The 121896-nt window shown below is 40.5% G+C and overlaps 2 protein-coding genes across 4 annotated transcripts in view; one reads left to right on the top strand and one right to left on the bottom strand.

Annotated features, from left to right (window-relative positions):
• Nucleotides 1-1617: 1617 nt before the first annotated feature.
• Nucleotides 1618-78362, bottom strand: CCDC102B (coiled-coil domain containing 102B). 3 transcript variants are annotated; one of them, XM_083518738.1, is made up of 8 exons: nt 78011-78120; nt 65236-65839; nt 64915-65132; nt 62987-63095; nt 54353-54469; nt 46855-47064; nt 17725-17895; nt 1618-3372 (listed from the first exon to the last, which is right to left on the bottom strand). In XM_083518738.1, exons 2-8 carry the CDS (start codon nt 65809-65811, stop codon nt 3316-3318), a joined length of 1458 nt encoding a protein of 485 aa, XP_083374864.1. In that variant the 5' UTR covers nt 65812-65839; nt 78011-78120; the 3' UTR covers nt 1618-3315. The 3 variants fall into 3 exon arrangements, 2 of the variants coding, with proteins under 2 accessions (XP_083374864.1, XP_083374865.1); XM_083518739.1 differs by lacking the exon at nt 46855-47064 and having other exon boundaries at nt 78011-78360; XR_014529480.1 differs by lacking the exons at nt 1618-3372; nt 17725-17895 and adding an exon at nt 44434-44531 and having other exon boundaries at nt 44899-47064; nt 78011-78362.
• A 27259-nt stretch (nt 78363-105621) lies between these two features.
• Nucleotides 105622-121896, top strand: part of TMX3 (thioredoxin related transmembrane protein 3) — a 24743-nt gene continuing 8468 nt past the window's right edge. Inside the window, exons 1-12 of the mRNA XM_083518760.1 lie at nt 105622-105798; nt 106864-106918; nt 110006-110045; nt 110856-110979; nt 111336-111381; nt 111720-111800; nt 113216-113315; nt 114251-114328; nt 116951-117017; nt 118142-118240; nt 118987-119044; nt 120120-120173. Coding sequence (XP_083374886.1) covers nt 105744-105798; nt 106864-106918; nt 110006-110045; nt 110856-110979; nt 111336-111381; nt 111720-111800; nt 113216-113315; nt 114251-114328; nt 116951-117017; nt 118142-118240; nt 118987-119044; nt 120120-120173 — 857 coding nt within the window. The 5' untranslated portion in view covers nt 105622-105743. The remainder of the gene's footprint in view (nt 105799-106863; nt 106919-110005; nt 110046-110855; nt 110980-111335; nt 111382-111719; nt 111801-113215; nt 113316-114250; nt 114329-116950; nt 117018-118141; nt 118241-118986; nt 119045-120119; nt 120174-121896) is intronic.

Genomic DNA, 121896 nt, shown 5'->3' with positions numbered 1-121896 from the left:
TCCTATCCCAGAATTGATCATCTGATCAGCAGGCAGCAGGTAAGCTGACTGAATGGGAAATCACGCAATGCCTGAGCCAAATGTACTTACATCTGTGATCAATAAAGTTGTGGCCTGATTTGATCCAAGAATGTAGCCCTCTGTTTCTTTATCACGTATGCAAGGCACTAGTGGCAGGCTCACTGTGCCTGAGCAAGCAAAGGAAAAGAGATGTTGCTGGAACTTGTTATTGCAAGCAAATTCTTGGAATGTAACTGAAGGAAGAAAACCACAAGGTTAGTTGCAGATGATAAGCTGAGTAACAGCCTGACTAAATTCCTTATCTATAGCTGCTTAAACGGACCAGGCAGCACTATAACTTGCGTGAAACCTGTTTGATCAGGGCAATCAGCCTAGCAGCGAGACACTCTGTTGAATTTTTCTCTCAAGCAATATATTGCTTTTCAATAAAGTGATCTTTGACAGATCTTTGAACCCTAAAATAAGTCTGAAGACTGTTTCTCTTCCCCACCCCCACATTAAGACTCTTGATTAGATAATGCCTATGGCCTCTATAATAGCAAAGGTTCCACGCAACATCCTTTATTCTTCAAACTTTTGTTATTGTGGTTGCTTCTAACAATTTTTAAGAAAATAATCTTCCAACATTGACTGCTTTTCTGTCATTCCAAATAAGAGCTTACAAGGTTTACTTAAACTGGGAAAACAAGAAAGACAATTTCTTCAGTGCTCCATCACCTAGAACAGTTTGTGCTTTAATATTTTCCTTACAGGATGTATATTTTTGAGCACATCAGCCACAACAAGAGGTGAATGGGATTTACCCTTGGAAGATCTATGCCCATTCACAGAATCGTGGAATTGGAAGGACTATGAGCGTGATCTAGCCCCCCCCCCCCGCAATGCAGGGATCTTTTGCCCAACATGAGGCATGAACTCATGACTCTGAGATTAAGAGTCTTATGCTCTATTGACTGAGCAAAGAACACAGACAATTTGAACAGTTGGGACCAGGTCTTGAACTACTGGAATGTTAAAAAGGGGTACTCCCTTTTTGTAGTCCTGCCTAAAGACTACAACTGGAGGTTGGCTTTGACATCTGAGAAATATAGCTTTGGACCCAAGCTACAGGTTTGGATCTGAAGAACATAGACTGGAACAAAAATAACTATTGGTGCCATTCTGCAAACACTTTGGTTGACATAGCACTATGAGGAAGGTTCTAGAGCAGTTCCCAAGAAGTTGCAGAACATCATTCATCGATGGGCAAGCCTACTGTGTGACTGAAGTGGCTGAAAGATGTGGCCGATTCTTCTTTCTATTTTGCTATGCCTGCCACAAGCTGTTGTAGTGGAAGGGTCTGAGGATCAAGTCCATTGAGAGATTGGCAGGGCTTTGGGTCTAAAACCTGACTTTTTGTGAATGGAAGACTCTTTCCAGGAGTGGAAAGGCACCTTTGGAACAAACACTTAGTCAAGAAGGAAAGGGGAAAAAAAAGAAATACAATATCTTGACAGATGTTATAAATTAGTAGATGCACATTTTTCAGCCTAACTGCACAGCAGGTTTACAAGACAGAGTGAACAAAATAACACAAACATATAAAGGAACTACTAATATGGCTACCAAAATATTTATTTTCATGTATTTGCAGCTTCACAAAAGTCTAATATATCCTCAGGAAAACTAACACTTCCTGCCCACTTACAAATCACTTTTGAATATTTTAGGGGCTCCATTCCAGTTACTTTATTATGCCATAGGTGTGGAAGCAAAGAGTACACAATTAGCTCTTTAATATTGATATAAAGTTTTTAAAGCTTTTATACAAAATATGTATTTAAAAGAAAAGTTGCTTCAATCTCATCACAGTCTGGGATTTCACTGACCACAATGGAAATTACTTCTAGGTAGACATGCATAAGATTTCACTGTTAATTTGGCTGATGTATGATAATGGCAAAAATGATTATTCTTACAAAAATGTTACCTCTCAAGATACAGAGAACATCTGTCTATGAAAATACAAAGAAATAATCAAGACGACAAAAGGTGTACATTAACCATGTTGGTAACATTTCGTACATATTCCAATTGCCCCCTTGGGTGAGGTTAAGGTAAGTGATACCTCACTGCAACATTAATTCTGAATTATTTGATTACATTTCAGAAAAAAGTAATTAAAATTTAATATACAATCTCATAGTTCATTCACAAGACTTCATTACATCTAATTTTTATTTTAATTCTTTTTGTTGCATGAAGGACTTGGGCAGCAGGCCACAGAATATTTTCCTACATTTCAGTATGAGACAGCTCAAGCAATAAAAATTGGGGGCATTTTGTCATTAAACGTGTCAATACTTTAGCAATGAGGTGGAATAGTGACCTTTTAATGATGTCCGGTTCTGAGGTTACCCAGAATAATTGTATTCATATTTACTTTTTGAACAAGATTATAAAAAATGGCCACTCTTAAATATAATAAAATAATGAACATATTTGCATTAAAATAATGAACTTTTGTGAATTCTTGAACTTTCCCTTTTTTCTTTCTCTTTTGTATGCTTCTTAAATTTTTGTGATGCAAATGTACATATCAACTGGCAGTGGTGATAAAATGCATGGATGTTTTCATCTATCTGCTGTGGAAGACCATGGGTGCTGATGTTCACACTTTATTTTGCAAACTTGTCGTTAGCTGGTTTATGGAGAAAATACTACATTCTAGGAAAAGACTGATATTCAGCAGTGCCCCCTGTTGCCCTCCACATTAATTTACTATAGGTATGGGGAATCGACGGCTCACCAGATTATTTGGACTCCAACTCCCACCAGCCCCAGCCAGCATGGCGGCCAGCAGTCTGGGATGAGTTGTAGTCCATCAACATCTGGAGGGCCACACATCCCCTGTCACTGACTTACTGCAGAGGAAACAGCAGCCTACTCACTCTAAGGACCAGAATGGGCTGTGTGTGTGTGTGTGTGTGTGTGTGTGTGTGTGAGAGAGAGAGAGAGAGAGAGAGAGAGAGAGAGAGAGAGAGAGAGATGCTCCCATTGCACTACTCCTTCACTTGTCCTTTAAGAAGAGGCCAGAGGTAATGTGTTTGAAGGTATAGCAGTGCTGTGATGCAGTTTCGCTCCTCTGTTGTTCTCCATTCTGTCTCATTTTGGGTTTATTTTTTTGACTGGGCAGTAGAACAGATAATGTCATCACGGCAAGATGAGAAGGTGACGAGGGAGAAGGAGGCCAGGTGGTTTGGGGAAAGTGTCGCGAACCCACCAGCTTTGGTGTTGTAAGGAGGAATTATCAGTTCAATGAGAAGATGGATTGTGGGTAAAACTTCTCTCCTTTCCTGTCTCTGAAGGTTTCTGTTAATGAAAGAGAAGGAACAAAATAATGTCTATGTGATGAAATCATTCTTGGCTCTTTACTTTGAACTAGAACGTGCACACTGGAAAAAATAAAGTATGAAGCAGAGTCTCTGCTTCTGAAGCAAAAACCCACATTACGCTTTGCACTGGAGTGGACAGTTCATTCTGCTGTTAGCTTATTTAGATAACTATAATTTTAGAGTTATGAAAATATATCCTGCAAAAAATAACCACTTGAGCCACAGCGACAACTTAATTGAAGGAGTTTGAGCAGATTCATCTCCTATTGACCTCTCTCTTGGTAGAATATTTATGTCCCCTGCATAACCGTTCACTGTCTGAACCACATCTGCATATGCAAAAATATAAATAAATAAAACGCACTTTCTCTTTCCTTTCCCTTTTTTTTCTGCCATGACCCTGAGTTGAAGGAAGACTAACACTCCAGGGATCACTTCCAAAAAATAAATAAATGCTTGGTTATTATACAAATGTCAGGGCAGTTGGCAGAACAGCACCCTAAAGGGAAAAATGAGAAGGCAAGGTTTTCAGGATGATTTATGGTCTGTGTCCTTTCTGAAGTGAGATAAAATGCCTAGGGAGATATGCAACCCACTTGCTGACCTTGCTGAGATATGTCAGAACAGCAACAGGCTCATGAAGCAAACTCTCAAATGGCAAAAGAGTAACTTATTTATGATTTTTGTCAACCTTCTTTAATACTAAACAATGGATAAGCAATGATATCGTCCTTGCTTACCAGCACAGGCTGGGGAGGTAGCTAAGGCTTCCCCCCCTCTCTCTTTCACACCCACCCACCCACACACCTATAAAGAAAAGTTATCTCCCACTTGAAACTTGGCTTCTCAATGTAACATCTGGTCAGTCTCTCCACAGTCTTGTGCAGGAATTCTGCTAGCAGAGAGTGACCTTTGGATCCCACTCAGGATCTGGAAACTCTATTACAGGATCTAATAAAAGGTAACACAATTGCAATGGTTTGTTTACTTGCATATTTTCTGATATGTTCTTCTGATATGCTTTTCAGCAGTTTATACAAGGCAGACAAAGCAGACAACCTCTGTGCAAATAAGTGAATGGACACAATCTGGACATTAAAAATAGAATCATACAAAAAAATAAAGGGGATTGTTGAATCTTCCAAGACATTACATCTGTGACATTTCTTCCCCCCCCCCCCTTTAAACTGGGAATAAGAGGATAACATGGATACTGATTACTAAACTTTCGAGTGTTTCTTAAGGCTTGAATAAGGATTATAAATGGTTCTCTCACTAACTAAAGTCATTATTTAGCACTGATGCTTTAATGTTTCAGAAACAAAGTACACATATTTTGTGATCTAGCTATTCCTGATATAATTAATTCTTACCTTGTTAACTAAGGTGTTTGCGCACCAGATCTTTCATCTGAAATTCCATCCTTTGTTCATTTTTTGCACACTTGATCTAGTCTAATATATTCATATTTATCATCACTACTTTCCCAGTCCATATGCATAGGATAACATTGTCCATAAGAGCATAATCACAGTTTCATTTCCGTTACTGTTGAATGGCAGGGTCATTATCTCAATATAATGGGTTCACAGTAGGCTCCAAAATCATTGTTTTGATCCTGTACATTACCTTTCTCTTTCAAATAGTACAGTTAGTGATTACCATGCATTGCATTGCAAAAGTACTGTGCGTCATTAGGAAGGCAGCTTGAGTTGATATACTTGGGCCAAATGGAAATTATCTTTTTGAAGGACTCTTTCTAAACTACTTTTCTTTGGATATGGCTCCCCTTCCCAGTAGTAGGGCACACACATGGCATGCAAAACATACCCAGGACTAGATTCAGCATTCTCTGACCACCAGCACTAGCACTGTTGTGTTAGTGTAAGGACAAGAATAATGGTTGCATGATATGAAATCCAGTGCAACAGCTGCACGAGAGGAAGCTTGTTGTGCAACAGGTTGAGCAACAGGAAGCATTAGGGCTATAACAATCTCATATCAAGCAACTGTCCCAGTTTGAGCGGAACATCATGGATTTAAATAAGTCATCCTGCTCTCTGATTGGACTCCGGAATGTCCTGGGATCCATGTGTCCTCCCTTGGGCAGCTGCCGCTGAGGAGTGCAACTTTCTGTTCTTCTTTTTGCAATGAAAGAAGGTGGCCTCAGTGGCTGCTGGGAGAAGCTGGACTCTCCTCCAATCAGAGTGCATGGCGGGGAGCAGAGAAACGTTGATGGGATGGGATGGTGGAGTGAGGAAGCGAGGACAGCCGTCTGCTTCACCTTGCCCAGCCCCAGCACTGCTGGAGTGCACAGAACACAAGGCCCTGGGGAACTGCAAACTCAGCGAAAAAGTGGTGGCAGTGCACAGAAAAGGAGTGGGTCTCATGGACAGCAGGGGCGTGAGTGGCCACCACCACAGAGGGAACAGGAAGCAAAGGGGCTCAGGGTGCTCTCTGCACTCAACTGTTCAACAGCGGCTCCCTACCCACCCCAGGCTGGCACTGAGGAAGTTATGGCCTCCACTGCCCCCTCATGTGCCAGAGCCCAGAGGAGGAGAGGTGCAGAATGGCCGCCATTTTTCCTCTTTGCCACTTCAACCTCTGGCTCGAGCCTGAGCCAGAATTGGAGTTATGACCTGGTAGCACTGGGTCAACACTGCTCCTTCTCTCCACTGCTTCCATCCCCAGCAATTTGACTTGCGCCCATGTCCCGGATCCAAAGCTGAAATGTTGGAAAGCATACGATCGGTTGTGCAACCCGCCACAAAAACTACACTGGCTTCTTGGACCTTTTCTTGCACAACTAATACACTACTAAGGGACTGTAACTTAGCTGAATTCCTTTCTCAGTTTCAATCCCTGGTATCTCCAGATAGGGCTGGGAGAAAATCCTGTCTAAAATCCTGGACAGCTGCTCATGATCAGTATAGACAGTACTCAGAAGGTGGGTCAATACTCTGACTTGCTCCTCAATAAGCCATCATGTTCTTGCAGCTCTTCGTGGTTTTAAATAATAAAGAAGGTGCATGGCATTTTGCTAAAAAACACAATCAATATATTACTTATAAACAAGTGAATTTTTAAAGATGAGAGCCTATATAGTCTAATACTTTTTACTCCATGAAGTACTAAAATGTCTTGCACCACCACTATTGCATATCTTAAATGTACCAAGGTTGCTTTTACTGCTCAGTATACATTTGGTAAAACTGACTACAGCAATGCACACTTTAATACCAGCTTAGACTCCATATGCTTGTTACCAGGGGAAAATGATGCTGAAGTTATTTTGGGCTGCAATATTTTTGGGCCATCTTAATTGCCTACCTTTGCTAAGCAATCGACACTCACTTGTGATTTGTTTGTTGGAAATACTTCTGCTTTCACCATCTGTACATTGCAGCAAATGATGAGGACCATAAGAATGCATTATGAAACCAAACAGTCTAGGGAAAATCTGTCAAAGTTACCTAATCACGTATGTGCAATCATATCAAGCTGCTTTGCAGTGTAAGCTGCGGCATAGCTGGGGGTGGAGGAAAAGTTAATGACTGAACAAGGAACTTTGGCAAACTTGTATATCTGCAACTTTTATTTAGTAAGCAAGTCATGCATTTTCGTGTGTGTATGTATATGTATATATGAAAACATTGAGGATGATTGTTAAAACAGAGAAAATTGAACAAGTTTTGGGGGTTAGCATGTGAGGCTGCAAATATTAGCCACTTCTCACATCTGCCCCATCTCCCTTGCCTTCTGTGACTTTCCATGCACATATAACCCTGTGGCAGATGCCAGACATATATAAGGTTCCCAAGATCTATCTCTGGCATTGTGGGTTACTGAATCTCAGGTAGTAATGCCATTGCCTGAGACTTCAGAGAACCACTGCTACTCAAAGGAGGTGGTACTGGGCTATTTGAATTGGCTTGAATATAAGGCAGTGCTACATGCACATCTATATCCCTTCATTCACACACTTCTTCATCCCTCATCACACACACACACCCTTTATACACCCACCCTTAAAACTCTTGCACCTGACTGCTAGCAGGGTCCCCTGATACCCTCCAACATTTATTTGATGAAAATAGGGACATCCCATTCCATAACGATAATTTTTCTATTTATACTCCACACATCTTACTGGGTTGCCCCAACCACTCTGGGCAGCTTCCAACATATATAAAAACATAATAAAACACTAAACATTTTAAAAACTTCGCTATACAGGATTGCCTTCAGACGGCTTGGGTGTTGGGTAGCTCCATACCCTCCAACATTTCTCCATTGAAAATAGGGGCATCCTAAGGAAAAGTGGGACATTCCAGATCAAATTAGAAACTGGGACGGCTTCTCTAAATCAGCAACATCCCTGGAAAAAAGCGGCACTTAGAGGGTCTGTTCCCCTAGCTGCCTTGTAATGGTAAGTTGTTTAGGAAGCCCAAGCCAAAGATTGCCTGTGGCCTCTACAGTAGCCCTTTGTGCATGAAATCTGATAATAATATTACTGCTGGAAATAATTTGATTGCTAACATGCCTACGTGCTTTCTCCAACTCAAACGAGAAAACTCTGGCAGAGGGAGGAAGCATAATAATGCAGCATTTATTGCACTGATGCTGTAAAATTATTACAGTGTGATGACAGTGGAGACCTCATGGATGTGTAGTTTTTGTAAGTTATTAATGACCAGCTGTGTCTGCTTTAGCTGTGCTGTTTTATGGTCAAGCCAAACAATAGTTATAGAATCCTAAACAGGATTTTGTAAGCACAAGATAGTTCTTTTATAGAACACCTGTTTTATCCTGAAACGAGAGAGAGAGAGAGAGAGAGAGAGAGAGAAATGCAATGGAGGAGACTTAAATCTTCATAAAAACATTTTGGAGGTGGCTTGCTGAATTTTGCTAACTCAAGACACATTGGTTTTGGAAAGGGAAAAGCATCTGTTGGATTTTATTATATAATGAAAATGTTTATATTACCATGACACAGTGAGATTTTTTTCCTGGCCTTTTACAGTCTAGTGTACAGAACATCCATCACTGCCAAGAACATGCCATTAGGTTTATTAGAATAAATTCAGCATTTAAAGGCAAGCACTTGGGTTTTATTGAGATAATCCACCAAAATCTCATCAAATGCGCCTCTGGAGACAAACGTAGTCACAACATCAACTTTCGTTTCAAAGGGCATGGCTAATTACGAGAGGATCATGCAAAGAGAAACTAAATCTTGAGGGATGTTGGATGTGTTATTAAATCCATCTTCATACATTATGAGCCACATGTTCAATCAACACAAATAAGGAGAGTGGTATCGTGGTGAAAAGCTCCGCTCTGCCCCGCCATCTATGACATTCATTGAACTATTAACCAAGTGCTGGCCCCTATTCATATTTACGGTACAGCTGTATAGCTGCATACACAGCTTTGCTGAAGTCTTCAGTGAACAGGCGTAGATTGGGGTGGGGCAGAGTATTCATGGATTGAAAGCCACCCAGGGAACTTTAGTTGTTAGGTGGTATACACATATTTACAGTAAAAAAAATATACATATGGATCATAAGAAGGGCTGGTGCACAGCAGCTTCAACTGATTCTGTTCCTTCAGTCACCTATTGCATCTTTCTGACCCTTGAGAGAAGCAAAGACTGGAGCTTAGGAGCTACCCAACCATTGAAAATCTAGAGTTTAAGTACTATTGGGAGCCAACTATTCCCTGTGGAGCAGGAAGGGGTCTTTCTGGATGAATGGGTTTTATTCCTTTCTACCTTTGTTTATTTCCCACAAGTTTCTCTCTGCTTATAATTCTGTTTATTTCACAGAGTTTGAATTTGAGAAGACATGACCCCAGTGAGAAATGGCTAACTGGTTATCTGAATGTTTCCTGAATCATGAGTTTACTTTCAGAGGAAGATACTATTGTTTATGTGAAACCCAATTCTTTCTTATGTATGATAATTAAACTTTGCTGGTAACACAGAATTCGTGTGTTAGTCTTTACATTAAGTATTAGGAGGTCAGGGTATTTATGCATGCCTTTCAGGTCACATTATTTAAATAAAGACTAGTAGCAGGGTCAAGATAATTCATAATGGAGGTCTCTTCTTCTATCAAGTTATGCCAACCGCTCTGTTGCCATGACCAACAGCAATAAACCATGCCAAAAAATAAATAAATCCAAATTGACACAAACAATTACAACTGAAATACAGTGAAATATAGTAAGATTTTGATGCCTATATCAATGCACTTTTTTGTGTGAAAAAAGTGGAAGACATCCTTTGCAGTATGATTTGCCATATTTAGTTGAAATATATATGAGCCCTAAGAAACAAGGAAATTGTACCACACGCAGCCAGGATAAATATTCTAGATTACTCGATGGAATTTGCATACTGCTTCCAATAAAATGCTAGGCAAATCATTGGAAAAGCAATGAAGTCTCACCATGATTTAAAAGCCCTATTAGGAATTGACAACTGAAAATCTGGAATGAAATCTAATAATGGTAAATCATTTATAACAAGCACTAATATTCTACCATGCACATTTTTTAAGGGGCTGCCACAGCATGTGTCCCCTTATGGCATCTTGCACAGCACAGGACCCATAACTAAACATTTCTGAGCACCCTGCATGTTCAGGGTGCAACTGAGCATGCATGCTAGAGGCGAAGGCACTCCCACAGTATATCAGGATGCTGTTTTCAATGACAACCGATACAGGTCTGACTCTTTAACGAGACGGAAAGTTGAGACCCATCTTTGACATTTAGGCTACAGTCCTAACCCCACTTGAATGCAGCATGCTTAACTTCTGAGAGGAATTGTGCTGTTATTTATCCATTTTCTTTGTGCTCTTATCCTGGGATAGTCTTGAAATTACTAAGGCATGGTTCCTTGCAAAAAAGAAGCTTGCGATTGCCAGCAGATGGAAAGCAGTTTGAGGCTTGAGAGAGAGAGCATAATGGATGACTATAACTAATTCAGGTCTGCATCACTCAGGATGCCCAACCAGCAGATGGTTAGCAATCCCCATGATTTTGCAGTCCCAGGAAGGTGGTATAGTGAAGTATTTGATAAACCACCATACATGGCTAATATGGCATATTGAGCTTAACAGATCACAAGTGCAAGTTGCCATATTTCAAACAGTGAAAATCTAGACAGAAAAGTTGTTGACCCCCCCCCCGCAATATTTAGCCGATTTCCACCCAGACACTGCAGCCGACTGCAGTATTCTGGATATGTCTGGGAAATTCCAGATGTATGGCAACCCTACACAAGTGATGCTGGCCTCACTGTAATGCAATACACTGGAGAAGTAAATTCCATAAATTGCACTCTGTTATGAGTATACCCTATATCTCATTTTTGTGTGTGTGGAATGTGTGTGCCCTGTGCTTCATGTATTTCCTATTGAGGGAAAATTGTTCCAGAAACAAAGGCTCCCTACCTTTTGGATGCTTTGAAGAATTGGAAAACAGAACAAAAGACAATTTCCTCCAGATGAAGGATTTAAAGTGATGAGCAGCACAATAGTTGACTGATTCACATTAACTAGCCCACTAGATTCCATACCATTTAGATTCCATACCATTTAAGACTATGGACACATAATACACCCCCAAACATGACATGATAGTGCCATTATTGCCTGCAGTATAAGCATTATTTCTTACGTTGTGATAAAGTCTGTGCTCAAACAGGTCTTCCTGGTTTTGATAGCATTCAAAAACTGTAGGCCTGTTTGACTACAGATGTTACTGAGAAAGCAAATGCAAGAACAACACAGTGGACCAAAGACTATAACGATTCTATATTGCCAAATCTCTGAAAAACTGCCATCTCTACACAGCTCAAAGAAAATAAACTGCTTCTAGTGACTTTTAAATAACAACAACTACTCTTACATAAGGCCACTCAATAGCACTGTCCTCTGGATGGCTCACAAACACAAAATATTAACACACAATAACATAAAAGAATCATATAATAAAATAGCAACTTGTGACCTAAAGATTTCCAGCAGAGAGCAGAATAAAACCAGATAGCTTAAAAAAAATTAATACACAGCACATAAGCAATGGTTCAAAACAAAAATATCACAGGTTCTGTAAAAGACCTGGGGAGGAGAAAAAAGTCTTTAAAGTGTTTTTAAGAAACTGAAATTGATGTACTTTAATTTAATTTTATGTTTGATTACCCCATGCTGGAATTGTTTGTCTGATGACAGATAAGTAAAGAATAAAAATATACAAGAAATAAAGAATATAAGGAAGGTGTTAGGGGAACCTATCAGGGGAGGGAATTCTACAACCGGGGTACCAACACAAATAAGGCCACTTCCCTGGTGCACAGCTGCCTCACTTCACATGTTGAAGGCTCCTGGATTGGATCTCCTTCAGATGATATCATGGTTTGGATAGGTATATGACAGAGAATGCCCTTACTTTTAAACAGGACTTGTGGGCTATCATGAATAGTAAAACCTTCCTGTGTTTTATTCCATATTATTGGGTTTATTTTTTGGAGGGATATAACAGCAAACCTGCAATGCATCTCATTAGCTGCAATTTTAACAAGTTTACAGTCACAGAAGCTTTTTTAAAAATGGCATTGTTAGTGGAGTCCCTAAGAAATAATAAAACATTTCCCAGCCAGATGGCTCAGTCACACTAAAGGAGTTGAGAGAATAAAGCTCTGCAAAGTGGAGCAATTAAGAGAACTGCCAACCGGCATGCTACCTATCCTGTTTGTGACCTCCCAAATCTCTGAGGTTATTGAGAGAATTTGCAAGAAGCTGTATCTAAATGAGACCGGCTTAAATCCTGCTTTTATTTATTTACTTATGCATTTGTGCATATTATATTTAAATGGACACACACACACACACACACACACTTGCAAATTTTAAACTAAAGCATCCTGGGAAAGATAGCTCAATCACAAATGTATCCTGGCCTCACAACATTTTTAAAGAAGCACAATTAAATATTTGAGCAGAAATAAGGATTCATGTCAAAAGCTGTGAAAGTGATTTCCTAGACGTGCCTGCTGTGCATTCGGGCTTCATAGTTTGTCAAGGAAAAAGGACCATTAGGTGTGATTTATGAATTTAAAAAGAATTGTTCATTTCAGCTGCATCAGGTACAGAAACGTTGTTGTGAGGAATCTGCTAAACTGTCCTCATGTACGCACATAGGAATTTAACAATAAATGAAAGGTTAAAAGTTGGCAGAGTAAGCCCATGAAAGATTACTACGTCTGCCATGCAGTAACCTTGTGGTGATTCATGAGATAGCCTGTACAGTTAAGATTTTGCTGTGAATCTAAGAGATATAAATGGTTAATATCTCTAAAACTTCAGTACTTTAGCATGGCAACACTTCATAGTACGGGGAGAGGAATGCTAATGGATCTGAAAAGGTAAAGATGCTCCATCCAACATGGGATGGAATAGATAACCTGTAGAAGGAAGAGCAGTAGAAGAATAATCTGAAGAGCCTTATCTTGAATGGATGGCACAACAGGGACATAACAAGGGTGCAAGAAGGCCCAGGAGTTTCTGAACAATGTGGGCATATTGCATATGAGTGTGGGCAGTAGGTTCTTAATAACGTTGGAGTGCTCCTGTGGTTCAGGCATATGTTGAATCCAGAAAGGTATCCACACACGAGAGATGTGCTAAGCAGAAATAATTGGTGATGTGCCAGGTTGATTGAAAATCATCAAAAATTCTCTGTTCTATTCCCAGAGATGGGTGATTCTTAGAATTGCATGCTTAATAAAGATCCTTGAGGCTATGAAGAGTCTGATTGAGAGAACTTTGAATCAAAAATGCTTTTCTATGTATATAAATCTGAGAAAGGGGCAGTATTTTATCTGATGCTTATGTGGAAATACATGTCTTGGAGACCCAGATTACACAACAGAGGATCATGGGCCGGAGGGAGAGGGAATTTTCCGCAATATTTCCATCTCACAAGGGAATTTATAGTGGACCCATAAGGAAAGAAGAAAAAGCTCCGGAGAGAGAAGAATAGCTGCAGAAATTAATGGAATATGCAGAAATGGTGAAACTTACCGAAAGAATAAGAAATACTGATAACAAACTTTTTATTAAGAAATGGAAATGGTTTCTTGAATATTTACAAACAAATTGCAAACAGATCAAGAAATTAGCAGGACTACTGGAAAAACCTGCAGTTTCTTTTTTTAAAATTTTTTATTGGGTTTTCACATTTTTATATTGACATCACAAACACACAAAGACAAAGACAAACATGTATAATTTCAAATCCTTGCTTTCTTAACCACATTCTCTGACTTCCCCGCACCACCCCTTCATACATCCTAATTCCAATAGTTGGCTCAGCAAGTTCTTACTCTCATCTTCACAATATTATTGTAATCATTTTTTAACTTATTATGATAGATGATAGATGATAGATGATAGATGATAGATGATAGATGATAGATGATAGATAGATAGATGATAGACAGATAGATACTGAACCCTTATCCACTTGAATGAGTCCCCCACTCTCCTTCATTGAGAAGAAAGTTGCATGAACTGTTTTCATCATTGAATACCTTCTCTTTAATTTCTCATTCCACTTCTGAGGAATGAGACAACAGCAATGAAACCAAAACTATCCAACTATTGTTGGTAGAAAAGTGGTTCCCATGGAATTGTTGACAACTTCTGCTGGAACCTTTCTAATATGGATGTTTGTTCTGCCAGGAGCTAAAGGATGTTTAGCCTTAGATAGAATAATCATGATCACCAGGACCAGGTCTTGCTTCAGGAGTCAATGCTGATGAACAGCCTTCATACCTGCCTTTGTTTTGGCTAGCTTAGAAAGCTTGCTCAGATCCCCACACATTGGGGATTTCTTAGGCACCTCCTTATTGGGCTATATGGAGGTTGGGGGCATCTATCTGAAGGGAAAGATCTATGCACCTTGTGATCTCAAAGCTTCCCAAAATCTAACAAACTGTAATGCCTGCTCATTGTGGGTGGGAGGCAGAGTTGTAGTGCTGCTGAACTGACCCTGGGAAATACCTTCAAATGCAGGAAAGTAGGCCTGGCTGATTTTGACTCAAAGTCAGAATTGAAACAGCAGAGTCTCCCTAAGAGATTGATCCAAGACCTATGGGCCCTGGAATGCCAGCTGTGTAGAGATGGAAGAAGAATGAGAGGTATGTTGTTGGAGAAGCAGAAGAGAAAGCAAAAGAGTGAAGAACATCAGGTTGAGGAGAGAGACAAAAGAGAGCAGCAGAGGGAAGAAGAGTGATTTTGGAGGAAGGCAAGGGGAAGCAGGAGAGTGGAGAAGGCAATCAGGAAGACAAATGAGAAAAGGAAAAAGAAGGGACAAATAGAGCAGCCTCCACCACTGAAAAATAGTGAAACTCACCAGCAGGGAACAGGAGTAGCTGTCCAAGGAACTGTGAAAGTGACTTTATGGTACTGACAGCCCTAAGTGGAAGTTAGGATCAAAACTTATTATATTGCATTTGGTCTATATGGTTATATTTGCTATTTGGTTATTCATTTCTTGCTATCTGGGGAACAATATGAAACACTCCACTTCAGGAGCATATGCTGGCAGTAGATTCCACACAGCTGAGCAGAGCTGGGCAAAGAGTCACCTCCACATCTTATCCAAACTCCCTCCTGCAGATTGCTCTGTCCATTAAATATCTGCCTGTCTATCACTATGTATTTGACCCTCACCTTAGTTACTAAACCTTATGGCTTTACAGCACCTTAGCAGTTTTAGAGAAGGACATAAGAGAAGAACTTTAAAACCTGGATTTTCTCTCCACCCTAGCTTGCTTAGTAAACTTTTGGCAAACTGTATGTGTACCTAAATCTATAGCAAGTTGGGCCGTGGTGGCATCATCAAACTGGGCATCTTCGCCCCACACTCTTCACACTTTCTTAAGATGTCCCACTACTTGAGTCAATCAACAGCTGAATATTGCCTCACGATGAGAAAGAACACAACTGAATTGTGATTTTCACTCTTGCTCAGAAAAGAGAAGACGCAGCTCTTTGTTCCATGATGGGTAAAGATGAAGTACCATAAGTGGAAAATACACCAAGTCCACCCCTTGACTGAGATGCTTCACCTCAAAAGATCCTTGTCAGGTGAATAAGAAAGAGCACTGTGGGCACCAAACGCTCCAGAAGGTTCTGGAAAGTGGGCTGTGCAAGCACCACCTGCACACTGTGAGTCAATACAAAATCCACGATGGATAACTTGACTTGTTTAAGGAGCAGAATAAATCAAATTTTAGTATAAATGGTATAAAATGATACTGACAGTATAAAAGCAGCATAGGAAATTAAGTTAGGCAGAATTAAATTATCCCATCTGAAATTAAGCCAGATTCTGCCCTCAATTAACATAGCACAACCCCCAAAATCGATGGATGGAATTTGGCCAGAATTTGCTTGAACCCCTAATGCCATGGGACTTAATAATTAAGAGTGGTCAGGACCTCAGTTTTGTGCATCATCCAAAGACATATTAATGTACTTTCTACTATAAAAAAACAATCAATATATTATCTTTAAAATGCTGACTGCTGCACAATTGCTTCCAGTTTTCTAAATTCCAAGAAAGTAGCATCTGACTTCTCCCTAAGTCTAGAATAAACACCACTCTTTCACTTTTTGGCCAGTCATTGGATATGCCCACACTATCAGAACTTTAATTCTACAGTACAGTGAACAAATTTAAGTGAGTTGGTAAACTAGTGGCTTAAACTGGCTTAATCCAAGATGTAGGGAACAATCCTGCAGACAGTTCCATGTGCTGCAGTCCTGACTGAGCAGTCCTGAGCATATTATAGCCGGAACAATGGGAAACCTGAGACTTCTCTTAAGAAAAATGTCCCTTCAATCTAAAAAGAAAGTCTTATTACAATTAAATGATGCATTGAAAACACCTAGCCTTCTTTCTCCCCCGACCCACCTATAAGCAAGGGGGAAGTAATTATGCTTTTGACATTTTCATGGAAGTCACTTGTCAGTAGGTGTTTTATTTCATAGTAATAAGAAGCTCATGCAATTTACCAAACATATACATTTTTAATGGATCTAGATATAAAATTGCACTGTAATTTACTGTCATATCTAACCGGATTTTTTTTAAAAAAAAATCAAGTGTTTTCTAATTATTGTCTATATTGCTCTTGGTATTAGTTTTATAGATCTTTAAGGCTTTGGGACCATAAGGCCTAGCTAGCTTGACCATAAATGATTAGCCCTTTTTTTCCTTTTCTTGTGAAAACCAATTTAAGTGAAGATGTGCACCATGCCCACAGGCCAACAGAGCTGAATTAATGAACCTTAAATGAGTTGTTAATTTTTTTTTACAGGCAAGTTCTGAAGCATGCCAAGTTTCAAACTACAGAGAGGCCCTAAAGCAATTTTGTACTTGCAAGTGAGTGAATTACAGAAGCTGGTTCTGGTCGGTCCAGTCATCCCTTTGCAAGGACACCGCAACAAGATTTAGCAGAGAACTCCTCTTCTAAGGGTGGGCACTGAAAACCATTTTCACTTCAGAGTGATTTTTGCTGTCACTTTTTGATGAGCTCCATGGGAATACACTTAATTTTTTATTTTATTTTTTACTAATAGGGGTTTGTGGATGTGTCATCACAAGGGAGGCCCTGTGGAGATTGCCACTTTTCCTAGCATGGCTTCGTGCTTCTATAGCTGCCTCACTGGCAGAAGGTGGTAACGCATAAGCTATTAAAGGCGAAACTAACTAACAACCCCCTGCATGAGGACCCCAGCTCAAAAGTTTCTGAAAACCATCCATAAGACCATTCCTCATAGAAGTCGCACTTTATGAAACTGACATGCCACAGTTCAATAGAATAGAATGAGCATCTTATAGCTGATAATGGTATTTATTCATTAAAAGTAACAGAGATTTTTCAAACTGAAATATTATTTAGCCTGGTTGGGGACAAAAATTCCTTGCGGTCTAAAATTATTTTCTTCTGGGAAGGGGAAAAGTTAACGTGTAAAGAACTTTGCTGTCACATTTTGCAGGGGAGTTCAGATTAATTTTTGGACAACCAGTTTATATGCAAGAAATTAATCTTACAAATCCAGAGCATTTCTGAAGCAGACCTTAGGACGCAAAGCGATGAGAGAAGGTACAGGTGTGGAGAAGGGAAATAAAATTGGTCAAACCATGGCCCATTTCTCTAGTAACCGTGATAACATATAAATGATTTGAAATGCATTGTCATTCAATTGCATACTTAATGTGTATCTGATAACAATTACAATCTACGTACCTTGCTTTCTGCCTCTTTTAATTTTCTTCTTAGATCTTCAATCCGAATGCTCAGCTGCTTTGCTTCTGCCTTATGCTGCTCCGCCTTCTTTCTTGTTTGTGCCAGTTCTGCCAATATGTCTTGGTCCTGCTTGTATAGCTCACCATCACTGCATGGCAGATGCACAAGGTCCTTATAACAAATCCAACATAAACACTGAATCAGTGGGGAAAGTAAACATCTTTTGGTGACTACATGTAGGGTGCTTTAAGAAATTTCATGCATCAGCTCTGATAGTATGGTGAATTGCTCAGGTGCAATGCCTTACAAATCAGGGTAATTACACTTCCATACACATATGCAATGGGAGTTTTTGGAGGCAAGCATATGGTTAAACATAGACACTCACACATCCATCCATTTCTATATGGGTTGCTGCTAAAGTGAATTTTGCATTAGTCTGATAAATTTTGAAGAAAACCCTAAGAGTTTTGATTTAAAAAAATACTGGCAACATGTTTCAGGAGAGTATACAAATGGAATGAATGTGATTCCTATTTAGGGACTGTGTTCCAAAGTATAATGATCGTAAAACACTGTTGTGAAGAAAAATATTGGGGTAGTTTATAATGGTATTCTATTGGCTCTGATGCGGGGAAAGGAAACATCTCCATTGGTGTCTAGCCTCTTCTTCTGCTGTAGCTGCAGGGAAATGTCAGGGTCGTCTATGATAATGTCAGGAGTACAGCTGTGGAAAATTAAATGACATTTTAATCAAGAGACACCAGAGCTGTTACAGTTATTCTGAAGAATCTTTCCATCCATGCATTAGAGACTCTGCAGTTCTCATTTCAACCCAATATTAAAATAAAGTTCTTCTGCCTCTGGAACATTTTAGTAAATGAAAATCTGTGCACACACCTGCTTTCTTCAGCCAACTTCTCATTTAAGTCAAGTATGCACTTTCATGACTCATTGAGCCTTCTCCTCAGTATTAAAGCAATAATAATTTCTTCATAAATTGCAAAGGGGCTCCAACCCAAACAGTGGAACAGCTAGCTCAAGGATAACCAAGCTAAAAAGTTTTGTTCTTGATAGTACTAATGTGCATAGTATCTTCCAATTGTGAGCATATTTAAATGTTTTCCTCTTGTTGCTTTTAAGAATTCCTAGTGAGATTGCTTTGGAAAGGGATAAGTGCATTGCATAGAAGGATAGTAGCCAGAAGGAATTGGGGGTGACGAGTTATCACCAGAGAATCAGCTTACAAACTCAGGACATGGACTCAAGCATTTGTAGTTAAAACATCAGGGGTGTGATGCAAACTGGGCATTAAGGGCATCGCCTAGTGTGTTAGAATGTGCAGTGGCGTAGCGTGGGGGGTGCAGGGGGGCGGGCCGCACCGGGCGCAACATCTGGGGGTTAGGGTTAGGGGGCGCAAATCCATGGGTTAGAGGGCGCAAATCCACAGGTTAGGGGGCGCAAATTACTTGCCTTGCCCCAGGTGCTGACAACCCACGCTACGCCACTGAGAATGTGGCCCCCGTGAAATGCCTGTGTGTGTGTGTGTGTGTGTGTGAGAGAGAGAGAGAGAGTGAGAGAGAGAGAGAGAGAGAGAGTTGTACAGGGGTGAATATTTAAATCTCAGCCTGGATAGGATGGAGAAAAAGTCAAACATAAAGGCAGGTGGGAAATAGCAAGTTAGGAATGGATGGATCAGGCTCAGCTTGGTTTGTGCAGGTTTTGCACATCATCAATAGTATGGTCCAATCCACATTACCACCCAGATATTTCTGCTTCTTGCTTCCTCATGTTTCACATGATACATGTCTAGCAATGCCACCACTTTTGCCCTTAATTCCATGATTTCTCAGACCACTTATAGGAGGACTTAAAAAAAAACACAACTGAGATTATCGCTCATGAGCTATAGATTTCCATGTGAACCACCCAAACACTTTTATTGCTATTTTTAGTGCTTTTGATCGTTCATAACATTTTTAATGCTATTTCTCAATGCACACCTCCATCTGTGCTTCATTGGGAAACCCTTCCCCACAAAACCTCACTTTTCAGAGGGATTGTTGGGAGAAATGAGTATGATTGTGATCTCGTTCTTTTTGGCAGCACAGCTCCTCCACCTCAGCCAATATAGCCCAAAGTGGGTCCTTATTGAGCATGAAATGCTGGGTCCTTGTAAATGGTTGGGGGTGGGGCCAGAAGCCCACCCTTTCCAGGAACTCTTGGTGTAACTGGGCCATGGGGAAGGTAGATTTCCCTTCAGTTATTTAATTCTCTCAGGTTAATGAGATAGGAATCCTGTCATTAACTTGTGTAAGGAAAAATACCTTGGATACCTGAAAGTATCCAAGTCTGTGGAGAGGGGTACCTCCCAACCCCCACCACTAGTGAACTTAGGGTAAAAGGGTTCTTGCTGTGGGGCAGAAATCCCCACAGGCATTTATGTGGGTCTAGCCTCTTCTGTCCCCCTGTGCAAGTTCATGAAAGGCCAGCACAGCTTTCAGTCTCTCTGCAGATGTATTGTTTAAAATGTTGATGAAGTTGTGACCCTCAGTTTACCTGCTTCTTTTTGCCAGACTATGGGTGCCGTCAGGCCCGTGCAGAGTGGTGAGGTGAGGGGCTGATGGGTACACTTGCCCTGGGCCTCAGAGGACTAAGCCAGCTCCCCCCCCCCCCGAATGGGACAGCCATGCAGTTGACACTTTTACCAATCAACATGCCATAAATATTCATACTGATCTGAAGACTTCACTGGGCCATCCAGTACACAAATGCAGCAGGTGAGGCAGCAATAAAACGAGACAGTGAAAGCCACCATTTCTCCAAGACACCATGCAGAGCCATGGAAAACAAGAAACAGGGAAAGGATAAAGCAATGATTTTGTTTTGCACTATGCTCTATAGTCTAGCAAGCCCTCTTCCCCATTAGGAGCAATCCTCTGGTCACAGAAGGGAAGTTGAAAGATGACATGATGGAACTATAGCTTTTTTTGGTAGTAATTTACATGAGTAGATGGAACATTTTTTGCTCATTATTGACAAGATTGACAGCTGTCAGTGGAAAACAGGTAGTCAAGTTAGCACATCAGTACATCTTCTCTATGGCTGCAGCCAGAGCACTGCCGTACATGGTGGGTTAATATGCATGTGAATAAAAGGGCATTCACATTATAGAAGACTATCAAAACTTTGAATATGAAACAAACAAAAAGACAGAGCAAATCAAATGTTCATGTCAAACTTAACAATCAAACAGGGGGGAAAACAGCTGTAGGGGAGGCAATTTAATAATTAGATGGGGAATGTGTTTGTGTTTGGTATCAAAGGTCTTAAAATATTCCTCCTTTTTTTTTTGCTTTCAGAAGGAGGAGGGCAGAAAGCCCCACTACATCCTGAGCCGTACCCACTACAATGCAACAACTGCTGCAGCTCCCTCCATAGTTACAATCAGCGTTAATTGTGCTGTTTTTACAAAGGCAAGACACAGTCGGAAGACAAATAATGCTCCACGGCTCAATAAAGGCGATGGGACGACTCAGCTTCTATAACTGGAAACTGTTTGATTGCTTCACGCTGCTAAGCCTTGTTACACTCCAGCTGTGTTTAATAGGGAGCACTCACAAGAACAGTTATTCTTGCATGGAAACAAGTTGACTTGAGTACTGTATGTATTGACACTATAATCCAATCTATGGCTTTGGAAAGAAAATGAGCTCAAGTCATCAACTTCTGCCCCATTTCCCCCTACCCCAACTCACAAAGAAAATACATAAGCAGGAAGGCTTGGTGCTGCTTCTGAGTTTTCTGCAGCTCTAGTCAAATGGATTAAAGATGCTGTTGCTGCCTGCAGCCAAGAGGTCCAGAAAATATGCAGAGTGGCATTCGACTGACATTTGACATATGTTGCAAAATAGCCCGATACGTATTTTTCAGCAAACGCAAGACAGAACTCACAAGGTACTTCATGGGGGGGGTTAAGATTGCTAAACATCATATAACAGATCTAATTTGGTTCTGAAAAATGAGTCAGATCAGGAGGACACAGAAAGAGATTGGGCTGTTTCTCAAAGCTGTGGCTACAGATGCAAGTCTAATCTTGTGGCTGGTGCGCACTCCTAAAATATAACATTTCACAACTGTTATTTCCCAGAAGTTTTACCTTATTTTATGCACTTTCCTCCTCTCTAATTGAAATGGAGGTCACCATATCTGCAGCCTGGACCAGCCCTACCAACTCTATGCCAGCACCTCAGTTCTTCCCTTTCTTGCATTGCTGTGTGTCTCTTGCTTCCCTCTGGCTCGATGTGCCCCCAGTGAAGCTTGCAGTGAAGAGGCTTCAAATAGACAGCTGCTGGATGTTCCTTCAAACCATAGGTGTAGGCAATTTTAGCTTACTGAACCATCATGTGATTTTATTACTACCCTAATAAATCCATTACCATGTTCTGAAACATATTACACTTGCCATTTCAAATATAAGTGCAAAGGAACTCTTACGCTTTTGACATTGCTCTTTGGAATGGTTTCCTTTCACCTAAGCTGTGGCACTTAGAAGCATAGAATGAGGATCATTCCTGCAATGCAGGGATACGCAGCTGTCCCATACAGGGATCAAGCCTGCAACCTTGGCATTATCAGCAGCACTTAAGGTGTTTAGCGTGAGAACACTTTGTTTTAACTTCTGAATATGGCCACAGGACAATTGCCATTGTTGACATTTCCATTCCACCTTAAGGAATAGACATGGGATTGTTGCGTGCCACATGTCTGTTTGCATTTCAGCACAGTATGATGGGAACTTCTGTTGTGAGTATAGCTTTTACTTTTGCGTTTTCTCTCTGAGACAACATGAGAGAGAGACAACCTGTTTCTTTATCCTGATTTATGATTAATAAATCTGTAGTTGTAGTATGCTTCCACAAGCCTCACGCCTATTCTGTGTGCACAGTGCGATCTGCTGATAGTGTGTCCTGGCTCAGAAGCCCGGGTCACAGATTTACGTCGGAGAAGAAGTGATGGTCTTCGCAATGGGACGGCTGGAAGGCAACGGCCAGGCGGGGCTTGCCAGCCGGCCTCCCGACCCTCTGCATGTCAACACACCACACAGCAGAGTTGAATTGTGGTCTAAATGAATAGTCTTTCTTAATGTTACACATATGCACTGGTAGCTTACTGTCAACTGAAGAGGTCAATTTGAACTGATCAGCAAGAATTCTTTCTCCCAGTTGTTCAGCACTAGCAACAAAATGTGTGCCCCACCCCCCATCCCCATCTTACTCCTAAATTAGGCTCCTGAGATTAAGAAAAGGCTCTCTCTGTGTGTGTAGGGAGAAGGAATGAATTTATATGCAACTAAATTTTTGACCTGGGCTGAGCATGTGCTGGTGGTTCCCAACTCTAATGTAGAATGAGCATATGGCTTCTAATGTCAAAAGAGATTTATTTTTTTTAAGATAGAGATCTCCTACCTTATTCACTTCAGAATATTTCATGAAAGCAGTTGCCTTCAAACAGTTTATTCCTGTAGAATTATGGGCTGTAATTCTTTTTACAAGGATCTCTAGGGTTCTTGTCAATTTTGCTATAAAAGTCATGTAATTTGTGACAGAACATCTCTAAATCTAGGATGTCTGGCAAAATCTACTGCAGAGGAAAGCATCTAAATATAACTTACAAGCCAGCTCTGTGCTCTGGGCTTAGGAATCTATGCACTGATGGAAGGGACACCCCCCCCACCTTCCTTTCTTCTGAAGCTGAAGATAAATAGTGCTGTGCTGCAGAAGGACTGTGGAAGACCCAGTTGCTTCCAGACAACTAGTTTAATTCATCAATCACTGATTTGTTTGTGGGGATGCTAGATAATATTGCAACGCAGATACTCCACAACCATGCTATGGTTCTTTTCACACTCCCTTATCTGATGACAGATGAAGTGAAAAAGGGCTAAAGGGTTAAAAAAAATACCAGAACATTATTTTAGGTATCTGCAGAAATATATTTCTTCACCTTAGGAAATATGATCCATGAATGTTGTGATGGTTGAAAATCCAATGCACTTGAAAAATTATGCTAGAAAATGCTGATGCTGACTACATGAAAGCCAATACTGTACTGGTTTATAATTTTACCAATGTTTAAACAAGCTAATAGTTTTGCTGGTTAATGCATTTCTGTTTCAGTCTCATTGACAAGTTTTTATGAAGGAGGATCAATATTTTAACCCCAATCCACAAACATGTTCAACATTATAATTTGCCTTGCAACATATTCATTCCCAAACAGTCGTAGCAGAAGGGTTTTGAGGTTCCTGCTGAAGTTAATGGGACTGTCAGCTTAATTGAAATATTTCATTAATATGATATAGGTCACAACACAAGAGACTGCAGCATGCTATTGAACTAGAGCTTTTTTATAACACAGCATATTTTGATATACCGAATGCTAGTGCATAGCACTTCACCTCCAAGAAAGAGAAAAGAAGGGTCCAATTCACGTGAATTGCAAGGATGAATCCAAAGGTGAAAAGGTAAGCCATTGAGGAAGCCAAGAGGGGTGAGGAAGGAGCTTCAGGTTGGAGCCAAACAAATTTAGAGCGCAAAACAATTCTGCGAAGAAACTTCAAAAAGAAGTAATGAATATTCGGTAGTCAGTCAATACCTATCCCAACCAAAGACTTTCTGTATACTCAGATATTCTGCAGAGTGCTCCTGCTGTCTGAAGCAAGGTAGGTGACAAGTGAAGGGTGGGCTTTCTTGGTGGTTTGTTTTAGTTCACCATTCATGGATAAATTCTCATACCCCAGTTGCTAGGCAAACTGTAAACGAATGTGTAGTAACCAGGATGTTCAAGAATTGCCCATACCTTTTGGGTTTTCTCTCTTGTGAGTCCAACAGGTATGGCATTGACATTAAATTGTAAAATAACAGCCAGGTTCAGACATCATGTTAAGTCAAATTGTGGCTTTCCACAACGATCCTCTTCAGTCCCCCCCCCCTTTTGATCTCGTGTTACGATGTGCTGAACCAAATCTTGGATTATCATCTTAGCTTAACCTGGGCTCATGGTTGAACTCTCTCCTCACTAACCATGTGTTATATAGCCAAGAACAAATCTTGGTTCAAGAAAGCATTGGCATTTCTTTTTTACATAGGTATCCCTAAAGCTTTCCACGACATCAGTGATATGCCAAGTTGACAAAAGATATCTTATGACCTGTTTTCATCCAAGAACATAAGAATTATTGCCACACACACCACTTAACAAGGGATATTGTCATGTATCATTTAAAAACATAAACACGGGGGGATGAACATGTAATGCACCCCCCTTCCACTGCTTCAGTCGTCTAAATATGCAGTTCTGTAGTCAGTGTGAAAGAAGTAATAATAATGAGGACTGCCTACTCCATAAAAAGAACTTACTGTTCTAAAAGCATTTGGGTTTTTTAAATACTAGAATAGCATCAGTTGCCTAGAGACAATGTCTAAAACCCTCTAATGGTATTTGAAAAATCAATATTAGAGATGCCAGAAAATCAAGCTAAAGATTATGAAATGTAACAAATAACACAACATCCACAGAGAAACAAATCACGTTTTAGTGACCCAGGGGCCATTTCTCTTATATTCCCTCAATGACATTGTAATTACTGTCTGCCCCCTATTGAGCCCCACACTCCTTAATCTCCCCTCTAAAACCATGGGGATGGATTTATATGGCCTCATTTTCTTCTGCCATGAGATTATCGTCTCAGTGCAGGTAGAAAGTAGCATCTCTCTCTCTCTCTCTCTCTCTCTCTCTCTCTCTCTCTCTCTGTGTGTGTGTGTGTGTGTCTTCCCCACTCCCAGCTGTTCACATCAGCAAGGCTTAAATTTGCTTCTGTTTTGGTTCATACCAAGGAGTGTTGACAGGGCGAAGATGTCTTTGCCCTGTGAGAAGATTTTCCCATCTTGGCTAGAGATGAATTAGGAACCTCTTAAGGACTCAATCAGTGTGAAGCTGGTATGAGGAACAGCACACCCAACATAAGTATCTTATAACAATACTCCCCCCCCTTCAGAATAAGTTCACTTCACACTTGAGTTGGCTTTGCCATGCTGATACTGCAGCTTCTAAAAAAGAAGATCAGCTGAATGCATTCAAGTACAGAAGTTTAAAATGATCTCGGATCATAATGGTGCACTATACATCACAGTGTTATATGCCTTTTTCAAAAGGCATGCCACAGCTCTCACTAATCTATAGTATCTAGAAGCAGATGGCATTCAGCAGTAAATGTAATAAGCTTTTGTGGAACAACAACAGCACCGGCAAAAAGAAAAATGGACATGGAACTATTTTTCCAGAAAAGATTCTGATTAACTGAAAGGATAAAGAAGCCAAAACATTTCCTCAAATAGGAAATGTGATTGCATAGACATGTTTCAATAAAGCTGCATTGTCAGCATATTCTAGCAGGAAGTGTTTACCGATTAGCAATAAGGGTTTGATCAAGTATTGGGGGAAATGAAATCTCTGGAACTTGAGAGAGATTGAAAGGAACTGGGGGGTATAATCAAAAGGATTGCAAAGAAAGAAGTGGGGAGAGGGGAAATAAGCAACAGATCTCAATTAGGAATGGGCAAAATTTCCTCAAACTTCCACATATTAGCTCCTTCTTCAGCCGACTCTCCACCTAGGTCTCACCCAGAACTCAGTGAAGCTACCTGATAGCAGGAAGAGCTCCAGAAGTTCCCTAGAATTACCGTATTTTTCGCTCTATAGGACACACTCGACCATAGGACGCACCTTGTTTTAGAGGGGGAGAACAAGAAAAAAACATTCTCCCCCTCTCTGCTTAGCACCCCTTCAGCGAAGCAGCAGGAGAAACAGAGCCCCTTCCATTTCTCCTGCCGCTTCGCTGAAGGGGTGCTGTGCAGAGAGGGGGAGATTATTATTTTTCTTGTTCTCCCCCTCTAAAACAAGGTGCATTCTGTGCGTTCAAGGTGCATTAACCCGAAGCCTCTGGAGCGCAGTGGGAGTTCCGGCTGCGCTCTGGAGGCTTCAGGTGGCTACCTTGGAAGCCTGGAGAGGGGTTGGTGCACACCGACCCCTCTCGCTCTCCAGGCTTCAGCGAAAGCAACGGGAAGCCTCTGGAGCGCAGAGGGAGTGCTCTCTCTGCACTTCAGAGGCTTTGCATTGCTATCACTGAAGCCAAAGAGCCTGTATTCACTCCATAGGACGCACACACATTTCCCCTTAATTTTTGGAGGGGAAAAAGTGTGTCCTATAGAGCAAAAAATATGGTAGCTGATCTTCTTAGGCCACTGAAATCCTTCCTGGTGGTTGAACTAGGGTGAGGAGAGCCAGGTTTAATTACTGGGGCAGTTACTGTACTTCAGCACAAGCTACTTAACATGGCAGGGCGATGATGATAAAGTGAGTGGGGAATGATGATTCAGCAGCACCCGATCTTTGCTATTCTGCTTTATGCTAGAATAGCAACCTTGCTTCCAGCCTTCTAACACCAACATTTTTGCTCCTGTGGGCACATTTGCAAACCAAAGAAACTGTCACAAGCACTACAGACACACCACAAACACCAAGCAACCTATTCTATTAGCTACAACAGACTGCTTCCTTGAAGCCAAATTCCAGTGGGGGCCAGCCAGAGAGGTGAGATCCTGTGGACATCATGTAAGGCCTTAGTGAGCACATATGTACCTCAATTATATTTTAGCTTAATTTGCTGCATGCAGTTACTTATCTTGCTTTTTGTAAATTAACCACAGCTGTCAGAGGCAGGGAGCTGTTACTGGAATCTCAGTATACAGCATGTGGCTGTTCACTTTCCTCCCCAGCCACAGTACATCCTGGAATAAATGGCCCTTATCTATACAGTTACAAGGGTTGGTTGAAAAAGAGAAAAGAATAAAAATGGTCATTTGCAACAATGGGAGCTTCCCTTCTGAATCTTGTAGCTGTGTGCTGGGAGACGTGCAGGTTCAGGGTGCCATGGCTGGGGATGAAAGGATTAAAATCAATGGCTGTAGTTCATTTAGAACTGTAACTGCACAATATGCATTAAGCATAATGACCCTAAGCTAGATTGTTTGCTCCCTAGTGACCATCAAAAGAATACTTGCCCAAAAGAAAGGAAAAGCTGCTAGCATGGCAGCTGAAAAAAAAAGACAAAAGCTAAATACGGTTACAAATCTAGAGATTGAAGGAAGAATGGTTCAGAAACCAGAAGAAATCAGGAAGTGCTTCCACAGATACTTTAAAGAACTCTATGCACAGGGGCCTCAGAAAGAATTTGAGATAGACCAATTTTTAAAGATAAATGGACTATCTAAAATAAGTCAAGATAAAAGATCAATCTTGAATTGTAAAATAACTCAACAGGAAATTGAAGGTGCCATCCAGAATATGCAACTTGGCAAATCTCCAGGCCCGGATGGGCTTACCTCCAAATATTATAAGACTTTGAAGGACTATTTGATACAACCTTTGATGGAGGTATGCAATCAGATTATGGAGGGGAAGAGGGCACCGGAAACGTGGAAAGAAGCATTCATCACATTGATACCCAAGTCAGAATCGGAAAAGACCCAGCTTAAGAACTACCGTCCCATCTCACTCCTGAATGTGGATTACAAAATATTTGCAGACATTTTAGCAAGTAGATTTAAAAAGGTACTAAATGAAGTAATTCATAAAGACCAAGCAGGCTTTCTCCCTGGTAGACATATGTTTGACAACACCAGGAATATTATTGACATTTTGGAGCTCTTGCAGACTAAGAGGAACACAAGGGCGGTGTTAATCTTTATTGATGCGGAGAAAGCATTTGACAACATCTCTTGGATGTTTATGAAGAAAAACTTGGAAGGGATGGGAGTGGGGCGGGGGTTTGAAAATGGAATAGAAGCAATCTATTCAGAGCAGAAAGCTAAACTGATAGTGAACAATGTGGTGTCGGAGGAACTTAAAATTGAAAAAGGGACACGACAGGGGTGCCCTCTATCTCCTCTTTTATTTATTTCTGTCCTGGAGGTGTTGCTGAACATGATTAGGGAGGACCGGCTGGTGCAAGGTATAGAGGTCGGAGTGAAACAATACAAACTGAAAGCTTTTGCAGATGACCTAGTTTTAACATTACAGGAGCCGGAATCTAGTACAAAAAGAGTTCTTGAACTTATCTCGGAGTTTGGTTGGGTGGCGGGATTTAAGCTGAACAAGCAAAAAACTAAGGTCTTGGCTAAAAATTTGACATCTACAGAAACAGAGGGGTACCAGAAAGAAACAGAATTAAGTGTGGTCAAAAAAGTGAAATACCTGGGGGTATGTTTGTCCACCAAAAACCTGAACTTATTTAAAGATAATTATGAAAAATGTTGGTCGGAAATTAAAAAGGATTTGGAAATTTGGTCAAGATTGAAACTTACCTTGTCGGGTCGAATTGCAGCTATAAAGATGAGTGTATTGCCGAAAATGTTATTCTTGTTTCAAACCCTACAGATCGTGGACAGAGTGGAATGTTTTGGAAAATGGCAGAAGGATATATCTAGGTTTGTCTGGCAGGGCAAAAAGCCCCAAAAGAAAGGACTCCAGAAATCCTTTTCCTACACTGTAAGACCGCTTCCATTTCAGAATTTGACTCTGAAACATCGATCCTGTAAAACTTGTCACCTTTCAGCAGCAATGAAAGCATAGCAGATGTCCTGTAGGAGCTGTTACAGTAAGAGCTTGCTTCTGTAACAGAAGTGATATATTTGATAGCTACAACTGAAAATACATGTAAAGATTGGTGGAGAATCATCTACTGCCGAGAGAGAGAGAGAGAGAGGAAATGGAATCTGAATCTGTGCCAAGCATTTACAGACTTCTTCAGCACATAATGTCAGTTTCTATTGGCTATGAAGTATTATTGAGAGAGTATTTGGATTGGTGAGCAATACTGACCACACGGATGAAGTAAAGGCACGACATTAGGGAGAATTAAAATCCTGACATTTTGACAATCAAAAGTGACTTCATAACCAGAGAAGCCATAAACTAGGGTAATGTCAGGCAACTTGAAACTGCCCTCCCCCATTTTTTTCTTTAAATTACAAGTGAAAAAATGTCATTAAATTTCACAATCCTGGTTCAGAATATGAATTTACCCTGCATGCAGTATGTGGAAGCATCTTCTGAATATGTTTTCTACAGCTTGTAATATAAAACAAGACTCTGCAGAGGCATATACGGTGGATTTAATGAAATGTACTTTAAAAAAATAGCCCGAGTCACAGCTCAGTCAAAGCTAAATAGGGGAGGAGGAATGGAGGAGTGTGCTGCTATAAATCATGGTTTATGAAGCTTTAGATGATCATCCAAATGTGGCCACAAAGTTTATTATCTCTAGGTTTATACATTTTCAACTCTATCATTTGTCAAAAGTGTAGTCAGAAGTGACCTCTTAGTGAGTATTCTCATTATCAGTGGAAACCAATGAGTCTGAATGAGAGAGAAAAAAATGCGTATGAATATGCTAAAAAGGGTGGGATAATGAACTAATATTTACCATAGCAACTGTACAAGTCAACAGCTAACTGCAAGATAGATATGCTAACAGATTCCTTGAGATAAGCATATTTTACGCCCACAAAAAGCCACTACCCTCTTCCTGACACATTACAGATAAAATATTCTTTCTTCCTGCACCATCTATCATCTATCTATCTATCTATCTATCTACCTACCTATCTATCTATCATCTATCTGCAGGGGGAAACTACATATATGCAAAACATCCTGGAACTGATTTGCATTATTTAGTAATGCAAAGTATTAATTAGTTTTTTATTCAATTTAAAGCATTGATATACTGCTTTGTATTACCACTAAGCAGCGTCTGCATAGCAAGGGCCAAGTCCTCTCTTCCTGGTTCACTCCAAACACCATTGGTGCTTGTCAAGCGTTCCTTTTGAATGCTTGAAAAACCTCTGGAGTTTTAGGGAGATTTTTTTTAAAAGCATTTCCTGGGAATGCTTGAAGCCTGAAAAGGTGACCTCTGTGAGTTTGCCCTCCCTTTCTCCCTAAGCAAACACACACCCATCACCATCATCATCTTGAGCGTCACCAGGCACTACTCACAGAGCCTCTCCTCAGCTGAGATTGGTGCTCCAAGCACCTTGTCCTGCCACAGATCAGGGGGCTTTTCAAGCTTTGAAAGCTCCATTTATCAGTGAAGTGAAACCTGCCCAACCTTGCCAGCTACCTGTTTTCTGCTAGGCAGGGCTCTATTTTGTTTGAAGGAGGGGGATCCTGAGTTGGGCAATGGCGGGGACAGGGTAAAAATCCCATTTCAAGTTGGGCCAAGCTAGAACGAGACCAGGCTGACTCACAATACGAGCTCCCCTCGTTCAAAGTCTTGCACCATCTCTAATTTGAACTTACAATTAGCAAACAGCTAAAATGCTTGACTGAATCCATAAATCAAACAGTCAAGGCAAGACTCTTTAAGATAATATTATAGCCAAGGACTTATTTCACCACCAGGCTTTTTGCTACAGGGTGACCTTTCAGTATGTTTTCCCATCTTCTTCAAGAAGCCCTGTTTTCTGAAGTATCTCAATGTTCTATTATAGTATGCAGGATACATACCACGTAAGATAGATAGATGATAGATAGATATATAGAAACCTTTCCCAACTCTACCTATAGATGCCAGCAATTGAACCAAGAGCTTTATGTGCCAACTATATGATTTACATTTCTGTCCATGGGTTGGAGAAAGTTCTATGACATTTGCCCAGTCTATTCTCCAAATGCTTATTGTTCCCAATTGCTAATTTCGAATTTGTCAGAGTTAAATAAAAGCAATTTCCATATGTAAACACTGGCTATTTCTAAACAGTTACACTTCAAGGCATCTACTTATTACTAGTGATCAAAATATATAGTTAGAGCATTCAGGAAGCGTGCGACTCAATTCCTACCCTTTTCCTATTGTTTTTAACTTCTCTGTGATCTAGGGTCCTTGTTTCTTTTAGATAGCTTTTAAGGATTTTTATTGCATTTGTAGTTTGTGTTGCATTTGTGTATTTTCTTTCTTTCTTTTGTTAGCCACCTTGAACTTTTTAGGAAAGTTGGGACATAATAAAATAAATTCTGATCCTACCCCATTACACATACTCATCACTTGACCCCAGCTACTGAAGATCCCTCTGTTTCCAACAAGCCTTCTCTGGCATCTTTTAGAGATCTGCTTCCCCACAAACATTATCCAAGTGGCTGAGGTTTGATTACAGAATTGATCTTTAACTAGTTTCATCAGTTTTTGTTTGATTGACATGTGACCTTCTGCGTCCCAAAAACGCAGCACTTCTTGCTGAATAATTTGCTCCATGAGAATGATTTATGGAAATATGCTAGTATGCTTCATTTAACATGATTTTTTTTTTTAAAAAAGCCTACATTGGTTGTTCAGCAAATCTCGCTTACCTGCATTTTTAAAGATGCTACTAAACCTCACATGCACACTGTGAAATGTGTCTCCTTGCAGACCTCCTGAGATCTGTGACCATATATTTGGGTCACTAGTAATAAATCCCTTATAATTTATTTATAAGATGGGTCTCTTGATCTGTAACATTTTGGAAATAGCAAGCACCTGCATAGAAATTGCTGCTGGGGTAGGTAATAACAAAAACTGTGAAAGGCAGACTTGGAATTTTAAACGTCTCAGCTGACTGCCTTTCTACATTAACCTTCTGAACACCTCAATCTTATAGTGGCGGCGAACTACTTTTTGCCCACATGGCTTTCCTTTTCTACTTACCCTCAAGACATCTCCCCACCACAACGCCCCCGCCCATCATCCTGAATATGCAAGAACATGTTATTTTGTGTAGCATTCTGAACACATGGGTTTTGATCCTATGATGAATTTCTTGTTTATTTATAGTGGAAATGAGATACAGTTGGGGCTTTTCTTTTCAGACAGAGCTCACCAAAACTCAGCTCCAGCACCTCTCAGGTGGGTACCACTGCCGTTTAAAGAGAACAAGCCAAGGGAGAAGTTCATGGTGAGCTCTGGCACCTCTTTTTCTAGAAAATACATGGGTAGATCTACACACAGGAAAAAACGCTATAAATAAGTCATAAATTAAATTGTTATAACCAAAGGGGAAAAAACGCTATGTAAAATCACATAGAAAAGTTTTGTGCTCTACATCACCTTCTGGTGTTGCATGTTTGTCATGCATTCAAAACACTGCTTTTTGACAACAGTAATGTAGCTGAGTCCCATACTCACACTCAGACAGAAGCATTAACCTGCACTTTTAGCATTACGCTGCACAATTTTAGTAAGAAAGTAACCTCACATGGATGACCACAAAGAGAGGGTGGTGATGTGCTATGTGCACATACTACACAATGTATAAAGGTTCTGAATATGTGAATGAATGATTTTCATTGACACTAAACTAAAACTTAAGTGGAACAAAACTGGGTGGAGATCTTGGCTATTCTATTACATTTTATATCCACCTTTCGTCCATGACAGAACTGAATGTAGTGTGCCACATAGGTGATTTTCCAGTGATTTCCCATCCAGACCATGGCCAAACTTAGAACTGTTCAGCAGCAGTAAAGTGCCTTTCGAACCTAGACCAGGTTGACTTCCCAAGAACCACTCCTGTTTCTGCAGACAGTTTTACCAATATGCATGGCCAATGGGCTATGTTCAACCTGACACATCACGGAATCATTATTTATGTATTTATAGTATTTATACTATACTGTCCACCAATTCAGTATTTCCATGGCACCTTACAAGCAGTCTATCTTTAATAAGAGGGAACTTTTATAAAGTGAGATGTGCTTTAAGTTTAACCTTTCTTTAAAGCAAAAATGTAACCCAATTCCATGCCTTTGACTCCGTAGATTTCCCCCCTCCCTTTGCTGTAAACCACTGGAAGTAGACTATAGACTGTGACACATAATTTTAAAAAAGAGCAAGGTTTTATAGGAGTTACTAAATGTCCCACCAAATAATTAATGGCCATGTGCTACTTTAATGAAAAAAGGACACCGTTATATGAGCACATAATTCTGATGTTGTACAGGAATTTCCTCAACATTTATGACAAATACCTTGAGGCAACATTGTATCAGCATGCTCCAGTAAGCCACGCTATTAAAATCAGTTATGAACCATTATCTAATAGGAAGCAGCACCTGTACTATAAACCAACTTGACTGCATGCACAGCATAATGATACCAAGAGAATTGTGCATTCAGCTGGTGCATTTTCCTGTACCGTTTTACTAGGATAAGGCATTTGTTAAGGCATTTCCTTCCATTATCTCTCTACTGGTGCTGGCAACCTTCAGCAATAAGGTTTGCATCAGTATGACCTGGCAGGGCCTAGGCAATTTGCATGTAATAAATACAATGCATAATGGCTTTATGGTAGACATATTGGGGTTATTTAGCAACATTTTCATTCTAAACCTGTTACCGTCAAGCCCTTGGAGACCCTGAAATATGGATTAGAAACCTTCCCATTATTTACCTCCATGTACCCAATCATTTTACATCTTGGGTTCTTTGTGTGAGTGCATTCTTTTTCTCTCTTTCTGAAAGCATGAAGGCTATGAATTCAGTCTCAGGTATTCTCTTTTCAATGCTCTTTTAAGAAGGAAAGCATGGTCGGTTTTAATATGTTTAATATATTTTCTCAGTAGTGAAGAGAAGGGACAAAGCTGAAGTTAGCCCTGTTCTTTTAATGAAACCTTCCCTGTTTTCAAATAGCAAGTAGTCAGGGATGGAGTTTGGTCTTTCAAATTTCAGTGGCAAGGCCTAAATTTGGTGTCGCCCTTTGCCTATCACCTGCTGGTCTGCTCAGTTCACTACTTCATAGTTGTGGCACCCTGTGGCACCCCCTAGGCTGATTGCCCACTGCAGCAGAACCAGTCACGTTTCCTAAAATTTGCCTATGATGCAGTTCACTACACATGCCATAGATCAGGCATGCCCAACTCCCAAGAGACTGTGATCTACTCCCACTATATAAAAAATCCGGCAGTGATCTAACCATTGGATTGACCAAAGTTGTTGAGCTCCGCCCCCCCCGCCCTTTTGGCCGATTGACCAGGATCGACCAGGGACACTCCACACCAACTGGTAGATCGCGATCGACCGGTTGGACATCTCTGCCATAGATTATTGATTTACTCAGTGGTCATCAAGATTCTCTAGATGACTGGTTTACTCAGCATTCATCCTGATTTGTCTGCAAGAAGCTTACACAGAGGTTAGACTATGTCTTATCTTTTATGGAGCACTAATTCTGATTTGTTTGCAGAGAGATTATACACCAGTGACTATTCATCCAGAATTGCTGGGGTGTTTACATGTTTTCCCATATGGAAACCAAAAGAAGCAAAGATGGAGCAAAGTGCTTAACCATTTCCCTCTTCTCTGCTCTGAATTAACTCCCAGTTGTCTGCAAAGGAAGCTTCCCTTGTAAGCATGCTTCTGTAACCACAAGCTAAAACATCCACTGGGGTGTGGAGAGGGTATAACTTGAAGAAAAGAAACCCAGCCAGCGTGGAAGGGGGATAAGCAGGGGTTTGGGGGAAGTTGCTGGGCAGACAACTACTACAACCCCCCAGAAAAACTTTTGACATTGAAGCATCACCGTATTAAAATAATTTTATTACACTTTTTCTTTAAATGAACAAAAGTAGGAGCCACACACACACACACAGCCCTGTGTGTGCAAAGTTGGGGGCGGGGACACAACATATTAAAATATACTGTTGGGAACCTGTTGGCTTGCTTTTGGAAATCTAGGTTATTTCATGGTCTTTTGAATGAATGAATGAATGAATGAATGAATGAAACTTTATTTGCGTCAGCCATAGCAACAAAAAAACATTGTGATATACAGAGAACAAAATAAAAAGTTTAGGATCCTGAATCAGCAGTCAAATAATGGACCTTATTCTGATTGCCCCAGCTAAAAGCCTTGCAACCTTTGCTGTCATCTGCTCCTCTTGATCTGCCAGGAGAAAAGACACTGCGGCAGTGGTTGGGTGACTTGGAATAGACAATATTTTGTATTTTGTAGTTATACTAGGGTTGCCATGTGTCCAAAATTTTCTGGACATAGCCGGTATTCAGTTAACCTTTTTTTTTTTTTGAGATTTTACAAAAAAGAGGTCAACAACTTTGCCTAAAACTATTGTGTCCACATACCTATTATTAGGGGTCTCACCTTTTTCATAAAAGAAAGGCTACAGATTCAGGAACTTTTTAGTTTGGGGATGGGAAGCAACTAGGATGTGGGCTATGATTGCCACCCTGTGTTTCTTTGGGAGAAAGGGAAGGATTATCATCATCACCACCACCAATATGTTGTGAAGCGGAGTTTGTTGCTACTACAACTCTGTTGAATCCTATTAAACACTTTTTTTAAACTGCACTTGATTTGTCATATACTATACAGTGGTACCTCGGGTTACATACGCTTCAGGTTACAGACGCTTCAGGTTACAGACTCCACTAACCCAGAAATAGTATCTTGGGTTAAGAACATTGCTTCAGGATGCGAACAGAAATTATGCTCCGGCAGCGCGGCAGCAGCAGGAGGCCCCATTAGCTAAAGTGGTGCTTCAGGTTAAGAACAGTTTCAGGTTAAGAACGAACCTCCAGAACGAATTAAGTACTTAACCCAAGGTACCACTGTATAAACCTTATGATTGTTAGCAATAATCTAGTAAGGATAATGCCGTTACTAAGTTTATATTGACAATCCAGTTTATAGATAAGATTCCACTTAAGTGCATCTAAGTGAGTCTCACATGAAACAGTAGCTAAGCTTTCTTTCCACACTCAGTTCTTGTAAGGAAAAATTAAAATAATGAGAAATTGCATCTCATCTAATGAGAATTCATTAGTTTGTACATCATAGGCTAGGTTTTTGAGCGTTTTTTTCCTTCCTCGGGGGCAATTTTTTTACATATAATCAAAGAGTTAGGAGGCATTTCATGTAATGAAGCATGAAATAATGTTGGCTCTCCTAAGATTAATTTTCCCTGCATACATTGCGGCCCATTAATGTAAAGAAACAGACGGTGCATAATGACAGAGTCATCTGTGGAAGAGGTTTCAGCTGTCACACAGGAGGGGAAAAATAAAGAGAATTTTTCTGCTGTGCTTGCCATAAATTTCAGAAATCTAACACAAGATGACTGCAGAGCTTTTATTTGATCAAAATACCAGGCAACTTGTCTTTTACCCTTAAAAGACAAAGATTTCACCCATCACCCTGTGAAAGGAAACTAACACATGAGGAGTCTATGAGATTGCTGGTCAGGGAAACCTATTGGTGGTTGAGTTGATGGCTCAATAGAATATTGTTAAGATTCTGTCTGCCATTGGAGGCAAAGTCTCTCAGACTGAAAAAGGTATATGGACTTGTAGGCTTGGTATTACTACAGTAACAAACAAATAAGTTTCCAAACTCATGAATTGGCACAATTGCTTTTGTGTCCCTTTATAAGAGATGCTCATTTACATGCTCTTTCCCTATCTCTCCCAGCCCTCGTTGTTCCAACAAAAGCCAGTAAAATCTCTCTTGTTTTCTCCCTCACCCTTCTCTTTTCTGCTCATGGTCTTGCCTCCACCCAGCAACTCCCCTTACGCTCTGCAGCCTCCTTGTTTTTGGATCTTTTTGGTCTCTTCTTTTTTAAAAAAAGAATGGCTATGATCTGCTTAATATATTAATTAATAGTATTAATTGTGTATTTGATTATATATATTTAATTAAATATATTACTTGTCTGTATGAAATAATGTTAACAATATTGCAAAATTCAATTAAGTGTGTGGTTCCCAGGTTCTGTGTCAAAGTACTCTTGTGGCCCACTTGTACTGAGAGGTTGGACTGCCCTGGGTTATACTGAGAGGCAGTGACTATCTCTCGGTCACCCAGTGAGCTTCATGGCTGAGTAGGGAACCCTCTGACCACTACAACACACTGGTTTTCAACATAAGCCTTTCTGGAAATACCCAAGTGCAAGTCTATTGAAGTTAGTGTTAGTTATGTACAATATAAGGCCAGAAAAAATCAGCTTCAAGAGTTTCTTCTTTATCTGTTTTCCTGACCTACATATTGCAAAATAAATTGCATGCACTGGAAAATATTCTCCTATGGAACCTGATTCCCCCTTCCCAGCTGAGAAATAGTTTTAAACTATTGTTTGTTTGTTTATAGATTTCATAGGCTGCTTTTCAGGAGAACCTGACAAAATGATTTCTATAGAACATCAAATCAATGAAACAGTAAAGGCAAGATACAGGATGGAGGAAACCTGTTTGAACGTCATATTTCTTCTCCCTCTAGGGCAGGGGAGGCGAACCTTTGGCCCTTCAGATATTGTTATTCTCAATCTCTGACCAACCCCAGCTAGCAGTACCAGAGGTGATAGGTACATCTGGAGAGCTACTGATTCCCCAACCCCTGCTCTTAGGGAAGGATGATTGTTGAATAGTCTGATGGTGTCAGTTTGGAGAGGGAGAGGTCACTTCAGTTGGAACACCAGCAGTTTTATGGTGGGCAGTTCAACATCTTCCCACTCATTCCTGTTATACAGTGGAACCTCGGCTTACAGCGGGGATCTGTTTCGGAGGCCCCGCCGCAACCCGAAAATGACACACATCAAAGTGCCGCGTCTGTGCATGCGCAAAGCGTGATTTAGCACTTCTGAGCATGTGCGAGTGGCGAACCTGGAAATAACCCATTCCGGTACTTCCGGGTTTGCCGCAGACGTTGGCTGAAGCAGACGCAAATGGAGGCAGACACAGAACGAGGTTTGACTGTACCTATTATTTGCTGTTGAAGCCCTTCACAGAAATAGATCCATGCTCAGGAGTATCCAGGCCTTAAGGATGAAACACGGTCCCCAGAGAGTCCTCCCCACTGCTGGTTTCTGCCCCTTTTCCTCACATGGGGAAATTTCCTTGGATAGTGGGGGGACTGGCAGATATATCTGGCTGCAGGTGAGCTCGGTATGAACTGGGCTTGAACTCTGAACAACTTTCAGGTTGAAGGGGAGACTACATGCTGAACTCTCCCAATTTTGAATTTGCTGATATTATAAATAACAAATCTCCAGCTTTCTACAAACACTAAGTATTCAATTCTGTCATCATTATTAGCACTCTTCGTGATTTGTGAAGCAATTCATCAAGTTCATCTTTCATGAGATATTGCACTACTGTATAATAATAAATCTACCCATTTGTTTTCTTCCTCCTCAAATCCTGCTTTCTTTATGCATTTCACAGCTTGTATAACTACCCACAGTACAATGCAGAACAGCTTACTTTACTCCTCTGCCCTTGCCAATCAAGGCCTTGGCTTAGTCATTCTTAGTATCTGCTGTAAAGTTTAGATCTATCTAATTACTCATAGTTATCTTGGCAATGTAAAGTTAAACTTAACATCAGCTGCACTACCCCCATTGGTTGGCATTTTCCTCTGTTAAAATGAAGCATATTTTGAGGTAAAATTGCAAAAGCATTTTGTGAGATGTAAGTCATCAGTTTACACACTCATGTGAAGACAAAATCACACCCCTTCTGCTCCGCAGGGAGGTGGGACCGATTCATATAGTCCAACCCCGCCACTTAATGGATCCAAATGGTTTCCAAAAAGTGGTAGGGGATGTTTTATCCCATGTTGATGACCTCTCTGCTGATTTCCTAATGGCCCGCTGGAATGCGGAGTTAACCAGGGACATTGACTGTCTGGCTCCTAAGTGCCCTCTCCAATTGCATGGAGCCCGGACAGCCCCATGGTTTCCCCCAGAACTGAGGGAGATGAAACAATTGCTGAGATGGCAAGAGCACCAGCGGCAGAAAACTCATTCTGAATCTGACTGAACACGGATTAGAGTTCAGCATCAAGCCTACCAAGTGGCGATAGCAATGGCGAAGAGCACCTTCTTCACCACCTCTATTGCATCTGCAGAAAACAGCAGCAGGAGACTCTTTCAGGTGGTTTGCAATCTAACAGAACCACTTCCACCACCGATGCCTGGTGAGGAACCCAAGATCTCCTGCAATGATTTTGCAAAGTTGCTCAGATCCGGAAAGAGGTAGACACCACCGTGGGAGCAGGACCGGGGCAGGAGCGTGCCAGAGTTCTGTCTAGTTAACTTGTGTGAGATCAGTTCCAATCTGTTACCTCCAAGGATGTGGATAGGCTGCTTGGGCGAGTGAAACTGACCACCTGTCTCCTTGATCCTTGCCCATCCTGGCTGATAAAAGCGAGCCGGGAAGGGCTGGGTGATGGGCTGTCGACCATTACATCCTTCTGGACTGTCTAGAGGAGCTGAGAGCGGGGGGCACTGTTATACAGTGGTTCTGCTCCTTCCTCCTGGACCGTGTCCAGAAAGTGGGGGGGGGATGAGTGTTCAGACCCCTGGGCTCTCACTTGTGGGGTGCCTCAGGGCTCTGCCCTTGCAGTGCCCCACACTACCTTCCACAATGTCCTTGATTGTCCCCCAATTCTCTAGAGCTGATTTGAGAGGCTGCAGACTTGGATAGGGAATTACACAGATACATAGTGATCTGTAGGGAGATATATACTCATGCATCCACTATTTTCAAAGTTGCCTTCAGGGAATGGTAATGTATTTTCTTATCCTATGGGAGCATTTTCCAAACGTTAGCAAATAGGGCTATAATGCACCTGTGAAGCATTTTTTTTTTAAAGTACAATATTAATATTAAATGTGTACTGGATATGTGATCTGCAGTTTTAATTAAACCAATGAAGGCAAATGTATATATACATTAACAAACCAACTTTTCTACTGCGGTGGCACAGCCTACTTTCAGGTCATATTGCCATGCAATGTGTTTTATTTATTTATAACCACTCATTAGAAAAGCAATCCTTATGATTCAGATCAGGAAAAGCTATAGTCCTCTCCCATTCCACTCAAGAATACAGAGTGATCATTATTTCTTTTTCCTCATTATGAATGGCAGGTCAGGACATCTGTGGTGGAAGAGCTCCCACACCATGTGAGTGGAGGGATATGCTTTCCTCTTCCTAAGCGTCTCCAGTGCCATGGATCAGAGGTTAGGATTGCACTTCTAACATATTAAATGTCCCTCTAATGCCGGATATATGAAACAAACAGGAAAAGCTGAACAACAATTTCTAACAATATTTTGAATCAAGACTGATTTATCTATATTCTGAAGTCATAGATATAAATATATGCAACAGCGCTTGCATTTCAAAGAAATGTCAAAACATGAGTGATAAGCATAGATTTAACGTTTCCATTTCAGACAGAATTAATTGATTATCACAATGCCTCTGGTCTCCTTTTAAATATCCGTGTCCCAATCACTAGAATATAAATTGCCCGTATAAACTTTCTACAATCTCACCTTCAATCCCCACTTTTGAAATTAAACTATTCTATTCACACATTTCAGAAGAATGTCTGAAAGTGGTTAGATTTAAATGTAAATGAGATGGGGCCAACATAAAATGGAATTTCATCAGAAGTTCATGAAATAGACACCTTGGAAAGTTCAGTTCAGCTGCTAAAAATGATCACACTATAGTTTTTTATAACCAGCTTAACCACTAACATTGAAGCAGGACACAAATGGCTTTTAGAAGTCAAACAGAAAACATGAAACATTCTGGTCCCATGAAAGCATGCAGCCATGACAAAACTGTAAAGCAGGCCGTATGAAGTACAAAATGTATCTAGCATGATTACTTGCAAATGAACTGTTCCTATATCTAAATAAGATGAGTAGGCTCCAGGAGATGAGTGCTTGGAAGAAGGACTGGTGAACTGGGAGAGCCTGCAATAGCCAGGAGATGAGAGTCAGAGGCAGGAGAAGCTGCAGGACTGGAGAGTAAAGAACAGGTGCAGGAGGAGGAAGAGACTGGTTAGACTGGTGTAGTGTCAAGGGCTTCCACCCTTCCTTCTCCTGCCTCCACACATTGAGAGTCGGTGTAAAGACTCCACACATGCACTTACGGTCATAGGGAGGTGTCTGAAAGATGAGACGGGTGGGCATTGTGCACATGCGTATGGAGAGCCATCTTGGGCAGCCTTTCATTGTGGGAGCAACCTTATTTCTAGAGGAGCTGGGAGGGACCTTGCGAACGTGCATATACAAGTTCTTCTTGGGAAGGTTCTGGAGCCTGTGCGTGCTCCCGTCGCTAGATAGGCGTGTTCTCTTTCTGTCTGTCTCTCGCTCTTTCCTGTCACTCCCCCACCTCCTGGCTTTGGTGAGCGAGACTTTCCAGAGAGCTCTCCCTGCTCTCCCACCTAGCACCCCCCAGAATTCGGCGCCAGGGTGTCCCGCACCCCTTGTCAGTAATTTGTTCTCTCATTGCTGGATCATGTGACCCTTATTTACATTCCATACTGTGTCATGTCCTATACAGGCTTATCAGGACAACAAATCGTGCTTAGCTTTGCTTAATTCTGAAGGGTGTAAGCAAAGAACCAAATACTTGCAGATCAAGTTATGTCATGCAAGGGATTGTATCCACAGGGAGCTCATAAATGTGTCCTATATGCCAGGAAAGGAAATTCCTGCTGATTTGTTGTCAAAAGTTGTTAACAAAGAACAACTGAGTGTATTTGTAAATAAGCTGCAACTCTGCTAAAGTCTGCAGCAATGATGTCATGAAATGGGGGAGGATGTCAGTACTAATTCATTCTCTCATCGCTGGATCATGTGATCCTTATTTACATTCCATACTGCTGAAAGTGTGGGAACGGAAACTCAGACTAGAGAACTTCCGTTCTTTGTGCTTTTGTTCTTCTGCTATTTGTTCCCTGCTCTTGAACAGAGAAGATGCATGTGTGAGACGCTGTTCACACTAGCCATGTTTTTTTGTTTTGATTTGCTGTAAATAAAGAAAAATTCTTGATGCTGCATAGTCTCTCTTCTTGCGGAACTCTGCTAACGCATGCCCACAGCTCCACTGGATGTGAGTTGCAGTCTCCTCCGTACCAAGAATGTACAGAAACCCCTCCCCCCCCCAGTAAAGATGGCCCTTCATGCAGGCAGAGTTATTCCCTGCTTGCATGCAGCCCAGGTGGGGGAGATACATAAGCAGAGGCTGGAGGCGGGGCCTCGCTGTTGCTGCATTGGGTGCACACCTAGGAGTAACTAAGAGACCTGGGATAGATAGACATGCCCTTTCCTAATTTGTAAGTGTACTTTTGACAATAAAGAGTTAATTCCTCACTATGGACAGGCCTGCTGGCTAAGAATTGATGATCTCGTGCTATACATTAGGCTAAATGAAATTGTCCCATTTTAGGGAGGTGGGAAGTGTTTGCAAGTGAATGCAGCGGGTGGAGAACAGGTATAACTGATGGGGGTGATGACCCAGTGAATCTGATGAACCTGCATAGGCTCCACATCGTATCTGAAAGCAAATGGACCTCCTTACTCTGCTTGGTTTTTTTCCTACTACCACTGCATCCCTTTTTTCTTTTCTCTCTGTAACAGCATACGGTATCAGTTTGTAAGCCGATTAGTTAGGTCATTGGAAACTTAGCCAGATAAACTCACTATATCGCTGGAAATTAAAATACATCTAATGCTTCTAGACTGAATCTCTCCCCCCCCCCTTCCAACCATCTATTTAATCCAGATCAAATGATGGTAGTCATCAATTTGCTATTCTTGACATGGGAAAGCTTATAACCCATGTATGTATTTAAAGATAAGCTATGAGCTGCTATGATCGCAAATATAGTTTTAGGGAAATGTTTTTTAAAACATAGATATGAATTTCCATGTGAATGATATATTTCCCTGCTTTCAGCCTGTCATATGAGTAGTTAAAAGTTGAAGTATATAAAACTTGCATAGGCCACGTAAAGCATTTTGATTCCTATGTTTTATATCTCTAATAAAATACAGTAAAGCCACATTTCCTACAGTCATTCATAATATATTTGAAAAAACTGTAGGTTGTTTTTTAAAAGTTTCAAGTACAGTGCAGATTAGATTTGATACACATCTTTCATGCAATCAAGGCAGCTGTCTAAAAAACTTGGCAGTAGGGCTAAAGGGAAATATGATATATACCAGTCATAGAAACTGTAGATGGAAAGGTGGAAAAGCAATAATGCGTTATTCTATCACAGTAAAGGGGTCAACACAAAAGCCTGGTGAAATAAAACCCGTATTTTGTTTTTAGTATAGTCTAAAAGTTTCATGTAACTGGAGTCTCTCCATGGAACAGAGAAATACACAGTTGGTCCAAATTCAGATATAATCTTGTCTCAACATTTATCCCCAAGGCATTGTGCTCATGATCGGAAAGAGAAGGCTACACACTTCTCTATTTTTCTTTACACACTTTGGCTATTTTTCTTTCAATAACAACAAGAAACACTGCTAAAGCTAGGGAGGCACCATCACTTATTTAAGGGTGGGAGTCTATTATCCGAGGTATATATCTGAGAGGTAGCAACTCTGATATGGAATCATAGATTCGTAGAATTGTAGAGTTGGAAGAGACCCTGAGGATCATCTAGTCCAGCCTCCTGCAATGTCCATAGGCTGGTTCTTGTGCAGAAAGCAGTGGTGTTGAAAAAGCTGGTTTAGAACTGTGTTCGTATGCATGGAGCTCCCATGACTGACTCTCTCTTTTCCTTTCCTTTGTAAATAGTTCTCTTGTCAATCACTTGATTGTTGGCATCCAAGTGGGAATTTGAAATAAAATGTAGGTTGGACCAGCTAAAGTATTAATTGAGGACTAAACTTGATAAGGGACGTGGGTGGCGCTGTGGGTTAAACTACAAAGCCTAGGACTTGCCGATCAGAAGGTCGGCGGTTCGAATCCCGCAACGGGGTGAGCTCCCATTGCTCAGTCCCTGCTCCTGCCAACCTAGCAGTTCGAAAGCACATCAAAGTGCAAGTAGATAAATAGGTACCACTCCAGCGGGAAGGTAAAACGGTGTTTCCATGTGCTGCTCTGGTTTGCCAGAAGCGGCTTAGTCATGCTAGCCACATGACCTGGAAGCTGTACACCGGCTCCCTCGGCCAATAAAGCGAGATGAGCGCCGCAACCCCAGAGTTGGCCACGACTGGACCTAATGGTCAGGGGGTCCTTTTACCTTTACTTTAAACTTGATAAGACACCAGTCACACAATTACCAAGCGTTGTTCTTGTTTTAATGTAAATAGCAAGCACAAGGGTGCTGATCTGGATTGGGACCCTGACACAGGATAGGGACCTTTTACCTTTTATCCTTTCCCTGGTTCACAGTCTGGATCAAGCCCCAATACCTGCTATGTGCATAAAGGGGAAAGCTCCCATTCATGCCGTTATTTAAAAAGCTAATTGCTTGAATGGTGTCTCATTTAGTTTGGCCTTGAGGCAGCTGCCCAAGTGAGCAATAATGCATGGAACTACTACACACATTGAGAATAATTGCTGCTCCTCCAGACCACTGAATGCAAAGTTAGTAAGAACTTAAAAAATAAATAAATGCTTGGCTTGTAAATGCTACCCCCAAACTATTTCCTTTGGCTTCTTGATTTTAACTTGGGATGGATTTTTCCAAATCTCACATCCTTTTTGTTCTGTGGTGTCTCCTGTTCAGGCTGGTTTCCCCTTTCTCTAGAATTAGTTCCTTATCTGCCCCCCTTCCCTTTCTCTTAGGTCTACAACAGGGGTACCCAATGTGCTGCCCCTCAAATGTTGCTGGACCTCAACTTCCATCAACTTCTATTGGCTAAGAATAATGGGAGTTATAGACATTAACACCTGGAGGGCACAACACTAGCTATCCACCTATCCCAGGTCTATATCTTTGGTGGTTTCTAGCCTGCCTAGAAAATGGAAACCTAAAGACTTCTTTGACTAATGAGTAAATTGCATGGTCTTTGTACTTTGGGGTGTTGAGGGCTGGGTATTCTGTTGTTTTTCTGGTGTACCTTTAAAGCTAGCCTGACTTACGGTAAACCCCACAATACATTCCAACAGCAACAACTGGATCCTTGAACTCTTAGACTTGCATGCCATCCTTTGCATTTGGCCAGAGGGATAAATGCCTCTATGTATATGCAGAATTCAACCCCCCCCCCCCCAGTATTGTATTGACAGTCAGCCCAAAGCTCCTGTGATAGCATCTGGCACTGTTGAGCACTGACACCGCTCATTTTACAAATTAAGCACTGGCAACACATCCAATGAAGATAAATGATCTTCTGTTCATGCTACATTATCTTGTCGTTTTATTTTATTTTCCCCCATAAGATGTGGTCCTGGTCTGGGCTACCAAAAAGAAGCAATTCAAAACAAACTCTAAACACACGAGAGGAATTTATTTGATCAGTGTCCTGATCCACTCTAACTCTATTGCTTCTTAATATTGTTACGATCATCCAGATATAGCAGTCTTATAGGCTGCTATAGATATGCTTTCATTAATATTCTGGTGATTTACAATGCAAGCTATTGTCTGAAATCATGAATATCACATATAACCATAGCAGATCATGCACAAACAGCCAATGTGGATGCATCCTATAAAATTCTGTTTGGCTGACCCACTGCAAAACCCCCTGACTTTTGGCAGACTGCTAAAGCAATTATCTTCAAATATTCATTGAAAAATAAGTGCTTTTTTATAGCTACAATAATATTCCTTTGATGCTTATTTGCACTATTATTGTGCGAAGTATAAATATAATTAATAACATGTTTAATGCAGAAATCATGACCGGGTAATTGATATTTTATGCAGAAAAGAATGCTGATAATAAATTCAATTAAAGCTCCCTTCTGCTATGAATTGTGTCAGGTGGCATCATGTGTAGAAAGGGGTCCCACCACTGGCTCCACCTCCAAAATTATGCAGCTTTTAGGCTCCACTGAAATATTCACACATTAGGTGCCGAACTCTGTAGAATGTGCAGGTTTCTAGCTTGGGTGCAGGTCTCTGTATAGGCACTTTCCCCATGAGACAGCCCCACCTAAAATGTGGAAGTCAGGGATGAGGATGAAATGCGGGAGAAGTATTTGCTACAGCTCAAACTACCCCCTGCCGAAATGCTTGAACTAAGTATCATACCTTATTTCCCCCCAGCAGTTCACTGTATGGTATCTTGAGATCTCCACACAGATGAATTGCAGGCCATTTACTTTTTCTGTCCAGAAAATCTTGAAGATCCTTCATCTTGGCCTTTAATCTTCTGTTGTCTATACCCAGTTCTTGATTTTCTATTTCAAGGTTTTTTCTTCTTTCCCATACTGATGTACTTTCAGGCTGTGGTATTTCCATCTGGAAAATGGGAGAGGAGGATGGCAGAATCTGTGAAGACAAGAACCCTTTTCCTGGAAAAGGCACACAGCTGTAGGCAAATTAAACTTGTGGGCCCATGCTACTATTATGCAGGCAAATTAATCCAGGGTTCTTAATATGCTTGAGATGTCAAACAGCTATGACATACAGAACAGCTCCCAGGATTCTGCTGGGATTTATGCATGGAGCTCCTAGCTCCTTATATACTGTTACATGTCTTTATGCTATATGGTTTATTTATACATATATATAACCTGAGCCTACAGTGTAGGGCTTCAAAGCATTACACTGCAAGAGAATCCCATCTCTCCCACTGCTGCAGTCTCCCAATTCAAAGCAGGTAGTCCACATTGTGCTCTGGCCCCCCTCTCTCACTTGCTTTCAACAGACCGATACCTTTCCCCCTTGATCATGCCACAGAAATCCTAAAACTTCCTCCTAACAAAATTTCTAGCCTTGTCTACTGACTACCAATCTCAGAGCTCAGGGTGGAGCTCCACCCATTTGCGCAGAGAGTCTCTGCTTTGCTGATGGCCCACCTCCTTGTCTTTGTTCTCTGTTAATGTCCTATCTGTCAGGTGATATTCTAGCAAGGGAAGATGAATCCACCTTCTAAGAGTCTGACTTCCAGTTTAATTCTACAAGCATTAAATAAATTCTAACACCTATTAAATCCATAAATTATAGGTGTCTTGAACCCACAAACTCATAACAATAGAGAAAGACATCCATACAGTCTTTTCGTAACTTGGTATCATCTGATGGGTCATACAGAAGAAAAGAAGCAATGTCTGAAGCCAGGTTTATTGATTTCTTAGACTAACTTGCATTTTTCATTGTTCATACTATCAACACAAAAGTATAGAAGATGTAAACTCTGGCCAAACCCAGGATATATATATATATATATATATATATATATATATATATATATATATATGCAGGTTTTGGTGTCCTCGGGTGTCTTCCCGTGTAAAAGTTGGGGTGTCTAGGCGACGTTTCGACGAGGTCTCACTCGTCATCTTCAGGCTGGTGCTTTCGGCTTCTTGTTACTGGAACAGAGCGGGATCTCAGTGTTTGAGTTCCTATAAATACTGTAGAGGGGTGTGGTGTATTGCCTCAAAAGTTCTGGGCAGAGGGGAAGTTCCCAGGCTAGTGTTCTTTTCTTCTTTTGTTCCTTAATTACTTGAGGGATATCTTGAGTGATTTCTTGAGTGATATTGAATATCACTCAAGAAATCACTCAAGATATCCCTCAAGTAATTAAGGAACAAAAGAAGAAAAGAACACTAGCCTGGGAACTTCCCCTCTGCCCAGAACTTTTGAGGCAATACACCACACCCCTCTACAGTATTTATAGGAACTCAAACACTGAGATCCCGCTCTGTTCCAGTAACAAGAAGCCGAAAGCACCAGCCTGAAGATGACGAGTGAGACCTCGTCGAAACGTCGCCTAGACACCCCAACTTTTACACGGGAAGACACCCGAGGACACCAAAACCTGCATTCCTGTACCCGTGAAAATCTACGAAAACAAATATATATATATATATATATCCCTGCCTTTCCAATTTATTTTTAGATGAAGACTAGTATGGTGGCAAAGAGTAACCATTTAAAAAACAACAACCTATTGCTCACTAGTTATGGATAGTTGAAGACATCGATGGAGATGTTAGGAAACAAGGTAGGAAATGAAAAACAGTCTTGTCAACTGATTAGTCCATGTGATCTATGGATCCTTTGAAAATATAAGTACTGCAACATGAGGAGTACTTAGTTGAAGCTTCTCACACCTTAAAAACATTGCAGAGGGACATTGCAGCTAGTGATGGACAACTGCCATTTTAGATTTTCCTCATTTTCTCATTTTTCCAATCTCATTTTTTGCAACACTTTATAATTTTTTTTTCCCTTAAAGTCCTTATGGAAATTCACCAGCATTTCATCTAATATATTCATTTTTATGCAATGTTACCTAATGCACATATTTTTACAAGCAATGTCCCCATTTTCTGTGTTATTTTCACTAATATATATGTGTTTTGTGCATATTTTGGGGTTGGAGAACTGAATTGCATAATTTGGAGAAGTGTGAATTTTGAAGGCTAATGATTGAAGCTGGAAGACTGCTTTTCATAAAAAGCAAACAGAACTAGCAGACAAATGTTACCAACATCTGCTGTAGAATGCTTAGTTCGGTCCTCAATTGCCATCCTAAGCAATTCATCTTTCTGCAATGCTGACTAATCAATGTAATGTTTATTCTTCACTGGATTCAGGAAAGGAAAGAAAGCACCCAAGAGTGAATTCCAGCCAAACTATTAGGCAGGTAGGACTGCCTGACGCAGATATGAGGTAAAAAGGCAAGTATATTTATCCTAGACATCTGAGAAATTTCAGTTCACATATCCAAAAAAATTACTTGAATAAAAAGATTTTTTTTCTATTAAATGGATTTTTTTTTCTATTAAATGGATTGCTTTTCTTCAGTTTGAAGACTGCATTGCAATAAAGTAAATACCTAAAATAATGTGGGGACTATATCTTTGTGTAGTCCCCACAGAACAAAACACACAGAAAACACAAAGACTGGCCTAGTATTTGTGTGCAAGCTTTGATATGATACAGAACTCTTTTGAAGGCTATATATTTGGGAACATTTCAAAATGTTCCAAAGACATGTTCTACTTATCCAGGCTTCTTCAACCTTAGCCCTCCAGATGTTTTTGGCCTACGACTCCCATGATCCCTAGCTAGCAGGACCAGTGGTCAGGGATGATGAGAATTGTAATCTTAAAACATCTGGAGGGCCGAGGATAAGGAAGCCTGTACTTATCTATTACATTAAGGCTTTTCTTCATTTTTTGATTGGAGAGAGGACATTTTACTTATTACTGTAGCTGAGGCATGGTTCTTCAGACTGTAAAACGATGCCTGCTAATAATAATTTAATAGAACTGTTGTGATTAATACGCAGTAGCTTGCTTACCTTTTTATATTTCCAAGTACTTTACCCCCAGGCAAGCTCACTCCTAATATCTGAGGGGAATAATGCCTTGGGGGAGTGGGGAGAGACTAAGATTTCATTCAGAAGTGGGGAATATTGTATTAGCATCTTCATCTTGCTTTCATTTCAAACTGCAGTAGCGGTTGCTTTCTGGAACTATGGCTTTCTGACCAATATACTAGCACATCATGCTAAATTTCAGTCACACCCGTGAGTGTGCTGTGACACACAACAAATGTCATTGGGCGATGTCGCTACTCTCTCATCCTTTCCATATGTGTGTGCTTCTTTTCCCTGTATGCTTTCTTCCATAAAATAGGCAGGAAAGAACTGTATGCTGGTCTACTCCCCCTAATTTTGTCACTTTACCCCTGCGGTTTTCTGGGTTAATGGATTTGCAAATGATTTTTTTTCCCTGGAAGCAATTAACACGGAAATGATCTCTCAACTTCCTCTAGATTCCCAGAAGTGAGATTTACATTGTGTGAAAGCTCAAATATAATGTGGAAATTAAGAGTTAGGGCAGGCACCCCAAACTTGGCCCGCCAGATGTTTTGGGACTACAACTCCCATCATCCCTAGCTAACAGGACCAGTGGTCAGGGATGATGGGAATTGTAGTCCTAAAAACATCTCGAGGGCAGAGTTTGGGGATGCCCCAAATAAATAGCTGTGTGAACACAACCTAGGAACAGAAGGTGGTGGGAGAAACATAGGAAACTGCCTCTTAGTGATTCCAGTTACAGATAGGTAGCCGTGTTGGTCTGCCATAGTCAAAATAATAAAAAAAATTTCCTTCCAGTAGCACCTTAAAGACCTTAAAGACCAACTAAGTTAGTTCTTGGTATGAGCTTTCGTGTGCATGCACACTTCTTCAGATACACAGAAGAAGAAGTGTATCTGAAGAAGTGTGCATGCTCACGAAAGCTCATACCAAGAACTAACTTAGTTGGTCTTTAAGGTGCTACTGGAAGGAATTTTTTTATTTTGCCTCTTAGTGAGTTTGACTATTGGTTCATCTAGCTCAGTAATGCCTACCTTGATTGTCAATGGCTCTCCAAAGTTTTAGACTGGGGCCCCTCTCAGCTCTGCCTGAAGTTGCCTAGAACCCTCTTGCAAACAAAGCAGATGCTCTATCACTGAGTTATGACCATTCCCCAAAGGAAAGGCTCCATTCTCCTCATCCCTGTGACCCTTTTGTTCTATAACTGTTTCTTGCTTTATACATAATTAAGGCAGTTTTTAAACAAATGACTCTGCAATTGTCATGCATGCTTTGAACCATAACCACTTGTGGGAACAATTCTCTTATTGTGTGTGTGTGTGTGTGTGTGTGTGTGTATTCTTTTTACTACTTTGCATCATACAGAAACCTATTCACAGCAGAGGAGGTTAGTTATTATCAATTTACTATGTTTCTGGGGGAAAATTAACTCTGATAATCTCTACTGAAAAGTCCATTTTTAACGCTCACCCTCTTTTTCTTCATAAACAAGCAACCCAAAAATGACCTAAAGACTTCCTACACCAGGAGGTCATGAATCCTTGTTAAAGACAACAGAGCGGTGCCTCAGGCTATCCTGAACAACTACTGGCAAAACAGCTGTTTTAAATTTAAAGAGCTCAACAAGGACAAAATAAAATCAATACAAGACTATTAGTGTTCAAAAGAGCTATGCTACAATTGCACAGGTTTTAAATGAGAGCAGAGCAGTCATATATGGTTTGCAGTTTGAAACAATAGTTTCTGAGGTATCCTGACTATACATTGACGACAGGTTGCATAGAGCAAATGACATCCAGAGAGTATTTTAATACCATTATGCCCTTGATAAGCAGATCAGATCATGCACACTACTCATTTTATCTCATGTTTTGTCTCCCTTAAGACTTTTCCACCAGCCTATTACCAGTTTCCCATTTCCAGGTTCATAAACATGCAAGCAAGCTTTTGGCAGTAAACTAATACAATGGTTTCATCATGTTAAAATGTCTGAAAACAGCTGTTGTTGAAAATATACTGTCTGGGATGCCCAGTTGCGATCCTGTAAATCAGGCATGCCCAACAGGTAGATCGCAATCTACTGGCAGATCGCGGGGTGCTCCTCGTAGATCTCTGGCCCCTCAGCGATCTCCCCCTCCCAAATAAAGCTCGACAAATTTGGTCTGACAATGGGTAGATCACTGCCAGTTGTTTTTTTTTATACTGTGCGTAGATCATAGTCTATTGGGAGCTGGACGTCCCTGCTGTAAATGAATGCTACTATTTCATTGTAGGCTCCAGCTTACAGAAGGGCAAAGTCTTACCTATTATCCCATCCCTACTGAACTAGACACCAACTCCCATGCTGCTTCAAATGCTATCCCATTCTTGTTCAGAAAGTACAAGTGATCTACAGGGAGGACTGGCAAAAAAGCACCTTTCTTCAGAAACTGTTTTCTGTGGCAACAGTGAGAGTTTTTTCTGTCTTTCCCTTTCTCCATGCAGCAGTGCAGAGGGTGTAATTTTCCATCAGGATCAGTTGGAGGCAAGGGAAACATATTAAACCTCCCTTTTCTCCATACTGTCATCCTGATGAAAATCACGCCTTGCTGCCTCCCTGTGTAGAGTTTATACACAGTGTGCTGTGGTTGGGTGCTTTTTCACATTAGTGAAAAAGTGAGGGAGAGGAAACACTTTTAAATTTTCTATGAAGATACGCTAGAGAGAGATAAGGATTTGTGGCAAAAGATATTACCATATTTTGGGGGGTGGCGGGCCAGAGTTGTCCAGCTTTTTTTAGGGGGGTGCTAGAAAATGCACGTATCGCAAAAGCCACCTATCCATGTATAAGATGAGCCCAAATTTTTAACATACCATAGTTTTTAAGTAAGAAAGCATAATGTTATACATGGAAAAGTACGGTAAATTTGTCTTTTAGAAATTCCATAGTGGAAACTGTATCTTTAATGATTAGGAGACCATGGTGTCCTAAATGACAAACATTTCAATAACATGCTTGTGCAGAACTCTATTTTGAAGGGGGGGGGACATTTTCTATATGAGTGTATTCAAGAACTCACACCTAATCTTAATCTCACAAAACTAAGAGTCCTACCTGAACTTCTCTACTCTCAAATAGTCATTTTAAAGTTTACACAAAGAAACTAAGGAGGGAAAATTGGTCTCTCAAATTGATTCAGCCAAAGAACTTGTACATGGCCCTTCAGTCATGTATATATAAATCATTCTCCACTCTACCTTTTTAAAACCCCTTTTGTAGCAAACTATTCAAAGACGCGGGTGGCGCTGTGGGTAAAACCTCAGTGCCTAGGGCTTGCCGATCGTAAGGTCGGCGGTTCGAATCCCCGTGGCGGGGTGAGCTCCCGTCTTTCGGTCCCAGCTCCTGCCCACCTAGCAGTTCGAAAGCACCCTTAAGTGCAAGTAGATAAATAGGTACCGCTTTATAGCGGGAAGGTAAACGGCGTTTCCGTGTGCGGCACTGGTGCTGGCTCGCCAGCTGCAGCTTCGTCACACTGGCCACGTGACCCGGAAGTGTCTTCGGACAGCGCTGGCTCCCGGCCTCTTAAGTGAGATGAGCACGCAACCCTAGAGTCGGACACGACTGGCCCGTATGGGCAGGGGTACCTTTACCTTTACCTTTATTCAAAGACAGAATTTGTCGTTCTCCTTTCCCTCCCTTAATATACTGTATTTTTTGCTGTATAAGACTCACTTTTTCCCTCCTAAAAAGTAAGGGGAAATGTGTGTGCGTCTTATGGAGCGAATGCAGGCTGCGCAGCTATCGCAGAAGCCAGAACAGCAAGAGGGATTGCTGCTTTCACTGCGCAGCGATCCCTCTTGCTGTTCTGGCTTCTGAGATTCAGAATATTTTTTTCTTGTTTTCCTCCTCCAAAAACTAGGTGTGTCTTGTGGTCTGGTGCATCTTATAGAGCGAAAAATACGGTAAACATTTATTCTAACTCTTCATTTTCTCCAGATTCCCAAAGACCAAACTAACTGAATTTATGAAAATGGTTTTTAAAAACTATTCAACCAATAGTTTTCCAACCAAGATGTACTGAATGTGCTCTTCCAATATGCTTTTTCAGACTCCTAATAGACTCCCATAGAAACCTTCACCCCTGATATAAATACTACTTACATCCAGGGTACCATGTGTTCTGCATATATTTAGGAAAGCATATTTAACATAATTCTAAAGGATCTATAAACTTTTGTTGTGTAAACACACACTTCAGAAATATCTAAACATACCTCTGCTTGTAAGTCCCAGATCTTCATAGTGTTATGAGATTTGGGTCCAGGGTCTTCCTCTAAACTTTCTGTGATTCTTGTTACTTCAGTCTGATGTACATCATTATGTATCCCAAACTGAAAAATAGAAGAAATGAAAAATATCATCTGCAAGCATCATCTGAACGATAGTCTCTAGATGGCCTAATACAGGGGTAAGGAAACAATTTTTTAGCCCTGAAGAGCACATTCTCTTATAGGCAAAAACAGGTTTGCTACATCTCAGTGGTAAACAGGTCCAGATGCAAAAGTAAACAGAGCAATGGCTGTGATGCTCACCTTTGCCCAGTAATTAAATTCCAGCCCTATAAAAGCCAGAGGTTTTAGGCACACCCCCCCCACACACACACACATTCTCTGTACTCCTCCCTGACAAGCAAGCAAGAGGCACAGTCACAATTCAAGAACACATTTCAGCCAGGCAAAATCATTCAAGGAGGATGTAGCCAATAGGTAAGCATATGGTCAGGAGAGAATCGCTAGGATGAAAGAGAGAGGCCTGGAGGACCAACTTTGTTCCTGTGCCTGAGGTTACTCACCCCTGGCTTAAAACATAAAAATATGCTGCTAAATAAACTCACTGGATTGTGACTCTTTATCTTAGCACATGAGCGGGATGATTAGGGAAACAGAAAGGAATGCAACATCACGCTAAGGAGATTGCTCCATCAGCACATGTCTTTCTGCTTGCCTAGTGGAACGATCTCCCCTCTCTTCACCCTGTGCTCTGTTCTGGGGGGTTGTGCCCACTCTCCCAACCTGACCTGTGAAATTATGTGGGGAGGAGGTGAGAGAAGAGGGAAGTCCCATTGTGCTAGCGGGAGTTCTTATGGTGCCTTCTGTAGCACAACAGCTTAGTTGAATCCTGCTCAAAGGCTCTAGCTCCTTCCCTGCATTGCATCTGTCGTCACCCTCCATAACCTGGAGCCTGAATTTCTGAAGGTGGAAGACACTATGAACATGAGGAGGTTTAAAACCTTGTTTTCCAGGGTTTTAAAACACACAAGGAGCTCTCACAAGTGTAGAACACTTAAATTCATACCACCACTGCAAAGCTTAGCATAGGCAAACAGAAAACTCCAATTGTTATAGGCAATTATAGGCTGAAATTGTCACAAGGAATCACCCATTCCAATGTCACAGTTCAGCATAAACCAACACTACAACAGAGACAAAGAGAAAATAATGAGTATTTTTTCAAGCACAATTTTATGGAAGGAATGATGATTTGCTGGGCCCATTCTTCTGTTTTGCCTCATTGACTCACAATAGCAAAATCCACATTGATTTTAATGGATGTGGATGGCCCCCTTTGAAAAGAACAGATTGGGAAAGCCAATCAAAAGTGCCAGGAGTGAAACTACTGTATTTTATTGCAAAATACAACATAAGAACAGATGTCAAATGCTTCAATTTGGGGCCTGGCTGTCTAAGATGGGCCAGTATAAAGTATTAGTCCAGAAATGCACTTAGCAATGAAAGAATGAAGTTCCAAAATCCTCTTATCAGTACTGGATTCTTTGTTGTAAAAACTTGTAAAATCAGTGTATTTTTAAATATATATATTTATTTTTATAAGCTTTTAGCTTGCTTTGTAAACAAGATTTGCTTCTCAAAGTGGCTCGAGGCCATGTGCAAATAGAAATCCATAACATCTAACGGTAAAACTAGTTAAAACCATTAAAATATCCAATTCCACCTCAGGAAGATACACGCCAGCATACCAGCAAAGTAACCCACCCAGCTCCAAAAAACAGCATCCAATACCTTAGACTGAGCTCCAAAGGCCATGGTGAAAAGTGGAATCTTTAAGACTCTTTTAAATTTAACAAGGGAGGGGCTTGCCTGAGCTCACATGGAATCAGATTCCATAATTGGAGAGTCAATTCGAGAGTTTAAGTGGGTGAATATTTTTACTTTTCACTCTCTCTTTTTTGGACTGCATAAATACCTGGGTTAGATTAACCATTAAGCAAAATAAGCACATGCTTAGAGCATCAAAGGAAGGTAGGCACCAGAGAAATTTTCCATTGCCAGATTTTTAACGTTAATGGTCACTTTGCTGGTTTAGGAAGCATTGTATACATGATGATTGCAATAACAATCCATATCTATCCTGTCATTTGCCGTGAACATTTCTTATTTTTGATGTGTCTACTGCCAAAATAGCTTTGATCCAATCTGAGGAAATAACGATGTAGCAACAATGTATACACACCCTTAGTCTGTAATCTTGTGTGCACTGACTAAGCCTCATTGAACTTCCAATTGAAGCAAATTCAGGATCAGGCCAATAGGGTGTTACTTCTATGTGATGGAAAGATACTGTGAACATACCCGGGAACTGATTTAGTGGGGGTCATGTTATATATGTTATCAGGGATTTCTCATTCCATTCTACTATAATAAAGTTTTTCCACATAGTGAAGAAAAGAATTTCCATCACAGGAAAGCAAAATCCACAATCCAGTGTATCGCCTTGCTTCATCTAGATTGCTTTTGAGAACTTTGCGAATTTAGATTCCACAACTAGGCAGGGAAAGCTGGAGCCCCTGATGTTCATTCCAAATGGGATTTTTAAAGACTCATTAGCATGCTTTTCTAGTAGTTGATTGGATTATGACAGAAGAAACCAGCAGGGGTGGCAGTGGTAATAGATTATACAAACTGTGTTCAAAACCCTATGTAAATGGCAAAAATTGTTTTAGGCAAAGGGATTATAGCAATTATTTCTTCTAATTTAATTTGAAGTCTCCAAAGGGCAGCTGCTTTGGGGCATTCTGAACCAGAAGATCTGACGTAAAAACACGAGCTTTCATCTCTTAATTTGCCTCAATGACATCCTAACTTTGCAGGAAGCAGAAAGAGTCTTTGCTAATTCCCACATGTGTTTCAAGGTTTCACAACAGATATTTGGTTTACATTTCAAAGGATGGTACCGTGCTTCCATCAAACACAACGTTTTAATGGTACTTGAAACCGCATTGTATTACTGCTGTTCGTTGCCCCTTTGCTGCAAAGGATGTGAATGTGACAGCGGGGTATGCTTGGTCTTCATGATTTGAAGTTGAGTTTGCTTGTTTATTATTTAAAGGAAGCAACACTTCACTACAATCTTCTTCCTAACATATGGAGCTTTGACAGTCATTAGGGAGATTGGTCTGACTCTTGCAAATCTTTCCTCCTATCCAACAGCTGGTGAAAGTACTTTCCTCCCCCCCCCCTACACACACACTTATTCTGGGCAACAAACGTCCATGTGGAAAAAAGGGTGACAATCTTGAAGTCAGCAGAAATCTAACTTGCAGCTGAGCAAGAATTCTAACAAAGAACAAGCAGGTGGAGGAAAAACTAGGGTGTTTCTGAGCTGCAGATACATAAAAAACACAGGAAAGATTATGGAGGTGTTTGATATTCCCTGGAGAAATTGCCCTTGTCTTATTGAAACAATTGTTGTTTTTTACAACAACCCCTCAACCAGAGTCTTGGGAACATGCAGATTGCCCATTGGGGTGGACCTGCTACACTAGGTTGCTGGAAGATGAGTTGGTGATGCTTATGAGAGGGAAAGAGGTGACAAGGTGGTTGGGTCAGCACAGTGCAAACACATCAGCAGGAGCGGCATATTGGTTCTGCTGGTGCATTTTCACAACACAGACCTCCCTGCCACATCACCCCTCTTCCTCTCCTCCTCCCCCATAAGCATCAGTGATCCACCAGCCTGGAAGCTAGCATGGCACCACCTCACCCCCTCCCAGTAAGCAGCAGTAACTCACCTGCTGGGAGGACAGGTAAACACCTCTGCCAGATAATACCTTGTGTTACTGCTCAGCCTTCTTCAATCTGGTGCCCTCCAGATTTCTTGGACAACTCCCATAAGCCCCAGCCAGTGTGACCAAGGATTAAAAAGGATGAGAGTCATAGTCCAAAACATCTGAAGGCTACCTGATTTGAAGATGACACTTTGATGGAAATTGGTGTCAATTCCACCCCATTTTTTTGCACAGTTCTTAAAGGAACAGGAACCTTGCCCACTTTGGCATTTGGCCGCACTAATGATTGGCTGGCAAGCCAGGCAAACACATTCATTTCCTGCCCCCTTTTTTGCGACAGAAAAAGCCACTGTAAAGAGGCATGGTGTATTGGAAAAACATTTTCAGCAAACATCCTTCAGGGGGAAAAACATCAAATGTCAAGTGTGAATGAATTTATCTTTATGAAGAAGATAGAGTTTAACCCTTTTACGTTTCTGTTGCTGTTACTATTATTAAACAATCTAAATTACATGATTATTATTATTTTTAAAAAATGGGTTGTTATCTAATGATAGGTCTACTCAAAATAGACATTAAGTTAATGGATATGACTAATTTAGGGCTATTAATTTTAATGGGTCAACTCTGAGGATAACCTTAAGCACAGATCATGTATTACCCACATATCTCATGGTCACATCTATATCTACCAAGCTGGAAAGAGGTTTCCTCTCTCCTCTTTTAATTTTGCAGAGGAGGAAGCATATAGGTTTTCCATACAATCGCCAGCATACAGCTCCATAAAACATAAAGGCTGAACTAAATCAAGTTGTGCTTTAAATAAGACACAGAGAAAAGATGCTTGAATGAGTCTCTTCCATGCCCTTCTTTTGTTTCAAAGTTGATACAGTTCTGTTTACATTCTAACTTGTTTGATTTTTTTAAAATAAAAGAAATACATAGTTTCAGGAGCTGTATGGAAGAACAAATCTAACTTCTCTTCTTTCTACATACTTAATTAAGCAGGTGTGGATGTATGTTTACATTTGCAGCAGGTGTGGGTACTTATCTGAACACTGTACACAGAATTTCAATGCATGATTGTAGGGTTGTATGTTTACATTCTATTTGCCAAGTGGAGGAGAAAACTGCTTTTAAATTATCACATTACGAAACAGCCAAGGCTTCAAGATGGTGGACCTTTTGCACCCCCTATTGATTCAGTTTCATTCCTTAGTTTCTCAGCTTCAGGAGTTAGCAAGCCCGATTTGATGGCTTTCTAAAAAGTTCTATAATTCACACTGAAGCCTACTGCTGCTCATGGTAGTAAAATAATATTTAACGCAAGCATGGGGAAACTGTGGCCTTCCAAATGTTGATAGACTCCAAACTCCTACCATCAGCCCCATGGTCAGACTATGGTCAAGGGTCAGGGATTATGAAAGTTGTAGTCCAGCAGCACCCAAAGGCAGAAGTATAGGGCATGGTAGGGTAGAGATGCTAACCTGACCCCCTGGCAGGTGAATTACTATGATGGTGGGGTGAAACACTGGGAATAGTGGCACAGTGACAATGGACCAGCAAAAGTGCTGGATTTAACTGACTGGTGCATTTGCACTGTAGTGACCTTGTCCCCACCTCACCCATCCCCTGCTAGTGACCAGCAGTGGCTCATCTGCCAGGAGGTCAGGGAAGTGTCTGCAACTCACCCCACCCTCCACTACTGTCTGGAGGGTCACCAGTTCCCCACTCCTGCTTTTGTGTTAAGACTGAAGGGCCACAATCCAAAGTTCCATGTTAACCTTCTTACTGCATCTCTACCTGTTGCCTTGCCAGTTTCTGCAGAGGGGCACTCAGCTTTCTAGGTAAGCAGAGCATAAAGGGCTACAGTGGGTGGACATGATGCAAAAAAGGATAGGGCTTCTGTCCTGTCCATTTAAACTACAAACGCTACAATCATCTCTTTTACACAACTACCAAAGATGCAAGAACCTGCCCCTGGCAACCATTTTGCATCCGGCATCCCTAAGCAGGAAGGAAGGTGGGACTCCAGACACGCAAGAAGCTGCTATGTTCTTCCTGCTGCTTTTTGGGTGTCATCAGTGTAAGATTAAGCCGCCTGCCCCCACTACTTTAACTGTTCAAGCAGTTATCTCAGGCACTAAGGACTCTATTAATCTAGGTCAGCGTAACCAATGTCGTGCCGTCCTGATGTCTAACATTGGCCATGCTAGCTGAAGTTGATGTGAGTTGAACCCCAATAACAGTTTGAATACAGCACATTGGAAACTTCTGATCTAGGTAGACATATAAACTTGAAAATAAATAAATCTACAAAAACCATAATCTCTGAGAACAGGACAGAAAAGAAATACAGTGGAACCTCGGGTTGTGAACGTGATCCATGCGGGAGGCACATTCGCAACCCATAGCGCCATGTCTGCGCACACACAGGTCGCGATTCAGTGCTTCTGCGCATGTGCAAAGCGCAATTTAGCGCTTCTGCACATGCATGAGCGCTGAAACCCAGAAGTAACCCGTTCTGGTACTTCCGGGTTCGCATAACCTGTAGACAGCTGTTTATGTGGAATAAAATCTTCCATTAATCTACTGGCAGTGTTTCCATGCTCAAATTATACTTAGGTGCAATTTTTTTTATAAACTGGACCATTTTTTTATTGTGTTGGAAGCATCTCCAAAATCTCTTAACATTTTTCTTTACACTGGAATCACCCAATAATTTGATTCTCTCGTCATGTACTACGATGGAGACATACCCAGGTTGCTTCAAACATAATTTAAAAACCGATTTAACCTTTAACAAGCCATATTGATGTGGATCTTGAAGATGCAATATTCTTTTGGATAAAATGAAGCATCTGAAATCACCCTAAGGAAGCATTATGGTGATTTATAGTTGCACCATACATTTTACAAGCAATTTATCCTGCAGCTGAAAGACCTACTGAACACACATGTCGCATTTCAAAATAATTTCCATCCATCCTTCACATTGATTAAACAAAATCCAGATACACTCTTTCTGTTCAGTCTGATAATTTGCCTTAATTTACCTATGTAACCTAGCTATGTTTTCTATAAGATTAAGAGGAAAATTATTATGGAGAACATACTATATCATCCAGCAATGCAATTACATGTAAGTGCTAATACAAATAGCTATATATTCACATCACAAATACAGCCTTTCAAAAAAGAAAAGAAAAACCTAACATAAAGCAATTTTATAATGAGCAAATACATTTTCCTGGGAGGGGGAGAATTCATGCTATTGGCAAGAAAGCATTTGCAAGTCTATACTGCTCACCAGTGGTCAGTGAAGGAAGCTGCAAGTTTCTTGGACTAAAATAAACACTGTTCTTAATCATCACTTTCATAGGACTAGCAGAGGACAGACATATATTGCGAGAAGCAAAGCTACAGGGAACCAGGCAGAGGGCCTTCTCGGTAGTGGCGCCCACCCTGTGGAACGCCCTTCCAGCAGATGTCAAAACGATAAACAACTACCTGACATTCAGAAGACATCTTAAGGCAGCCCTGTTCAGGGAAGTTTTTAACGTGTGATATTTTACTGTATTTTTGGTTTTTATGGAAGCCGCCCAGAGTGACTGGGGAGGCCCAGCCAGATGGGCAGGGTATAAATAATAAATTATTATTATTATTATTATTATTATTATTATTATTATTATTATTATTATTATTATATCTGGGAACAGCATCTTATTTGCAGGTTAGTTTGTATAAGTTTGCAGCTTTCGATGGATGCTCACATTATTACTATTTTATATATGTACTGCCCTCTCCACCCTATTTCAGAAGGCACGTCAACTCAGACCTGAATTCTAATCAAGGATAATAATATTATAATGAGACTTAACATTGAATATTATGTTTTTATGACTACTAGAAGCTGTCCATTAAGTGCAGTGGGCCCAAGACTGTCTCCCAACTGAGATTAGACAGGCATTCCCCTTCATGCTCATGATTAAGGGCTTATTTCAAGGTAGTGTTCAGTTTTATGTTTATTGCTTTATTGTTTCCTTTTGTATGGTTTGTTTTGATGTCTACAGCTTAGAAGTGTGAACGATCAATCAGCATATAACTGTATTAAATAAATGATAGTATATATGAAGGTTTGAAACCGGAGCAAGTTCGCTGGAGAGGCTATATTTCTATAGCAAGATCCTGCTAATTATTTCATAGGTTCCGTTTTAGAGCATTAAAAAGTTCGTTGCCACTAGATTTTCATTATCATTTCATTTTCTATAGCACACAATCAATACACAATTTGCTAAAACTGACCTTCAGCAGGTGCATTAGGTATCATGTATGGAAGTGTAATCCATTTTACCTTAAAGTAGAACCCCATGGGATTGTTGTTGTTGTAGTAGTAGAGCAATATATGTACAGTAAAAAGCTGTGTTCAGATGATCATATCTTGGTTTATTACATTTATATCCCAGCTGTCTTCTGTAAGGGATCCCAATGCAGTGTACATACGGATCTGAGGCAGTAACTCTGACCTTCTAACTTTGACCCAGACACAGCTTCAGAAGGGTGGTGGACATGTGTTTTTTCAAACCACACCCTGGGAATAATTATTGGATTTTCCATGTTAAATCAGACAGAAGGTGGGTTGAAAGCAGGGTAGGGCCTAGTCATAGAAATGTAATAAAACATGGAAGATGTATTCATTTCTACTTCGGCATAACTCAGAATCTGCATCTTAAGTTTGTACGTATGGGAGAGCAAGAGAACAAAAGAGAAGAAATTTCATTTATTTTTCAGTTACCCATGGTAACTGCCTTTTGCAACATACCTGCTTTAGACTCTGCTGTTTGGACTTTCTTAGCTCCTCATATTTCCATTTCCACAGAATTTTTTCTGACTTCAGCTTCTCTATCTCTTTCTCCAGAGATAAGCGGATTCTGCAGTGTTACAAGAATGATAACAAACAATACTTTAAAATATTGCATGGGTTCCAGGACTATATTCTTCAAGATACGGAAGGGTTTTGTTGCAGTTCTTGTGGTAGGGAGAATGGCATTTTCAAAAGCAATGGGCAGCCCAATCCTGCATCCAGGTGAGCTAAAGCACGTGCAGTTTTAATCCTAGTGGCTGCTGTTGTTGAAACACACTAGAAGAAGACAAAGGGCTTCTCCACACTTCCACTTGTCCCAGGGGAGCCAACTTGGGCCACAGGATGCTTTCCAAGGTCTTGCGAGACCTCAAAAGTTGCATGGGGGCCCTGCAGTGTGGGTGCACCCACAACAATGGTAGGGTGCTCTGGCACCCAGAGCCCCCTATAGTTGGCACCCCTGTGCCTTCCAAGCAGTTTCCCACTTGTCCCGTGCCTTCTGGGCATGAGTCCATGTGGTTTTGCCTTTGCCATGCCACTTTCCCCTGGAATACCTGCTCTTTTGTGATAGAGGTCAGAACAAACCCAATCACCATTTGTTCTGATGCAACGCTAAAGATCAGATTTCCCCATGGGATACTGAATACAGTCGTACCTTGGTTTTCAAACAGCTGAGTTCTCAAACGTTTCGGCTCCCAAACGCCGCAAACCCGGAAGTGACTGTTCTGGTTTGCGAACTATTTTTGGAACCTGAACGCCCGACGGGGCTTCCGGTTGGCTGCAGGAGCTTCTTGCAGCCAATCAGAAGCCATGCTTTGGTTGCCGAATGTTTTGGAAGTGGAACAGGCTTCCAGAACGGATTCCATTCGACTTCCAGTGTATGACTGTACTTATTTACACATTACTCATGTGAAGGGGCAACATGGATACAAAGGAACTGCAGGGTTGCACAGTTCCTTGTAGCCTTTTTAGTGTTGAGAGATAACTTCTGAAGTGGGAAGCCATTTTTATCCATGCAAGCTCCCTGCATGTTTTAGAATCGAGAAGGAAGGATGCTTTAAAAACTTGTATCCATATCAGGGCACTGGATGAGATGACCATCAAGGTCCCCTCCAATGCTGTCATTCTTTCTGAATGGTATCGGCTGCCTGTTGGATGTTTTTAATGTAGAATGGTAGCTTTAGTTCCATGATAGTTTCAGTTACATAGATTCCATAGGTGTATTTCAGTGAACAGACAATTCTGAGACTTGGGTTCATCGCTCTGCCACTGTCAGCCTTCCACTAACTAGCAAGATAGGGGTGAAGCTGGAAATCATCACAGGACAGGATAACATGCCATATTGCTAATTTAATTTCATATGGTTGTGTGCAGGACCAAGCTGGTGAACAACTGTATGCAGGGACACTGTTGCTACACTCTTGAACTGGTTCTTAATATGATATTCTCTCTGGGTAAGAATGTCCTCTTGTTTGTGTCTCTCATCCTTGCACACTTTTGGTACTGAATAACTGAATAAATATTTGCCATCATTAGCAAGAGCTGCCAACAGTACATACCAGAATAAATCACACTCAACACCACTGCTCTGTCAATAGTAAGTTCTTAAAACACTGCACAGTGGAGCAGACAGTAGGATTTGTAAGAACATTTCATAAAGGCATGTTACTCTTTTTTCCGGTTGTTGACAGGCACCATCTCACAAAGTTAATAAGAAAGATAAATGGGGGAAATAAGAACTAGTCCCCAATGAATTTGGCATTGGAACTAGACTTTTCACTACCTGCAAAATACACTGTAATTCTATTCCAAAATTGGCCTGTTAGAGGTTTTTCTTGGAGAAAAATGTGGGGATTTTTTTAACAGAAGGAAATATGTTATTAACTTACTTTTGCTCCTTCTGCAAGATTTTCCTTGATTCATGAAGATGCAAATGCAACACAGAAATATGTACTACTTCATCGTCCTGAGATCTGGTTTCATTCTCTTTGCTTGTGTCAGGATTTTCCAGAAAAACTGATGTGTGTTTGCCTCTGGAATCAAGAATCTCCAAACTGATTATTTTATCTTGGTGGTCTCCTAAAGGGTTTTCAGTCGCATAAACTTCCTGAAATGAAAAAGTGGGTAAAAGATTGCAGCCTCAGAATGTTTAGAACTATGGTGGGAATTGGTTCATTTTTGTGATTTAAAAAAGACCCATATCTATTTACCTGACAGAGACTTTCTACCTCAAAAATCTTGTTGCTCTGGACATGTTTAACAGGCTCTTTCTCCAGAGATGCTAAATGGTCCTCTGTCATCAAACACATTTCAGAAAAGGCAAAGCTCTTTTTCCTCACACTCCTAGCTTCCACATCTTCATTTTCTGTGAGCAAACATTGGTTTATTTTCTTCAGGGCACTCAGCTCTTTCATTGAGGCTTCCAGCTTAAGCTTCAGTTGCCTCCCTTCTTCACGGGCTTTATTTCTTTCAGCTCTGACTTTGCTCCATTTCTCACGCCAGTTGGCCGTGCAGTCTGACCACCAACGCATGGTCTTCTCCATTTGGGCTGCCCTAGCTTTGGCTTCTTCAAGCTCTCGAAGCCGTAACTCCTCACAAATTTCCCAGTCGCTGCTGTTATAAATATACACCGAGGGGCGGTAGGATGGGGGTGGAAGTATTCTTGGCGATACGACACTGGAGTTGCAGGTGCTACATGCTTTTGCACAGTTCTGTGCTTCAACATCATGGGGCTCCTTTAGTTGGTTTCTAAGGAGCTGCTTGTTACAGACAGAGTCAAAATTCATGTCTCAGGTGATTCACTTGTTTCCACACCTGAAGTAAAAAAGGAAGGCTAAATTTATAAACGCATTAACAAAACAAGCCCAAGTTCAAGAGGCAAAGTAAGCCCCAGATTGATAGAACCATTAATAATGCATTATTCTAATTCAGTGCAAATACTTTACTACATCTAACATGACAGTCATCACTGACTTAACTTATAAACAGTGCTGGATTTATGTATAAGCTAAACAAGCTATAGCTTAGGGGCCCACTCTTTTGGGGACCCCCCAAAAATGTAAAGAAAAAACCCCACTGGATGTACATTTCCAAAATATAAGATAAAAAACAAATAAAATAAAACCTACATACAGCAACATTGTTTTTCAGTGTATTTCAGTTCAACAGTTCAACAATTACTTTGATGAAATACATATTTTGTTATGTGCAAATGGCTTTAGATACCTATTAGGTCTATAAATTACCATATAGCATATATTCAATACAAAAAACAGTGACAATTTGTTGTTGACAAAGGACAGTTGGACATATAAAGGGCCCCATTACCTTCAGTAGCCCAGGGCCTCATCAAACCTAAATCCGACCCTGCTTACAAAGGCTCTTGTGGCACCTTAAAGGCTAGCACGTTAATTACAGCAGAAGCAAAAACTTCTTGTTGAGTTTTGTTGAGCTTCTGTGGATTAGATTCCATGTCATGTATAAAGTACAGTCTTCAGCTGGCAGTTGTAAACATGGGTGTAAAGAGAACAGCATTTATAAAAGCTGGATTTAAATTACAATGGCCTGGATCTGATTAACCTGGTGCACTAGCGGAAGCCAGCACACAAGGGTCACCCACTAATGAAGTCATATTCTTTTCAGCTCTGGATAGGGGCAATAGCTTTCTGTTCTTCTGCAGCCATTAACTTACTAAGCATTCATTTGATATCACCACCACTAAATCCATGCTCAAGTTATCAGGGAACCCCCAGAACAACATACAGGGGGAGAAGGGGGACATTCTGTCTGGCAAGCAGAAATGCTTGTGCTCAGAAAACACTAAATTCTTCCCAATGAAATGCAAAAAGTACAGAGTTGCATTCAGGGTTGTTTTTAATGCTAGGACCTTGGGTTGAAAGGCAGGTAACAACAACAACAAATAATAATAATTCAGAATGAATGCACTTAATGAATGCACTTAAGTTAGCTATGCCTATTCACTTCAACAGGTCTACTCTGAGAAGGGCTAGTCTGTCCATTCAGGTGCATAATAAGCACAGTGGCCCTTCACACCATCAGGAATTGGTGATAGTGCAATTGGTGATATCATATGAATGCTTAGTAAATTCATGCCTGCAGAAGAGCAAAAAGCCATTGCCCCTATCCAGAGCTGAAAGGAATATGACTGAACTGCTTGATAAGTGGCAATTCAGCTATGCCATGCTGGAGTGTTCCTTTAAAGTTCCTTTGTTAATTTATATAGCCAAAGTTAATTTACCTTTTGTCTAAACAAACCTAATTTGATAAGACAATCTATTATGTGGAATCAGACTTGTAACTGCCCTTCTCTTCTCATCACCCATTAGAATGTGATTTGTCCTCCTGAGTCAAGTTTCAAACACATTCAGATTTTTAAAAAGTGTCCATTGTTACTTTTTTTTTACCACCCCTCTATTGCCAAGCATGGCATGGTCTGTGTGGCAGCTGTAAGGTCAAACAACTATTTGGACTATTTCTTAGAACCATGTCATTTCAGAATGAATGGAGAGGGGAGAAATAGCCATTTTAAGAGGAATGCATCCTTATGTATCTAGTATTACACACCATATACCTACAGACCATCAGAATATTTCATGTCTATAGTTTCTCTCCACTCTCAGTTTATAAATTACTGAGGCTACCTAAAGATATTTATGTTTCCACTTAAAGTGTCCACGTTATACTTTATAGCCTAAAAAAGTTTCCAAGTGTATAAGATCAGACCAAAAGCCAAAGAAAAGAAAATATATACAATTCCTTATCCAGAACATAGATAAAACTCATCCAACACTGCTTGGTTCTCCCACTGAGTTTGATAGATTCTGCAGCTGAGTTCAGCTGACAGCATTCACAGTCTGAAGACCACCCAGATGACTTAAGAAAGCATTGAGTTTGTCAGTCCTGTTTCCTGGAAATGTTGCCCTTGAGATTGGGGGACTAAAACCCTCCAAAGTCTCAGGACATGAATATATTATATTAAAGTACACAAAATATAAAGGACACACAATTTTGAATAAGGATGAAGTTGCAAATTACATCTGCCCATCACCAAACAAAATGTCAAATGTCACACAATTTAAACTGCCCTTTATCAGCAGAATGAAAAACTGCACACCATTATTATTATTATTATTATTATTATTATTATTATTATTTAATTCATACTCTCCTTATATCCCCAAAGGGTTTCTAGGCAGGTAACAACTATAAAATCAAATATAAAACAATCACACAATACACAATGACAATTCCATCAGACCATCATAACAACCTTCCTTAAAATCCAAAATAAAACAAGTGAGTTAAAAACAATTAGAACTCTTTAAAAACAGCAAAAACAGTAAGATCAGAAGTTCAAATTCAGGAGCATGTTCACCTAAACAAATGTGTCCTCAGGAGGCAGAGGTACTGATTGGCGCCTCTAGCACTAGCATCACAAAGATCTATCTAAAGCCTCCCATTATCAATTTCTCACTTGCTCTCTTCCATTTACTCTTAAAAGAGCTTCAGAGCGGTTTGCAGTTTTTCTAGAAGGAAAAAAGAGGAGACAGACCCCACCCCCAATAGTGTTGCAATTTATCACAAACTTTGAGAGGTAGAGAATGCCCAATGGGTTTCTGTTTTCACCTGCTTTGTTGGCAAAGGGCTATAAATTGCTGGATTTTTATTTACTTAATTAATATATTTCTGCTCGATCTTTCTGCCATCATAGAACACAAGTAATCCAGACACTGCTGAGCTTTAGCAAGATGGCTGCATCATGTGCCTTCACATCATGCCCTTACCCCAGTGGTATACTCAGAAGAACATGCCTCAGAAGCCAGTTAAAGGAAAATATAATAATGATGATGATGATGATGATGATGATGATGATGATGATGATGAAAGGAAGAATTCCCTAGAGGCCAAGGTCCAGTCTGGGGCAAGTACCCTTTGGTGACAGATATTCAAAGTCACAAAATATGCATCAAAGTGTAGAAATATAGGCTTATGGACCTTTAAAATATGTCCTTGTGAGTTCCAAAACTCTTCTCTTCCCCTAGCATAGAAAAAGACCACACACTTGGTAAGTTAAAAATGGTTTACTTGCAAACTTTCCAAAGGTTGGATTCATGGGTTTTCCATACAGCATGCAGAAAAAGTTGCACAACCAGCAAAACCTGGCTTAGTTACAGTTGTGAAAGTTCCTGCATTATTGGTGTAGGAACTCAAGAGTGACTTGTAAGAGTCATGGTCTGAGCTTCTTGGGTAGACTGAAGGCTTGATTACCTAGTCCCTCCCAAGGTGAGCTAAGCCTGGCAGAACAGCTTACTCTGTGGTCTTAACCCCATCATGCATTAATTAGACTTAAGCATGTTGGTTATATTAGGTTGGTTATCCCACAGAAGACAGGTTCAGTTTTTTATGACTCTGATAAATACATCTTATACATCACAGCACCATTTCTGGGCTTTGTGTGTGATAAACAGGGGGGGGGAGCACATATGGAAAAACCATAATTATGATCAGATGACTTTTCAGGGAGGGATTATGGTTTAGAAGGTAGGGATTATGATTTATAAAATAAACCCACCAGGTGAAAAATGAAATTCTCTGTGCAGAGATTTGGTAGGAAAACCAAGCCATATGGATGAACTGTATTAAATGTTTTGCATTAGGAATTGTTTTTAATAACATACAGCAGATGAGATATTGCTTCCCACTGGTTCAGTTCTACATAGCTGGAAACATTTCCCCCCTGGCATCGTGCACTGCTATGATGCTTCTTCCCATGCCTCTTACCCTACATGGGCACATGAGATAATTAAGAGAATGCACTGAAGAAAATGCGTCATGCACTGTAGCCTGGAAGGGCTGCTGACACAGTCCATTGGTGATACTAGATATTTGGTTAGCCTGGGGCTATAGACCAATTATAAGCAGATGGGTCTACACTCTAGGGATTGTCTGCAGACAGCAAAACACATTCTGCAGATGAAATTCTGAAGCAGTGAACTTGCATGTGCAAAAATTCAGTTGATTGGCATGCAGTGACTCCATGACAGCCTGTTTATCAGGGAGATCACATTATTGGCAAAACACCTAAAAAAGAGGACTTGTCTACCAAGGAAAGGCAAATCTGGAGACAATTTACTTAAAATAAATTACAATTGACTTCAGAAGCAATTAGTTACATTCCTGAATCTCCTCAGATGTTAAGCCAATAAATCCCATCCACCAACAATGTGATTTCATACATTTCTCTCTCTCTGCTAAATCAGTAACCAAGGATAAAAGTTGAATGTACATGGGTCTTTGATTTAGAGTGGCTTTGACACATCCTGTGACAAAGGACTGCCTGCAATCATCCATTGGTGGTGTTATTACTGGACTGTATTTAGCTAATTTCTACTCTGAGTAAGCCCACTGAAATGAAAAGACCTAAGTTAGTCATAGCCCATTAATTTCTATAGGGCTACTTTGAATATGACCAATGTTGGATACAACCCACCTCCTTTGATTTGCCTTATTTTGAGAGCAGGATATAGGAGAATTGGCCAGATGAGATATTGTGCCTACACTGCATGGGGCAAAATTACATTTCAGTAAAGAGCAATAAATGGAAATCCATCAGCATACAATCAGTTTTTTGTGTGTGTGTTTTTTAAAAGAAAAATACACATAGACAATGGGACAATTTCCCAGTGCTTTTAGAATCTAATATTTTAAAGAGGATTAACACTGTTTCAAACTATGAAGGGGTGATGTATTTTTATTACTACAATTAGTATAGCATGTATAGGTTGCCACTCTTGCCTCAAAGTGGCTTACAGTTAATAAAATCCAAAAACTATATATATTATACATCTCTCTCTCTCAATATATATCAATCAGTTTATTGGACTAGCCAAAGGCCATGAAAATTTAATTACATAGATACCTAACTACCTACTTACTTATATTTTTCATTTATTCTGACTTCCTCTTGCAGCACAAGATAAATGAGGAGATTGTGTGATACCACCTCTTACTTTCTCTTTGTGAAATAGAGACAAAAGGCACAGGTTTTATACGTGAACTTAATATCTACCCAGGCCCCAGTATAATGGCCCCAGTATGAGACATTTTGGGAATGGTTTTCAAACCATTCAGCCCGGTTTGAATTGCACATGGTGAATTGTGTTCATGAAATAATTTGCCACATGCCCAGACAACCAGAAAACCTGTTACTAACTTGTGATACTTTTAGCATCACACTTGCATCTGGGCACATGAAAACATAAAAGAGGGAGCTCAATGTTAGGTCCAATCTGGAACGTACGTTTGTTACCCAGCACTAAATTAGTGCATCCATTTGCTGAAAAATTCTAGATCACCATACCCATTAAAACAGTGTTCAGTGAATGGAATATAATTATAAAGCTCTAGCTTGTCAGCCTCTAGACCTGACGTCAAGCTGTTCAACAGCCACATACTCCATTTCATGTTGGGTCACTGGTTCCAAACTGATTCCTGTCGAGCACCATTCCCCAAATGAACTATGGTGTGAATAATCCAGGGTGTATTGTGCTCTCACATTCTATACAACAAAATAACAGAACTGCCAGCATGTTTGGAAACTATGGAAATAATATTATATTAGCATTCTTTCAGCAGAACCAGATGGACTACAGAATGCCTTCTGCAAACAGGAAAGAGATTTTCATTATTCAGGTCTTCTTAGTCATGAACTACTAGATTGAAGGCTGTTGTCTATCCTTCATATTTCTTCTCAAACCAGGCATAAAATTGTAATTATTTCCAGAAGACTTGGAAGCTGTAATAGAGAAGACTTCTGAGATTTAATACATTCAATATATAAAGACACTTTCCTTATTTATATTGTAATTACTTGCAAATACGAGACTTAAATAAATTAGGTACTAGTCAAAATATCCCTAATTGTTTCATAATTTAACCATCAAATGCATTTCCTGTTAGGATATGATTGTAAGTAGTTTAAAATGTCTAGTTTATTATCATGCAAATATGACTAATTTATTTGTATATCTATTTCCATTAAATTCATATCTTTCCTTCATTTATGTGAACAATGACAACTTTGATGAAGGACTAAAGAGAAGGGATGAGGGAAGAAAACCCTTCTTGCTGCTGTTTCCATAATATAAGTAAAGGAAAGGTAAAAAGTACTGGGAGGAAGAAGCCCGGCTAATTCTCCTGTTTGGAGAGCTGTCTCCCTTCCCATTTAACTTAATAACACATGTTTAGATAGGCATGGTATGTAATCAGGGTGTGTGTGTTGTAAAACAGAGCATCATAGCACAATAAAATCTAATTTATTCTAAAAACAAAAGACTGTTCTTAATTAGATTTACAGTGCAATCTTTTCTCAGAAAGGGAAGTTCCATTTTGAACAATGAGGATTAATCCCTCATCAGCGGGTTTGGTATTGAACCCTTCTCTGTGCTAAATAAATCATCAAGCTTGGCGACACTTTACAAAGTATTAAAGAAAAGGCCCCTGACCTGAGTAGCTTAGAAACTAACATTCAATGCAGGGAAGAAAAAGTTGCAGACAGATGTAGACTGACAAAAGAACAAGTGTTTATCACATTTACATGAACATAGGCTTTATTATGGCTCAGTAGGGAAACTCAGGCCTCGGGCCAAAAGTAGCCCTCCAGACCACTGTATCTGGCCCTCAGGACTCTCATTGGACCAGGTGACCTCCTTAGATGACACCCCCTTCCACAACTCTCCTCTAAGCAGCCCTGTTCTGCTATCACAAGTGTTTTTGCTTGACTGGATTGTGTCCTTGAACTGTGATCATACCTCTTGCTTTCCTCAATGGAGAAATATGTGTCTGTAGGTGGAGGATCCTCTGACTTTTACACGGCTGGAATATGGCCGGCTGTACAAATGCGACACCTACTGATCCATCTACTTTTGGTGCTTGCCCAGCCCACCGCTAGCATATGACCTCCCAGAGGGTTCCATGAGAGAGAGAAAGTGGCCCCCAGGCTGCAAAAGGTCCAGCCCCTTTGTGGTAGGGCATTAGATAAAGGGATTTGAAGGTACGTGACACAGTTCTCATGCTGAAGCTGGTCTCACCATTTCAGATGCCTCAATGAAAGACCACCTGGGAGTCACCTGTAAGCCACTTTGAGGTCTTTGAAGGAAGTATAATAGAAAAAATTGCTAAAGTTCACTCTCAAAAGGAAACATTTGCATGACAGAATCCTTCTGAAAACAGGTAGTGTCCAGAAATTTTCTGAAATATGAATGCAATAGCATCTATATCTGAATGTATTATGCACAAGCTGCTTTCAAAAGAAGCCACTTGGGGGGTTGGCTGTCACCCATAGTTTGTTTAATTTTTATTTTTATTTTAGGGCAAGAAAGTAAAGGGGAAAATATATATATATTTTCAGGGGGAGGCAACTATAAGTGAATTAGAGAGAATATACAGCTGGCAGGAGGTAAATGGCTCGTGTTCATCCAGCAACTTGTTATTGAATTAAACTAATTCTGATATTATCTGAAATTGGAAACCTGTAAGCATTAAAAGGAACATCTGGTAAGCCACTAGGACTTGAAAATTCTCAATCTATTACAAATCTAATATAGAATCAATCTGCATGTCATTAGGTTTGTGAAATGAGGCCCCAAGCTAGATATCACTTGCTTAGAGTTATTCCCTCTCCTCTTGGGACAACGACTTGTATGCAAAGAAACTAAGGTTTAATATAGAGCAGACTCATTGGAATTAATGAACCTAAAGGTATCCATTTCAATGGGTTTACTCAGAGAAAAACTAAGCTAACTAACTCTTCAAGCTTCACGTTCTATCCAACCCAAGTTCTAAGCAGAGTTGTAGGAAAAGTTTATGGAACTAAAGCTGCAATCCTATGAACACTTATTTAGGGAAAGAGTCCACTGAATCCAATGAAAATTTCCCCAAAATATGGAACCAGATTTCATGACTGTTTTGGGTCCTATTCTATATTACTGGATCAAGATACCATTTTTGTTTGTTTGTTTGTTTGTTTGTTTGTTTAGCATCTCATATTGACTGTGGGGAAATATTAGTCTGAAACTCACATCTGCTACAACAGCAGCAAGAATACTCATTGCAAAGTATTGGAAGACACAAGATTTACCCACTCTGGAAGAATGGCAGATGAAGGTGATCGACTACATGGAATTGGCAGAAATGACTGGCAGAATCCGAGACCAGGGAGAAGAGATGGTGAAAGAAGACTGGAAGAAATTTAAAGACTATTTACAGAAATATTGTAAAATTAATGAATGCTAGAAGGATGTTGGATAGAAACTAAGGGGTTTCCAGCTGTAATGCTTTAGGAGATATGAAAAAAAGGTTTATAAATGGGTAAAAGCTTAATGGTAAGGATTTGCTGAACTAACAAATTGAAGTGGAATACAAAGAAGGGAGGTATGAGGAGGTCTGGGGAAATAAGCATAAGGAAGATATGTTATGGGAAATTATTTGTTTTTTAACTGTTTTTATGTTGTATTTTGTATTTTGTTTCTTTTTATTTTTTCATTGTTATATTTTAAAAACTTTAATAAATATCTTTTGGGGGGGAAAAAGAAACTCACATCTGCTTTCCCCCATTATACTTTTCCAGGTGACCCATTCCAAGCATATGTAACGATAATGCCATTTTGTTGGCGCTACATAGCAAAAATACATTTTCATCACAGGCCAGCTGAGCAAAAGATTTCAGAAATAACTGTTCTCTTACTTCACTGGCAATGATTAAAGGTTAAACAAAGGTAAAGCAAGAGAAAAACTGCCCTACAAAAACCAGGCCTGTATGCTGGGCTACAGTCGTATAAGAGGTCAGTCCAAATCAGATATCGGAAGTAGTTGTACTGTTCCTCACACCTTCTCCAATTACGACGAACTCTTCCACCGATCAAAACCAGACTGAACTTGGACACTAACATACACCATTTTCCTCCACACAGCTTTTTTCTCTGCAAAGAGGACTTTTTCCAACCTCCAACTCAAATATAAATGCAGTGAGTTTTCCTTCCTTTCAAATACATCGTTCAACATGGTGTCAAGTCTGATTAGCAGAAGGCAGGTTCATCAACAGTAAATAATTTGATGCGTTAAGGGAAAGTGATTCCATGAAGAAGTGACATTCTGTTAAGTAACTAGCAGGTCGAGTACCACATTTTAAATCATATGCTCTACCCGAAAAGGGAAATGTACTGAGACACATGCTTACAGCTACAGTGAGATGAAATAGTCCTGGCAGTAAATCAAAAGTGCTGGATAAAACAGATGTGTGAAACACAACTGCTTGGACTTCATATATGAAAAGAGGAGTTAATTCATTATTTTGATATGTATACAATACAAGATAAATTTCCTTTTCACACCCTGGAAATCGTCTTCAGTATTTTTAGTGCTAAACCATTTCTGTTGTTTGTGATACTAGAAGTGCAGAATATATATGCAACTGAATTTCTGAGTTTCCGTTCCACCAGCCAGTTCTGATTTTCTGGTGCATGTGTGTGTCTGCTGATATGCCTTACAACTTGAGGCTGTCAAACGTGTTCCCTGCAGAGTTCTGAAGAGCTCTAGGTTTGTTTGGTTAAAGCAGAGCAACATAGATTTTTCTTTAAAAAACAAAACAAAAATACCTCAAATGAAGCTTCTAACTTTTTTTTTTTAAAAAAACCCTGCTTCTGTGCTTTAAGAAAATAAAAATCCAGAACTCTTCAATGCTTCACAGACAAGAAAGTTCACTTCTTGCAAAACTCAGAGAGCTGGAGAAACATCAGATAGAAGAAAACATAGACATGGAAAAGGTCAGAGAAACAAAGCAAAAGAGACCTCTTGTGGGAGCCCTGATCTGACACGAGGTGGGTAGTGACATCTGGCTTCAACTCAAAAGGGGAGAGAAGATCCCATCCAAATCACCCAGTTATTTGGCCCATACACTCTGATGATCTGGGATCCTTACTGGAGATCACAGGCTGGAGCGCCATTTGCTGGGGCCGTTCTGCTTAGAGTTTTCTGCATCAAGAATCATCTTGGACTAAATTTCCTACCAGGCCGCCCTCCAACACAAGATGGTATGGGGAAAGGCAACCAATTTAAAAGAAAAAAATGAGCAACCAGTGAGCCAGGCAGCCTCTGTCCCAATCCATCTTCCAAGGAAAACAGCATGTTAGTGTACTACAGTATCATCCGCAGACAAAAGAACTCTGCAGCAGTGATCTGGTATCAAGTGCCCTGAAACCTCTAGAGCAAGTTATGGCCATCATCTTATGGGGGGACCCCATATGCATCCATTTCCACTATGTTGGGTTTTTTGCCCTTAATATGGTTGTACAGCACACTGTACACACTGAATAATCAGTCAAATCCTCCTATCGAAATGGTAATTTGCTAGTAAGGCAGTGCAGCTGTGTTCCAGACCCAGCAGTGCCTTCCAATATTTGTCTTGGCATAAGCTGTGGATCTGATCTTCCCCTATAAATATTTATTTATTTGCAACGTATCAAAAAGATTTCATCATCACATGACAACCACCGGGGCTTTTACTGTTCTCCGAGGACATGATAATGGCATCCATTTACTAAATCTGAGAACGTGAGACATGTTCTCTACAGCTGTTCCAGAATATTGCGAAACTCCTCTTTCCTGGAAGCTTGCAAAACCTAAAAAGCAATGTAAGATCTTTGAAACTGGGCTGCTGCTCTCCCCCTGCCCTTCTCCCCAAGTGAGGGGGTTCAGGATTTATGAGACAGGGTTATTTGAGCACTGCATTTTCCCAACAAGCATGTAAATGACAAATTATCTATCAACCTAGGATTTGAGGAAAGAGTACGGCTGCCTCTGAAAATCTGAAAGAACTTGCAATATGGCCCAAATGGTTTATGGATAATATGGAACATATTGTGGGAGAGTGTCACCGAAGGAATTTCCTGGTCAGATTTTTGCTGATGCCACCAACAGATGTATTCTCATGCAGTTCGGTGTGATAGCTCTGTTCATGTTATTGCATCAATTTAATTGTGTTGCACTACATCAGCAGGGACATTTGAAACTTTCAGGAAACAGCCTTTGCCTCTGCTTTGCAATTCTGCCCTACTATATCAAGGTAAATCAAATTTCTATTATGAGGCATCAATGGTAACTTTTGCTAGCTATCATTTGCCTACTGGTGTCAACAGCTTATTCTCAAAGATCCAAAAGCAAACAGTGACCCTTTCTACTCACAGTCAAGTGAGGGTGTTGTTTTGTTTTGTTTTGTTTGTTTGTTGTTGTTGTTTTGAATTGCTGAAACTAGCCTTTTTAAAAAGGAAACAATTTTTAAAAACGGAGAAACAGTCTGCCTATAGTAATTTTTCAAAAGACCATCAGGATTTTTAGAATTGCATGCTGCACATTTTAAGCTAAAAGCACCCTGCCTACACGGTGTCCTAACAAAGTGCCAGAGTCCAAAGAGATCAGAATATGAGTAATATCATTGAATATCACAAGCTATCCTAGATGCTAACACTTTTTTCTACTTAATGGAGGGAAAAAAGAACTGTGTGACATATTTTGTTATATATACATTTATAGCATTCTAGGTTGCTGTTGCTTGATTTAAAAAAAGGCACAAAACACTAAACTTTAGAAATGAGCATAAACATTAAGTACTTTATACCTAAAACATAAAAGGGATGAAAATTTTGCCAGGCACATTAAATAAACACTGAGAGTAATTGAGCATGCTTCAAATTTTAAACATTAAAAATAATTTCATATAATGCCATAAAAGTTATTACCAAGAGCGCTGAAACAAATGGGAGATGAAATGCAGTTAAGTCCAGTTTAATAATACATTCAAAATCTTCTCCCTCACTTGTACCACTCTCCTATCTTCTCTTCATTTCTGTCACAAACAACTGACAACATCAGTTTTTTAAAAAGAGATATAAAGAGACAAACACCCCTTACCCTGTGGGTTTGAGGAGCTGTTCTTGCTTCTCAGTGTTACAGACATGAGTAAACAAGAGAATTTCCTGCATCTTTTTCTCATCTGCACGGCTCTGGGGGCCGGCCAACAGGCTTATTTCCAACATTAAAGCCACTCCACACTAAATGGAAAAGAAATTCCTATTGGCCAGGCTTTATCAAAACTAATACCACAACACAATTCTTTTAATACAATGGCATTAAGCCAATATAAAACATTTTTCTGGTTGCCCTTGTCTACCACTAAGCTTTACTAACATCTCCCTGCCCTCACTTGTGCAACGTATGAGTAAATCCCTATGATTTTACAGAGAATAAATTTCAAATGGGAGGGGTGCAGTTATACACTCCTTTGTGTTACTTTTAATAAATGCCTACATTTTACATATCCTCATACTGCACTCAAGGTAGATTTGCGCTGTACTGTGCTTATTTGCAAACCAAAATACTAACGTATACAGTGGTGCCCCGCAAGACGAATGCCTCGCAAGACGAAAAACTCGCTAGACGAAAGGGTTTTGCGGTTTTTGAGCTGCTTCGCAAGACGAATTTCCCTATGGGCTTGCTTTGCAAGACGAAAACGTCTTGCGTTTTTTGCAAGTTTGTTTCCTTTTTCTTAACACCGTTAATACAGTTGCGACTTGACTTCGAGGAGCAACTCATAGAACGCGGTGTGGTAGCCTTTTTTGAGGTTTTTGGTGATTTTTGAAGCTTTTCCAAAACTTTTCTGACACCGTGCTTCGCAAGACGAAAAATTCGCTAGACGAAAAAACTCGCGGAACGAATTAATTTCATCTTGCGAGGCACCACTGTATGTAGTCTTGCAAGTGTACGCTGTAAAATGTGAAGCAGAAAACAGCATTTGTAAATATATCAAAACACACAGTAGACATGTATGCTTGAGGTCCCTGTCATCTGTCCACTAAAACTACACATATAACTGCTTTATTTGTAGACTTCTTTGTCTCAGCAAAGGATTCCATGTTTCTGAAGGACACACTATATTTGAATTGCAGATCTGGGACAGCCACTTGTACAGATTTTGCCCTTTCCCTTAGAGGTGCCACACATGTACATAAGAGCATACATATGCGCACTCGTGGTGTAACTTAATCTGTAAGTTTCTCCCAAACAGTTGGAGATTCTGTAGAGGCCACATACCCTTGGAGAAGACTGATATTCTAGATCCACTTCAATCATGGTTCAAGCCCAGTATTGATACAGAAAGTGACTTGGTTTCCCTGTAAGATGACCTGTATCAGGAGAACACGACTGTTGATTCGCCTTGATTTTTCAGCTGCTTTGGATAACCACAACCACGGTACATATTGTTATATATTTTCCTTAGTATCATGTGCTGAGGGAATAAAGCTTGGCACATACTTTAGGGAGAAATGTGGAGAGATCGGTCCATGGGGCTGTAATTTATCTGCTGTGTTAAAGAGATAAATATGTAACGTGAGACAACTACATGTTTTGTATCTGCAGTAATTGACAATGGGTAAATGTTTAGGAAGAATGCTCTATATTGCCAGGGAGATTCAGAATTTTAAGTATATTTATGTTTCTATTTAATTCAGGTTTTATATAATTTTATTCAGGTTTGTGTAAATTGGATTTCTTTTAACACTAATTCAAACCCAAGGGTAAATGCAATATATCTGGAACGTTCAGAATTTAAAGTTTGTTTTGTTGAACATGGTTTCATTTGGGTCTGTGTCAGCCTTATCTATGTTAACTTGTGTTACTTTCATATAGATATGTAAGTTCACTTTGTTAAGCTCTGGTTTTGTGATGGTCTGATGACTAGAGACAAATAGCGAAATCTGATTTGCTTCATGAAGTGTGTGGTTGTTGTTGTTGTTGCTTTAGCGTGCCTTAAGATTGGCCAGCAGGTGCCAGTTCCTGATTTATCTCTTTGTTCAGCTTGTTGAGAACCAGCACAGTATCAGCATCGCCATACGTTCTCTTCAAATGCACCAATTGCACTGTTAAACTATTCCACAACCTCACTGCATATCTACAAGTGTAAGGCAGGTACTGGATCTCTGCTTGTGTCGTAATAGTTTTTAATTTTAATTTTTTCCAAAAAATTTTTATTGGTTTTCCAAATTTATAGCAAATAAAACAAAAACTTCAAAAACAAACAAACAAACATTTATCTTAACTATAATTATTCCACTTTTGTTAACATTGTTAGGTGACTTCCTCAAATCCCCATGGCTGAGTTTCCATATCAATCATTGTAGCAGTTTTCCAAAACTATTTTCACACAAAATTTACTTAGGCAATTAGCATCTTTCTTTCTTTTCATTTTAACTTTAAACATAATATTCTACAACATCACATATTTAAATCGCAGGCCTATCTTATATTCGTAAGTCTATTTCAGTTATCTTAACATATTTAGCTAAATAATCTTTAAATTTTTTCCATTCCTCTTGATACTCCTCCTCCTTCTGGTCACAGACTCTTCTGGTCAGGTCGGCTAGCTCTGAAAAATCCATCATCTTCATCTGCCATTCCTCCACTGTTGGTACTTCTTGTGATTTCCAATTTTTGGCCAGCAAAATTCTAGCTGCAGTTGTGGCATACAAAAACAATCTAACATCTTTCTTGGGCAATTCCAAACCTATTATTCCAAGAAGAAAGGCCTCTGGTTTCTTAATAAATGTATATTTCAACATTTTTTTCAATTCATTATATATCTTTTCCCAGAAGTCTTTTACCTTGGGACAGGTCCACCACATACGATAAAAGGTTCCTTCTTTTTCTTTACATTTCCAACATAAATTGTCACTCTTATGATAGATTTTTGCTAGTTTTACAAGGGTTAGGTACATCATTTTCATGACATTTTCCCTTAACAGCGTACATGCAGTGAACTTGACCCCTTTTCTCTACAACCTTTCCCAATCTTCAAACATTATATTGTGTCCAACATCTTTTGCCCAATCTATCATCACAGATTATGCCGTAATAGTTTTTAAAAGATCTTAACATTGAGGGAGTGATCCTGGGCTGAGGTTTAGGACTTATTTCTGACTGAGCCTGTCTGAGCTGAGTTCAGCTGCATCCTAAACTGCTCCTTATGGTTTGAACCATTAAAGTGGATTAAAGTGTTTCGTCACCCTAGTGCAAAAAGAATACAGTTGGAAAGTGATGGGAAAATGCACTGAAAAGTGTGGGATCAATGAATGATTAACAGGAGGATATGGAAACATTTCACAAGCCAATCAGGATGAATGCTCAACCGGACACAGTCTAACCTCTTTGCAAGCTTTGTGCAAGCCAATCAATATGAACGCTCAATAAATAGGTGATCCGGAGGAACCCTTAATGATTTGGGTAGTCTAATCTGCTTTCAGTTGATGCTCGTTTTATATTTTTTTAAGTTAAGGTTGTAACTATTATTGACATCTTAATGTTGATCTGGAAATGTTGTTGTAATGCTGTTGTTTTAGTTAATTGTTTATGTATATGTTGTTAATTGTTTTGAGAAGATTTTCACTTTTAAAAGCAGCATAATTTTTAAAAGAAATACTGAGCCTGTGATTTTATGCACATTGTAAAATATTATACTGATTTCCCCCATTACTGAGCTTGTGTAATTTTGCAAAACACAGCATAAAATTGGATTACTAGAACAAGTTGCCTGGGTTGATGTACAGCATCCATTCCTGGGAGATTTGAAAAATAGGTTAGATGAGCCTTTAACTCAATTAATTTAGGGGAACTGGCACTCCCACATGGGAGCTGTTCTCTGACCAGTATTATTTTCATAACCAGAGTAGGCATTTCTTTTGAGTTGTTTATAGGCATTGTGCAGAGCTGATGGCTCACACAAAGTCTCCTCTGTACATCAAACCCCAGTTAGGCAAGCCTGTCACTGGTCCCACATGCCTCCATTAGTGGATTCTCTTGTGTATTAGGTCTGGCCCTTTGTTTATTGGAAATGTAATTCTCGGGCTAGATGTACAAGGAAGTAATTGAGAAACATGAAAGCAAATGTAAAATTAAACAGGATTACATTCTCAAACAAATTCTTGCAACAGATCATTACTCTCATATATCTTCTAACTTGCTCTCCCTCTCCAAAAACTCTGCATGTGCTCCTTAAATCATCTAACATAAAGGGAATGGTTTTTACTTTGCTGTTTTGTACTTTGCTCCTCCCTAAAGCTGTGTGAACTTAAGAAAATCACTTTGTTTTAAAGAACATTCTATTTCACCATGAACTCTGGACTTTTCAACAGTTTTGAAAAGCACAGACCTTAGATCTGTCTTGAGACACAGAGGACACGTTCAAGGCATATACATTTTGGCTCACATAGGAAAGTACCATAAAATTATGAAAACCATCCAGAGAGAAATAAATATTTGATCAAACAACATGCAAGACTTGTGTGCCAAGACCTTGATACGGAACGGAAGGGGGGGGGGCTCCTTTCCCCCTTCCTCCTAGGAACATCCGAGGCCCCGCTTATTCCTATGGCCCCGCTTTAGCCAATCACAGACCTCCTGTTACAATGTATCCATTCTGTTTCTGCTTTTGCCCTATAGTACAGAATGGGTTTGAAATCATTGAAATCTTTAGAAATTGATATAAAATCAACCGTAACTCCGATTTCTTCGCTCTCAGTGTCATTCAACTCAGTTCCCCGTGGACTCCATGATGCTATCCCTACTTCCATAATCCCTGAAGCGGCAGGTCACGTACGCAGGAACTTCTTAATTCACCAAACCTTCCCTCTAGGCAATATTAGGTGGCAGACGATGCATATCTCTGACCCATTGTCTTGCCACCACCGGTACTCAATAAATGTGTATCTATGTATATTTCCCGCTCCGCATATCCCCCCTCCCTCATCCGAAAATGCTAATTAATGTAATCCCACCTTTTCATAATGTATTCATGACGTGTAAAGTATATTCATGATGTAACTTGTGAAACCCAACCTTCCCATAATGTATTCGTGACGTTTCATGCACTGTATTCTGGGATATGGAGGAAAATTTCAAAAGTTCATGTCACCCCTTTCTCTGGGTTCAATCTCGCCTTGAACCTGTTGCGCAATAAACTCGGATCTTCTGCAGTTTGCTCCTGCGTCCGGCTGAGCTCATTTTCTTCCGCAGGGACCCACGGACTTAGTCCGATGAGCTGGGTGGCAGAGTAACACTGCACCCAGATTTTTCCGTAACAGTTGGCGCCGCAACGTGGGGCTTGCGGTTCTCCCAAGCTGCTGACTGGGGGCCCCGAAATCTTCAGCCGGCTCCGGGCCATTTTGCCTGGGAAGATCCTTTTGGACCCCCAGCCATCTTCTGGGCGGTAATCGAAAGCCCTAGGAGTTCAGCCGGGGAGCAAAAAAGGGATCCAGCCGGCTTATTCATCGATCCCGGGATCATCATAGAAGACGCGTGAGTATAAGGAAAAAGGAAAATCCAGTGCACTGGTGGGAAGGGGGTGGAATCTCCTGGCAACTGAATTCTCTGCCCTCCTCTCTATCGCTCCTTCTTGCCTTTCTCTTGGTCCGGTTAGTGAGAGAGACCGTGGACCGCTGCTCAACCCGAAAGGGGGGTTCTGAGCTCTATCTCTTTTCCTTAAAATCTCCAGCCAGCCGCACCAATTGGGAGCCCGAAAGTAAGACGGTGAGACCCGGCTTGGAAAGACAGCCGACTCTCCGCAACGGGCATCTCAGTTGAAAGCAAGGGGTTGGAGTTCTCTTTCCGAACTTCCCGAGCGTCCTTGCTAGGGGGCAGGAAGTGGTCTTGCTTTCTATCCCAATCCCAGCCGCACTGGTCGGTAACACGTGTATCGTGCGTGAGCCCGCTTCCAAAAGCAAGGGGGATTTTCAGTTCGAAATTCTATCCAGGGATCACCCGATCTGGCACCGCATGGCGCGGGCGTCCAGTAGGGCCCCTTTTCCTGAGATGTGACGATAGGTAGGAGGTTGCCAGGAGGGATAGCCCATGAGGAATTGGGCAGGACCGGCAGAGTGGAAAGAGACCCCAGGTTATAGGAAATAAGGAAATAGGAAATAAGGAAATAGGAAAGGGAACGCAAGGAACCGGATAGCTAGAGCTCTCTAAAACCCACTAAGGAAGTTGCCAGGCAACTAGAAGCCCCTTCTCCTCTTTACTATACGTCCCTGTACTAAGCATACCAAACCCCTAGACATACCAATCCTAATCAACCCCTCTCTTTCCCCCTTCTCTATCCCAGACACACCCCCCCCAAAAAAAAGCAAAAAGCAAAAAAGCAACAACAGCAACGCATGCATCTATAAAGGGGTACCCAGTCGACCAAGCGTTATGAGCCCTACCAGTTTGATTAACTGGTGGTGTGTTTGAAGAGGCAAGGAGGCTCATAAAACCATGTGGGACCTTCCTACTAATTTCACTTAATGAAGCCAAAGGTAGTGGCCCAACTCCTTGCAATAACCAACTAAAGGATGAGAATATATCTGTTTATATGTTACATGTTGTCTGTTATGTGTGTTGTCTGTTAATACATATATGAGAATATGTATGTTTACATGTTGTCTGTTATGTGTGTTGTCTGTTCCTTCTGTCTCTGGCAGACTGCTTTTCTTAAGTGTGCATAGTTTAAACTGCAAGCTTGCTTCAAAATTTAAATCTAAGGAAGCCATGCTGGATCTTAGCAGTCCTAAATAAGACAAGATGAGAATGAAGTGTGCAAATGTTTACCCCACCTCCTGCTTTGCCCCAACTTTTGAGATTGTGAGTCTACAGTCTTATTTTGGAAGGTGATGATAACCTAATGTTTCTGCTGCAAAAGCCTAGTTGAGCACAACTGCTCGCTCAAGCTAAAATGCAGTGTATGTATTTCATTAAGCGTATGCCTATAAAAGTATGGTGTTCATTCTAAGAAAAAATATTTGAGTCCAGTTTCAACTTTGATTTGGTTGGACAGAAGAGTTATTGTAAGGCTCCTGATATCAGTCTCTATAAGACTTCATGGCCTCTTTTGTTAGAAAATGCCCCCCCTCCCCCTTGTTTCACTCTGCCTCTTTCAGTTGGTTTCTCCCTTCTTACTTCTGTGCTAGGTAAATTTACTCCCGAGTAAGCTTCCTTTAAAGGAAACTGCAAAGAGGGGAGGGGGCAACACTTGTGTATTCCCTTTAAAAAAATCAAATCTAGGGCTGCTTTAACTGTGCTTTATAAGAGATCCTCTCAGGAGTATAGATGTTTCCTTTCCGAGCTGTAAATCTGTACTTAAATGTGTATGCCTCTTTGGTAGTACAAATCTTGCTGTGAAATCTTGCTGTGAACCCTATATTTTGGAGGGTTGGACTAGATGACCCCAGGGTCCCTTTCAACTCTCCCAATTTGTGGCTGTGTGGAAGACCATGTGTCTGCAAGCATTGGAGGGTAATTCTTAAATTCTGGTGTGGTAATGGAGTTGAAATTCAGCCTAGCTTTGCTCTTTAGTTTTAAAAGGTGAGAGGTGAAGCCCAACTGGTAATACCAAGCATTTGAGTGATTACAGTGTTTATCATTTTGTCTACTATTTAAAAATCAGACTTAAAAGTCTACTCAAAGTTTAAGCACATACAAATGAATAATCAAGTAGAATTAGCCTTGACCATTCCTGTAAATAAAGGGCAGGAAATAATAATAATATTAATAATAATAATAATATTTTTTGTCTGCAAATGGTAAGGCTGAAATTGCTGAGAAGTTAAAAAAAAAAAAATCCTATGAATTCTAACTCTGGCCATTTTTACTCATAAATAAGAGAGCGGTTGATTGTTCCGCGAATGGCCAGAGGGATATTAGCCCTTTCCTGTACATAAAGGAAGCAGTCTCAGTTTGCTTGGGCTGAAATTGCTAGCTTTGGTGAATACTTAAATTGCTGAGTTTCTTTTTTTTTGTTTAAAATCAAACCCTGTTTTCAAAATCTACTCCTTACCCTTCCTTTCCCTTATTCAAATGGTAATTTAGCCAAAGGATGCAACATTTTCAATAGTATAAAAGGTTTGCTGAGACATGAACTCTGCACATGCACAGAGGCTAGATCAGCTAAAGAAGAGAGAGAGAGGAAGGGGGGAACTGTAAGGGGGGAGAGGAGGTTTCTTCCAAAAAAAAAAAGAAAGAAAGAAAGAAAAGAAAACTTGGAACCATTGAGGAACCATTGAGGGAAATCACCCTTAATCTGTCTTTGCTCCAGGGGCTACAAGACAAAAGGCTAAAAAAAAAACAAAAACAAAAAAAAAAACAAAAAAAACCACAATAGAAAAAAAAAACCAAAAAAAACTAGCCCATCGAAAGTCAAGAGCTTTCCAGGTTCCAAATCTTAACATGCCAAATTCTTTTCACAGGTAAATACCAAAGCATTCCCCCCCTCAATGGGAATTTTAGGAACAGCATTTCCTGACAAGCTTCTCACATGAAATAATTTTCCCTTTTAACAGGATATGTGAACCCCGATAACAAAGTGTTTGTCCCTTTTTCCTCCCACAGCAACTTTCTTTCTGTTCTGTGAAACAAGTCTGAATCCCTGCTATATTAGTAACTCCAATCTCTTTGTGGCCTTGACACTTTTTTTTTAACTTACAAATAATCTGTTTTCATTTATTTAATCCGTTTCTCCATGATGTCTATGAAGTTAATCGAAGCACAACCAAACATTGTTTGTGGAATGGTACTTGTTTACCTTCGGCCTGAGCATCTCTTATTAATTCTGTCATTTTGGCTAGTGCAAGGTACTTACACAACTTTAAATTGCCATTCATTTTTTCTTGGTATTAACTCATTTCCCAGTATTAACATTACAGCTGATGATGTCACATCAAGAAACATTTTTATTTTCATTTGGGATGTTAGAATGCCAAAACAGATTACTTATTAATTGTGTGTCTTAGCATTTATTTATTTTTGGTTCCTCATAGCTCATTTTGTGTGTTTGTGTTTTACTTTGGGGACATGTTCATCACATGTTGAAAGCCAGTCTCATGAAGTTCTTTTATTGGATAGCACATGGTGAATTTTAAGTTTTCCCCATTGTTTTCCCTTTTTTCAGTCCAGTAGTAATATGTGTGATTTTGATAATATCTTTGTACTATTTAATAATAGTTATTTTCTGAATCTGATGTCTTTGTGTCAAGTCCATTTTCATCTAACTGGTAATCTAATTTTTTTTGCTTCCTTTTTATTTTTTAACCTTTGTATTTTTACAGTTCTCTTTCTATACATGTGGAGTAATTTTTTATTTTATAATATGAAAAGAACAACAACAACAAAAACTAAGTGAAGAAAAGCAAACAAACTTAGCAGATAATAACAGTAGTTATAGGAAAATGTGATAATAATATTGGAATGAATGAAACGCTTAATTCGCTAAGATTTTATTATTTGCAACTTCCAACAGAAACCAAAGGACATTACATCCTTTTCGCCTTTTGCCCCCTCCCTTTTCTAACTGTCTTTAAGCCCCAAAACCCTGCCCCTTACAGGATATCACTTCTACAGATGTGCAATGATGAAAAGCAGCAACAACCCCTCATGGCTAAGGGGAGGAGTTGAATTGCAAGGACATTTTCTCACTTTTGAACCTTAAGACTGTGCTCCAGGATTCAAAAGATACATGCATAAAAGATCACAATTGTGTCAAGATATGTAACTGATATTTAATTAGTTTGTTTTGTATTATGTGTTATTATGTAAGAATGTTGAAATGTGTCTGACAGTGTGATTTCCACAAAGGGGGGCAATTTTTGTGTGTAATTGTTTTTATGTTTAATGTCTTATTGCTTACACACCAATGGAGAATTCTCATGCATTTTATACTTTCTAATAGCTCACACTATTGTGTAGTCCAATGTTTAGATCAACTTGTAACCACATTTAATTGTTCCACCGCCAACTTTCCCTATCCATTTTAAAATGTGTTAAACCTCGTTTTGCCAAGGACAAGCTTCTGGATCCATAAAACACCAGGTACATGAAGGTGCGTATGCTTTGGTTTAGCAGGAATGATCCCTTATAGAGTTAAATTGACTTATTTGGACAACTGCCCTTGTTAAGAATGGTTTTCTTTTAACAGATTGGTTTGAAGAGTTGAGAACCATGGGGCAAGATAAATTCAAATTGGACTCAGTTTGAATTGGGCAAGTGTATCCAGGCTGCAATTAGCCTTTTGGTCCTTTAAGTGCAAGTGAGCAACCCCCATGCGTGCAAAACCACAGCCTATAATAGAATCCCATAGCTAAAGGCCAAGGCGAAGACCTCTCCCTCACGAGATGCCCAAACCTGTGCCAGCTATGGTGAATGCCAGGCGACATGGTTAAATGAAAGCCCTGAGGGGATTCAACAGACAGGATGTGTTGCTGTAGCACTATGTCAGTGTGAGACCACAGAAGAGCTACCTTGACACCTGAGAACACACAAATGGCGGGGGGGAAGCCAACTGCATTTTTCAGTCAATTAGACCTTCCTGCTAGGTGTAAAGCATAAAACACTATTGAGAATGCCACAACTAATTTAGCAACAAAATACAAGAGGTGTTCTTTATATAATACCCTATATGCAGCTACCTGCACTGCTATACTTGCAAATGACCGTAAGAGGCATGGCTTGCAAGTCCCTTTCAGGTTTGCATAAAGCCACACATCCCATTCACCGAGATTTAGGGTGCGGAGAAAAGATTTGCAAGTTCTTACAGAACTTTAATGCAAATCTATCTCCGAATGGGGGACTGATACGGAACGGAAGGGGGGGGGCTCCTTTCCCCCTTCCTTCTAGGAACATCCGAGGCCCCGCTTATTCCTATGGCCCCGCTTTAGCCAATCACAGACCTCCTGTTACAATGTATCCATTCTGTTTCTGCTTTTGCCCTATAGTACAGAATGGGTTTGAAATCATTGAAATCTTTAGAAATTGATATAAAATCAACCGTAACTCCGATTTCTTCGCTCTCAGTGTCATTCAACTCAGTTCCCCGTGGACTCCATGATGCTATCCCTACTTCCATAATCCCTGAAGCGGCAGGTCACGTACGCAGGAACTTCTTAATTCACCAAACCTTCCCTCTAGGCAATATTAGGTGGCAGACGATGCATATCTCTGACCCATTGTCTTGCCACCACCGGTACTCAATAAATGTGTATCTATGTATATTTCCCGCTCCGCATATCCCCCCTCCCTCATCCGAAAATGCTAATTAATGTAATCCCACCTTTTCATAATGTATTCATGACGTGTAAAGTATATTCATGATGTAACTTGTGAAACCCAACCTTCCCATAATGTATTCGTGACGTTTCATGCACTGTATTCTGGGATATGGAGGAAAATTTCAAAAGTTCATGTCACCCCTTTCTCTGGGTTCAATCTCGCCTTGAACCTGTTGCGCAATAAACTCGGATCTTCTGCAGTTTGCTCCTGCGTCCGGCTGAGCTCATTTTCTTCCGCAGGGACCCACGGACTTAGTCCGATGAGCTGGGTGGCAGAGTAACACTGCACCCAGATTTTTCCGTAACAACCTGTACCATACGCAAAACAAGTTTTCCATGACTGAGATTTTTACAACAAACACAAACACTTCAGACAACAAGGAAATGTGCACTTAGACTCTTTATTTAACATTTCCTGTAAAATCTCATGGAATTGAAAAGCTTTATTCTAAATTCCATAAAGACGCATTTGCCAGAGAAGACAACTGGGGAATCTTTACTTTAGAAGGAATCACTCATCAACTGGCTGATTAGAATATAATGTTGATAGCTCAAACTACATGGTTTGATGGATGGCTATTTCTACAGCATCAGTTGTGCTGCTCATCTCCTTACTGAAGTCAGGGTGGATTTCCTTCTGTTCTGGTACATTTCATCTCTGGCTATATGCCAGGCAGAATTTTACAGGGCAGTTCATATTAGCAGTGGGAGCATTAACAGGAAGGAGAAAAGCAAAACTCTGAGTCCCTTAACAGTAAAATCCAGCTCTAGGCAGATACAAAGGAAAAAGATGATTAATCCAAAACTTACAGAAGACAAGGAAAAAGTATTTAATTTTCCTTGGAGTATTAACCTAGGTCAAAAGTCACTTAGAACAGCAGAAGTCAGCATTTCTAAAATAGATGCAAATATGTTGCCATTTCTCATTAATATGTTTTTTTTTGTACATGTCTCATTGATAAATGTGTCAATAACATGATTTTGGTACATAATGTCATTGTATAATCACTCAACCTTCCTACACTAAACACATACTCTTAAAGAAGCCCACATTTCATTGCGTGCTGGGATTGGACACCAATCCTTTTATCCATTCTGAACATAAGAAAAATACTTATCTCTGTAAGAAAATGTGGTAGTAGCTGATGTGGTCTCTTGGTTTCTGCCCTGAACTCCGCAACTGAAACTCTTGCATGTGCAGGGGCGCCGACTTATAAAAAATATTGGGGGGGGCCGCTGGTTCGCTCGGGTAGCCGGGAGAACGCAGTTCGAGGTGGCGGTGTTGGGGAGAGACCCTCGCTCAGGGCGCCACTAGACTTGGCGGCCGGCGGCCTATCTGGGGGGTTTTGGAGTGTATTTCGGCGGAGCGATTGGGGAGGAGGGGGCTTGTTGCTGGATTCTTCAGCTGGGCCGGAGATCCGCTGCTGGGGGTCCCTGGGCCGAGTTGTGAGCACGGCCTGCTGAAGGGAGATCCAGCCGATTGCGCGACGGGGACAGCCGGGGCTCTCCGGCTAGGGCGCGCGGCTGGCTGGCTGGCGAGGGAGCAGGTGGGGAGGAGGCGGGGGTCCTCACTCTCTTAGGAAACGCACCCGCGCGCCGAAGGGTGCGTGTGTGGAATTAAAAAGCAAAAACGAGATACGGGCAGGGCAGGCAAAGAGTTTTCTGCAAGAGGATGGAGGGCAGGTTGAAGAGAAAATCACTCAGGATGAGACAGTCAAATCAGCCATGATAAAATGGGCTCAGGATATTGGGTATAACATCATGTTTGAGGACTGGGAAAGGTTATGGACCACCGGAATGAAATTCACGGCATGTAATGCCTTGAAGGAAAATATTATGAAAATGATTTATAGGTGGTACATGACCCCAGTCAAGCTTGCAAAAATATATCACCTGTCTGATAATAAATGTTGGAAATGTAAGGAGGCTGAAGGGACATTCTTTCACCTCTGGTGGACTTGTCCAAAAGTGAAGGCCTTCTGGGAAATGATCTATAATGAGTTTAAAAAGGTATTTAAGTATACCTTTCCCAAGAAACCAGAGGCCTTCCTCTTGGGCATTGTTGGCCAGAAAGTGTTAAAGAAGGATAGAACTTTCTTTATGTATGCAACTACAGCAGCAAGAATACTTATCGCAAAATATTGGAAGACACAAGATTTGCCCACACTGGAAGAGTGGCAGACGCAATTGATGGACTACATGGAACTGGCTGAAATGACTGGCAGAATCCGAGATTTGGGAGAAGAAACAACGGAAGAGGACTGGAAAAAATTTAAGGACTATTTACAAAAACAATATAAGTTGTATGAATGTTAAAAATTTACACGATTCGGAAACTATAGCTTCAGCAATTAGATTTGGGAAACAGGAAATTATATTTTAAGTAAGAAAAGGTCAAAATCTAAGGTAATACTATGTTTAATTTAAGATATAAGTAACTGATGAAAAGTATATTAAATTTAGAGGTATAGTATTTGAAAAGTACAAAATAAGGTACGAAACAAGGTAATAATTTGCTGATATCTTTATTATAAAGAATGCAGGGTAAGGGAGATGCGAGGAAGTCCAGTTAGTTATATAAAAAATGTGTTGAATGGTTGGTTTTCTTTTCTTCTTTTTCTTTTTTTCTTTTTCTTGTTCTTTTACTTTTTTCTTCAGTGTATGTTTCTAACTTTGTATTTGAAAACTTAATAAAATATTTATAAAAAAAGAAGAAGAGAAAATCCTTTCGCTTTTCTGGGGCGCAGGGAAGTCTCAGAGCCGGAGATTGGGGAAGGGACCCCCTTTGCTCTGCCCTCTTCTCCCGTCTTAGATTCGCATGGGGGTCCCCGCCCGAGCTTGCCTGGCCACCGGGCCACACAAGGGCCGCGCTCTACGCGGCGCACCTTGCTAGCCGCGCAGCTGTCCTCCGCGGCTGTGGAGCGGCCCTGCGCCGGTGCCCAGCCCTTCTGGGCGCCCGCTGCGCTGCCAATGGCAAGCGGGCGACGTCGCGGGCGGGGAAGGCGTCGCTTTCTTTCCCGATCCTTCATCCTCCCAATCTTCCAGCCCTTTTTTGGGTTGGAAGCTCGTCTCGTTCGCCCTTCTCCTTTCTTCACCCTGCGCGCAATTTTCCTCCCTCGTCTCCCTCCCCATTTCTCCTGACTGACTGACTGACTGACGAGCTCGGGCTTTGGCTCGGGCTTTGGCTCGGGCTCAGGCTCGGGCAGCCACAGCGTCGGCGGTGTTGGCGATCGGCGCCGCGGGGGGATGGCCCTCCCGGGGGAGCCGGCGCTGCTCAACGGGGTTGCCAGGGAGACAGGCCGGCCGCCCCCCTCCCCCGGCCCGGCGCCCCCGCCGCGCCGGTGCCCGTTATCGAGCTGGTGCGCGCCGGGCGCCCTATAAAAGCCGCGGACGCGCCCAACGCCGCCCGAGATTATTGGGGGGGCTGAGCCCCCCCAAACGAATTTTTGAGGGGGCTCGGGCCCCCTCAGGCCCCATGGAGTAGGCGCCTATGTGCATGTGAGCAGGAAGAAATCTTTATTCTAGGCTAGCAATAGTTCAGGTCAGGCCTGAACCGCCAGCCTATAAAGATGAGATGCATCTTGCTCACTCACAAGAACTTCCCTGCAAGACTTCCCTTCCTTGGAGGAGCAGGCTTTCCTGGGGGACATGGGTTTGTACCCAATGGCAAAGGTAGCACAATATTTGTGGTGATGTGGCCTTCTCCTTTGCCAGCTGCCCAGCCTTCTTTGATGCTCTACCCTATTGCCTCTGTCAACACCCATGGGCTGCTCCCCACTAAAGGCATCATTCATGCCCTCTGTCTCTGACAGCTCATCTGGCAGCAACTGCTGCCCCATCTTCTAGTCATTCGGGATTTTGTGACCCAAGGCAGTAGCTGCCTTTCCCACTATGATCAGGTGGCTGATAGTAGGGCACACAACCACATGATTTTGTAGTCCTATCTTTTTTCCTGCTTTTTTAGCCATTTTGTGACAGGCACCCACAACATTTTCTGATAATTCAAAATGCGCTCACTGACTCAAAAAATTTGATGACCCCTGCTCTAGGCCTTCCATGAAATTGTGTCAAAGGTCAATTTTTAAGCCCACAGAAAAATAACAAATCAAAGCACATTCATTCCAGTAGGAGAGTTAGGTATCATTCGCCACTGAAAGCAATAGGACTTAAATTCACTTAATTTTCAGTCAATTGTGGCCCATGTATTTTAACAATTGAGATCCCCCTCACCAAAAACCTTCCCCTACAGACAATAAGTTCCCAAAGGGTTTCCCATTTTCATTCCAACAGCAACTCAGACATAATACTCATTTCTGGATGACTGAATCTAAGTATTGCTTTTATGTTTTCGTTTCATTCATGGTGGAGAGAATAACTACAAAACTGAACCTTTTCAAAGGGCAGTCTTGCAAATCATTTTGCTTTGAGTACTAATCCCTTTACAACATAAAATTTATGGGAAACTATTTGGCTCAAAAGATTAATGTAGCTTCTAATTTTGCGTCATAGTGGCTTATTTGGTCATATTTCAGTAATTACAATCATATGGTATCCTCCCACACTGACAAAGTTTGAAACTGGAAATATTTAATCTAAAGGAAGAAATAAGAATCTATATGTCCACAATCAAACTATAGCCTAGGGCCCACCAGCACAGATGTTTAAAGTGGGAGTCTATAGCTTTGGGCTTGTGCACTCTCCCTCCTATTCCTTCATATACACTGAAATAATCCCTGTTCGGTTTCGAATAAACCACAATTTCCACTTACATATATTTGGAATACTGTGCCTTATTTGAATTGTGGTTAGTTCAGAGAAACCAGGATGCTGAGTGGTGGTCTGAGACAGGAGTGTCACCAGGGTTCTCTGGGCCCAGTACACTGTATGTGGAATGGGCCTCTGACCCACTCATCAAAGAGGGGACAGATCTGCATTAAATTTGCACATGCATTGTCTTTTTATCTTTGCTGCTACTAGGGATATCAAAGAAATTCAATTAAAATGGGTTTTCAAGCAGATTTCCATCAATCTACCCATTCAAGCCCTCACATAGATTTGTGCTATGAACAGTTTTTTGCCTTAGTTGTGGTGTTTTTTTAGTAAATGTGCACGTAAATAGATACATACTCATTGATGTATAATTGCTGCTCTCCTGAAAGGGGTCTCATTGCTTTTCTTTTTTTTCTGAAACGTTGTTTATTGAACCTGAGTGCATTTAACTTGTCCTGCTTTTCATATGGAAAAGATGTCAACTCTTTCGCTACCTGTTGATTTTATCTGTTCCCCTACGAAAGCTTCTCCTGGAACGTAAGGCGCTACCAGACTCTTGTAGCTTTCATTTTTACTGCAACAGAGTTAATGTGGCCGCTTGCCTGAATATCTGGATACTGGGAAGTTCCCAGTGACTCTACACATTCAAATGGGAGGTAGATGTGCAGAGCTTAAAGTGTGTGACTTAGAAGCTGAAGTCAATGCAGAGTGAAGGACCATCAGCTGGAGAGAGACAGACTAATTAGAAGCAAAAACAGATGAGAGCGGATTTGAGAGAGGGAAGTTGTCATTCATATCCTCCGTGCTATTTTTCTGGAAAAAGAGCTGCCGGAACTCACCAAGAACACTTATTTTCTTAGAAGACCAATGGCGCCTACCTGAGAGGTGCTGGAACTGAGTTCCAGCGGGTTCTGGCTGAAGAAAAGCCCTGCCCATGGGGATTATACAACCCAGGACACAAAGAGTAAAATATCAGCAGCGTGCTAAATTATCATTCCTGATCCCTGGAATCAGGAAATGAGATGTAATTAAGTTAATACTGAATTTAAAATTGAGATAGCAAAACTGCCATCCTAGCCCACCTCCACAACACCCCTAGTAAAACTGCCACATTGAACTGGGATTAAGCCAAACTCAAACTATACAGAAAGGAGCTTTGCACAAACAGTCAATCCTCAGAACAAACACAGGAAGACCACATTGCTAACCTTTGACCTCAGGCAATGTCCATATTAATCCTAGAGGGAAGAACTAGTCTAGAAGGAATTAAAACTTGGAATTTATTCTCCTTATGAACTATGAAGGTCACTAAATCCAAATCCCTTTACATGAACACTTGATCACGTTCCCTAGTAAATTATAGGTCCTTAGGAGGCATTATAGTTTATCTGCATGATAAAACTGAAAGAAAATACAGACTACAGCTGGAAAGACTATTTTGCTATTTTGTTATTGGCAGCTAATTTCCACCACTGTCTTAGAGTAAAGTTGAACGTGGCACTCCTTTACTGAACTGAAATTTAAATATTTTAGCTAAAACAATAAATAAATAAATAAATAATAGGATCATTTTTCCTTTTCCAAGGAATGTTCAGTGTGAATAGAAGAGACTGTTGCGTCTTTAAGATATATTCTTTATTTACGCATATATACAACCCGAACATAATATGGGGGGGGGCGGTTTCCCTGCAGCATTAATTATCCAAAAGGTCTTGCTTCTCCCATAGTCACAGCCTTGGATCCAGACCCGATCAAGCATAACAACGAGGATGATAATATTTTACTTATACCCTGCTCATCCAACAGGGGGCCCCCAACCAGAATGGCTTGCAGCCTGCTTTTAGTTCAGCTGTCACACAACTACTCTCCTATTGTTCTTCTATCTGCCAGCCAGGTGGAAAGGGGAAAGGTCCACCCACGTGGCACTGAGCAACTTCTTTGGTTATGCTAAGCATTGTGCTGGAGGAGACTCTTGAGAGTCCCATGGACTGCAAAAAGATCAAGCCTATCCATTCTGAAGGAAATCAGCCCTGAGTGCTCACTGGAAGGACAGATCATGAAGCTGAGGCTCCAATACTTTGGCCACCTCATGAGAAGAGAAGAAGAGGAGGAGTTTGGATTTGATATCCCGCCTTTCACTCCCTTTAAGGAGTCTCAAAGCGGCTAACATTCTCCTTTCCCTTCCTCCCCCACAACAAACACTCTGTGAGGTGAGTGGGGCTGAGAGACTTCAAAGAAGTGTGACTGGCCCAAGGTCACCCAGCAGCTGCATGTGAAGGAGCGGCGACGCGAACCCGGTTCCCCAGATTACGAGACTACCGCTCTTAACCACTACACCACACTGAGAAGACTCCCTGGAAAAGACCCTGAGGTTGGGAAAGATTGAGGGCACAAGGAGAAGGGGACAACAGAGGACGAAATGGTTGGACAGTGTTCTCGAAGCTACTAACATGAGTTTGACCAAACTGCGGGAGGCAGTGGAAGACAGGAGTGCCTGGCGTGCTCTGTTCCATGGGGTCACGAAGCGTCGGACATGACTAAACGACTGAACAACAACAACAACAAGCATTGTGCCTAAGTGGCCAGCTAAAGTCATTGTCTTAAGATTGCCTGGTTCAGCAATAGAATTTTATCAGATTTTAACCCTTACTAGGACCCCAAGAACTGGAAGGGAATCAGGATAGCATTCAGACTGACCTGCCACAAGCTTACAACAGCATTAAAACAAACCACAATAGCAAACAAAATCTTCAATTCTAAAAGTGGGTACAAAACAGGCAAAAACACCACTAGTTTCCCTTCTAGTACATATGTGCATCCTGAACACCCTCTGTTTCCCCCAAGGCCTCCCAGCTCTCAACTGGGTTTGGAAAGTTGGCAGAGAGCCTAGCAGCTTTCTTGAAAACCCATTCAGATGGGAGGCACATGCAGCCTTGGAAGGCATATGCAGACTTCTTGCTGACCGTCAGGCTGAGGAACTGAAACTGGACTCTTAAGTAGTACTCTCACTGTTTTCCTTAAACAAAGAGAATGTGCAATTGCTTCCATAGCTCACAAGATTCCAACTTCAAAGCAACTGTCAGAATAGAGCAACTAGTATCTCTCAGGACTGCGGTTCATAAAGAAAAAAGAAAGAAAGAAAACCATGTGCCACAAGTGTTCAAAGATGAGGATTTCACTGAAGAAAATACATGGAGACAATAAGTTATATTGCAAAGTACCGTAGGGAAAATATTGACAATTCTTTTTCAACACTCTGCCTCCAAAAATGATATAATTTCTCAGAGAGCAAAGTGTTTATTGCAGCAATATAGGGTCTTAAAAGCTAAAGCAATATGGCACAACAGCTGTATAGGTTGTGAAGAGATTAAACATATGTGAGACATGTCTGCAGCATCACACGTACATCCTGTCAGAGGTCAAATTTGTATTATCTTCAGTCAAAAGCTGCCAAAGAAAATTGGATGCTCATACAATTGACAGTAGACTTAAAGTGTGATGATAGTTACTTTCTTGCAGCTGTTTTATGTTTCTATTTCTGCACTGTAGTTTTAAAAAATGCAGTACGTGTGTATTTTCATTGTTTTATACATTACGGCCCATGGCCAATATGACATCAGTTATTTGTACACACTGTCTTAAACATTTCCATGTTGGTGTAACAAATTTCAACCCACCCTTTTCATTTCCTGTTTCTATGTACCGATACCATGTTAAGTACTGTAATTTAAATCATTTATTAGCATCACTTATTAAAGTAGCCTAGGAATCAACTCATTAGACTACAGTGATTAAGATCCTAAAAGTAGGATCAACCCCCCCCCAAAGAAAACACCTGCTGTGTGATACTATAATTAAGGTAATATTCATGAATCTTGGAGAAAGCCTCACATTGCACATTTTAAGGAAAATATGCTGGGTGGGATGATGTAATCTTTTGGAGAAACTCTCATATTAGAAACACGCTCCACCATCTGCTCAAAAACAAGACATTTGACCTGTTGGGTATGTATAATAAATTGTTTTGTCTTTGTTAAGGCTTCATAGACTAATGGAATGCGTGTGATCTTCATTGCTATTCAAATGTTAAAAATAGAAAACATAATAAACAAAATTAAAATGTTAGTAAATGCAACAAGTTAGGTTTAAAATGAAAAGTGAATGTTTATGTTTGAAGCCTTAGCCATGCATCACTGAAAAAGGAATTAGATATTGCAACACACTATTATAATTATGCAGAAATCAATAAAAAAATTAAGAAATGCACTGTTCATTAGATCAGGAAATGGTTAAGCTTGCTGCATTTAAGTGGTGTGATATATGCATTCTGGCAACTATCTTATCTTCTGGCTACAGGCCAAGCACTCAAATGAAAATAATAAACTAATGGGATAGCACATATGCCGAGATTTATCATTCCAAAATGTTAAGTGCAACATTTTTTGCCAACTTTATGAAGAATGGACAAACATACTTTAGTGGTTACAGATGCTATTTTACTTTCCAAAGAAAAATTAGATTAATGTTTGAGGTAAAACTATTGTATATAGCAGTTAAGAAACATATTTGGTATCAACTTATTCTATAGGCTAATCTCAATCATGGTACAATTTCAGCATTTGACTTACTCCTCCAAAACCCACTGACGCCACCACAAAAACTCCCATAGAGTTCAATTTGCTTCAGAGGGTCAGGAATATAATAGAAAGAAAACTCACTTGATGTAATGAATTGCACTTCCAAATAAACTTTCTAATGTATATAGAATCATAGAATCATAGAGTTGGAATAGACCACAAGGGCCATCAAGTCCAACCCCCTGCCAAGCAGGAAACACCATCAGAGCACTCCTGACATATGGTTGTCAAGCCTCTGCTTAAAGACCTCCAAAGTAGGAGACTCCACCACACTCCTTGGCAGCAAATTCCACTGTCGAACAGCTCTTACTGTCAGGAAGTTCTTCCTAATGTTTAGGTGGAATCTTCTTTCTTGTAGTTTGGACCCATTGCTCCATGTCCGCTTCTCTGCGCAGCAGAAAACAACCTTTCTCCCTCCTCTATATGACATCCTTTTATATATTTGAACATGGCTATCATATCACCCCTTAACCTCCTCTTCTCCAGGCTAAACATGCCCAGCTCCCTTAGCTGTTCCTCATAAGGCATCGTTTCCAGGCCTTTGACCATTTTGGTTGCCCTCCTCTGGACATGTTCCAGTTTGTCAGTGTCCTTCTTGAACTGTGGTGCCCAGAACTGGACACAGTACTCCAGGTGAGGTCTGACCAGAGCAGAATACAGTGGCACTATTACTTCCCTTGATCTAGATGCTATACTCCTATTGATGCAGCCCAGAACTGCATTGGCTTTTTTAGCTGCCGCGTCACACTGTTGGCTCATGTCAAGTTTGTGGTCAACCAAGACTCCTAGATCCTTTTCACATGTACTGCTCTCAAGCCAGGCGTCACCCATCTTGTATTTGTGCCTCTCATTTTTTTTTGCCCAAGTGCAATACTTTACATTTCTCCCTATTAAAGTTCATCTTGTTTGTTTTGGCCCAGTTCTCTAATCTGTCAAGGTCGTTTTGAAGTGTGATCCTGTCCTCTGGGGTGTTAGCCACCCCTCCCAGTTTGGTGTCATCTGCAAATTTGATCAGGATGCCCTTGAGTCCATCATCCAAGTCGTTGATAAAAATGTTGAATAAGACCGGGCCCAAGACAGAACCCTGTGGCACCCCACTAGTCACTCTTCTCAAGGATGAAGAAGAACCATTGATGAGCACCCTTTGGGTTCGGTCAGTCAGCCAGTTACAAATCCACTGAGTGGTAGCATAGTCAAGACCGCATTTTACCACCTTCTTTACAAGAATATCATGGGGCACCTTGTCGAATGCCTTGCTGAAATCAAGGTAGGCTACATCTTCCTCAAAGTTTCTATGGATTGTTCATTTTGAGGCAAATTTCATAAATAATCGGAAACATAATTTAAATCACACCCCCAACATAACTTTTAAATGCAATTATTTGTTCCTTTCATGAGTGATCCCATGCGTACCACCTACTGGACATGATTCAACTAAGTTGATGTGAGAATGGAATAAAGTCCACTTTCCTGTATCTCCTCCTCCGCACTCTCTAACTCTGTTCTGGGGGGTAAACCCAAGGACGAGTGAAGTTTTAACAGAAAATTAACATAACATAGTCATCTCACAGTGGCCAACCACACAGACATGAGAAGCCCAAAGTCAGGATCAGAGCTCAATAGATCAGAGCTGAGGCAGGGGGCTGTGAGGCTCCTTAGAACCTTCTCAGGTTTGGTAGTAATAATGGACTCTTTTGTAAATGTACCTGAGTCTCCTGTGTCATCTGAAGAGCAGATCCAGCCTAGGAGTGGACTGAAAACCAAACAGGTAAGCTTCCCTCCCCCATAATTAACCACACCACAGGCTATTTCAGTTACCATGCCGAAGAACAGTAACACACCACACAAATCTAATGCAGCTGGACACACCATTCCAAGAAATTAATGCTTTGCACGATGGGCATGTGTAGGGCAGACCACAACATTAAAACTTTTCAAATGTTTGCAAGCTAGCTATGTAGGTGTTCCAAGTACTGCTTTTCAGTGACCTATATGACCACCATCAATTTTAAAATATCTTTGAAGTTTGGATGGCTATAACAAAGCAAATTCAGTGGCATATGCCTTTGCATGGAACAGAAAGTACAAGAGGGGTACTTTGGCTATGTCTACCTTTGTTTTACTAGAGGCATCTCTCTTCCAAAAAAATACATATATCACATTTTGATCAAAGGGATCAACTTTAAATAGAATTCTGGGAGATTGAATGGATAGAATTCATTTTATGTGCCCATTTTTATTGCACTAAGAATATAAAGTATTTTTTCCCACCAAAATGAAAGAAAAGGAGCACAGATGGTAAAGGGTTTCTCCAGTTGGTTTTCTTCAGTCTTTCCACATGGTTAATATCTCTTGATACCCCCTTTTCTGCTAACAGCAGGGTGCTGATATATCTGCAGCCAGCTTGGACAATTTCAAGATGACTGTACTAAACATGTTTTATTTTAAAATCTCAAGACATTGTCAGTCTCATTCACAAGCCAGCAAAACTTTGTGTTTTATAGATTAAATGTCAGACGAGAGGACACTGAGTTTGGTAAACTCAGTTGGATACTGGAAGGTTTAAACATAAGTTTCATTTTAGTTTCAAAGTGAGTCCCTGAGCATTCACAGAGAATATCACAAATCTTTCTTCAGCAGATTTGGCACAAAAGTAGTTTTCTGGACTGTAGAATAAATGTTCTGCCAGATTTCTCATGAAGTCTCAGCTCTGCATCCATGTTTACAAAGTTCTATGCAGTTGTGACCCTTTTGTTTTATTTTATGAGTGAAAATAATAACTGCTTCGGACATTTTTTTTATCAACAAGTATGTTAGGATCACAATCGGTGTCTATTCCAGGGTGTCTATGGAAGAGGTCTTTTTATTCCCCGTTGAGAGTCACATTTGCTCAGGGCATTGAGTAGTGACCTTTCTACAATTCTCTTACAGTGGTGCCCCGCAAGACGAAATTAATTCGTTCCGCAATTTTTGTTGTTTAGCGAATTTTTCGTCTTGCGAAGCACGAAATCCCATAGGAATGCATTGAAAATCAATTAATGCGTTCCTATGGTCAAAAAAAGTCCAAACAAAGCCAAATTTGGTACAACAACAGTTTATTAACTGCTCTTTAAAGTCACACATACTGTAAAGAGCAGTTCAAAAATTTAAGGGAAAATAAATTAACTTTATAAACAAAACATGTCTTTGTTTTTAGTCAAAGAAAAAAAAGTCGCGAGACGTTTTCGTCTTGCGAAGCAAGCCCATAGGGGAAATTCGTCTTGCGAGGCAAATCGCGAACGGAAAAACCTTTCGTCTAGCGAGTTTTTTGTCTTGCGAGGCATTCTTCTTGCGGGGCACCACTGTATTTTCTCCTCTCTTTGACATTCCCCTTCGCCTTGTTATGTAGTCTGATAGTCATATGAAATTAGGCCAAGGGCTACAAGCTTTCTATCCCTGGTCTATCCATTACAGTCTTATACAAGTATACGACATGAAAACACTTCAGTAATTTGCCATAAAGTGCAATTCGATAAGTACAGAAAACTAACCAACTACATTGTTACTGTGCAGAAGCTTCTGCACTTTTAAATGTTTGCTTTAAAAAAAATGCAACACAGACCACCAGTTTTAGGTTTATAGTATTCTGTGGTTGCTGTTGCTTCACTCCTTAGTTATTGACTTGTTCTGTTATTCTGCAGTAAATACCTATTTGTCCATGTAATCCAAGTGTTTCATCACTAATTCCTAGTTCTTTATCCATGGAAGTAAATGGCTAAACTGCTCTTAGTCGCAGAAGCATATTCATACGGGCATTGTTTCAAAAAGTCAATAAAACATTTTATCTTTTCCTCAGATTTACATTTTTCTCTTAAGGAAAAAAATTGTTTCTTAAAAAAAATAATTATTGAAGCCTGGGAAGTTTTCTGTTGTGTGCAATTTCACACTTAAAAATCCAGATAAATCATAGACATCTAGACATATAAATGACCTTGAAGCTTGTTCATGCCATATCAAACTGAATCTCAGTAGTCCTGGCATCTATATAAATTACAGAACTACAGTATAGAGCTATGTAAACAATCATTTCTATTAATGCAAGCTATTGTATGCCATTACTGTACCAATGTGGATTAAAAATATTTTAAAATATCTCAGAAAGCACCACAATGAGTTTGATGTGGTTTTAGGGGCCAAATGACTGACAGTTTTCAACCAGAACACTGGTGAAAATGGCAACATAAAGAAGTGATGTACATTCTGAACTTCTGAAGCTGCCTTTAAAATCAAGCAAAACAAAGCTTATACAGTAGCACATAACACTTTGAAGATTCAACATAATGTCATGGGGCACTAGTAACCATTCTTTAAAACAGAACTTCAGACATTAGCAAACCCACTCAGCTAAAGTGCTTCAATTGCTAGCACTACATAAATCACTTTAATGCATCTTCAAACACATCCCACAGCTTACTTTGCCTCCAAGTAAAATGATTTAACTGCATGCAAAATGTGGCACAGTTGAAAAAAACCAACAGTAATAGTCTTTCCATTTAACAATAAAATACCATTGGCTGTATGATCTCTTAACACAGCAATCCTAAACACACTTATTTTTTTTTTAAAAAATGGCTTTACTGAACTTATTTCTAAATTAATGTTTATATAAACATATTTAAGAGAGGGTGTAAGATGGGAAGAGCAATCCTAACCCTCCCCAGTGACTGATCTGAGCAACATAGCCATTGCTGCATCTGAAGCCTTGCCAGGTCCTGCTGGTTGGGGCACAGGAGTGTTACTTTTTCATTGCACTGACTCCAAGCTGCTGCAACAAAGAGGCCCAAATCAGGCCCTCACTTGGCAATGAATATTCATTGTGTGCTTAGTCACATTTAATATCCTGGCAAGCTAACAACAGAAAACAACGTTCCCAGACGGGATACTGACAAGGCACTCTAGACACTATACCATTGCCTCTCCAATCCTCTCCCACTTTCTTCTGGCTGACTCCATGAGTACCCACAACTCCAACTGCTGACCAGTGCCCAGCCATATATATGCTTCTGGCCTATCTAGTCTAGACTCAGCCAATCACACTGTCCAACTGAAAATTCTCAAACTGCACCCACCAATCAAAATATGCATATCTTCTATCCAGGGCTGGGCTACCTACGAGGCAACTGCCTCAGGTAACAGAATCCACAAGGGCTGCTGCAGATTCCTTGTTCCTGATATAGATCTTCATTCTTTCCTTCTTCCCTGATGGGGAGGGGGGATGCCACTTTATCGTTGCCTCAGGTGCCAAAATGTCTTGGGCCACTCCTGCTTCTATCTCCCTTCTGCATACTGAGAATTCTAACACCAATCCTTCTGCACACAGCTGTCCGTTAAGGCCCCAAGCAAGTTAACTAACTTTCACTAGACCAGACAGAAAACTTCTCAGATCAAATACATTACAATGTGCAATGCAATACAAATGCCAGGACATGTTACACAATATCCATTAAAACATTGTTCAAATAAGCAGGATTTCTTCCCAGATAGTAAGAGACATCATTAAATCATGACTTACTTCTTCTTCTCAGAAGTGAGCTATAAATCATATGAAAACTTCCCTTCAATCCTCTCTACCTTGAATTCAATTGGTCTTTCTTGATTCAATTTATTTTACTTCAAGCACATCCATTACTTTCTCAAGGTGGCATCTTGGCAGCAATATGGCTAAGGAGCAAAGTTTGTTCTGCAGATTTAACAGTACCAGTTTAAGAGCCTTTGGAACATTCTTGCACTAGGTCTATAAGTCTACATAAATTAGTGAGGGCATCCCTGTTGGAGGTTCATCAAAAGTTTTGCATTTGAAGAGAAAGTATTAGGAAATCTGCTTGTAGATATACTTAATACATGTCATTTGGACGTTAGAACAGATTATTTTTTCTTTCCAAATCCAGCATTCACTTCTAAATCTAACCTGCAATGTGGGACCTAGACTTCAGAGTTGAAAGCAAGATAGATCAATTGAGTTTAAGCACTGCATAAGCTACCATGACCCATCTTGAACAGAGATAACTTGGCTCATTGTTCTTCATATTCAGGGGTTCTGTAATGGGTTGTAGGTGGAGCTGCCTTTGACTAAGGTACTACTGGCCTGGCTATAGGGCACATATTTTTGTGGAGCTGTGCTGGATGCCTGTCTGTTTCAGGACATGATTCAAAGTTCGGGAACTTATCCATCAAGGCATAAGTGACTTGAGACTGGGTACCTAAAAGATCACCGCCTAACTTTACTTTCCTTATCTGAATCCTTGCTTTGGGCCATCCCACCACCCAGCTAAATAACTCCTAGCAGTACAACAATCAATGCTCTACAACTGTAAGCTATAAGTGGTGGAATTGCAATGGACTGATTCCACTGGACTGGAATGGCTGTGCTTTCAGATCTCATGCACGTGCGTGTACATTAAATTGATGATGGAAGCCACGAGGAATGGGCAGAATGTTAGAAGTATGCGAGCCACGTTAAAACCGAGCCTGGCCCAAAAGTTCGCGCTCGGCGAGAAATCACAGGCGGCCAAAAATCCCAACGGGCACCATCCGCCAGCGCCACAAGATGTCCTTCTAACATAACGAATGAAGAAGCAAACCGCACCGTCCGCTACAAACCAAATGGAAACACTTTTACCACCCCAAGGCGCTTAAAGTTTTTCGAACAGATTAGGCTTTTGTAATGTTTCGATGAGGGGAAGTGGCCGGGTGTTCCGGATAAAATGGGGGGTGGGAGTTGGGAGGGTCTCCTATTTTGTCGTCTTCGTCACAACCTCGTTGACGTTTCTTTCCTCAACCCGCATGGCCCAGAACCCGCCCCGGACCGAGTGGCTCCCCCCGCCGCGGGGGTCTCCCTCGCCTCCCTCCTCCTCCTCCTCTCAGGCGCGTCGAGGCCTTGCCGGCAACCAGAAGCCCCGAAGCCGGAGATGGTGGAGCGTCGCTTAGCAACCGCCCCTCCCGCTTCCAAACAGCGGAGGCAACCGCTGGAGCCGGAGCCGCCGGGCGCATGCTCCGTGGGGCCGGACGGCGGGGTTGTGGCTCCGCTTCCCCTTCCGGCCGCCGCTTCGCTTGGGTCCACCAGCTCCTGTCAGTATGGCAGAAGGGAGGAGGAGAGAGCAGCGGAGGAGCCCACTCCTGTGGGCGGCAGGTAGTCGCCACGGAGGAGGGAGTGGGAAGTATATGGCGGGAGCGGAAGAGGGTCGGAAGCTGCTCTGGGGGCGGCCAGGGGGCGGGTGGGTATGAATGGAAGGGGTTGCTTAAGGGCCGAGGCTTCCCCTGCCTGCCTGGGAAGGGAAATGGCTGCGAGGGTGGGCTGCTGCTGCTGCGTGAAGGGGAAGGCGAGGCCGTTCACAGGCGCAAATGGGGGCAGGGCGCGTTTTGGGGGGACCCCGCGCTGGCCACCTGCTGCAGTTTTGGCAAAGGTCTGGGCCTCTTCTTGGCCAAGGGAGGAGTCTGAGGAAACGACGCCCCACCCATTGGGACCCACAGAGGGGCAGGCGACACATGGCACCTGCTGCCTGCTTGGCCATAGAAGCAAGTGGGGGGGGGGGGAGGTGACAATGGGCAGCTGCCACTCTCTCCAGATTCTTCCCCATCTCTGTTTTTTGTAGGTGAGGGCGAGAAGCAGCTGTGCCTCTGCCTGCCTGTTTTTTTTTTAAATCTTCCTCTCTCTGGGTGGGATGGCAAGGAGGATGGAGCCAGCAGGCCTGCCCATAAAGAGCAGGTGGGCTGGGAATGGCAACAGCTGATCCAGCAAGGCCTCCTCTTGCTTGCTGACTTTTGTTTCTTGGTCAAGGGGGGATGGGACGTAGCGTTGAGGACTCTGGCTTTATTTCTTCACTGTAAAGAGGAAAGGGAGGATGTGCAAGAGGGGGAAGAATTAGCAGTACTGTGCCACTCGGAGAGAAGGAGGGGGGGTGAACAAGCAAGCAGAGTTGTTCTTGCCTGTATATGCATCCTATTTGTGCCTTTTCCTCTTGGCTTCTCAAGGAGACAGTGAGCGAGCAGGGAGAGAGGACAATGGCCAAGTGATCATCAAATATCCTGAAACATTAAAACAGGTGGAACATGGTTTGGGGTCCATTAGAACTGGAGAGAAGTGAGACTTAGATGGAAGCTAATTGTAGGGGTATTGTGGAGGTGGGCTAGATAAGATATGAACAGACATTAGTATGCATATGTGAGACCAATATATTCTTTCTCTTTTTGGTAGTTGCTGCATTTATTTTGGTAGTTGATGCATCTTTCGTGGAAGACTTAGATGACTCGTAAGTATGCAGTGTTTTTATTGTAGATGATGGCTTTAGACATATCACATGTAGATGTTTTTCTGGTATTCATTGGCAGGTCACTTCATGCAGCATGCTCTTCTTACACATGAGTATGTTGCAGAGTCCAAATGCATAAAAGTCAATCACCTTGTCATTCACACATGGACCTTCTCTGTGGTAGGAAACACAAAAGAAAAATAAGAACCTATAATGAATTCAAAAAGAAATGGGGTTGTAGTGGGGGTGGGCTACAGAGAGGAGCAGGGAAGCAAAGTCCCTTTGTGCAAGCAGAAATTCACTTGTTTAGTGTGGGATTCCATACATAATTTTTTATCCACATTGCTGACATTTAAGAGGAGAAAACTAAACACAAATCAGATGCAAGCAATGCTTCCTGGCACCTGACTGCCCTTGTGGATCCTGCCACCCAATGCTGTTTCCTCGCTTTGCCTCTAGAGTGGATTAGCCCTACATCCACTATTTAAAAAAAATCACTTTGCTAGCAGCTGTGAAGCATGTTGCAATCTCCAATGACACAGCAACAAACTGTCAGAAAAGTGCACACAATGTGAATTTCAAATTGGATTGGTATTGCCCTTTCAGCAACTTACCTCCACCAGCTGCTTGGTGCCAATAAAGCTCATCAGAAATATCTCATCTCTTAGACACTTAGTTAAGCTGCTGACCCAACTTTCAGGCTTGCAGAACAGTCTGGGCTCAGATACTGGCTTCATCAAAACTGTTTCTCTGTCTGGTTTTGAGTTACAGGCACCTAAATAGCCATGCTCCCTCTATTATTATTATTATTACTACTATTTATTTATTTATTTATTTATTTATTTATTTAACTGTCCTACACCTGAAGATCACAGGGCAGTTCACAACATAAAAATAAAAAATGAGAACACCAAATACCATAATCAAACAAAAACAAACACAAACCAATAGCCACCATCCCCACCGCCCAAAACACATAAGCATTTCAGATCAGGACTGTGAAGCAGGGGAATGGGATTTATAGCTTTTCTTTTTCCCATTTTCCCTTTAAAAATTGCCACCCCAACTGCTGACCGCATGTACGACAAATACTGCATGTTATAGTATTTGTTGCTTGCAACTGCTTTTACAAGGGGGTGAGTGTGGGCGTGGGCACACAGGATACTAGTGCCCTTATCTTGCCTAGTTTGTCTGTAATTTAAATACAGAAACTTAGAGTTGAAAGGGACCCCAAGGATCATCTAGTCCAACCCCCGCAATGCAGGAATCTCAGCTAAAGCATCCATGACAGATTGCCATCCAACCTCTGTTTAAAAACCTCCAAGGAAGAAGAGTCCACCACCTCTCGTGGGAGTCTGTTCCACTGCTGAACAGCTCTTATTGTCAGAATGTTTTTCTAAATATTTAGTCAGAATCTCCTTTCTTGCAACTTGAAGCCATTGGTTCTTCTCTCCAGAGCAGGTCCCTTCTCCATGTGACATCCCTTCATATATTTGATGATGGCTATCATATCTCCTCTCAGTCTCCTCTTTTCCAGGCTAAACATACCCAGCTCCTTCAAGCACTCATAAAGCTTACCTTCCAGACCTTGATCAGCTTAGTTGCCCTCCTCTGCACATGTTCCAGCTTGTCAACATCCTTCTTAAATTGTGGTGCCCAGAATTGGACACAGTATTCAAAGTGTCGTCTGACTAAGGCAGAATAGAGTGGTACTATTACTTCCCTTGATCTCGACACCATACTTCTATTGATGCAGCCTAGAACAGGGTTAGCTTTTTTTTTTTTTGCTTCTGCATCACATTGTATTTGTTTGCTCTTACAGTAATGAAGAACCAACTGAAATACATTTGACTTGTTCTTACACTTGTAATTTTAAGCTTGATTTATATTGTAAATATCTTGCAGATTGCGTGCTACACTGTTACATATTAAAACACTTTAGAAATGTAAGAAATGGACTGTAAAGTAACACAATAGACAAAGTAAATGTTGTGAACTGTATATATAGACTATGCCAACAAAATAGTGATGTATCGGTTGTTTACCTTTATAGATATCAGATAACTAATCTGTAATTTGTGTTGGCAAATAATTAGTTGACCTTAATCGCATGCTCAGAAGTATCATATGCCTGGAACATATTAACCCATTTAAGCTTTTTAAGCCTCTTACAAATTATTTAAGACCTATTAATTTTGGTGGTGGTTGCTACTATTACTACTAATAATAAGCATATTTTCTTGTATTGCTTAAGTGCATAGGTAAAAACATTTTTAGTGTGGTCTTCAATATTTGTGATGTATTGCTAGTCCACACGATAATGGTTATCATCATAAAGGATGGGAATGATTTACAGTGGTACCTCGGGTTACATACGCTTCAGGTTACAGACTCCGCTAACCCAGAAATAGTGCTTCAGGTTAAGAACTTTGCTTCAGGATGAGAACAGAAATCGTGCTCCGGCGGCGCGGCAGTAGCAGGAGGCCCCATTAGCTAAAGTGGTGCTTCAGGTTAAGAACAGTTTCAGGTTAAGAACAGACCTTCGAAACGAATTAAGTACTTAATCAGAGGTACCACTGTATATTGGGACGCGGGTGGCGCTGTGGGTAAAACCTCAGCGCCTAGGACTTGCCGATCGTATGGTCAGTGGTTCAAACCCCCGCGGCGGGGTGAGCTCTTGTCGTTTGGTCCCAGCTCCTGCCCACCTAGCAGTTCGAAAGCACTCTTAAGTGCAAGTAGATAAATAGGTACCGCTTTATAGCGGGAAGGTAAACGGCGTTTCCGTGTGCTGCGCTGGTGCAGGCTCGCCAGAGCAGCTTCGTCACGCTGGCCACGTGACCCGGAAGTGTCTCCGGACAGCGCTGGCCCCCAGCCTCTTAAGCGAGATGGGTGCGCAACCCCAGAGTCGGTCACGACTGGCCCTTACGGGCAGGGGTACCTTTACCTTTACCACTGTATATGCCATTAACAGCAAGGTATAAAGGAGTCTTCGGTAGTAAAAACAAGCTCTTCTCTTGCTTTTGTATTATTTTAATAAAATGTATAATACTTGTCAAGCATATTTAATCAGTTACGCTTATTTCTTAGGTTTAAAGAGAACCGTAAAGATGACATTTGGCTTGTAGATGTGAGTATAACAGCAAAAAAGCAAAACAAACAAACCCCACACCACAAAACTATTCAAAAAAATTTATCTTTGTTTGAAAAAAGCTTCTACATTCATGCTTATCTTAATCTCTATGGAAGAAAAAAACAAGTTATAAATACAATACAATACAATACAATACAATGAATTATACTTATCAGGAGTGGATTCTCATAATACATGAGGGTTTAATGTAGGTACTCGTTGCTGTGTGGCCCTAATAAAAAAGATTCCATTGTTGAAAAATCTGGAGTGCAAATGTTAATTATGTTGATGGGCAGATAAACTCTTTGTAATGGTATGATAATCCAAAAATTGCTTTGTTTCAAGTTGATCGCATGCAATTTTGCTTTGCGTGTGTGTTGTGTCATATATAAAAAATTGTAGTGAACAATATGCTACACTACTGCACATTGAAGTATTACCTGGACAGCACTGTTAATATGCAGCATTTTAAAGACATAGATACATGAAATTTTTGTTCGCTTTTATTTATTTTTTCAATAAGTATAATTTTTGTATAGTTTTTAATTTTCAGAATAAATGCCCTGTAACTGAATTGATATTCTATTATCCAAGCAGGTACTGGAAGAATTCATTTTGTTGTAGAAGTATAATGATGAGCAAACTCAAAATGTACTGCTAAATAGGCAAATTTTGTGCACATTTGAGAAATGTGGTAGTTTCCATCTATCCCCATGGGTGGTTTCATATACAAGTACATGTTTAATAGTTTCTCCAAAGACTTCACTGGCTATGTGTTTTTTGTTGTTGTTTTTTGCGTGTTCTCAGTTTTATGCACCATGGTGTGGCCATTGCAAGAAGTTGGAACCGGTGTGGAATGAAGTTGGTAAAGAGATGGGAAGCACTGGTTCACCAGTCAAAGTTGGGAAGATGGATGCAACTTCTTATTCTAGTAAGTGCTCTAGTAAGGTCTTCTGATCTGTGTTAGAATTTTTACTCTTTGAAAGTAACGTGAAAGCCAGTAAGTTAACCAAACACAGATAAGCAAATTCAGTGTTGGTACAAAGCTCAGTGGGGAAATTGGGATGGCCTCTTGACCTCTATTCTTTCATGGAAGGATGCACATCATCTGACAGCCTGTTCCTATAGAAATAGGATTATATATGCAACAGTTTGTATGTTATAAAAATGTCTGCTGCTGTTTGTTTGCCACTACAAGAAATGCCAGTAATACGTTTTGGAATATTGTAATTGTATTAATTAAAAATGCCCTTTTAAATGTTTGGTTATACTACTGTTTGTTTGCAGGCATTGCCTCTGAATTTGGAGTTCGAGGCTATCCAACAATTAAACTGTAAGTAGAATTTTGTGTCTTGTATATTAAAACTTTAGTTCTTTGTAGTATCATTAGTGTCTCTTGTGCAAAGTGTTCCATTCTGATGTATTGGACCATTATTTAAGTTTCTTCTTTGTTCCCCACTCCTGATTCACTTAAAAGCTAACTGATGTTGTGAGGAACATCATTGCTACTTAGCTGGCCCTCCCACTGCAGTAAGGCTATTGAAATACGTTGCTACTGTGTGTTCATAAAATGTGAGCCCTGGATTGAACTTTTTCCAGTTAACTGTATGTGCTAAAAGTATTGCAGCACTTGAAATATTCATCCAAGATGTTGACTATTATTTTACGTAGGTTAAAGGGTGATTTGGCATACAACTATAGAGGACCCAGGACCAAAGATGATATTGTTGAGTTTGCAAACAGAGTAGCAGGGTGAGTATTTATAGCTTCCGTTTTGTATGGCATGTGGAGTGGAGAGTATGTGGCAACAGTAGAATGTGGGTGACTTAGCCCATGGTGCACTATACAAGCAAAGTGGCTTAATGTCATAACTGACAATTGATTACAGTATTCTGAGGTAGCTCATAATTCTGTTTCATAATACATAAATATATGTATATAGAAAGAATGATTCTATGAAGTGACATCTTGACTTCTAAAATCCATCCAAGTAATGTGTTTAATCTAGCATGCATACATGAGCCCTTGAATCTGTTGCAGGTATCATATTCCACCACCCCCATGCCTCTCTAAACCATCCTTTAGTTTTCTTTACAAAGCCTTTAGATTTCAGTCTTACAAACTGTTCACATAGCTCAGCCCATGAATATCCTGGTCTTGACAGGCAGTATGATTGCATGAAAAGATTTGTCACCCAAAGCCGCTTGTTTAATAAGTTATTAATATATGTGCTTGTCATTCCAAGGTCAGTTCCTTCTTATTCTGTCAGAAGGAGGGTGGAGATCTTTGTTGTTGTTCCAGAAAATTTGTGAGATAGAAAAATTAAGCTACAGTTGTTGATTAACTGTCAGTTAATAACAGCACTTTTCCCAGACATCTCTTCTATGCCTTAGTCTGTAGTAACCTATAGTTGTCACGAGATGTTAAGATAAAATTTAGCCACCTTATTTCACCTTATTGTGATGTCTTCATGGAACTATTTAGACTTTAGCAGCTATTTCTTTAACAAATGCCTGTGTTCAATTCCTAGAAGTCTTACAACATCTTGAAAAACATAGCTATCATAGTAGGAAACACTGGGAGAAAATACATCTAACAACATGATGAAATTACCACTACAGTTCTTAATTAAGTCTTTAAAATGTTTCTATATTGACTCCAGTAATGATGCAACTATAGAACACAGTTGCTGAACTGGAAAGCTAGGATAGGATGATGTAACATTTCCTAATAATTATTAGATGCTAGATGAAAAGAAATGCTAGCAGGATTTCCCTTCCCCCATTTTTTTTTTAAATGTGTCTTTATTTGGCTTGGTCAAGGCAAAGGTTCACTAATGATTTTCATGTGTTCTCAGATTCTAAACACTTAGATAATTTCTTAGTGCTGTCATCTGATACTTGAAAGTGCATCCTTTAAAAAAATGAAAATAAAGGTTTTTGGTGGATAATGCCAGTACATGAGGTTAGCACATTGTAGTTGATTTCCTACCCCCCACCCCAATGTCCGCATATAGCAATATGTGTAAGTGTTGAAATATTTACAAGAGAAGACAAATTGTTGTGATTCAGCATTCCTGTATTGAGTTCTCATTGGTACTCAGGGACAGCAATTGGAAGCTGCTTTTCTTGCTCCCATTTATCTGTTTTCTTTATTTTATTCTTCAGGCCTATTATTCGACCCCTCCCTAGCCAGCAGATGTTTGAACATGTGCAAAAGAGGCATCGTGTATTTTTTCTTTACATTGGTGGAGAATCTCCATTGAAGGTTTGAAACTTCATTTAAATTTTTGTTTACTGATTCCAAAAGAGTATTACATTTTAATGCATGCTTCCTAAGATTGTTCTGGTAGCTGGCATCTCAACCCTAAGTAATTTTACCAAATCTGCAAGGGTACTTAAAGTTGCAGCTTTGGGACCATAAATAAATAAATAAATAAATATATTCAGTGCAGTGAGGTAGATATATTTAGATTCATAGAATTGTAGAGTTGGATTTAATGATGCTATGATGAGAGAAATCAGTGTTATTCCCTTGAAGAAGAAGATTCCTAGAAACTGAGTTGTTAATCTCCTGGAAGTACAAAAATGGGCCTGTGGATTGTGCCTCTGGGATTTCATACCATAACCTACCCTGCAAATTGTAGGAATGGTGTGGGAGGGAATGGACAAATAAGAGTGCTACTTCTCTGTCGCATGACATCATGAGGATCAGCTGGCAGTAGAAAGACACATTGACATAGTATGTCTATGTTGAGACACAGTCACAAGTACTTAAGGCCAGGGTCAGGAACTTGAAGCCTAAGGTCTTGATGTTGCTTTCAGATTAGTTTTGTTGGGGGCTGTGGGGAGCAGAGAGGAAGAGAAACATGAGGGGAAAGGAAGAGGAAGCTAGAATAAATGGAGAGATGAGAAATTAAAACATTTCCTCTGCAAGTGATCAGTAGCCATATGCTAAGAGTGATCTGTCCCTTCTCCGGCAGCCTCCTGGGAAGGAAGGATGGGTGAGAGAGAGGAAAGGCTGTTCCTCTATGACTTCAGGCCCCAACACCAGCATGCAGCTCTCAACCCAAAAAGGTTCCTTGCCCCTGCTTTGGTGAATGAGGAACCAACATTTAGCAGTGAAACATTGTATTTTTGTTTTGCTATGTTTGTTATGAAGATTGAGAAACTGTTTTAAAATGTCTATTTGTTTTTCCACAGGAAAAATACATAGAAGTTGCTTCCGAACTAATTGTTTATACCTACTTTTTTTCTGCCTCAGAAGAGATACTACCTGAGGTAAATTTATTCAAGAATGTATGTAAATAAACACTGTTAGATTACCGTTAAAAATGTTTGAGGTGGTGGTGGTGGGGTGATTTCATGTTTTGTTTTGTTTTGGTATGCTTTACATGAATGCAAGTAAGAGTTGTCATTTTAAGTCTTTCTCCGCAATCAGAAATGAGCCATTTAGGTGTGACAATGCAGCATGTCCAGTTACGGCTTTGTGAAGTAGCCATAGCTGATAAGGCAAGGCACTGTTAAATTTCAGCTCCATTGGCTGTGGAATCAGCACCATCTAAATTTAAGAAGAGTCTCTTACTGGGCACACAGTTTAGTTGCACATGTTCTGTTTAGGTCTGTCTTTCCTTGAGGTCTTTGAAAAGGGGGATGGGGCTGATTCCGGTTCTGATTTTTCTTTGTGTGCAAGGTGTTGGGAGTATAATTCTGTCATGTTCTTGTTGCTACTTGACAAGGGAAAATGGAAACAGAACAGCTTCAATCACTTAATGGGAGACCATGAGTGATGAAAGTGATTTGTAGAGGATAGTAACGTTTACTTAAATTATTGGAGGTTGCAATGGTAAGGCTGGAATTTAACATCATGCCTTGCCAGACAGAACAGTCTCCCTTCTCCTCCTCCTGCATGCTGTTCTGTGGGTTCTCCTGACACACCCAAGTGGATTTGTGGGATCAGGAGCGAAGGGGCGAAAGCCTCATTGCTCTAGTGAAAGCCTTTGCAGTGACTTTCGCTAGCACACCTGGTTAGTGGAAACTGGTCCTAAGTCTTCTCAATAAGATTTTGTATCATTCTCTCTCTGTGTGTATATGTATATATATATAGAGAGAGAAAGAGAGACCCAATGTTCCTTTACAGTTAGTGTTGCTCATTCACAAATCTATGCTGTAGTGCACTTAAGATAGTTAGATCTCCCTGATCCTAGTTTGCATTCTCATGCAAAAAGAAGTTTAAAAGATGTGCCCTATACTAGTTATATTTGGGGAGGAAATGTAAATACTTTACCAGCCCACTTTAATACTATACAAAGATTTTTTAAAATGTGATTTTCCCCATTGTGCTGTCATTGTTTTGGATGGCAGATGTAGTATAAGAGTTAGATCCTCTCATGAAGATGACCACAGTGGTGGTGGTGGTGGTAAGGTTCAAGGTAAAGTTCAAAAGACAATTCCTTGCATTTTTATTCTTTGGCAGCATAGCTGCATTATTTCGTATGTGTGTGTGTGTGTGTGTGTGTGTGTGTGTGTGAGAAAGAGAGTCACTAGTATACCTTTAGGGCTTGGTGCACAAAAAGCAATGAGGCTATTTTTAATGTACACAAGGCATCATCTATTGTCTCTGCTGGCTTCCAGTTTGTCCCACTTTGTGCTAATTTTTTTACTATCCTCAGGGTTTGAAACTGCAAAAAATAGGGAGAATAGAATTTTAAGTTATCTAGAGAATAAAAGAACTAAGGCCAAAATCCCTTTAAAAAATAGGTTCTCATTTTTAATAGGAAAAGTACACCATGCTTTTACACTAGAATTTTTCTAAAAGTGTCAAGAACACCTTACTTGAACATAGGCATTGCATATATATGCTATAGCAAACAAAAATCTTAACATTTATTCACCAGCTAGCTTCGTTATGTAATACACAAACCTTTTAATCGCTACAGATACTAAACTGGAAAATCAAAGCTAAATTTCTGATTTGTTGAATAACTTGAGCTATAAAAGTACAGTGGTCCTCAGGTTACATCTGCTTCAGGTTACATCCGCTTCAGGTTACAGACTCCGCTAACCCAGAAATAGCACCTCGGGTTAAGAACTTTGCTTCAGGGTGAGAACAGAAATTGCGCGGCGGCGGCAGACGTTCCCATTAGCTAAAGTGGTGCTTCAGGTTAAGAACAGTTTCAGGTTAAGAACGGACCTCCGGAACAAATTAAGTACATAACCAGAGGCACCACTGTACAAAAATAAAATTTCCTCATATCCAACCTCCTTTCTTAATAGAACATTTCTGCACACAGTTTATTTTTTGGTGTTGCCTATCTTTTATGTCATCCAACTGGGGGAAAGAGATTGGGAAGAATATCTGCATCAGAGGTGCATGGTCAGTGTATTAGGTTGTGATGCTTACTCTTAATTTTATGTATGACTTACAATTTATATCCTGCCTTTCTGCATATAGCACCCAAGGCAGCTAACAGCAATACAAATGAAAAATATAATGAGCCCAAATAACAGACTGAGAAAGCAAATAGAACCCATAAACCAGTCAAAGAAACCAACAGATGTAACTTTTTAACTTACAGGTCATCGTAATATATTTTGATGTGACGTCAGCCTGACAAGCCAATGCTAATTTAAAATTAAAATCTTCACCTGTTGAAAGAGAGACATTAAAGAGGGTGGTGATATAGGCATCTTTAGGCAGGAGACGCCATGGTGCTTTTCTTTTTTTTTACACCTTCACACTGTTTGTTTTTATTCAGTGACTTTGTGTTTTATGAATATTTATAAGCCACTTCATGGTCTATAACTGAAAAGTAGAATCAATAAAAAATTGGGAAATATAAATATAACCTGAAAGTTTCTTTGTGCCATTAAAGTGTTTGCTTTATCTTTTTTATCTTTCAGCATGTGACACTCCCTGAGATGCCAGCTGTTATAGTTTTCAAAGATGGAACTTATTTTGTGTATGATGGTAAGTTATAGATCAAGAGTAATATGTCAGTAACATGTATTGGATTCCTCCCCCTGCATTTTAAGGATTCTAGCCCTAATACGTCTCAGTCTAGATGCTGTTACATACGTCTCAAAAATATCAAAATGAGTGTTGATTGTGCACAGTCTTTGATAATTTAGAGATGTAAAAGCAGTGCCATGCTGGCTCAAACTGTGACTTGCATCTGTGTCATGTGCTTCAAAGTAGGTTGTTCCTCGTATTTATTAATTATAAACAGGCACTCTGTAAGTTTCAGTTGTGCACACGGTGCTTTGTTAGGCCTGGTGTATATTTTAATTCCCTCCCCAGGTTTTCTTTTCCAGTTGACTTGGGATTCTATAGCAGTTCTGGGGTTCCTTCCCATTAATATTTTTACCTGAAGTTGTTGTTGGTCTGGTAGTTCTACAAAATTTGAAGTTCCCCAAAGTCTGCTGACACTTCTTTCTTCTTGCTGGATGTTGCCACTTTGGTTACATGTGGGTTTGGATTCAGACCTACTCTTCCATGAATGGAAGGGCTCCTTCCGTTTATGGAAATGAGTCAGATCCAGTAGAGGCTGCATCTCTGCTTACTGAAACTCACAGTGACAGAAGAGGGAGAAGGCTATTTGGGTAGTTGTCACTTAGCTGCACCACCTGCCCTGAAGAGTACCTTAATCCTCTGCAGCAGATTATAAGGGGGGCAGCCATTGAGTGGGACAGTTGGCTAAAATTGCCTTTCGTCTACAGAATAATCCATTTTTGAGTTCCACTCTGAGCAATTTTGAATCCAAACAGTAGACTGACACTTGGAGAAACAATATGCTCTTAGTATGTCCAACCAGTAGATCACAGTCTGTGCAATCCTCCTCCCGAAAAGCTCAACAACTCTGGGCACTTCCCTCCTAAAAGAAGCTCAACAACTCTGGGCAATCCACCCCCCATCCCCACTCCCATGCTCCTCCTCCCTCCAATGGCAATAGGTAGATTACTGCCAGTTTTTTATACTGGGAGAAGATCACAGTCTCTTGGGAGTTGGACATGCCTGGTATATATGATAGTGTTAGAAGAAGGCATGAGCATTTTATTTTTTCTTTCACTGTTTTTTTCTTTTTCTTTTTAAAGAATATGAAGATGGTGATTTGTCATCCTGGATAAGCAAGGAGAGATTTCAGGGGTATCTTAATGTTGATGGATTTACTCTGTATGAACTTGGAGACACAGGTAAGATGACCTTCCTTCAGTACTTAATTGTACGCTACGCTAACACTTTTGTATGTAAAGTCAGCTGCAATTTTTAAAAGCTGCTTTATGTTGTATTATGCCTGGGAAACATCAAAGGATTTTATGGATTATGGATTTTCCACTGATTCATGTCCCTTCTTCAGATCCTGCTTGAATGATGCCAAACATTCACACCACTTCTAATGCTAGTAATCAGCACTCTTCAAAACTCCCTTCCCATGGAAAGCTAAATCTAGGCTAGAACTCCTCTCCCAGACATGATATCTTTTTGTGGGCAGCAAATTTCAGTCTTGTAATCCCCCACATATTTTGAAATGGGACAGTTCTCCTGTAACAGTAACCTACATGAACAATGAATTATTATAGGTGATAGGCATTGTGTAGGACACACACAGAATAACTTCAGAAGAAAGTTTAATAGTAGTGATGGACTTTCCAGCTTAAATTCTCTATTCTGCTCCATGCCTTCCATCAAGGTATGTTGTAGCTTGTGTATCTATAAGACCTTTCCATTTGAGAAAGTGCTTTGTGGTTGGGGATGAGTAGTGCTTTATTTTCAGTAGCATTTCGCATTTCTGGAGCATATGGCAATGCATATATATATATATATATATATGGTTACAAAATAGCTGTTCTGTTTTCTTTGGGGATGGGAGGTTACTTAAATAAGAAGCATCTTTCTGTAGACATATCCTAAATTTAGTTCTATGTCTTTTGCTTTTTAGGAAAACTTGTGGCTATTGCAATTATTGATGATAAAAACACTTCTGTTGAACATATTAGGTATGTTGGTGTGTATACGTGATAAAACATAACAAACCATTTAGAAAATGACACCTCTTGAACATCATACTGCATGAACCCTGCTCCAATCCCTAACTTGTCTGTTGTTGGACTACGTTGTTTAAAAACTAATAGAAAAGGAAGCTGCACATCAAAAACAAGCCATAGCTTTATTCAGATATTATTAATAAAGGGAAAAGGGCATGGTCCTATGTACAGTTACTAGGAATTAAGTCCCGGTGAAGTCACCATTCATGGGATCAGGTTTCCCTTTTCTTTTTCTTTTTTTGCCAATTTTTTAATTGATTTTCCAAATTATTACAAATTAAACCAAATTAATTTAATACAATCTCATTTTTTAAAAAACCTGGTTTCCTATCCCATTACAAGCTATGTCCAAGATGCATCTCCACTGCTCCATCCATTATCGCTTCAGTCTCTAGCTGACATCATTTCACTTGCTATTGTTGTCCATTCATTCAGCTGCCCTTTTTATTACCCTTTTAATCAGATAAGATTGAGCTGTATGTCATACATAGGAAGCTTCTGTATTGAAGGGCACAGACAAATACAGTCATACCTTGGTTGTCAAACGGAATCCGTTCCGGAAGTCCATTCAACTTCCAAAAATGTTTGAAAACCAAGGCATGGCTTCCGATTGGCTGCAGGAGCTTCCTGCAGTCAATCGGGAGCTGCGGAAGCTGCGTTGGATGTTCGGCTTCCAAAGAACGTTCGCAAACCGGAATACTTCCAGGTTTGTGGTGTTTGGAAGCCAAAACTGATGAGTACCAAGGCATTCAACAACCAAGGTACAACTGTACTCATATAGTATGTAGTGGCACAAAACTGAGTAGAATCTGGATTTCTTGCAAGTCAGGAGCCACGGAGCAGTCTAGATGTAATGGCCAAACCGTCCCTTGGCCTTCATAAACAGGTTTTATGCTTAGGTACTCCCTTCTTATCTCCATGGCTCATTGTGTTTCATTGCTGAATGTACAGCAATGCTGTACAATACCATTGCTGAACAGATTCTGTTTATATTTGTGGAAATACTGTGAAATGTTTCTTTTTACAGGTTGAAGTCTATTATGCAGGATGTTGCAAAAAATTATAGAGACCACTTTCATAGGTACATGCATATATTTAATCACTTGTTAATTGTTCCTAATCGTGTGTTAAGTGGGTTGAATAAATACCGCAAATTCAAGTAGTTTTGAGTGTGACAGTTAACAAGAAATCCATTCATAATAGCTAGGTAATCTTAAGACTATATACACAAATTGTCCACATTTAGGAGAAAAGTAGAAGAAACTAAGCTTTAGGGATTGTATACGTTTTGAAAAAGTGTGTGTGCTGCATTTTCTTTTTAAAAAGACTTTTAAAATACCCTAACACATGTATGTCACATATTTGCTGTCTGGCGGAGCACCTTCTGATGTCAAGATAGAATAGAAACTAGGTTCTTAATTGAAAAAGTATACATTCACAAATAACTGTAATGAGAAATAAGTAATACTGAGATGGAAAAGCTCTTTTGTTTTATTAGATCTCTAATATGTGTGCAGATTGGTTTACTATATTGACATCAATTTAAGCTGCAATTATTAGCCACTTGAAAATACAAATATTAGCTCATGCAGAGCAAGATACTTTTGCCTTTTTTAAGCTTTCAGATATATGAACAGACAGCCAGATCCTAAATGGCCAGACAGCCAGATCCTAAATGGCTGTAGCTAGATGTTTATCCTGGCACTACTTTTCTGAGAATAGTTTCCTGGTCCAAAGGGACCAAGGTACAGGAGATAGCAAAGCTGTACAACAATGTTGCTACCCATGGGTTTTGTTCAGCTAAGGGCAGCTCTTCTGGAGGTTGTAAATTACTTGTGCAAAAATGATGAAGTGTTAGAGTGGTTTAGGGGAATTCAGAAGCAATCTAAACAACTACCACCTTTTTATCTAAGACAGTGCATTCAACATTTACATTTTCTGCTGGGACAGTTAAATTCTTTACCAAGAAAAAGGAAATGTGCAGAATTATTCTATTTTTGGGAACTCTATATTCGGTTCTTAATTTTTAATTCTGTTCTTGTTAGTTGTGGGGAGGGGCAAGGGGTTGTGCTAGTAGGCACTGGAGTGCCCCTCTCACATTCCTGGCCACTACTGGTAATGTTGTTTGGCCTGTCCAGGTTCTTAGGATCCAATAATTCACAAGGGTATAAGATCCAACTGTTTAAACAAAAGATGTACACAGTCCCTTGCTTTTGCCTAGCTATGGGTTGCATCCAGTGCTCTGTTAGCAGAGTTCTGCTTGCACATCGAGACTTCCATTTCCTCTCTTCCCCCTGTGTATCAACAAAATCTGCACACATAGGTGAGGAGGAAGAAAGTGTGTTGTGTGAGCAGAGCTTCAGCACTGGATATGACCCTGTGTTATCCTCCTCACAAATACAGTTGCTGAAATTAGTCCATTTCTTACAATTTGAAGTAACTACCATACACAAGATTCTAGCAGTGGATAATTCATAGAAGTAGAGCACCTGACCTCTTGTACACTGCTTTGGAAGAGTTGTACTAAAGGGTGGTTTGTAACTAAAATGAATGGATTAGATACTGCTTTAGAACTGTTTGTTTATTGTCCACACTTTCCACTTAGCCAAGAAAATATAGTGGAAATAAAAATGCAGGAAAGCATAAAATGTGATTAATTGGTGTGATCTATATTAAGAGGAGAGTATCGCTAGAACTTTGAAAAGTAATAAGCGTGTTAGGAGTGTTAATACAAAAGAACTTTTTGTTATGGGTTTCATGCTAAGTCACACATCCCTTAAATCGGGATCCCTCATTCCCCCACT

Source organism: Podarcis liolepis (genome assembly GCF_965112155.1).
Source record: "Podarcis liolepis genome assembly, chromosome: 8".
NCBI lineage: Eukaryota > Metazoa > Chordata > Lepidosauria > Squamata > Lacertidae > Podarcis > Podarcis liolepis.
Note: the sequence above shows the minus strand (reverse complement) of the source record. Positions and strands in the feature narration are given on the sequence as shown.

Excerpts from the sequence above, each read along its gene's own strand:
- CCDC102B (XM_083518738.1), bottom strand. The coding sequence starts at position 65,811 with ATGAATTTTGACTCTGTCTGTAACAAGCAGCTCCTTAGAAACCAACTA. Across the intron at positions 63,096-64,914 it reads ATCTTGCAGAAGGAGCAAAA|AATCCGCTTATCTCTGGAGA; the intron begins GTAAGTTAATAA and ends GTAACACTGCAG. Across the intron at positions 54,470-62,986 it reads AACAGCAGAGTCTAAAGCAG|TTTGGGATACATAATGATGT; the intron begins GTATGTTGCAAA and ends TCTATTTTTCAG.